Below are 144,179 nucleotides of genomic sequence, written 5' to 3' on the forward strand. Positions count from 1 at the left end.
CTTCCAATACTATGTTGAATAACAGTGGTGAGAGTGGACATCCCTGTCTTGTTCCTGACCTTAGGGAGAAAGCTCTCAGTTTTTCCCCATTGAGGATGATATTAGCATTGTGTCTTTCATAGATGGCTTTTATGATCTCGAGGTATGGTCCTTCTATCCCTACTTTCTTGAGGGTTTTAATCAAGAAAGGATGTTGTATTTTGTCAAATGCTTTCTCTGCATCTATGGAGAGGATCATATGGTTCCTGTCCTTTCTTTTATTGATGTGATGAATCACGTTAATTTTTTTACAGATATTGAGCCAGCCCTGCATCCCAGGTATAAATCCCAGTTGGTCGTGGTGAATAATTTTTTAATGTATTATTGTTTCTGGTTGGATAATATCTTGTTGAGGATTTTTGCATCCATGTTCATCAGGGAAATTGGTGTATAGTTCTCTTTTTAAGTGTTGTCTGTGTCTGTTTTTGGAATCGAGGTAATGCTGGCTTCATAGAAAGGGTTTGGAAGTTTTCCTTCCATTTCTATTTTTTGGAACAGTTTCAAGAGAATAGGTGTTAACTCTTCCTTAAATGTTTGGTAGAATTCCCCTGGAAAGCCATCTGGTCCTGGACTGTTGTCTTTTGGCAGATTTTTGATTACTAATTCAATTTTCTTACTGTTTATATGTCCAAATTTTCTATTTCTTCCTGTTTCAGTTTTGATAGTGTATATGTTTCTAGGAATTTGTCCATTTCTTCCAGATTGCCCATTTTATTGGCATATAATTGCTCATAACATTCTCTTCTTACTGTTTTTATTTCTGTTGTATTGGTTGTGATCTCTCCTCTGTCATTCTTGATTTTATTTATTTGGGTCCTTTCCTTTTTCTTTTTGATCAAACTGGATAGTGGTTTATCAATTTTCTTAATTCTTTCAAAGCACCAGCTTTTAGTTTCATTGATGTGTTCTACTGGGTTTTGGTTTCAATAGCACTAATATCTGCTCTAGTCTTTAGTATTTCCTTCCTTCTGCTGGTTTTGGGTTTTATTTGCTGTTCCTTTTCCAGTTCTTTAGTCATAAGGTTAGGATGTGTATCTGAGATCTTTCTTCCTTCTTTAGGAAGGCCTGGATTGCTATATTCTTTCCTCTTATGACCGCTTTTGCTGCATCCTAGAGGTTTGCGTTGTGGTGTTATCATTTTCATTGACTTCCATATACTTTTTAATTTCTTCTTTAACTGCTTGGTTAGCCCATTCATTCTTCAGTAGGTTCTTCAGTCTCTAATTATTTGTTACCTTTCCAAATTTTTTCTTGTGGTTGATTTTGAGTTCATGGCATTGTGGTCTGAAAATATGCATGGTATGATCTCGATCTTTTTGTACTTACTTAGGGCTGATTTGTGTCCCAGTATATGGTCTATTCTGGAGAAAGTTCCATGCGCACTGGAGAAGAGTGCATATTCTGTTGCTTTAGGATGAAATGTTCTGAATATATTTTTTAGTCCTTCTGGTCCAGTGTGTCATTCAAAGCCATTGTTTTCTAGTTGATATTTTGATCAGGTGATCTGTTCATTGTTGTGAATGGGGTGTTGAATTCTCCTACTATAATGGTATTCTTATCGATGAGTTTCTTTATGTTTGTGATTAATTGATTTCTATATTTGGGTGCTCTCGCAATTGGTGCATAAATGTTTACAATTGTTAGGTCTTCTTGGTGGATAGACCCTTTGATTATGAAGGATATAATGCCATTCTGCATCTCTTGATGCAGTCTTTATTTTAAAGTCTAGATTGTCTGATATCAATATGGCTACTCCGGCTTTCTTTTGTTGCACATTAGCATGATAGATGGTTCTCCATCCCCTTATTTTCAGTCTTAGGCGTCTTTAGGTCTAAAGTGGGTCTCTTGTAAAAAGCATATAGATGGATCTTGTTTTCTTCTCCATTCTGTTACCCTATGTCTTTTGACTGGGCTATTGAGTCCATTGACGTTTAGAGTGAGTACTGAAAGATAGGAGTTTATTGCTATTATGATGCTTGTAGAGTTGGAGTTTATGGTGGTGTTCTTTGGTCTTTCTAATCTTTGTTGATTTTGGTATTTATTTATTTATACAGATAGATTTTCATCCTTTCTCCCCTCAAGATTCCCGCTTAAAATTTCTTGCAGGGCTGGTTTAGTGGTCACAAACTCATTTAATTTTTGTTTGTATGGGAATCTTTTTATCTCGCCTTCTATTTTGAATGACATCCTTGCTGGATACAGAATTCGTGGATACATATTTTTCTGATTTAGCACACTGAATACATCCCGCCACTCCTTTGTGGCCTGCCAACTTTCTGTGGATAGGTCTGCTAAACCTGATCTGTCTTCCCTTGTAAGTCATGGACTTTGTTTCCCTGTTGGTTTTATGATTCTCTCCTTGCCCGAGTACTTTGTCAATTTGACTATGATGTGCCTTGTTGATGGTCGGTTTTGGTTGAATCTAATGGGAGTCCTCCATGCTTCCTGGATTTTGATGTCTGTGTCTTTGGCCAGGTTAGGAAAGATTTCCACTATGATTTGCTCACATAACCCTTCCACCCCTATTTCTCTCTTCCACTTCTTGTTCCCCTATGATTCTCATGTTGTTCCTTTTTAATGAGTCACTGATTTCTCTAATTCTTAAATCTTGCTCTTTTGCCTTAATCTCCCTCTTTTTTTCTGCTTCATTATTCTCTATAAGGTTGTCCTCTATAACGCTGATTCTCTGTTCTGCCTCATCCATCCATGCCACCGCTGCATCCATCTGTGATAGCAGCTCAGTTATACCATTTTAAATTTCATTCTGGCTATTTTTTACTTCTTTTATCTCTGCAGAAAGGGATTCTAATCTATTTTTGACTGCAGCTAGTATTCTTATTATTGTGATTCTAAATTTGGGTTCAGAAATCTTGCTTATATCTGTGTTGTTTAAATCCCTGGCTGTCATTTCTTCGTGGTCTTTCTTTTGGGGTGAATTCCTTTATTTTATCATTTTGAATGGAGAAAAGGAATTAATGAGGTCGCAAAATTGAAACTAAAGGTAAAATTACAGAAATATTAAAATTAAAAATTAAACACACACACACAAATTGAATGAAATATGCTAGATCCTAGGTGTGTTTTGTTCTGGGTGTTGAAATGGTTTGACACATTAGAGAAAAAAATGGGAGGGGGAGGAAAAAAGGAGACAATTTGAGAATTTGAAAAAATGAATACACTGAAGTAGACTAAAATGAGATGATGGGAGTAAAGTAGAGGTTGACAAAATATACAGGAAAGTAAAGAATATAGTGGAAAAAATAAAGAAAAATATTTTTAATAACAATTAAAAATAAATGTGATTTTTTCCTTTTTCTGTATTCTAGAAAAAAGAGAGGAAACAAAAAAGAGAAAAAAGATACAAAAAGGAAAAAAAAGGAAATCATTTGAAAATTCAAAAAGCAAATACACCGTAGTAGACTAAAATAAAATGATGGAAGTAAAATAGAATTTGAAAAAAAATTTACATAAAAGCAATCAATATAGTAAAAAAAATTAAGGAAAAATATTTTTAATAGAAATTGAAAGTAAAATGAAGTTTTTCTCATTCTGCATTCGAGAAAAAGTACAGAAACGAAGAAGAGAAAAAAAGAAAAAGAAATAAAAAGTAAAAAGGAAACTGGAAATTTGAAAACAGGGATACACTGAGGTAGAGTAAAATAAAATGATGGAAGTAAAATAGAAGTTGAAAAAAAGTTATAGAAATGTAAAAAATATAGTAATAAAAATTAATAAAAATATTTTTAATAATAATTGATAATAAAAATAATTTTTTTGTTTCTGCATTCAAGAAATAGAAAAGAAGTGTAAAAGAGAAAAAAGAAAAGAAAGAAAATTGACTAGATGAACTAACAGATTAAAGTAGGACTGAAATTACTTCCTCATCCCCTAGATGTCAGTCTATGTAGCTCTTTATAGTCCATAAAGTGAGCGGCAGTGAGACCTGTGTTCCTGAAGAGCCCTGTTGGCCCAGTTGGGAGGGGCTCAGTGTAATGGCTCAGCTCTCCATTCGATGGCCCATTTAGGCTCCTGGGGTGGATTGTTGCCGTGCTTGTAGGTGCCAATGCAAATGCGCAGGAGAGGTGAAAATGGCACCACCCAGGTACCCAGTCTGTTCTCCTGGATCAGCAATTGCGTACCCATCCTCTGTCTTCAGCCCTTGTCCATTCCCTGACGACCTGACATTCTGGAAGCATTTCTTGCATGTGCTGTGTGCACTCTACTGTCATGTATTGGCTGCTCTGTCCCTCAGGTCAGTCCTCTGCAGAGTTCTCCTTGCAGGTCTCCTTGCAGGACTCCAGGGGAGAGTTTTTAAACATTGTCCATAGTGTTGTGAGTTTTAACTAGGTGAGTTTGGTCTCCTTATTAAAAGAGGCTAATTCCTATTTCCCCTAGAGGTGAAGGTATGCCTCACTATATTGTCAGTAGACTTGGTGCCTGTGGGGGTATATGGTGGTCTTTGGAGGGAGGGGTGCAATGGTGGTCTGGGTTCTAGGCACTCTTTCTCTTAAGGAAGCACCTGAGGAAGGAAAGGTGGGTATGTCTTGGTGTCAGTGGCTCAGTATCTACTGGGGGGTGTTGTGCTGCTCACTGAATTCTGTCCATGATAATTGGTGGGAGGAAATATTGGCATCAGCTCCTTCTCTTGTCCCTGCAGTTGGAGTTTCCAGCCACCCCTGTTCAGGAAGCCCTCACAATGAGAAAGAACAATCTGTACTCATGGGTCCCAGGCTTCCTTCAGAACCCGGCCTTCACCCTGCCTTTGTGCAATCCATTGGCACACCTGGCAGCTCAGGGCTCTTATGTTTTATCTCAGGAGCTCTAGCTGGGTGTGAGTACACCAAATTGTATGAACTCAATGCGACAGGGACCCCACTGATCCTCTGGGACAGTGTCTTGCTGTGATGTGGTTGGAGCTGGTTATCCCAGAAGGGCAGTTGCATGAAAACTAGGAGCTAGGAGTTCATGGTGAGGAAGAACAAGAAGGGAGCGTTCAGTTAGCTGCTCTCAGCAGAGGCTCCTATGCTAATGACCAGGGCAGTGCAATGGTGCCTGTCAACTCTGCTGCCCCATGAGGGGCAATGCCCTGTCTCCCAAATGCACTCCAAGAAGGTAACTGTCTCACCCGATATGACCCAGGGAATCCTCAAACTGCAGCAGTCCCTATGGGCCTCGGTGCTCCTTCTCCACAGGAGCACTGCTGTGCCCACCAGGGTCCACCCCAGTGATGGCATGGTCTTCTAAATCTTCAGTTTTTGAACTCGACATTTACAGCAGGTTGACTTGTCATGATTACCTTTATGTGTCATCTTGACTGCATCATGGGTGTCCAGATTCACGACTGTTTCTGTGTATGTCTGTGATGAGTTTCCAGAAGAGATTGGCGTTTCCATCCATGGTTTCTTTCTGCCTGGGCATCACCCATTCCATCATAGTTCTGAGTAGAATCCGATGCAGAGGGAGGAAGAATTCCCTCATTTTTGCTTCCCATGTGCTTGTTTGAACTGGAACATTGGTCTCCTCCTGCCCTTGTTCTTAGAGTTACATCATCGGCTCTGCAGGTTCTGAGACTAGACACTAGTTCAGAATCAGGCGAGAATTATACCACTGGTTTTCCTGGCTCCCCAACTTGTGACAGTAGATCATGGGACTTCTCAACATATTTTGTCATGGAAACCAATGTGCTTTGGGTTCTGTTGCTCGAGGGAATCCTGACTAATACATGGAGATGATTTATCTCTTGTTTAGAGGAATTGAATAAAGCTGTAGCTCATTTAAAGTCCTGAGTAGCAAAGTGCCATCAAGGAAGTGTCACGTTGTTCGATTGGGATAAGTGCTGGGTGAAGATAATGGGGAGCTGTGGGAGCTTGTGGTCCTGGCTGCTCAAGGAGTGCATCTGGGACTCATGTAAATGTTCAGCTATTGTGCCTCAGGAAATCTGTAATTCACTCATGTTGAGGGACAGGAGAAAGCAATGCAAACAACTGTGTCTTTGTGCATGGTAGGATAGTTTTCCTATGAAAACAATGATCTAATTCACACAGCTAATAGGTAAACACAGAATCCTGTGTCCAGAGAGGCTCCCTGGAGAAACTGCTGTGTGGACAGGAAGCCCCAGACCCTGAGACGAAACCTGCCTGTAACCTCCATCTTCACCTGCTCCTGGCAACACAAAGCAAAATTGTGCATAGTGTGCGCCCCCTGGTGGTTCTTATCCCTTCCTACAGGGAGATTTGTGTCTGGGCTCCCAGCGAGGTCCCCTCACCCTGTCTCTTGCACAGTAATATGTGGCCATGTCCTCAGTCTTCAGGTTGTTCATCTGCAGATAGAGCGTGTTCTTGGAGTTATCTCTGGAGATGGGGAATTGGCCCTTCATGGAGTCTGCGTAGCTTGTGCTACTTCCATCATCATAAATATATGCGAGCCACTGCAGTCCCTTTCCTGGAGCCTGGTGAAGCCAGCTCATTCCATATCTACTGAAGGTGAATCCAGAGGCTACACCGGTGAGTCTCAGGGATGCCCCAGGCTGCACCAGGTCTCCTCCAGACTCCACCAGCTGCACGTCACACTGGACACCTGCAGACACAAGACATCTTGGTCAGGAAACTGTCACACATCCACTGGTCTCACTCATATGCACTCACATTCTCAGTGTCTCTCGCTTACCATGAATTACCTTTTAAAAGAGCAACCAGGAACACCCAGCCAAGCCCAATCTCCATGGTGAGGTGTCTGTTCTCTCCTGATCAGAGAATGGGAACACCTGAGACTCCTGGGGCTGGGTATCCTCTCCCAGCTGCAGAGTCTGGGATGGTCTGTTTTTATCACCATAGAGAGGACTCCATTTGCATGTGCTCTGAAGCTCCAGTCTTAGATTTGATTGTTTAAAAGTGAACATCTGGGTTAGGGGCGCACTTGTAGTTTAGTTTGTGTAGATGGTGCTGTGACAATTTGAGTAATTGTATTCAGTGAGTACAGGTATAGTTGCAGTCCTGTGTGCATTTTTACAGGTCTTTCATGAACATAGATCATTTTCACTCTACAAGTATTTTACATACTTTTTGAAGTTTAATCCAAAATACTTTATTCTGTGCCATTTTCACTTGTGTAATTTTGTTATTTATTTTGCATGTATTTTCATGCTGGTGTGTAGAATCACAAGTGGTTTATTTTTATTTATTTTCTTTGTTCATTTTGTGTCCTGCTCTTTTCCTCATTTAAAAAAACTGATTCGAATATTTTTTGTGGGATCTCTAGGGTTTTGTTATGTTTGAGATCAATGTCACCTGCAAACAAGTAATTTTCCTTCCTCCTTACTGATTTAAATGTCTTTTATTTTTTTTATTCCCTATTTTTTTCTGGTTACGTCTTCCAGTTGTAGGAGAAGAAAGCTTTTCCCTTCTTTTCTTCTGGGATTTAGCCAGTATAAGGATTCAATTGACATAAGACATATCTACAGGAGAGAATCAATTTCAATTTGTAAGTTCATGGCCTTCCTAATGATATGACACCCAGAGAAAGGACAAAGCAGGTGGCACTGGTGTCTTTCAGACAACAAAACATGGCTTTGGCAAGAGTTAAGTTTGGCTTATTATGTTAGTCACCAAGTAAGTAGGTTTGTTTGCATAGCCTTCTTGTCCCTGTGTTCCTTATTCTGGTGCTAACGATGGTTCTTCCCTCTTGGTACACGGGAGGGAGATTTATATCCTGCTGTCAAGGGATGATGGCGAGTCTGAGTGTACTTGGACTATTTCTCAAGTGACTTTCACCCAAATAAGCAGTGTGACAAGATGACATAGTTTGAGGTGGCATATGTATTCTTCACATTACCATGGGGAATGCTTATGTTAGGGGTGACCATCATTGCCTGGGTCCTGATTTGACAGGAAAGCCTTCAGCATATTACCGTTCAATATGCTGTCAGGTGTGGGCTTTTCATAGTGGCCATGATCATGTGGAGGCAATTTCCTTCAGTTCCTTTTTAATTGGGTTCTTTTTAAATGATGAACATGTGTTGAATTTTGTCTAATGTTTTTTTGAATCAATTAATGATGGCTTTGATTCAGTCATTCCCTCTGTTAATGGAGGACATCACCTTTATGCATCTGTGTATGTTGAAGAATCCTTGCATCCCTGGAGTGAATCACACTGGATTATGTTGTATGATCCTCTCAATGTTCTGTTGAATTCAGTATGCTCTGATTTTGTGAAGGAATTTTGCATGTATGTTCATTTGAGATAGTGACCTGTAGTTTCCCTTCTTGTGGTGTCTTTCTTTGGTTTGGTGTGAGTGCAATGCTGTCCTCACAAAACGCATTTGGGAGTGCTGTTTTTTATCAGTGTTTTGTAATAGTTTGAGAAATATTGGCATTAATTCCTCTTTAAATACTTAGTAGAAGTTTTAATAAAGCCATGGACTCCTATGCAGATTTTTTGGAGGTGAGGTTTCAGATAGAGAAATCTTATTAATTTTTCTTTTGTTCATTTTGTATTTTTCCCTGAAACAGTCTTGGTGGACTACATTATGGCATAAAATGTGTAATTTGTTCTTGGTGATCTAATTGTGGGCCTATAAATACCTAAGTTTTTCTTTAATGATCCTTTTCATGTCTTTAGTTCAGTTATGTCTCCTCTTTCAATTCTGATTGCATTTGTTTGAGTCTTCCCTATTTCCCCAGGCTACCTATTTGTTTCAAATTTAGTTACTTTTCCAAATACAAATTTTTATGTAATTGATTTGTTTTCTGTGTTTGTGATAGTCTCTATTTTCTGTCTGCTTTATCTTTTTATGTTATTTTTATGTTTATCTTTTTATGTCAATAAATGCCAATGAGTTTTTTAAGGAATCTGAAAAATATACAATTCATATGAAAGCACACAACACATGGAAGCAACAAAGCAATCATGACGTCGAGAGAACCTGGAGACATCACACTTCTCTCTTTCTAAAGGTATTGCAGAGGTACATTAACCACAACAGTGTGCTGCTGGCATCAAATGAGACATTTAGACCAGTGGAGCTCATTACGGAGCCCAGAAGTAGAAGTTTGCAGATGCGGTCAGCAAATCCTCCACGAGATTTCCAACAATGGACAGTGGGGGTAGGATAGTGTCTCTTAAACATGGTGTTGACTAGGGGCACCTGTGTGGCTTGGTCAGTTAAGCATCCCACTTCCACTCAGGTCATGATCTCACGGTTTGTGGGTTCAGGCCTCACATCAGGCTCCTGCTGACAGCTCAGGGCCTGGATTCTGTTTCTGCCTGTATCTCTGTGCCTCCCTACTCATGATCTGTGTCTCTCCCTCAAAAACAAAGTAAAAATTAAAAAATAGTACTGATATATACATGCAAAATAATAACATTTGGCCATAATCTTGCTTCATACATATACGTCAACGCAAAAAAATCTCAAAATGGATGAAGGATTAAGAAGAACACTTGAACCTAAATGCCTTCAAAGAAGACATGAAAGATAAACGTGATGACATTCACTTGAGAATGATTGATTTGATATAAAAGCAAAGTCACAGAGAACAAAGCAGGCAAGGGGGACTACACCATACTAGAAAAGGGGCAAGCAAATATTTGCAGAGCTGGAAGGCAGTCTATGGGAGGGTAGACATTACAATAAAAAATACTGAAAAGGAGTTAATATCCAAAATGCAGGAGGGACAATAAGGTGTTCTCATTTCCCTGCCATCAGACCACACCTCAAGCTTCCCCCTTTCCCTAATGGAGACCCACCTCCATTCAAAGTGCTCCTCAGAGGATGAGTCTTAAAGACGTGCCCACTAGTGTCTAGGCCTCACATGCACAAGAGGATGGATTGCCCCCAGTGCAGAGCCTGTGCTCAGGAGGCCTGAGAAAGGAGCTGCCCCCACCCATCAGTAGCCAGATGCCTTGTCTTGCTGCAGAGGGAGGACCTGACCCTGTGATAGACTCTGTTACCTCAGGATTATCTTGCTTTACCTCCTCACCGTGTAACACCCCGATCTTGTGAGTAAAGAAAGAACAGAATTTGATTCAGATGGCAATCAAAGCCACTGATTTGTACAATGTAGGAACCATAAAGTCTTTTGTCACCTATTACCCCCCCCCTATCTTTTGTCCCTAACCGGGCTGCCACTCATGCCTCAATTCCTGGTGATGAAGATGCATTACTGGAATGAATATCTCTACTTTCTTGTCAATGCCATTGCGCTCTGATTCACAAGTTCTCTTTTCCTGTATGCTTGGGGGAGGCAACCTATTTGGGCTCAATATTACTCCAAGTTTTTGAAGCCAACTTACATTGTGTGCCTTCACCCAAGGCTGCAGTCTTGTTTAGTATGTCCCTGACTTTTCACTCTATTACCAAAGGAATCAGGGAGCCCTTGCAGACTCGCCACCCTCCTAAAGCACTAGCCAGACAGGGCCATACACCCTCCTGTCTTCTTAATGTCCATGGTTGCAAACAGCTACTGCCAATGAGGACTATGTAACAGTGATTCAAAACTCCCCACAAAGTGTCTTGTCATTTTTTCACATCCCTCTCACTGGTACAAAAATGCAGTTGCATAAGTTTCTGAGGAAACCTGGCTACTGCTTCCCAAGGACCCCTAACTTCACTGCCTTTGCTCTGTCTCTGTGAGCCCCTCACCCCTACCTGATGCTGCCACAGATTTCTTTTCGTGGCTTTCAGAGTCATTAACCTACTTTAAAGTGTTAATATTAGCTCTGTGCACACCCAAACTCTCAACTGTCTGAATACCAATAACATGTTTCACCTCTCATTCCATTGGAATGGAGTGGCTACAGGTATCCTGCGATACCCTGTGCCTCTCAGATATGTCCTATAACTTTCTTCCCATGAAAATTAGACCTTGGGCCATCAGGCCCCACTGCATGCTTGCACCCCCACAACTGCTGTCTGGATACTTAGGATCCCCACTCACCTCTGTATTCCTCTCTGACAAGTTTGTAATTTCCAGGCCCACCACCTACCTACCAGCTGGCCACTGACCAACCCTTCCATCATCTTGTGTCATGTTAACAGTTTAAATCGGGCTATACCACTCCCCTCCCTAAAAAGGGAGATCCAGGGCACCTGGGTGGCTCAGTTGGTGGGAATCCTACATCAGCTCAGGTCATGAGTTCGTGGTATGTGAGTTTGAGCCCTGCATCGGGCTCTGTGCTGTCAGCTCAGAGCCTTGAGCCTGCTTCAGATTCTGTGTCCCCCTCTCTCTCTGCTCCTCCCAACTCACACTCTTTCTTTCAAAAATAAATAAACATTGGGGCGCCTGGGTGGTGCAGTCGGTTAAGCGTCCGACTTTAGCCAGGTCACGATCTCGCGGTCGGTGAGTTCGAGCCCCGCGTCGGGCTCTGGGCTGATGGCTCAGAGCCTGGAGCCTGTTTCCGATTCTGTGTCTCCCTCTCTCTCTGCCCCTACCCCGTTCATGCTCTGTCTCTCTCTGTCCCAAAAATAAATAAACGTTGAAAAAAAATTAAAAAAAATAAATAAACATTAAAAACATTTAAAAGGGGAGACCCTACTTCATTCCACACGATTGCCCTCAGCTACAGGAATGGTTTCTGGGACATCTGGTGGTCAACACTGAGTTCTATTTAAAAAAATTTTTTTTTAATATTTATTTCTTATTGAAAGACACAAGGCATGAGCAGGGGAGGGGTAGAGAGAGGGGGAGACATAGAATCTGAAGTAGGCTCCAGGCTCTGGGCTGTCAGTACAGAGCCCGATGTGGGGCTTGAACTCACAAACTATGAGATCATGACCTGAGCTGAGGTCCATAGCTTAACCAACTGAGCCACTCAGGTGCCCCGCCCTGACTTCTATTTTGTGACAGCTTCTGTATGTGGGGAAACATAGGAACCACTCAGGCCAGTGTCCCTACTAGAAGTACTCCAGGCGTCCTCTCTGCCTGCTGTAAAATCAGTCTAAGCCACTGCGCTCCCAGGTTTTCCCAAGCTTGCACATCTGCAGACGGAAAGACTGCCACTATTCACAGGCATTCCAGACATGCCCTGGAGTCTCAGGGCTGTGGGACCCTCTGGTAATCCCACAGGTCCTAACCTCATGAGTTCCAGAGGACAGAGGACATTTTGCCAGCAGGCCTATAATTGCTGCCCCATTATACGAAACTGATCTTTCTGCTAAAATTGCTAACAGTCACTCTCCCGCCCAAACCGTGGGGAGACTGTCACTGTCTCTCCAGCGACTGACAGAGCTCACAAGGCTGTCAAATACACAGCCAAGATCAGAGGCCCCTGTTCTTTCCTTCACTTTAGAAGCCTGCCTTTTTCCCTGACTTGGACTATTGTTTATCATGTAAGTTCCTCACAATGGGAAAAGACAGGTGGACAGATAATGATCAGATGGGGTGTACATCGGGGTTGAGTGGGCCTCCTGAGGCCCCTTTCTTCTCTCCTTTGGTCTTGCACCAACCCCATCAGATGGGATAATTAAGAAACTGAGAGACAGCGGGTTCTTCCCAGGCATCCACTAAACCTCTGACTAAATTGTTTCCCAGGGCACTACTTGTAAATCTCTCCAAGTTTTGTATAATATCAGCAGACCCCAGGGAGTCCCTCTAGCCCCTCCCTACCCACTGGGGCTCTCCAGATGGATTTGACAAATTGGCTTCTTCGTTGGTTAATGGCTGCATGTTTGGTGGATGGACTGATGCTGTCTGACTGGACATGCCAATGCCACGACTGTGGTAAAGAATGTGATGCCTGAAATGGTTCCTGGATTTGCCATTCCATTATGGATTTAGCCAGACCAAGGAACTCACTTCAGCACATAGACAAACTACGTACTTGCGAAGACTTGGGGGTGATAATTAGAATTTCATGCCCCACATCATCCTTAATCATCACAGAAGAGGACGATGAGGATATGTGGATTAGGGGAACAGATATGGAACATGAAAAACTAGACACAAAATTCCTTCAGGAAAAATCCACCTGGAAACTGGCCTGGAACATCCAGAATCATAGTCCTTGGCCCTTAAAGAGATTTGGAATGCTCCAAATAGCAGGCAGGGACTGACCCCCTTTGCAACAGTATTTTTGAAAGGAGTCCTTAACCCTTTCTTACTGATTGAACTTCATGATAATTTATATGACCAAGTTGATGCCATGCATAGCCATGTCCAAGAACTAACAGGTACACTTGGGTCATATCATCCACAGACAATAAGGACATGGCCTCTGCCACTGACTAGCCTTGCCACCCTTTCTACAGAATATGGGATGCTCATCAGGTCTTCAGAGAGCACCCAGTGCCACCTCGCTGAGAAGGACCTTATGACGAACTCCTAACCAACTACACTGCCATCAGAATTACGGAAAGATTCCTCTGGATTCACACAAGCTGCACAAAATAGTTCCAGATCGCCATTGTCAAGACCATGGATGACCATCCCCATGATGACCATTGGTAAGGATTTCCAGAGCCAATTCCCAGGCTCCGGAAGCACATGGCATCACATAGTAGGTCATGGATCAAAAAACTGCATTTCCACCTAGTTTCATTTTCTGGTTCTTTCCTGTCAGGAAAAAAAAAAAACTTTTTAAAATAGAGCCTACCCTTTCCCCCACTATTAAAAGACTGACTACGTTTCCTGCTCTCCCTCTGAACCTCTATGACTGTCTGTCTTCAGACTGCATCTGCCCCATTCACCTGTATAGTTATCTCAGTAGGTCAGACACAGACCCTTACACCAGTTTTCCAAGTCCCGTCTACAGGAAATAATCGGTCTGATTGTCAATTGTTTTGACATCAGGATAGCAAGTAAGCCCCCAAAGTAGTGTTATTTCCTGCCAATGCAAGCAGGGAATACACCATGTGGATGGACAAATGGAAGGGTGTGGTGTCCACAACCAGAACGACAATGTCACTCTGCCTTTCCTTCCACTGCATTGATTGGGACCACAACTTTGATGGAAGCTTCAGGATGGTCCTTTGCTCAGGTGAAGTACTGAGAGAGAATATTTCTCTTTGTATGAAGACAGTCATGGTTCTGGGTTCTCTCTCTTGGTGACATAGCAAGGCAATCTGGTGCCAGATGGTCACTAGGTGCTCCAGCATAACCCCCACGGCACAAACACTTTCCAGTTCCCAAAATGTTTCATTGGCACTCAGACTACCTGTGCATCAACTGGCATAGCTCAGCCACTTCCAGGTAAGGCTGCCTAAATGCACAAGTCATATGAAAGTAGACCGAAAATCTGGAGTAGCTCAGTCAGGTGACAAAACCCACCTTATCGCTGCTGAAGGACTGCAGGCCTCCCATGTCTCACAAACTTTCAGGAATGCATGATAATTGACCAGTGACAGTGACCCTCAATAATCCAGACGAGTGGGAACTCATGACAGGCTCTACATGAGCTGGTCAGCCTAACATCTTGGCACTGTTTGGACTGTTAGGAATTCCCAAAGCAGTAGGATAGAGATGTATAGGTTGAGAGCAGACTGTGGCTGGGACTCCTTTGTCATCGATGCTGAATGGGACATACTGGCTAGCTCAGTCATGCAGAGTCTCCCCTGTGGCCCTTTAGATACCCTCAACTGCCTAGACAGTCTTGGGAATCTAAGCCATTTATGGACAGCTGGGCATTTACATTTCAGTAGTCAACTGTAAAGTGCCACCTGTTAGGAGGGGGCTTTAATGCCCGTCAAGTGGGCAGACTGAAAGGAGAAATGGTGTATTTCATGCCCCCGCTCCTTCACTAAATCTTGAATTATGGGCTGCAATTACTCAGTCCTCTATTGCACACAATATTGATGTACATATACTGTCTTAATTGGATGTGGGGGGAGGGTGCAATTTGCAGTCCTTCAGACTCCTGATATGTAGCTCCCCTCAGGAAAGCCAGGCACTGGGTTTGTTCCCACTGGCCTTGATGGCATGTGAGGGCATCCACATCATTAACAAGACAATGCAGGGTCAAAGGGGCCACCATTGCTAAAAGAGATTCAGTAAAGATTCTTCCAATAGTGACATCAAAGGGATGTTGAGACCCTTCTACTATCCCTCCCTTTATACCTAGTAAACTAAAGGACACCACACTTACATTTGGAGGGGTTCCTGGGAAGCACTGTACCTTGGCTTCAGGGTCAGTGAGAGAAATAAAGTGTTGTCTGTGTCTGTGTCCTACAGGGTAATTACAGAAGTGTACAGGCAGTTGTCCCAGGAGGAAGGACATACTCCACCAACTTCCGGGTCCCTAGGCAGGGGCCTTGGTATATCCCCACCCACTGGGATCCCATCTCCCCACTACCAGGGCTGTCATGTCCAGAGAAGTGATGGCACCCACCCGAAGGGTAGGAACAGCATTCTCTCGAAGATCCCAAAGAGTCTGATCAAAGTTTCTGACTTGTGTTCAGACTGTCCTGAGATTAAGTCGCTAGGGACCCCTCTTCTCAGAGCTGTGCATAAAGAGAAGTGTGGGCCTCATCTCTAGAGCAAGAGATCTGGGTTGAAGTTCCACCCCTTGAATGGGGCACTGCTGGGACTCTCCTGTGGGCTCCTATCTATGGAGGTGGTGATCCCATCAGCATTTGCAGCAAAGAAGTCTTGGGCTTCTTGAAAATTCTCCTTTTCACATCTGACTATGGCATGCATGCTAATGCCTGCTACACTAAAGCTGGTACTTCCATGAATTGTATTGGCACAAGGATTAAGATCAGAGTGGTCCTTCAAGAAGAACTCCTTAGATTCTGTTGTCAAGTGCTTCTCCTCCAGGTGGAAATGGACAAGGGCTCATGGGTGCATGACAAAAGGCAAAAAAAACCAAAAACCCAAATCCCACACGCATTGAATTGTCCCCATTCTATCTTAGAGTTGGATTGCATCACCTGGGCTTGACCTCTCCCAGTGTGCCTGTGCTGTCGTGCCATAAAAATCCAAGTCTGGAGAATCAGAGCTTCTTTCTTCCTACCTCTGTGGGCTCTGGGGCTCTAGGCAGCCTCTTACTCAGAGCCTTCCCCTTTTTCCTTGGTGTGTGTCTCTTGCCATGTGCCTTGGGGTGATTGTCATAGCCTTTTTTTTTTTTTTTTAAATTTTTTTTTCAACGTTTATTTATTTGTGGGACAGAGAGAGACAGAGCATGAACGGGGGAGGGGCAGAGAGAGAGGGAGACACAGAATCGGAAACAGGCTCTGGGCTCCGAGCTGTCAGCACAGAGCCCGACGCGGGGCTCGAACTCACGGACCGCGAGATCGTGACCTGGCTGAAGTCGGACGCTTAACCGACTGCGCCACCCAGGCACCCCTGTCATAGCCTTTTGATACAGTGAAAAGACTGGAGGCTCCGTAGGTTGTCTCTAAGTAAACAGGCCGTTGATACCTTGAGCTTTTCAGTGATTTATGAATCTGGGGCCCTTGGACCAATCCAGACAGCTGTAGTATGTCAAGTGCTTAAAGCAACAGCTTGGATCCAATTGTGAAGACCCACTAGAGCCAATCAATGTCCTTGTCTCCCTCCCTTTGGACAAATGATTCCAGGAAACCTTGCATTTTCATGATGGTGTAGTGCCTGTCACCATTTCTCTCTTTCACACTGGTCCGTGGATATGTTGGTGTAGTGGTCTTGACAGGGAGGACCTGGGATAGAAGTTAGCTCTTCCCAGACACTTGTGCTGAGGCCTCCCACACTGAGGTATCCCCCACAACACCTGTCAAATAGGGAGCCATTGTCAGCAGCAGTGAGGAATACAGCCAGTAGGGGGAGGTTGCCTTGTTCCTGTCCTCTGCCCAGGGAGACATGATGCTCCTGGTCGAGTTGCTTCTGTCACTAGGTAGGCATGGCTAAGCAAACACAACACCAGGGTACTGGCTGAAAAGAGTGGACCCAGCAGCTGGTGTCTTCTTCTACACTAATCTAGGGAAACGGTCCTTGGTGTCCAGCAATATCTCACTTGGAGATGAGTAGGAAATATACACCTCTGGAACCCCAGGATGGTGCCTGATTTTTGGTCTCTGCAGGGAGTCTGACCTTTTACGGCACTGATAACTTAGGATGGGGTTTCTGGAAACACCTGGCATCAGCCCAAAGCAAAGCTACAGACCACCGGCAAGCTCCAGCTCCTTCCCAGAGCAGCTGAGATGTGGGGGTGAGGAACGAGTGAGCCATTCTCAGTGCTAACACATTGTTGGAGGGCACCACTTAGGCCCCCAATCCCATCCCTGGGGACAAATGTGTTGGGGACCCCAGCTGTTGTACAGAATTAAGAACATGTAGACTGTATCCTGCTGAAGGAATAGGCAAGAGCCATTGCTCAGGGGGTGGACAGGTGGCTCCCTGGACATCTGAGCTCTGGCTTTGGATACATGAGATGCATGGGGCCCTCCTGACTCAAGGTTCGGTTTCAGTGCACCCCCAGCAAAGGAAATGGAGGCACAGGATTTGTGACTCACAGGGCCCAGAAGCAAGGGTACACAAGGACCTTGGGAAGGGCAGGCCTCCTTCCCACATTTCCAGTGATCAGGACATAGAAAACAGGGTAGCAAGTACCTGATTACTTGAGAATGGTTGGGACTGAAGTCCCTTACTTTTCACAGGCTCACCTCTGTGTGGTTATTCAAGAAGGCTCTCAGAAACCCAAAGTGGGAATCCTAGGCAGATCCTTATCTACGGTTAAACTCACTGAAAGGTAGGCAAGAGAAAGAGAGCAGGGATTCACATTCATCGGGCTCCAACTGGATGCCAGAGTCATCCACAGGCACTTGTGCCTGCCTTTCTGATTCATTTCATTGGGTGCTCCATTCAGTCTCATGGTCTCAGTCTCCCACATTTGGAAATTTTGTCTCCAGAGAGGCACAGCTTGTGCTAGGTGGAACCTAATGCCAGTCCCCTTCCCTCACAGCCCACAGACACCCCAGTGTGGAACAGGCAGTGTGGGTGGGTGGTAGCCCTCCATTATCCTGAACCCACATTGGGACTGGGGGAAAACAGATTACCTGGAGAATGAGAAAATGTTCAGTGTGCAACCGCACAGTTTTGGAGACAACTCATGAATTTGTCCCTGAAAGAGCTTGTGTGAACGTCTCTTAATTCTGGAAGCATATACCTCAGTTCAAGGCCCAGATGCTGACTCAGGTCCTCTGCACATAATCTCGGGCTCAGTTTGGGCTCTTGGAAGCTTAGATATATATGTAGAGGCCACAAGCATGCAGTTTTTAAGTTTTATTTCAGCGTTCTGGTCAGTGAGCCATGAGAGATGTGTGTCAGAGCCTGATGTGCCTGTGGACACCTGTGTCTCCTGCAGACCCCCAAAACGTGGATGTCAGCTCTGCAGCCTCATTACTGTATTTTCACATGTGCCAGTTGGATTGTCTATAGTTGTTCAGCAGTCAGGAGGCTAATTATGGATTGTCGTCAGCAACAGTCAATCCCTTAAGTTTCTCGGGGTTGATAATTTGACATTTGTGGTGACACCATAAGGAATGCAGCTATTATGGCTTAAATGGGACCAAAAACTGCTCTCAGATATAACAGGGATTCTTGAGTTTGCCTGACTGGCCCCATTCTTCTTGGAGGGGTCCACTGTCTGTGCTCCCACCAGTGCCTCGTCCAGTGCACCATGGAGGGTCCCAGCTTATGTGGCAATGGAATTTCCTGTTATTGTCGCACGACCCTCTATGACTGCATTTCTCCGGGATACAGCCATAGTTCAGCTGAGCCACACTGCGACTGCAGTAGGTATCCTGACAGATGTTTCCAGGAGCACATGACATACCAGTTTTCACATGACCAATATCGGTTGTGCTATGACATGAATCCAGCCTCAAACACCAGAACCCTGAGATCTCAAACGGATGGAATCCAACATGCTCTTGCAGCTGAGGGAGATGTGTGACATTCCTACACTGCAGCCTTCCACACGGCACGTCTGTATGGGAACAGGTTCAGCGTTGAATCCCCCGGGGTCTTCTGCAGTGTCCATGTCGGCTGCTTTTTTGATTTATGGTCTAGCAGACATCTTCACCTTTCCAGAATTTTTGCAAAGATTTCTTGACAGTGCATAGTGCGGTCAGTGCAGTTCCCATGATAGCAGCAGCCCTCTTCAGTGCATGGGGTTCCATCTTGCATACGGAAGTCATCAGGGCCCGACAAGGACACCCCACGGCAGGACTCTGGAAGATCACATATATTTTGGATTGGCCTGCCAAGTGTCCCAGCATCGAAATCGGTGCAGTTTGTATAGCATCTGCCTGTATTACATTTGTCCCCAGGGGTTAAAATACAATCACTCATACAGCATAGATTGCTATAGCACTGATCTAAGGAGCTGCAGTCACACTGCTTGCCTGGGTCAGCTAAGTAGTTTCCAAAATGATTGTGGGTCAGGCTTTTATTTCAATGCACCATTTAGATGTTGAAGAGGCACTTGCCTAATCTGCCACTGATTATGTATTGTGTATGAATGAAGGAACACTTCCTGAAAGCTTCAGGTATACAAGAGAATTGGGTCCTAATGCAGTTGGACCTTTTCTGGCAAGCATATTCATCAGTGTCAACCCACAAACCAATATATTTTGCAATCTGATGTGTTTCTATGACAGACAAGAGTAAATAATATCAGCCTAAATAACCCATCATGATAGGGCTTTGTGGTTGGCATATACTACATACAACTGGGCTGAAATTAACTTCATGGGATCCATTTCGAATCGCAACTAAGGATGAATGTGGTTTAAGAATTCGAAAACCCTTGGACTCATAGTATCGAAAAAAAAGGACTCTGATGCAACACATACTTGCCGATGTTAGCTGGATCTCTCTCATTATAAATTATCATGAAACCAATATAGTAACTTACATGAATCCCATGAAACAATGAGTCAATTAAGCTAACTAGTCTTATTAGGATTTGGGCACATTTTGACCCGTGGTTGAATACACTATATATTGTTTTGGAACTGAGAGCGAAATTCCGTGATGGGATGACTACAACTTACTAGAGATACTGAGGACTGCACTGGCATTTGCTTGAGGAACAGGGGTCCCTATCCTCCTTATATCCCAGGTTATAAGTAGGTCCCATTGCATTGGTGTCTGCCACTCTCTGAGAAACAATGTGTTCAAATGTTGGGAATCGCTGATGTGTCTGATTTCATAGGCAAGGTCATCCAACTTCATGATACCTTCAAGGCCCTGATAGCAGGTGTCCATGGTGACCGTGGAAAGAGGAATCTCCTCCAGGTAGCCGAGGTAGTAACAGTCTGGAGGCATGGAGGGGTAGTCCATCTGCAAGTCTCCCTGATCATCCTGAGTGATCATCAGCAGATGTCTGGACCTAAAGGGTTTCTTTGGCCACATGTGGATAACGGGTCTCTTGTCCCAAAACACAGGCTACAGGACAGCCAACCAGTCATCTGAATGCCCTTGTCATTGTGCAGCTCCTTCTTTGTAATTACCACCTCAAGGAGATGTAGAGCCCTGAGCGATGACCTTGAGAACCCCGGACAGGAGCCAGCACTGCCCAGAGTGGAAACTGCAAGAGGGACGCCCTCAAGGTGACCTGGCCCTCTGCCACCCTCATGCCCCTGCTCCGGGACATCTGCCAGTGAGAGTGGATAAATGGAGGATCCTCAGCAAAGTGAGGTCTAGGCCATCTGACAGAACAGAGGGCTGTACCGGGTGGCCAGCCCCTGCACCTGGGATCCACTTGTGGAGTTAGGTAACAGTCCCAGGGTGTGGCATTGTGTGACCCTGCACAACAGTTCAGCTGGGGTGGATGTGGGAGAAGCAGGCGAGCCAGTTCAAGCGTGCTCACATGGACATAGTGGGGACTTGGACCCAGAGACATGGCTCTAATCAACACATTCCACCTTTAATCTAGCTAGTGAATATGGGATATGAAATTTTAACACCCTGAACGTCTCTACCAATTCCATGTCCTCTGGTACTGCTGGGTCACTTTCTATGGACGACTGCTTTTCCTCATTATGGAGACCAATGCTTCCTACTTCCTTGGGATGTGGAGGTGGACATTGTCAATTTTACCTTTATAGGTGTTTAAAAGAATAGCTTTGTCGTTTTTCATGTCTCATTCTGGTTAGACATTGGTTTTCAAGCCATTTGATCCTTTTGGTTTTTGGTTTGAAGCTTCCTCTGAGTTTATAGAGTAAACATTTCCCAGTATTCTGTCATGATTGCTGAAGTACAAGGTTGTATTTTAGTATTTTTTTTATGCCAGTTCGGGAGAACAGAAAGTACTGCTGACCATGTGTGGGCCCCAGGGGTTTTCCACTCTAATCCCTTTTTGGGGTTCTTTCCTGGCCTCTGGCAGTCTCCTCCCATGCATGTGCGGTTCCCTCCTCAGCTGGAGATGCCAGGGAGTTGAGGTAACGTTGGCAGCTTGCACCATGGAGTCTGCACATGATCAAAAGACGTTATCAACCATGGAACTCCCTTGTTTGATTAAATATGCTCTACTCCTTTAATACCCCCTGCATCAGGGAGAAACCTCAGAGTTGGCTTTTGGACAGGAGTCTGCATTCTCACCAGTGGCTGGCCTTGTGCATAAAGCTCAAATTCCTTTCCTACCAAAACGAAAACTTTGAACGTTGACCTTTCCAGCAACAGGCAGCTGAATTTGGGTTTTGATAACAATAAAACAGAGAATGGAGTAGCAGTTGCTAAGGGCTGGCAGCGAGGCACAATGAGGGTTAGATATCAAGGGGTGTGATTTTCTGGTATGCAAGACGACTAAGTCTAGAGGTCTTCTCCACAACATTACACGTGTAGTTACCAATACTGTATTGTATGGTTAAATTTAGTGAAGAGGGTGAATCTCAGTTTCAGTGAGATCTTACCACAATACACGAGTTTTGCTTCTCACACAAGTATGCATGGACACACACTCTGTACTGATAACTGAAAATAATTAAAAAAATGTACATACTTTGGATCCTAACCCTGGGGATATGCCATTTACAAATATCTTCTTCCATTCCATAGGTTGCCTCTTAGTTTTGTTTATTGTTTCCTTCACCGTGCAGAAGCTTGCTATTTTGAGGTACTCCCAAGAGTTCATATATGTATGTATTTAATTTTCTTGTAATATTTTTAATTTAAATACAAGTGTGTTAACCTACAGTGTAGTATTGATTTCAGGTGTAGAATTTAGTGATTCATCACGTACATATAACACCCAGTTCTCATCTCAACAAGTGCCCTCCTTAATGCCTATCTCCCTTTTAGCCCAACTTCCCCACTTCCCCTCAGTTTGTTCTCTGTATTTAAGAATCTCTTCCTGTTTTTTCTCTCTCTGTTTTTTCTTATTTTATTTTTCCTTCCCCTATGTTGTGTTTCTTATATTCCACATATGAATGAAATCATATGATATTTGACTTTTTCTTACTGACTTATTTCACTTAGGTTAATACGTTGTTATTCCACCCACATTGTTGTAAATGACAAGATTTCATTCTTTTTGATTGCTGAGTAATATTCCATTGTATATATTTACCACCTCTTCTTTATGTGTTCATCTTCTGATGGATATTTGGGCTTTCCCACAATTTGCTTATTGTTGATAGGGCTGCTATAAACATTGGTGTCCATGTGCCCCTCCGAATCAGCATTTTGGTATCCTTTGGATAAATACCTAGTAAAGCAATTGCTCGATCACAGGATAGTTCCATTTTTAATTTTTTTTCAGGAATCTCCACACTATTTTCCAGAATGGCTGCACCAGTTTGCATTCCGACCATGTTAATTTTAGCCATCCTGACAGGTGTGAGGTGTTATCTCATTGTGGTTTTGATTTATGTTCCCTGATGAGGAGTGACAATGAGCCTCATTACACGTGTCTTTTCGCCATCTGGAAGTCTTCTTTGAAAAATGTCTTTTCATGTCTTCCGACCATTTCTTCACCAGATTATTTGTTTTTTTCAGTGTCGAGTTTGAGAAGTTCTTTATAGATTTTGGATACTAAGCCTTTATCTGATATGCCATTTGCAAATATCTTCTCCTATTTTGTCAGTTGCCTTTTAGTTTTGTTGATTGTGTCTTTGCTGTACAGAAGCTGTTTATCTTGAGGTCCCAATAGTTCATTTTTGCTTTTGTTTCCCTTGCATCTGGGACATGTCCAGGAAGAAGTTGTTCTGACCGTGCTCAAAGATTTTGGTGCCTGTGTTTTCCTCTAGGATTTTGATGGTTTCCTGTCTCACATTTAGGTCTTTCATGCATTTTGAATTTGTTTTTGTGTATATTGTAAGAAAGTGGTCCGGTTCCATCAGAGTTTCCTGTTGCTGTCCAGTTTTCCCAACACCATTTGTTGACAGGACTGTCATTTTTCCATTTGATACTGTTTCCTGTTTTGTCGAAGATTAGTTGACCATATGGGTTTTCTACTCTGTTCCATTAATCTATGTGTCTCTTTTTGTGCCAGGAGCATACTGTCTTGATGACTACAGCATTGTAATATAGCTTGAAATCCAGAATTGTGATGCCTCCATTTCTTTTCTTTTTAGTATCGCTTTGGGTGTTCAAGGTCTTTTGTGGTTGCATGATAATTTTAGAATTATTTGTTTTAGCTCTGTGAGGAATGCTTGTATTATTTGACAGGGATATTTGCACTGAATTATTTGCATTGAATGTCTAGATTGCTTTGGGTAGTATCAGCATTTTAACAATGTTTTTTGTTTTAATCCATGTGCATGGAATATTTTTCCATTTCTTTGTGTCTTCTTCAATTTGTACCATAAATGTCCCAGGTTTTTCAGAGTAAAGCTCTTGTAACTCTTTAGTGAGGGTTACTTCTAGGTATCTTATGGTTTTTGGTATAATTGTAAATGGGATAAATTCCATGATTTCTCTTTCTCCTGCTTCATTATTGTTGTATCGAAATGCACAAATTTCTGTATGTTGATTTTGTATGCTGCAGCTTTACTGGCTTATTGTATCAGTTCTAGTGCAGTTTTTTTTGGTGGAGTTTTTCAGGTTTTCTGTATGTAGTATAAAATTCAGCTCCAAAACTGAATAATCCTATTAAAAAAATGAGTCGAAGGCGTGAATAGACTTTCCAAAATGCAACATACAGATGGCCAATAAACACATGAAAAGATCCTCAACATCACTCATCATCAGGGAAATATAAATCAAAACTACAACGAAATATCAACTCACTCCTGTCAGAATGACTAAACTCAACTACACAAGGAACAACAGGTGTTTGTGAGGATACAGAGAAAGAGGAACACTTTTGCACTGCTTGTGGGAATGGAAACTGGTGCAGCTTGTCTGGAAAACAGCATGGGCGTTCCTCAAAATGCTAAAAATATAACTACCTTATGATTGATCGATTGAACTACTAGGTATTTACCCAAAGGATACAAAAATACTACTTTAAACGGGATTGCAACTGTATGTTTATAGCAGCCCTATCAAAAACAGCCCAGCTATGGAAACAGTCCAAGTAAGCATTGACTCATAAATGGATAAAGTATATGTGGTATATCTACACACACACACACACACACACACACACACACACACACACTCATACTCATACACTGGAATGCTTCTCAGTCCTGAAAGGAATGACATCTGCTATTTGTAATGATATGGATGGAGCTAGAGAGTATTATGCTAATTGAAACAAGTGAGAGAAAGACAAATATATGATTTCATTCATATGTAGAATTTAAGAAACTTCAAATGGGAAATGGGAGAAATAAGAGAGAAGAGCTACACCAAGAAATAAACTTTTTCAATGTTTTTAAATTTATGTTGAGATAGAATGGGGGGAGGAGCAGAGGAAGCAGGAAGGAGAATCTCAAGCAGTCTCTTTGCTGTCAGTGCAGAAACCAAAATGGGGCTTGATCTCAGGATCCATGAAATCAAGACATGAACCCAAATCAAGAGTCTTAGGCTTAACCCATGGAACATATAAACCCAACAAAACAGATTCTTACCTATACAAAACAAACTTAGGGTTACCAGAGGGAAGGTGGGAGGAGGTTTGGGGAAGTAGGTGATGGGGTTGCAGGGCCGCAGTCATAATGAGCACTGGGTGTTGTATGGAAATGTTGAATCACTATATTTTACACCTGAAAGTAATACTACATTGAATGTTTACTATGTGGAATATGAATAAAATCTCAAATGATGTATTTACAGTGTCTGCAAATGGCCTTGTTGGCATACAGCCCATGAAGAAACATTTATTGCAGAAAATATACCGACAGACGGAAAAGCTAGAATTTTGAGCTAAGGTATGTGCCTTTCCTTCCCCATCCCAGCTCAGCAAATGGAAACTCCAGTGCAAGGAGCTGGGACTATAGGCATGTGCCACTGAGCCTGGCTGCAACCTCCCCTCCAGACTATTGTATCCAATACACAGGGTTCCTGGTGACCAGCTCCTGTTCAGAGGACTCTTTCCCAGAGGGACAGGATGTCAGTGACCCTAAGCTGTTTGCCGTTGAGGCCAAGCATCAGCAGGTGCCACTGAGATGAGCGACTCACTCATTGTTTGCAGCCCCACTCCCAGGATGGAAACTCTGCCTTGGGCACAGTCCACTAGGGATGCTGGGAGCCTGGTCGCCCCAGACATGACTTGTACAGCAGGGGTCTCATGCCACTAGGACAAGCAAGCGTCAAAGAAGTGCAGCTGCCACTCACCCCTCAACTGAGCCCTTATTTTGTCCCCACCTGCAGCTGCAGAGTTTTCCCCAGGGCAAGGGGGAGCTGGAGCAATCTACTAAACCAAGGTGCATATCTGTTCCAGTACAACTGACCTCATTTACACATGAAGGTGAGGAAGCTCTGGTCCTCATGTTGTGGGAGAGTCAGGTGCAGGAGACAGATGGTTTCAGTGGAGTATTCCTAACCTACTCCTCCTCACCTGCAGGAGAGAGCCAGAGCCAGGGACAGTGGAGGGAACAGCCCCTGTCAGATCACATGTGAGATTATGGCCTCAACAACTCTCCATTCAGAGGAGTCCGAGGTTGTAGGGTTTAGTCTGTGGAGAGTTGAAACATGAGAGCATTGTTGATCGCAGGACAGCATTCAACATGAGGCAGAGGAACTTTTCATGTGAGTGTTGGGCAGAAAGAGATAAAGAAACTGAGCCAAACACTGTCACTCTGGGCTGGCTGTGTGAATGTCCCAGGCCACACTACCTCTGTAGTCTTTGAGACGACTTCCCTTCCCTCATAGTATGTCTTTGAGGTTCTCTTAGTTTCAATTCTGCATCAATAGCGTCACATTTCTGTGGCAAAGCATCCCATTGATGGAAGTTTCATACTTGGTTTATTCCTTTTTATTTAGAAAGACTTTTGCCTCATTCCTATCTTCTAACACTAAGATGCTATAAATATTTACACACCATTTATTTTCTGAGCATGGGATTTCACTCTGGAGCAGACGCTCGGGAATGGTATTTCCAGTTTACATATTAAGTCAGCCATGTATAATTTCATAAGCAACAGCCAATGGTTTTCCAGAGCTGGTGTTCATTTTTCATTCCTACCTGCAGTGTTTGAGGCTGCACGTGTGCTGGATGCTCACCTGGATGGTGTTGCCAGTGTTCCCTTCATACCTGAGCCCTCAGGATGAGTGCATAGGGCATTTATTGCATTCTTGATTTGAATTTCCTTGACAGTCGATGGTGTGAAGAGTCTTTTTCTGTCCTTACCTAATGTGTCTACAACCTCTAGGATGGGATGTTTACTACGCAAGGCTGTGCTTGTTTTATAGAGGGTTGTTTCCTTTCTTCCTATTGACTGTTGAGGGTTCTTAGCATATTCAGGATGCGAGTCCCTTGGTGGTTATGCAATTTGTGAATATTGTCTCTTCCTCTGTAACTTGTCTTACTGCTATTGATTGTCACGTGTTCAGAAAAAATTATTTGATTTTCACAAAGCATTTATACTATTTCTTTTTATGGGCCTTTGGTTCTTAGGTATAATTTTGGTTTTCATAATGATTGATTGCTTGTGACTGATAATTTTTTAAAAATTTTTATTCTTGAGACAGAGAGAGAGAGAGAGAGTACAAGTGGGCGAGAGGCAGAGAGAGGGAGACACAATCAGAAGCAGGCTCTAGGCTCCAAGCTGTAAGCATAGAAACTGACACGGGGCTCAAACCCATGAACAGTGATATCGTGAACTGAGCTGAAGTCAGATGCTTAACTGACTGAGCCACGCAGGCACCCCACTAATTTCTTGATTTACAATATAACTAAAATCTTTTTTTTTTTCTGGTTTGTCTCAATGCTGACTTGTTCGCTAACTGGTCTCTGGTCTCTGTTGTTTGTTTTTAAGTTTATAGTGTGTAGTAACTCATTTTCATGGCATGGGTTTTTCATAATATATGGAAATTCTGGTCTCATGCTGAAATTGAATTCAAGTTTCACAAGAGATGCTGTGTGTGTCTTTTTGGCCAGATTGTTCATCATATTTGATCGATGTGCTCTGGGGTCCAAAAACACGTTAACCTTTCCAGGTTTGGGGGTTTCTATATGTGTCAGGAGCCATTGAGCTCTGTGCACACAAGCAAGTTCGTGACTCAAGATGTTTCCTTCACAATTCTATGCTAAACGCTGACAATTCATTCTGTGCATTGTCACTGTCAGACACTTCATGAATAGAACACACTGAAACTGTTTTATCATTTCCTGAAATTATTTTTTGTTTTGTATGTTTGGGAGTATAAGATTTCTTCTTCATTCCAAGGGGAGCTCATACTGCATTTTTGGAATTATTCCAGGCTTCTCATCTCCTAATGCTTTTGCAATGTGCTGTACAGTGTTTCACTAAGTGCATATTTAGGTTTATTTGTACTCTGCCACTTTGGGTGATAGGAGCCCATGAAACAGGCTGCACCATATGGGTTTTTATTTGCCCCATATAAGTGATCTGTCATGTTGAACATTTATAGAACACATAGCCCCTCACTTTCATGCACCAGAAAGAGGGGACATGCTTCTTTTCAAAGAAAAGGGGAAGGAATATAAGGGAGCGGAGCCAGCAAAGTGGCGGGAGGAATCCCGGAGCCTGGCAGGAATGGTCATCTCTCCACACTTTTCAGTTGTGCAGATGAGGGTCCCTGCTGTGGGCCAACCTGGGTTCTTGTGCAGGTGTCTGGACAAGCTGCCCATGGGGTGTCGGCACAGTGGAGTTGGGAAGGGCAGCCGTGGTTTGAATTCCGGCCCACCTGGAACCACCGTAAAAGTCATGAGTATGTTAATTAATGTCCACTAGCAGTTAGGGATAAAATGAGTAAATGCAAGAAGTTAGACTCACTACCTTAGATTCCATGTTCACGACAATTTGTGACAATGTTTCTCCCTTCCTTTTTTTCCACTTTTCTAACTTTTTAAGTTTGTGTTTAAATTTTTATTAGATTACATACTGTGTGATATTAATTTCAGTAGTAGAATTCACTGTTTCATCACCTACATTCACATCCAGTACGCATCAGAACACGTGGCCTACTTAATCCCCATCATCCATTAATGCATCCCCTACACCCCTGTCCTCCAGCAACCCTCAGTTTGTTCTCTAACCTTAGAGTCTTTTATATTTTTTCTTGCTCTTTTTTCCCTTTCCCCTATGTTCATCTGCTGTGTTTCTTAAATTCCCCATATAAGGAAATAATATCATGCTTGTCTTTCTTTGCCTTATGTCACTTAGCATGATATCCTCTAACTGCATCAACATCTTTGCAAATGGCAAGATTTCATTCTTTTTTATGACTGAATAATATTCTAATCTATACATATAGCACATTCATCACTCAGTGGACTTTTGGTCTCTCTCCTCACTTTGGCTCTCATTGTTAATGCTGCTATAAACATTGGGGTGCATGTGCCTCCTCAAATCAGAATTTTTGTATCCTTTGGGTGAATACCTAGAAGAGCAATTACTGGAGTACAAGGTAGTTTCAGTTTTAAGTATTTAAAGTGTTTTCTGGAATGGCCACACCCCTTTGCATTCCCACCAAGAGTATAAAAGGGTTCCCTTTTCTCCTCATCCTCATCAATATCTGTTGTTTCCTGAGTTGTTAATTTTAGCCATTCTGAGAGTTGTGAGGTCCTATCTCATAGTTTTGATTTGTATTTCCCTGATGTTGAGTGATGATGAGTATTTTCATTAGCCATCTGGATGCTTTGTTTGGAAAAGTGTCTAGTCATGTCTTCTGCCCAATTCTTCACTGGATTGTTTGTATTTTGGATGCTGAATTTGATATGTTCTCTATAGATTTTGGACAGTAAGGCTTTATGAGATATATCATTTGCAAATACCTTTTTCAATTCTGTAGGTTGACTTTTAGAGTAGTTGATTGTTTCTTTAGTTGTACAGAAGCTTATTATTTTGATGAGGCCCTGGTTGTTAATGTTTGCTATTGTTTCCTTTGCCTTCTGAGACACGTCTTGTAAGAAGTTGCGATGTCCAATGTCAAAGAAGTTGCTGCCTGAGTTCTCCTCTAGGATTTTGATGGTCTCCTGTCTCACATTTAGGTCTTTCACCCATTTTGAATTTATTTTTGTGTATGGTATAAGAAAGTGGCTCGGTTTCATTCTTCCTCATGTTCTGGTTCAGTTTTCCCAACACCCTTCATTGGGAAGACTGTCTTTTTTTTTTTTTTTCCATTACATAGTCTTTCCTACTTCCTTCAAGATGAGGTGACCATACATGTGTGAGTCCATATCTGGGCTTACTAGTCTGTTCTACTGATCTGTGTGTCTCTTTTGTGCTTGTAGCATACTGTCTTGATGACTACTGCTTTGTAATATAGCATGAAGTCTGCAATCATAAAGTCTCCTGTTTCTTTGTGTAGCATAGACATGTCAACAATACTTGCACCTTCAATCCTGAACATTGACTGTGTTTCCATTTCTTTGTGTCATCCTCAGTTCTTTCATCGTGTTTGTATTTTTCAGAGTATAGATCTTTTAACCCTTTAGTTATCCTATTATTTTTGATGCAATTGTAAAGGGGATGGAATTTTTTTGGATTTGTCTTTCTGTTTCTACATTATTACTATATACAAATGCAATAGATTTTTGCATGTTGATTTTGTTTCTTGTTACTTTGCTGAATTTGTGTATCAGTGCTTGCAATATTTTGGTGGATTCTTAGGTTTTCTATATAGAGTGTGTGTCATTGTGAAGAGTGAACGTTTGACTTCTTTCTTGCCAATTTGAATGCCTTTATTTCTTTTTGTTGTCTGTTTGTGAGGATAAGACTTCCAGTGCTATGTTAAGTAGAATGATGGGAGTGGGCATCCGTCTTGTGTTACTGACAGTAGAGGAAAAGGTTTTTTCCCTACTGTGGATAGTACCTGTGGGGTTTTCATATATGGTCTTTATGATGTTAAGGTGTGTTTCCTCTATGTTTTGTGGAGGGTTTTTATTAAGAAAGGTTGCTGTACTTTGTCAAATGCTTTTTTTTTTTACATCTATTGAGAGGATCATATAGTTTTTATCCTTTATCTCATCTATGTGTTGTATGACATTGAGTCATTTGTGAATATTGAACCGCCCTTACAACCAAGGAATGAATCCCACCTGATCGTGGTAAATGATAGTTTTAACGTATTTTTGGATTCAAGTTGCAATTATTTTCTTGATAATTGTTGCATCCATGCTCATCAGGGCTAGTGGCTTTTAAGTCTCCTTTTTAGTGGGGTTTTGTTTGATTTGGAACCATGGTCATACTGTTCTTATAGAATGAGTTTGGACGTTTTCTTTCCATTTCTATTATTTGGAACAGTTTGAGAAGACTAGAATATTTTATGCTACTTAAATAGATTATTTACACTCTTCTTTAAATATCAGGTAGAATTTACCTGTGAAGCCATCAGGCCCTGGTCTTTTGTGTTTCAGTAGAGTTTTGATTATGGATCAATTGTACTCGCTTCGGCAGCACATATACTAAAATTGATTATGGATCAATTGCTTCGTTCATTATCAGTCAGTTCAGGTTTTCTATTTTTTCCTATTTCAGTTACTGTAGTTTCCATTACTGTAGGAATTTATCCAGTTCTTCCAGATTTACCAGTTTGTTGGCATATAAATTTCCAAAATATTTTCTTCTAATTGTATTTCTGTGCTATTAGTTGTGATCTCTCGTCTTAAATTTGTGGTTATATTGACTTAGTCCTTTCTCTTTTGTTTTTCGTAACTCTGGCCTTGGGTTTATCATTTTTATTTATGATTCCAAAAACCAACTTATATTTTCACTGATCTGTCTAATATTTTGTTTGTTTCTTTATCGTTTGTGTGCTCTAATGTTTTTTATTTACCTTCTGCTGACTTTAGGGTTCATTTGCTGTTCATTTTCTAGCTTCTTTAGTTGTGATGTGGGTGTGTGTTTGAGATTTTTCTTCTTTCTTGAGTTTGGCCTGTATTGCTATATATTTCCCTCTGCCAACCACTTTTGCTGCATCCAGATGGGGCACTGGCATGTTTTCATTTTAATTTGCATCTATGTATTTTTTATTGCTTCTTTAATTTCCTGAAAATCTCATTCATTCTTTACCACAATGTTCTTTAACCTTAGGTATTAGTGGTGTTGCCAAAGTTTTTCTTGTGGTTGACTTCAAGTTCCTTAGTGTTCGGTATGAAAATGTGCATGTATGATCTCAGTCTTTTTGAACTTGTAATGAGCTGATTTATGACATAGTATGTGATCTGTTGTGGAGAATGTTGCATGTGCAGTCAAAAAGAATGTGTATTCTGTTGCTTTAGGGTGGAATGTTCTGAATAGATCTGTTAAGTCCATTTGGTCCAGTGTGCCTTTTTGAGCCATTGTTTCCTTATTAATTTTGGCTTAGGTGATGTGTCCATTGCTGTAAGTGGAGTGTTGAAGTTCTCTATTATTATTCTTGCATTATTATCAATAATTTTTTTAATGTTTCTTATTAATTGATTTATATATACCAGTGCTTCCACTTTGGGTGTATAAATATTTAAAGCTTTATATCTTCTTGTTGGATAGACCCCTTCATGATGATGTACTGACTTCCTCATCTCTTGTAACAGACTTTGGTTTAAAATCTAGTTAGTGTGATATGAGTATGGTACTACACCTTTCTTTTCACGTCCATTAGCCTGATAAATTGTTCTCCCTCCCCTCACTTTCCATCTACAGTTGCTTTAGGTTGAAAATGAGTCTATTGTATGTAGTTTATAGAAGGTCTTGCATTTTTTAAATCCATTCTGATATCCTTTGTCTTTTGATTGGACCATTTTTCCCTTTTACATTCACAGTTATTATTGATAGATATACACTTTTGCCATTGTGTTATCTCTAAAGTCCCTGTTTCTGGAGATTTTCTCTGCTTATTTCTAGTCTTTGTTTCTTTTAGTCTTCCTTTTCCACTCAAAGAGTCCCCTTTAATAATTCTTGCAGGGCACTTGTATAGAGGCCATGAACTCCTTTCGTTTTTGCTTTTCTGGGAAATTCTATCTCTTCTTGTATCCGAATAACCCTTTCTGGAGAAAGTATTCTTGCTGCATAATTTTCAACTGAGCATGTTGTGGATATCATGTTACTCCCTTCTTGCCTGAAGGTTTCTGTGGATACATCTGCCATAATCTTTTCTTTTATCTTCCCTGTTTAGTTAGTGACCTCTTTTGTCTTGGTGCTTATAGGGCTTTCCTTTTTCTGTGTGCCAATTTATCTGTGATATGTCTCAGTGTTGGCCTGCTTTTTAAAATAATGACGTTCTCTGTGCCTCGTATATGTGTATGTCTGTTTCCTTCCCCATTTTGGGAATTTCCCATGGTAATTCACTCAGATAACTCTTCTTCCCTTGTTTTCTCCCTCTCCATCTTCTGGGCCTCCTTTAGAAAGAATTTTATTACACATTATGGAGTTGCTGAGATCCCTAAGTATATGTTTGTGATGCAATATTTTAATTTTCCTCTTCCTTTCTGCTTCATTTGCCCCATAATTTTATCTTCTATGTCACTTGCTCATTCATCTGCTTTCTGCCTTGAGGTCATTATATACCATCAGTTTCACATCTTGGTTACAGCATTTAAAATTTCAGCATGACTAGGTTTTAGGTCATTTGTATCTGGAGTAAGGGTATCCTTCATGTCTCCTATGCTTTCCTCAAGCACAACAAGTATTCTTATGATAGTTTTGAAAAATTCTATTTCCTTGTGAGTATTTTTAGAAATTCTGTTTGAGGCATATTAGTTATATGTGCTTTAATAATATCCCTGGCAATGACCTTTTATCATTTTTTCTTTTGGGATGAATTCCTCCATCATGGTGTATGTCTGTATCTCTGCTTTCTTAAGTGTTTTAGACAATCCTGTTTTGTTTTCTGCTTCTGGAGTAGTGTCTTTATTGAGAAGTGTTCAATTGCTGTTGAGGGCTTGACACTTTAGGAAGCATTTGTTGCATATTCTGTGTGCACTGTGCTGTCGTGTATTGGCTGCTCTGTCCCTCAGCTAAGTCCTCTGCAGAGTTTCTCCCTGTCTTCATTGATGAGTGTTTAGACATTGTCCACAATGTTGTGAGTTTTAACTAGGTGAGTTTGTTTGCCTGTTAAAAGAGGCTAATTCCTATTTTCCCTAGAGGTGAAGCTATGCCTCACTATATGGTCAGTAGACTTGGTGCCTTTGTGGGTATATGTCGTCTTTTGAGGGAGGGGCGCGGTGCTGATCTGGTTTCCAGGCCCTCTTTCTCTAGTAAGGAAACACCTGAGGAAGGCAAGTGGGGAGTATAGCTTGGTGTCAGTGGCTCAGTTTCTATTGGAAGGTGCTGTGCTGCTCACTGAATTCTGTCCATGCTGATTGGTGGGAGGAAATATTGGCATCAGCTCCCTGTCTAGTCCCTTGAGTTGTAGTTCCCAGCCTCCCCTGTTCAGGAAGCCCTCCCACAGAGAGAACAATCTGTACCTGTGGGTCCCAGGCTTCCATCAGAACCCTGCCTTCACCCTGTCTGTGTCCAAACCATTGGCCCACCTGGTGGCACAGGGCTCTTAATTTTATCTCAGGAGCTCTAGCTGGGTTTGAAAACTCCAAATTATATGAACTCAGTGTGACTGGGACCCCACTGATCCTCTGTTAGAGGGTCTCGCTGTGCAGTGCCTGGAGCTAGTTATCCCCGGAGGGCAGTTGCATGAACACTAGGGGTTGGAGTTCATGGTGAAGAACAACAAGAAGGCAGCGTTCAGTTAGCTGCTCTCAACAGAGGCTCCTATGCTAATGACCATGAGAGTGCAATGGTGCCTGTCAGCTCTCCTGCCCCACGAGAGGCAATACACCCTTTATGAAATGCACCCTGAGAAGGTAACTGTCTCTCCCCAAGTCGCCCAGGGGATTCTCAGACCACAATGCCCCCTATGCAACTCTGCCTTCCTTCTCCACAGAAGCACAGCTATGCCCACCAGGCTCCCTGCCAGTCATGGCATGGACTTCTAAATCTTCAGACTTTGAACTGCACATTTACAGGAGGTTGACTTGTCATGATTACCTTTATGTGTCATCTTGACTGCATCATGGATGCCCAGACTCCCCACTGTTTCTGTGGATGTCTGTGAAGTATTCCAGAAGAGACTGGCATTTCTATCCGTGGTTTCTGTCTGCTTGGGCATCACCCATTCCATTAAGGTTCTGAATAGAAACTGATGCAGAAGGAGGAGGAATTCCCTCAGTTTTACTTCCCATGTGTGTGTTTGAATTGGAACATTGGTCTCCTCTGGCCCTTGTTCTGAGAGTTACATCATCAGCTCTTCACGTTCTGAGACTAGAAACTAGTTCAGAATCAGATGAGAATTACACCACTGGTTTTCCAGGGTCTCCAGCATGTGAGAGTGTAATGTGAAGCTTATCAATGTATTTAGTCATGGAAACCAATGTGCTTTGGGTTCTGTTCCTTGGGAGAATCCTGACTAATACATGGAGATGAATTATCTCTTCTTTAGAGGAATTGAATAAAGCTGTAGCTCATTTAAATTCCTGAGTAGCAAGTGCCGGGAGGGAAGTGTCACGTTGTTTGGGACAAGTGCTGGGTGAAGATAATGGGGGTCTGGGGCTCCTGTAGGCCTGGCTGCACAGTGAGTGCATCTGGGACTCCTGTAAAGTTCAGCTGTTGTGCGCCAGGAAATCTGCAATTCACTCATACTGAGGGACAGGAGTAAGGAATGCAAACAACTGTGTCTTTGTGCATGTTAGTCTAGTTTCCCTATGACAACACAGTTGCTAAGAGAGTTAATAGATAAACATAGAATCCTGTGACCAGAGAGGCTCCCTAGAGAAACTGCTGTGTGGAGAGGAAGCCCCAGACCCTGACAGGAAACCTGCCTGTGACCTCCATCTGCACCTGCTCCTGGGAACACAAACCAGAATTGTGCATAGTGTGCGCCCCCTGGTGGTGCTGATCCCCTCCTGCACGGAGGTTTGTGTGTGGGCTCCCAGTGAGTCCCCTCAGCGTGTCTCTTGCACAGTAATATGTGGCCGTGTCCTCGGTCTTCAGGCTGTTCATCTGCAGATACAGCGTGTTCTTGGCGTTGTCTCTGGAGATGGTGAATCGGCCCTTCATGGAGTCTGCGTAGCTTGTGCTACTTCCATCATGTCTAATATATGCGACCCACTGTAGCCCCTTCCCTGGAGCCTGGCGGACCCAGTGCATGCTATAGCTACTGAAGGTGAATCCAGAGGCCACACAGGTGAGTCTCAGGGACCCCCCAGGCTTCACCAGGTCTCCCCCAGACTCCACCAGCTGCACGTCACACTGGACACCTGCAGACACAAGACATCTTGGTTAGGAATCTGTCACACATCCACTCTTTCACAGTCATGTCCACTCACATACTCAGTGTCTCTCGTTCATCATGAATTACCTTTTAAAAGAGCAACAAGGAAAACCCAGCCAAGCACAAACTCCATGGTGAGGTGTCTATGTTCTGTGCTGATGACAGAATGGGAACACCTGGGACTTCCGGGGCTGGGGCTCCTCTCCCAGCTGCAGGGTTGGAGCTGGACTGGTTTAATCAGCACAGGGAGGGCCCTATTTGCATATCCTCTGACTATATATCAAGCTCCAGACTTAGATTTGTTTCAAATTTAAAACCAGTGTTTGAGAGGCACTTCTAGATCACTTCTTGCAGAAGGGACTGTGACAGTATAAATAACTCTAATCTGTGAACACAGTTATGTTTTCATCTGTGTTTGCCATTTTACATGTCTTTTTCCCAGCAGGTCATGTTTGGTATGCCATTTTACTTTTTGGTGAAATTTAATCCTAAATACTTTATTTTGTGCCATATAATTTTAATGTGTGTTTATTGTTGTGTGACAGATAGAGAGAAGGAGAGAGAGATCAGAGAGAGAGAAGGGGACAGAGAATCCCAAGCAGTCTGTAAACTATCATTGCAGACCCTGCCTCAGAATTAAACTCAGGAACCATGAGATCATGACCTGAGCCAAAATCGACAGTAGGCACTTAACGGATTGAGCCACACAGGTGCTCCATTTTGTGCCATTTTCAATTGTGTGGTTTTGTTATTTTTTCATATACTATGTTTTTGGTGTATGGAAATACAGCATATTTTTGTATGTTGGTTTGTACCCTGAACTTTTCCTGAGTTTATTAGTTCTAATACTTTTTTTGTGGAGTTTCTAAGGTTTCACTATATGTAAGTTCATGTGATTCTCAAACAAATAATTTTCTTCTTACTGATTTACATGTCTTTATTTCATTTTCTTACCTAATTTTTATGGGTACATTTGCAACTTGTAGGAGCAGAAAGCTTTTTCCTTCTTTGCTTCTGTGTTCTTTGTCTGGTCTAAGGATTCAATTGACATAAGACAGATCTACAGAGAAGAATAAATTTCATTTTGCATGTGCACAAGCTTCCTAATAATATGACACCCAGAGAATGAAGAAAGCAGGTGGCACTTGTGCCTTTTAGAATAAAAAACAATGGATTTGTGAAGAGTTAACAAGACAGAGATTTGGGTTTGGGCAAGTCAATTAGTGAGGAACTAACCAGGCTTGTTTGCACAGCCTTCTTGGTGCTACGTTCCCATATCTGGTGCTAAGGATGGTTCTTCCACTCTGGTAGAGGGGAAGAAGTTTCCCAGGAGAGATTGATTTCCTGCTCTCAGGGGGACAAAGAAGGGTCACAGTTTCCTTAGACTAGCTGTTACTCAAGTGACTTTCCTCCAAATAAGCAATGTGACAAGATGACATACATTGGGTGCCATATTTTACTGGTCTTCATGTTACCATGTGGAATACCTATGTAGGGAATGAGCATCCTTGCCCGGCTCCTAACGTGACAGGAAAAGCTTCAGTGTTTCACTGTTAAATATGCTGTCAGGTGTGGGCTTTTCATCTATGGCCACGATTTTGTGGAGGTTATTTCTTTCTTTCCCTCAGTTGCTGAGATTTTTTTACTAATGATAATTTGAATTTTGTCTAGTTTTATATATATCAATAGATGGTGATATAAATGATCAACAGATGTGACTGCATTGTCACATATGACCCTTTCATTGTGCTGTTGCATTCACTACGCTAGGAGTTTTGCATGTATGTCCATCTGAGATATTGGCCTTTAGTTTCTCTTCTTATGGTGTCTTTCAATTTTGCAGCATAGTAAGGTTGGTCTTGTAGATGAATTGGGGCATATTCCTTTCTTTTCAGTTTTTGGTAAGAGTCTGAGAGGTATTGTCATTAAGTCTCTTTTATATTTTGATATAATTCATAGATAAAGCCCTGTGTTACTAAGCAGACTTTTTTCTTTTGGGGCTGTGTATGATTAGAGTATAGATTGAATTTTATTTGTTTTCATTCTGTTAATTTTCTATTTCTTCAAGTACAGTCTTGCGGATTGTTTGTCTCTGGAAATTGCCTAGTTGCCCTTTGTTATCTAATAATGGGCCTATAATTAGCTAGGCATTTTCTGTTATTGTTTTCCACTTCTTTGGTATCAGTTATGTCGCCTCCTTAATTCTGATTGTATCTGTTTGAGTTTTACCTATTTTCCTAGTAGAGATGCTTTTTCAATTGCATTTAGCTTTCCAGATATCCATTTCAATTTCTAATTTTTTGTATTATTACACTTTTTATTCCTTTTATCTTTTCTAATAATTTCTAATATTAGTTGAGTTAATAAAAATGCCAATGAATGTATCTGGGAAATTCTTATTTATATGGTACCACAAAGCACACAGAAGTGAGAAAACAATCCTGAGAAAGAAGAACAAACCTGGAGACAGCACACATCCTTCTTTCTAAGTATATTGCAGAGGTACATTGTCTATAACACTGTGCTGCTGGCACAGAGTCAGACACACAGACCAGTGGAGCAGATTACAGAGACCAGAGTGAAATGTGTCTGGATGCAGTCAGCAAATCCTCCATGAGATTTCATAGAATTAAAATTAGGGAAAAAATGGCCTCTTTCACAAATGGTTTTGAATTCCAGTGAGTAAAATAAGGACATTTGGTCCTTATCTTATACCATACAGATATGTAGACCCCCATTCAGCCCCTTCCCTGGAGTCTGGCAGACCCACCCCATCAATTAGCTACTGAAGGTGAATCTAGAGACTGCACAGGAGAGTCTCAGGGACTCCCTCCCCTGCCAGGCTTCTCAGGTCTCCCCCAGACTCCACCAGCTGTACGTCACACAAGACATCTACAGATACAAGTCAGGAAACTGGCACACATCCACTGTTTCTCTCACTCATATCCACTAACATATTCAGTGTTTCTTGTTCATCATGAATTACTGTTTAAAATATAACCAAGGAAAACCAAAGTGAGCCCAAACTCCATGGTGAGATGTCTGTGTTCTGTTCTGATCACTGAATGTGAACACTTAGGGGCTGGGGCTCTTCTCCCAGCTACAGTTTCAGGGATGGGAGGGCTTAATCAGCATACAGATGTCCTTTGACTATATAGTAAAATTTGCAATAGAATCCTCAAGAAGCCAGTGACCCTTGGCAGGTGTAAGGGGTGAGGCAGTGTTTGGTGTCACAATATCTTTCAGGACATTGTGATTTATTAATTTGTGATTTTGCTGCAGTGATTATAAGTACCCATGATAATCCTTATTTTCACATATGAACCCAAACACTTGAGGTAAGAATCCGTATACCACCATTGTAATGGTTAACAGATACACTGCAGCAGAGACAGAGTGTGTGAGTGTCCAAGAGCATGTATGAGGTGAGAGTAGTCCCAGTATCTGAACCTGTGCTCCCCATCAGGGGGCCCACCTGCCTCCTGAACCGCATGCAGGACAAGGCTGGACATCCCAGTGAGGTTTGCAGGTTCCTGACCTTCTAGAAGTCCCAGGAGAGTGATGGATGGAAGCCAGGTCTATTGTGTCACAAATTGGAGAGAGTGAGAAGCCTCGACAGAGACTCACAGAGCTCATGGAGATGCCAGGGGTTTTCTACAAACACAAGGGGTCATTTACAGATGAATTCTATGTGGACATCAATGGAAACCCTCAATATGGAGCCCCTGGGTGGCTCAGTTGGTTAAGTGTCAGATTTTGACTCAGGTCATGGTTTCACAGTTTATGAGTCTGAGCCTTGTGTCGTGCTCTGTGCTGACAGCTCAGAGCCTGGAGACTGCTTCATATTCTGATACTGTGTCTCCTCTCTCTCTCTTCTCCTTGCCCACTTGTAGTCTGTGTCTCTCTCTCTCTCTCTTAAAAATAAATAAACATTAAAAAAAGAAAGCCTCAATAACGTTAAAATGGTTGAATTTTATTGAAATATGTTGAAGGCAAAAACACCTGAGATCAGGAAGGATGATGTTAATTACAAATATTTCTTCATCTATGAAATGGAGATCATTATTCTTCTAAACTCTTGTTAATGTGAGAATGATCAAAGATATATTTATCCCAGTGTCTGACCCTGGGAAAATTTGTGTATTCCCATTATCATGGTTTATTTAAACAGGGAGGACACTTGTGTGTTTCCACAGCTTTTACAAACTCTTTGCTGTGTTCGTGTCAGAATAAGTGTGCAGAGCCTGGATCTGAAAGCCTTGAAAGGAGACCAGTCCTCAACCAATCTCTCGTCCTGGATCATGAGCTCCCTGGTCTCTGAGTTCCCCCTGGTGGTTGTGATTGCCCCCGGTGGTCCCCGTGCTCCTGTTGTTTCACAGACCCCTGCAGAGATACAGTGACTCCTTTATTCCCCTCCCCATTTATGCAACATGCAAGGGTGAGACCCTTCCATCCTGAGCACTGCAGACCCTTCTGTTAACAGGATGTCTCCTCCTATATATTTTCCATCTTTGAACCCTTCACTCTGCTTCTTGCCTGTAAATATACAGTTATACTTCCTTTAATCATTGGCGAGCAACAATCTTGAATAGTTATCAGCTGGCAAGAGTCAGAAGAACTTTTCATTTGATAATCGAGAGAACAAAAGAAGATTTTTGGGCTCAGAAATTCTACTTTCATGAAACTGGGATAAATGTGCTCAGCTTCAGACATGTACCACCTTTAAGAAAAAAGGAAGTGTCAATCCCAGAGACAAGTTGGAGTCTGAGATTCAGAGCATTCTGTCTTTGAACCTAACAGGTTTCCCCAGATTGATCATCAAATTGTTTCTTGTTGGTGATGCACTTCTAAATTACACTGTATTTCTTCTGGCATAGGAATGTCAGTACCTGTTATGTTATGGTTACCATGCAGAAGCATTCAGAAGAACAACAATGGTTTTCTAGAAATGCAGGTCGGCTGATGGAGAGATTTTCACCCCCGGATGGAAGGTACCACAGTCTCACCCTACCCAAGCTACATGGTTACATTTGGGGTTTTAGAGGTAATGAAATTTAGGTACGTTTTGGACTTAATATTTAATGATTTGACATGTTGGAGGATTTGGGGGTGTGGTAATGTGAGTGTCATGTGGGATGGAGGTGAACTTTCCCTGACATCAGTGTGGACTGTGGTCATCTATGTCATTCTTGAACCTGTGTAGAATAACTTATGTGGCCAAAGGGACTTGTCACATGAGATTAATTTTGAGACATTGATATTACTGCCATGTGTATGAGTCTGGGGATGGAGTTCATGACACAGATGGGCAGTCACCAAATGTCCATCTTGGAACTGAAGATGAGTGGGTCCTGAAGACAGCACATCTTTGGGAGGGAATACCTTGAGAATTGTGGGATGAAACTCCTCATCACCAGACACAGACACTTTCTTGCATGAAGGCCATGTCTCCCTCTGGGTCTGAGTGTCTAACCGAACCCAGGTGGATATGCATGGATGTCCCCCAAATGCTCTGAGGTGAAGAGAAACGGTAAGGAAAGAAACATGAAGAAAGACAGATAACAACAAGGAAAGACACATAAAGGAGTCATTGCCATTGATAGAGGACTTCTGGGGCTGACATGCATCCTGTGTTCTGCAGCCTTGATTGGAGGATGTTGGACACTAGCCAGTGGAGGTCGGGGGCAGCCCTACAAACTGGGCTCTGGGATATAAGGCCAGAACCACAGCCACCCTCAAACCTGACTGTGTTGTAGACAAGTGACATAACTCAGGAGATCCCTCACCTGAGGGTAAAGAGAAGTTCCGGCCACCCCTGTGGCCCCTCCACCCTGTGAGGTCACTCCCTCCAGTTGTTATACATTCACAGCCTCTATTGTATGTGAAATGTACCCTCTCTCAGTAAGGCGATGGTCCACTGATGGTTCTGGGAGGATCCGTCCTTGTGACCTTGTCTCTGGTGTAAACCTCTTCTCTGTCTTCCTAGAATGAAAGCAAAGTTCCCCTTAACATGCAGCTAAAATCCAATATTGTGCCCTCACTTAGATCCAATTATTTTTTGGTGTAAATCACTAGTGAAATTGTCATCTGTTTGGAAATTCCCTTCAGAAGCAAGTACTGGAATACATGGGTGGTGTCAGGTGGTGTAGACCAGTGGAACAGCACATGGAAACCATGCATCCTCAAGGCTGAACTTGTTCCCTAGTGTGGAATGGGAAGTACAAGGAATGCCAGCTGACGCTAGTCTGTGCTTCTTAAGTACCCAACAGACCTGGGTGAACGGGCCTGCTCCAGGAGCAAGGACATCTACACACAGGCAATACATAGATGCCAGCTGTCTAGACAGACTGCCCATGAGATGTGGTCACAGCGGAGCTGGGAAGGGCAGCTGGGGTTTGAATTCCAACTCACCAACATTGGGCACCAATGTGGCACCAACATTGGGAATCATGAGTATGTTTGTTAATTAATGTCCACTACCAGTTAGGGATAAAATGGGTAAATGCAAGTAGTTAGACTCACTGCCCTAGATCCCATTGGTTATGACCATTTGTAACATAATTTGTCCCCTTCCTTTTTTTCCCCTGTTTTTTAATGTCTGAAGATTTTATTTATTTACATCTTTGTTAGTTAACATGTAGTGTAGTTTTAGTTTTGGGAATAAAATTTAGTGATTCATCACATACATTAACACCCAGCACACATCACAACAAGTGACCTACATAATCGCCATCACCCATTTAGCTATTTGAATCAGAATTTTTGTGTCCTTTGTGTAAATACCTTGTAGAGAAATTGGTGGGACATAAGGTAATTCTATTTTAACTTTTTAAACTCTTCTCCAGTGTGGTCACACCACTTTGCATTCCCACCAAGAGTATAGGAAGTTTCCTCTGTCTCCACATCTTTGCCAATATCTGTTGTTTCCTGAATTGTTCATTTTAGCCATTCTGACAGATGTGAGGTTGTATCTTATCATGATTTTGAATTGTTTTCCCCAATGATGAGTGATGTTGAGCAGCTTTTCATGTGTCTCTTAGCCATCCAGATGTTTTCTTTGGAAAAGTGTCTGCTCATGTCTTTTGACCATTCACTGGATATTTGTTCTTCTGTGTTTGTTAAGTTCTTATAGATTTTGGATACTAACTCTTACCACGTATGCCATTTTCAAATATCTTCACTCCTCTGTCAGTTGCCACTTAGTGTTGTTGATTGTTTCCTTCACTGTGCAGAAGCTTTTTATCCTGATGAGGTCCCAATAGTTCATTTTTTGCTTTTGTTTTCCTTGCCTCTACAGGCATGTCTATTAAGAAGTTGCCGAGGTCGGGGTCAAAGAGGTTTCTGCCTGTTTTCTCTTATAGATGTTGATGATTTTGGTCTTACGTTTAGGTTTTTCATCCATTTTGAATATATTTTTGTGTTTGCTGTAGGAAAGTGTTCCAGATTCAACCTTCCTCATGTTACTATCCAGTTTTCCCAGCACCATTTGCTGAACAGACTGTTCAGCAAATCTGGTTCTCTATTCTGTCCCATTCATGTATGTGTCTATTTTTGTGCCAGTACCATGCTTTCTTGATGATTACAGCTTCGTAATACAACTTGAACTCTAGAATTGTGATGCCTCCAGCTTTGGATTTCTTTTTCAACATTGCTCTGCCTATTCAGTGTTTTCTGGTTTTATACAAATGTTAAAATTCTTTGTTCTTTTTCTGTGAAGAATGTTGGTGTTATTTTGGTAAGGATCACATTGAATGTGTAGATTGCTTTGGGTAGTGTTGATATTTTAACAATATTTGTTTCCCAATCCATGACCATGGAATGCTCTTCCTTTGTGTCTTGTGTAATTTGCTTCATATGCTTTCTATAGTTTTTAGCATACAGATCTCTAACATCTTTGGTTAGGTTTATTCCTAGGTATGCTATGATTTTTGGTGCAATTGTAAATGGGACTGATTCCTTAATGCCTCTCTTTTCTGCTTCATTTTGGTGTATGTATATAGTGCCAATAACTTGATGTTGTCTTTGTATCCTACAACTTTTCTGAGTTTTGTCTCCATCCTAGAAGTCTTTTGGTGGAATCTTTTGGATTTTCCACATAGAGTATCATGTAATCTGCAAAGAGTGAAAGTTTGACTTATTCCTTTCAAATGTCTATGCCTTTTATTTCTTTTCATTGTTTGATTGCAGAGGCTAAGCCTTCTAGTACTACGTTGAACAAAAGTAGTGACAGTGGATATCCCTGTCATGTTCCTGACCATATGTGGAGAGCACTCAGTGTTTCCCCATTGAGGATGATGTTAACAGTGCGTGTTCTGTATATGGCCTTCATGTTGTTGAAGAATTTTCCATCTATCTTTACTTGCTTGATGGTTTTTATCAAGAAAAGATAGTGTAGTTTATCAAATGCTTCTCTGCATTTATTGAAAGGATCATTTGGGTCTTATCCTATTATTGATATGGTGTATAACTTTGATTGATTGTTAATATTGATCCATCCTTGCACCCCAGGAATAAATCCGACTTCATCCTGGTAAATGATTCTTTTAATGTACTTTTGGATTCAAGTTGTAAGTATGTTGTTGGTAATTTTTGCATCCGTGTTCACCTGGGCAATTGGTCTGTAATTCTCCTTTTCTAATTCTTCCTCTTGAAATTTTGGTAGTTTACATGTTTCTGGGAATTTATTCATTTCTTCCAGATTGCCTAATTGGTTGGTATATAGTTTTTCGTAATATTCTCTTATAATTGATTGTATTTCTGGTGTTGGTTGTGATCTGTCCCATGAAATTCATGATTTTGTCTCTTTCGGTCCTTTTTCTTTTCTGTTTGAATAATCTGGTCCAGGAAGTTCAATTTTATTCATCCTTTCAGAAAGCAACCTAAAAGTTTTGTTGATCTGTTCTACTGTTTTTGTTTCCTTCTGTGCCATTTATAGGTACTCTATGATTGTTTACCCTCCTCGTCTGACTTTAGGCTTCCTTTGCTCTTCCTTTTCTAGCTTCTTTAGGTGTAAAGTGGTTGTGTGTTTAAAATTTTATTTTTATTGTGTTAGGCCTGTACTGCTATATACTTCCATCTTAAATCTGCTTTTGCTGCATCTACAGGATTTGGACCGTCAACGCTAACATTTTCATTTGCTTCCATGTATTTTTACTTCTTTTTTAGTTTCCTGGTACACCGCTTTATTCTTCAGTACGATGGTCTTTCACTCCAACTATTAGTGGTGTTTCCAAATTTTTCCCTGTGGTTGAGTCCAAGTTTCATAGTGTTCTGATCTGAAAATATGCATGCCATAGTCTCAATCTTTGTACTTGTAGGGGCTGATTTATGACCCAGTGTGTGATCTATTCTGGAGAGTGTTCCATGTGCACTCGACAAGAATGTATTCTGCTGCTTTAAGGTGGAATGTTTTGAATATATCTGTTAAGTCCATCTGCACCTGTGTCATTCAAAGCCATTGTTTCCTTCTTGAATTTCTTCTTACACGATCTGTTCAGTGTTGTAAGTGGGGTGTCCCCTACTTACAAGTGAAAGTCCCCTACTACTAGTGTATTATTATCAATGAGGTTTTTTTTTTATGTCATTAATTGCTTTACATATTTCCGTGCCCCAATTTGTGGTCATAAATATTTACAGTTGTTAGTGCTTCTTGTTGGATAGACCACTTTATGATATAGTGCCCTTCTTCATCTCTTTTTGTAGTCTTTGTATTTTAAATCTAGGTTGCCTGGTATAAATATGGTACTACAGCTTTCTTTTTATGTCCAGTAGCATGATAAATTGTTCTGCAACCCCTCACTTTCAATCAACAGGTATCTCTAGGTCTCAAAGGAGTCTTTTACAGGCAGAATATACATGGATCTTGTTTTTTTTTAATCCATTCTGATACCCTGTGTCTTTTGACTGGACTTTTTAGTTCATTTACATTCACAGTGATTACTGAAAGATATGATATTAGTGTAATTGTGTTATCACAATGTTTCTGTAAAGTAATTTTTTTTCTGGAGATTTTCTCTGTTCCTTTCTAGTGTTTGTTGCTTTTGGTATTTCTTTCACACTCAACGAGTCCCCTTTAGTATTTCTTGCAGGGTTGGATTAGGGGTCACAGACTCCTTTAGATTTTGTTTGTCTGGGAAGCTCTTTATCTCTCCTTCTTCTCAATGACAAACTTCCTGGATAAAGTATTCTTGCCTGCCTATTATTTTCCCATTCTCTTGCTGCTTTTAGGATTTTTCCTTTATCTCTATATTATGTCAATTTTCTATGATTTATCTTGGTAATGGCCTGCTTTTGTTGATTTTGATAGGAATTCTCTGTGCCTTCTGGATTTGGATGTTCATTTCCTTCCTTGGGTTAGGGCAACTTTCAGCTACAATTTGCACAAATATACCTTCTGTCCCTTTTTCCCTCTCTTCTTTTTGGACTCCTCTGAAAGGAATTTTACTACACTGTACAGAGTGGCTGAGTGCTCTAAGTCTACATCCATTACCCAATAAGTTAGTTTACCCTCTCTTTTCTGAGTCTTTATTTTCCATAATTTTATCTTCTATATCGCTTAGTCATTCCTCTGCTGCTTCCACCCATTATTATGTGCAGTAAGCATCATGTCTCTTTCATAGCATTTTTAAATTTCACCGTTGACCAGTTTTTATGTCTTTTATCTCTGTGGTATGCATATCCTTGATGTCTCCTATGCTGTTCTCAAGCCCATCCATTATCCTTACTATGCTTGTTTTAAGTTCTGTTTTAGGCCTATTCCTTATATCTGTTTTGATTAGATCCCTGGATATGATCCTTTCTTGTTCTCTCTTTGGGGATGGATTCCTCCATATTCTCATATTGTCTAGGTCTCTGTCTTCTTCTGTGTTTTAGAAAACCTGTTATGTTTTCAGCTTCTGATAGTAATGGCTACATTAAGAAGAGTTCATATGCTGTACGGAGACCTGCACTTCAGGAAGGGTTTGTGTTGAGTGCTGTGTGCACTGTGTTCTTGCGTTTGGTGTCTTGGGAAGTGGGCATCACCCAATCCATTAAGGTTATGAATAGAACAAAAATAAAAGTGAAGCAATTTCTCTCATTTTTACTTCTTGTGTGCCTGCTTGAGCTGTAACATTGACTTCTCTTGCCCTTGGAGTGAAAGTTAAACCATCAGGTCCCCATGTTCTCAGACTTGACACTAGTTTGGAATCAGATGAGAATTACACCACTGACTTTACTGGGTATCCAGCATGTGATAGTATATCATGGGATTTCTCAGCTTATTTAGTCATGTAAGCCAATGTACTATGTGTTCTGTTCCTCAGGATTATCCTGACTGATACTCGTAGATGCTTTTTCTCTTGTAGTTTCAAGTATTTGAAGAAAACTGTAACACATATAAAGTTCTGAGAAGCAAAGTGACATGAATAAAGTGTCATGGTGTTTGACTGGGACAAGAGCAGGGTGACGATAACGAGGAGCTATGGGGTCCTGTGGTCCTAGATGCAAAGTGAGCACACCTGGGACTCCTGTAAATGTTCCATTGATGTGCATCAGGATACGTGTAAACCATTGATATTTAGTACAAGGGGTAAGCAATGGTAAGAGACTCTATCTCTTGTTCATGTAATTATAGTTTTCCTGGTAAAGCAAACTTTGTAAACCAGACCCAAGTAGGTAAACACAGAATCATGTGTCCAGAGAGGCTTCCTGGGGGAAACTGCTGTATGGAGAGGAAGCCCCAGGCCATGGCACAAAACCTTCCAGCAACGCCTACCTGCACCTGCTCCTGGGAACACAAACAGAATGGTGCATAGTGTGCACCCCCTGGTGGTCCTGATCTTCTTCTACAGGGCGGTTTGTGTCTGGGCTCACAAGGACAACCCCTCACTGTGTCCTTGCACAGTAATACACGGCTGTGTCTGCAGACCTCAGACTACTCAGCTCCATGTAGGCTGTGTTTGTGGATGTGTCTGCTGTCAGGGTGAGTCTGCCCTGGAACTTCTGTGCATAGCTTGTAGAACCATCTTCAGGGTCAATGCTTCCCATCCACTCAAACCCTTGTGCAGGAGCCTGTTGCAACCAGTGCATATAGTAATCAGTGAAGCTGTATCCAGATGCTTTGCAGAAGATCTTCACTGATGCCCCAGGCTTCCTCACTTCAGCCCCAGACTGCACCAGCAAAACCTGGGAATGAACACCTGTAGAGAGGGGACAAGAGTGGATGAAATCAATGTTGACTGGTCCTGGTCCTCTCCTGTGTCCAGGGACTTGGGTGACCCTTACCTGTAGCTACTGCCCCCAGGTAGAGGATTCTCCAGCTCCAGTCCATTGTGAGGGGGTGTGTCTCAGGGTCTCCGGAAGAGGATGGCGTTGTACAGTGATGCTCTCAGGGCACAGACACACCCATATTTAACCTAGTGCTTTTAGGACTATTTGCATAGTCATGAGACAGAGTATTTCATACACAGGACCAGAACCATCTGGAGACGGTCCTAGAGACCGTGTACATTGGGACTCAGAGAGCACCAGTCTAATCCTTGTTTGAGGACATGGGTCCTTGGCCAGGTTCCTGAACTGTGTGCAGACTGAGCTCCTGCCACTTAGTGATAAGACCTTACAGAAAATTCTCCCCATTGTGGACCAGTGTTGAATGAGGCAGAGACCACCTGAACCTGTTGTTGGCTCTGATATCTGAACGTCTTATTCCTGGATAAGCGTGTCTCCAAACTGCTGCACAAAATGGGGTAATAAATGCATCCTGGCTTCCATCTCTTAGATGAAGATATCTAAAAGCCCTGGGCTAGCAGCGTCTTCAAGTGTCTTCTCATTGCCTGAGTTCATTAAATGCTCTGATGGAACAGGATATTTAAACACCCTTTAGCATCCCTCATCCTACTCATATTTTAGATTGCTTTCAGGAAAGGTAAACACTGGTTTCTGACAGGAAAGTCTTCCCCACCCAGTGTGAACCTACTCACCTGGGGTAGGAGCCTGGTGCTGGGTAGTACTGAAAGGCCCCTGCCGTCTAGGCCCGGCCCTGCAGGGAGGTTCCTGCCAAGACTCACAGGACATTTATTCCAGTGTCTCTACTCCAGCATTACATGGTGGAGGGGAGCAGAATATGCCACCCCAAATATGCCACTGGAATGAAACATGCTTGAGAAACAGCCAGTGCAGAGACGCACTGACCATCCTTTGTTCCCTAAACAGAATATAAATCTCCTATGGGAAATACACCCTTTTTGTACCAGGAGGGGAGAAATGTCCTTAGCACCAGAAAAAGGAATTTAGGCCCCAGAATGCTGTGTAGAGAAACCTTAGTTCTTCACTATTGTAGTAACACTAAGCACATTGAAGCTCTCAGTTTTTCCCCATTGAGGATGATATTAGCATTGGGTCTTTCATATATGGCTTTTATGATCTCGAGGTGTGCTCCTTCTATCCCTACTTTCTTGAGGGTTTTAATCAAGAAAGGATGCCGTATTTTTGTCGAATGCTTTCTCTGCATCTATGGAGAGGATCATGTGGTACTTGTCCTTTCTTTTATTGATGTGATGAATCACGTTGTTTTGCAGATATTGAACCAGTCCTGCATCCCAGGTATAAATCCCACTTGGTCGTGGTGAATAATTTTTTTAATGTATTGTAGGATCTGGTAGGCTAATATCTTGTTGAGGATTTTTGCATCCATGTTCATCAGGGAAATTGGTCTATAGTTCTCCTTTGTAGTGTGGTGTCTGTTTGCTTTTGGAATCAAGGTAATTCTGGCTTCAGAAAGAGTCTGGAAGTTTTCCTTCCATTTCTATATTTTGGAACAGCTTCAAGAGCAGAGGTGTTAACTCTTCCTTAAATGTTTGGTAGAATCCTCTGGAAAGCCATCTGGCCCTGGACTCTTGTTTTTGACAGATTTTTGATTACTGATACTATTTCCTTACTGGTTATCGGTCTGTTCAAATTTTTATGTTTCTTCCTGTTTCAGTTTGGTCGTGTATACGTTTCTAGGAATTTGTCCATTTTTTCCAGATTGCCCATTTTATTGGCATATAATTGCTCATAATACTCTCTTATTATTGTTTTTATTTCTGTTGTGTTGCTTGTGATCTTTCCTCTGTCATTCTTGATTTTAGTTATTTGCATCCTTTCCTTTTTCTTTTTGATCAAACTGGCTAGTAGGTTATCAATTTTGTTCATTTTTTCAAAGAACCTCCTTCCGGTTTCATTGATTTGGTCGACTGTTTTTTTGGTTTCGATAGCATTAATTTCTTTTGTAATCTTTATTATTTCCTGTCTCCGCTGGTTTTGGGTTCTATTTGCCTTTTTTTTTTCTAGCTCCTTAAGGTGTAAGGTTACGTTGTGTATCTGAGATCTTTCTTCCTTCTTTAGGAAGGCCTGGAATGCTATATACTTTCATCTTATGACCACCTTTGCTGCGTCCCAGAGGTTTTGGGTTGTGGTGTTATCATTTTAATTGACTTCCATATACTTTTTAACTTCCTCTTAACTGCTTGGTTAGCCCATTCATTCTTTAGTAGGATGTTCTTTAGTCTCCAAGTATTTTTTACCTTTCGAAATTTTTTCTTTTGGTTGATTTTGAGTTTCACAGCATTGTGGTCTGAAAATATGCACAGTATGATCTCCATCTTTTTGTACTTACTTAGGGCTGATTTGTGTCCCAGTATATGGCCTATTCTGGAGAACGTTCCATGTGCGCTGAAGAAGAATGCATATTCTGATGCTTTAGGATGAAATATTCTGATTATATCTGTTAAGTCCATCTGGTCCAGTGTGTCATTCAAAGATATTCTTTCCTTGTCAATTTTTTGTTGAGATGATCTGTCCATTGCTGTGAGTGGGGTGTTGAAGTCTCCTAATATTATGGTATTACTATCGGTGAGTTTCTTTGTGTTTGTGATTAATTGATTTATATATTTGTGTGCTCTCCCATTAGGCGCATAAATGTTTACAATTTTTAGGTCTTCTTAGTCTATAGACCCCTTGATCATGATATAATGCCCTTCTGCATCTCTTGATACAGTATATTTAAGTCTAGATTGTCTGATATAAATATGGCCACTCGGGCTTTCTTTTGTTGACCATTAGCATGATAGATGGTTCTCCATCCCCTTATGTTCAATCTGAAGGTGTCTTTAGGTCTAAAGTGGGTCTCTTGTGAACAGCATATAGATGGATCTTGTTTTCTTATCCATTCCGTTACCCTATGTCTTTTGATTGGGGTATTGAGTCCACTGAGGTTTAGAGTGAGTATTGAAAGATATGAGTTTATTGCCATGATGATGCTTGTAGAGCTGGAGTTTCTGATGGTGTTCTCTGGTCCTTTCTAATCTTTCTTGCTTTTGATACACACACACACGCACACACATTATATATTTTCATCTTTTGTCCCCTCAGAGAGTCCCCCTTAAATTTGCAGGGCTGGTTTAGTGGTCAAATCTCTTTTAATTTTTGTTTGTCTGGGAAACTTTTATCTCTCCTTCTATTTTGAATGACAGCCTTCTTGGATGAAGAATTCTTGTCTGCATACTTTTCTGATTCAGCACACTGAATAGACTCTGCCACTCCTTTCTGGCCTGCCAAGATTCTGTGGATAGGTCTGCTGCAAACCTGATCTGTCTTCCCTTGTATGTTAGGGACTTTTTTTCCTTGCTGCATTCATGATTCTCTCCTTGCCTGAGTATTTTGTGAATTTGACTATGGTATGCCTTGTTGCTGGCCAGTTTTTGTTGAATCTAATGGGGGTCCTCTGTACTTCCTGGATTTTGATGTCTGTGTCTTTCCCCAGGTTAGGGAGTTTTCTGCTATGATCGGCTCACATAACCCTTCTACCCCTATTACTCTCTCTTCCTCTTCTGGGAACCCTATGATTCTGATGTTCCGTTTTAATGAGTCACTGATTTCTCTAATTCTTAAATCATGCTCTTTTGCCTTAATCTCCCTCTTTTTTCTGCTTCATTATTTTCTGTAAGTTTGTCCTCTATATCTCTGATTCTCTGGTCTGCCTCATCCATCCTTTCCACAGCTGCATCCATCTGTGATTGCAGTTCAGGTATAGCATTCTTAATTTCATTCTGGCTTTTTTTTTTTTTTACTTCTCTTATCTCTTCAGAAAGGGATTCTAATCTATTTTTGACTCCAGCTAGTATTCTTATTATCATGATTCTAAATTCTGGTTCAGACATCTTGCTTGTACCTGTGTTGGTTAAATCCCTGGCTGTCGTTTCTTCATGGTCTTTCTTTTGGGGTGAATTCCTTTGTTTTGTCATTTTGAAGAGAGAAAAGGAATTAATGAAGTAGAAATATTGAAATAAAACAAACAAAATTTCAAAAATTAAAAATTAAACACACAATCACACACAAACACAAATCTAATAATTAATGCTAGATCCTAGGTGTGTTTTGTTTAGGTGTTGAAAGTGGTTTGACAGATTAGGGAAAAAAAAGGGGGCAAAGTAAATTATTTGAGAATTTGAAAAAATGCATACACTGATGTAGAGTAAAATGGGTAGATGGGAGTAAAATAGAATTTGAAAATAATATAGACAAAAGTAAAGTATATAGTAGAAAAAATTAAATAAAAATATTTTTAATAAAAATTATGAATTTTTTTCTGTATTTAAGAAAAAAGTAATGAAAAAGAGAATAAAGATAAAGAAAAGAAAAAAGAAATCATTTGATAATTTGAAAAAGTGAATATACTGTAGTAGACTAAATTAAAATGATGGAAAATAAATGGATTTTTAAAAAAATTTACGTAAAAATAAAAAAACATAGTAATGACAATTCAATAAGATTATTTTGTAAATATGAAATTTATTGTCAAATAGGTTTCTATACAACACCCAATGCTCATCCCAACAGGTGCCCTCCTCAATACCCATCACCCACTCTCCCCTCCCTCCCACCCCCCATCAACCCTCAGTTTATTCAGTTTTTAAGAGTCTGTGATGGTTTGACTCCCTCCCTCTCTAACTTTTTTTTCCTTCCCCTTCCGCATGGTCTTCTGTCAAGTTTCTCAGGATCCAAATAAGAGTGAAAACATACGGTATCTGTCTTTCTCCATATGACTAATTTCACTCATCACAACACTCTCCAGATCCATCCACGTTGCTACAAAAGGCCACATTTCTTTCTTTCTGAATGTCAGGTAGTATTCCATTTTGAATAGATACCACAATTTCTTTATCCATTCATTAGTTGATGGACATTTAGACCCTTTCCATAATTTGACTATTGTTCAAAGTGCTGCTATAAACATTGGGGTACAAGTGCCCCTATGCATCAGCACTCCTGTATCCTTTGGGTAAATTCCTAGCAGTGCTATTGCTGGGTCATAGGGTAGACCTATTTTTAATTTTTTAGGAACATTCACACTATTTTCCAGAATGGCTGCACCAGTTTGCATTCCCACCAACAGTGCAAAAGGGTTCCCGTTTCTCCACATCCTCTCCAGCATCTATAGTCTCCTGATTTGTTCATTTTAGCCACTCTGACTGGCATGAGGTGGTATCTCAGTGTGGTTTTCATTTGTATTTCCCTGATGAGGCACGACATTGAGCATCTTCTCATGTGCCTGTTGGACATCTGGATGTCTTCTTTTTTTAAAAAAAATTTTTTTTCAACATTTATTATTTATTTTTGGGACAGAGAGAGACAGAGCATGAACGGGGGAGGGGCAGAGAGAGAGGGAGACACAGAATCGGAAACAGGCTCGAGGCTCTGAGCCATCAGCCCAGAGCCCGACGCGGGGCTCGAACTCGCGGACGGCAAGATCATGACCTGGCTGAAGTCGGACGCTTAACCAACTGCGCCACCCAGGCGCCCCTGGATGTCTTCTTTAGAGAAGTGTCTATTCATGTCTTCTGCCCCTTTCTTCACTGGATTATTTGTTTATCAAGTGTGGAGTTTGATGAGTTCTTTATAGATTTTGGATACTAGCCCTTTGTCTGATATGTCATTTGCAAATATCTTTTCCCATTCCGTTGGCTGCCTTTTAATTTGGCTGATTGTTTCCTTTGCAGTGCAGCGTTTTATCTTCATGAAGTCCCAATAGTTCATTTTTGTTCTTAATTACCTTGCCTCTGGAGATGTGTCAAGTAAGAATTTGCTGTGGCTGAGGTCAGAGAGGTTTTTTCCTGCTCTCTCCTCTAGGGTTTTGGTGGTTTCCTGTCTCACATTCAGGTCCTGTATCTGTTTTGAGTTTATATTTGTGAATGTTGTAAGAAAGTGGTCTAGATTAATTCTTCTGCATGTTGCTGTCCAGTTCCTCCAGCACCATTTGTTAAAGAGACTGTCTTTTTTCCATTGGATATTCTTTCCTGCTTTGTCAATGATTAGTTGGCCATACATTTGTGGCTCCAATTCTTGAGTCTCTATTCTATTCCATTGGTCTATGTGTCTGTTTTTGTGCCAATACCATGCTGTCTTGATGATGACAGCTTTGTAGTAGAGGCTAAAGTCTGGGATTGTGATGCCTCCCACTTTGGTCTTCTTCTTTAATATTTGGCTATTCTGGGTCTTTTGTGGTTCCATACAAGGTTTAGGATTGCTTGCTCTAGCTTCGAGAAGAATGCTGGTGCAATTTTGATTGGGATTGCCATTTCGATTGTGTAGATTGGTTTGGGTAGTATTGATATTTTAACAATATTTATTCTTCCAATCGATGAGCATGGAATGTTTCTCCATTTCTTTGCATCTTCTTCAGTTTCCTTCATAAGCTTTCTATAGTTTTCAGCATACAGATCTTTTACATCTTTGGTTAGGTTTATTCTTAGGTATTTTATGAATCTTGGTGCAATTGTGAATGGGATCAGTTTCTTTATTGGTCTTTCTGTTGCTTCACTGTTAGTGTATAAGAATGCAACTGATTTCTGTACATTGCTTTTGTATCTTGCGACTTTTCTGATTTCATGTATCAGTTCTAGCAGACTTTTGGTGGAGTTTATTGGGTTTTCCATGTGTCGTATCATGTCATCTGCAATAAGTGAAAGCTGACTTCATCTTTGCCAATTTTGATACCTTTGATTTCCTTTTGTTGTCTGATTGCTGATGCTAGCACTTGCAACACTATGTGAAACAACAGCAGTGAAATATCTCAATTTTTCCCCATTGAGGATGATATTAGCTGTGGGCTTTTCATAAATGGCTTTTATCATGTTCAAGTGTGTTCCTTCTATCCCGAGTGTCTTGATGGTTTTTACTGAAAAAGGATGCTGAATTTTGTCAAATGCTTTCTCTGCATCGATTGACAAGATCATATGGTTCTTATCTTTCCTTTTATTAATGTGATGTATCATGTTGATTGATTTGCGAATGTTGAACGAGGCCTGCAGCCCAGGAATGAATCCCGTTGATCATGATGAATACTTCTTTTTATATGCTGTTGAATTCGATTTGCTAGTATCTTATTGAGAATATTTGCATCCGTATTCATCAGGGATATTGGGCTGTAGTTGTGTTTGTTGCTGGGTCTGTGTCTGGTTTAGGAATTGAAGTAATGCTGGCTTCATAGAATGAGTCTGGATGTTTTCCTTCCCTTTATATTTTTTTGGAACAGCTTGAGAACTAGAGGTATTACCTCTGCTTTAAATGTCTGGTAGAATTCCCAGGGAATCCTGGTCCTGGACTCTTGTTTGTTGGGAGATTTTTAATGACTGATTCAATTTATTTACTGGTTATGGGTCTGTTCAAATTTTCTATTTCTTCCTGTTTGAGTTTTGGAAGTGCATGGGTGCTTAGGAATTTGTCCATTTCTTCCAAGTTGTCCAGTTTGTTGGCATATAATTTTTCATAGTATTCCCTGATAATTGCTTGTATTTATAAGGGTTTGGTTGTAATAATTCCATTTTCATTCATGATTTTATCTATTTGGGTCATCTCCCTTTTCTTTTTGAGAAGGCTGGCTAGAGGTTTATCAATTTTGTTTATTTTTTCAAAAAACCAACCCTTGGTTTCATTGATCTGCTCTTCAGTTTTTTTTTTTTACTTTTCTTTTTTTTTATATGAAATTTATTGACAAATTGGTTTCCATACAACACCCAGTGCTCATCCCAAAAGGTGCCCTCCTCAACACCCATCACCCACCCTCTCCTCCCTCCCACCCCCCATCAACCCTCAGTTTGTTCTCAGTTTTTAACAGTCTTTTATGCTTTGGCTCTCTCCCACTCTAACCTCTTTTTTTTTTTCCTTCCCCTCCCCCATGGGTCCTGTTAAGTTTCTCAGGATCCACATAAGAGTGAGACCATATGGTATCTGTCTTTCTCTGTATGGCTTATTTCACTTAGCATCACACTCTCCAGTTCCATCCACGTTGGTACAAAAGGCCATATTTCATTTTTTCTCATTGCCACGTAATATTCCATTGTGTATATAAACCACAATTTCTTTATCCATTCATCAGTTGATGGACATTTAGGCTCTTTCCATAATTTGGCTATTGTTGAGAGTGCTGCTATGAACATTGGGGTACAAGTGGCCCAACAGGCACATGAAAAGATGTTCAGCGTCACTCCTTATCAGGGAAATACAAATCAAAACCACACTCAGGTATCACCTCACGCCAGTCAGAGTGGCCAAAATGCTCTTCAGTTTTATAGATTCTATATTGTTTATTTCCACTCTGATCTTTATTATTTCTCTTCCTCTGCTGGGTTTTGGGTGTCTTTGCTGTTCTGCTTCTATTTCCTTTATGTGTGCTATTAGATTTTGTATTTGGGATTTTTCTTGTTTCTTGAGATAGGCTTGGATTACAATGTATTTACCTCTCAGGACTGCCTTTGCTGCATCCCAAAGCATTTGGGTTGTTGTATTTTCTTTTTTTTTTTTTTTAATGTTTATTTATTTTTGAGAGAGACAGAGCAGAATGCGAGTGGGTTAGGGGAGGAGAGAGAGGGAGGCACAGAATCTAAAGCAGGCTCCAGACTCTGAGCTGTCAGCACAGACCCGGACGTGGGGCTCGGACTCACAAGCTGGGAAATTGTGACCTGAGCCGAAGTTGGAATCTCAACTGACTAAGCCACCTAGGACCCCCTGGAGTGTTGTATTTTCATTTGTTTCCATATATTTTTTAATTTCTTCTCTAGTTGCCTGGGTGACCCATTCATTCTTTAGTAGGGTGTTCTTTAACCTCCATGCTTTTGGAAGTGTTCCAGACTTTTTCCTGTGGTTGATTTCAAGTTTCATAGCATTTTGGGCCGAAACTGTGCATGGTGTGATCTGAGTTCTTTTGTACTGATGAAGGGCTATTTTCTGACCCAGTATGTGATCTATCTTGGAGAATGTTCCATGTTCACTCGAGAAGAAAGTATATTCTGTTGCTTTGGGATGCAGAGTTCTAAATATATCTGTTAAGTCCATCTGATCCAATGTATCATTCTGGGCCCTTGTTTCTTTATTGATCCTGTGTCTAGATGATCTATCCATTGTTGTATGTGGGGTGTTAAAGTCCCCTGCAATGATCAGATTCTTATCAATAAGGTTGCTTATGTTTGTAATTATTTTATATATTTGGGTGCTACCATATTCGATGCATAGACATTTATAATTGTTAGCTCTTCCTGCTGGATAGACCCTGTAATTATTATATAATGCCCTTGTTCACCACTTGTTACAGCCTTTAATTGAAAGTCTAGTTTGTCTGATATACGTATGGCTACTCCAGCTTTCTTTTGACAGGGGGTTCCTATCCCCCTTATATCCCAGGTTATAAGTAGGTCCCGTTGCATTGGTGTCTGCCACTATCTGAGAAACAACGTGTTCAAACCGTTGGGAATCGCTGAGGGGTCTGATTTCATAGGCAAGGTCATCCAACTTCATGATACCTTCAAGGCCCCCATAGCACGTGTCCATGGTGACCGTGGAAAGAGGAATCTCCTCCAGGTAGCCGAGGTAGTAACAGTCTGGAGGGATGAAGGGGTAGTCCATCTGCAAGACTCCCTGATCATCCTGAGTCATCATCAGCAAATGTCTGGACCAAAAGAGTTTCTTGTGCCTCATGTGGATAACATGGCTCTTGCCCCCAAAATGCAGGCTATAGGACAGCCATCCAGGCATCTGAACGCCCTTGCCGTGGTGCCACTCCTTCTTGGGAATTACCACCTCAGAAGACATGTAGCGCCATGAGGGACGACCTTGAGAACCTTGGACAGGAGCCAGCAATGCCCAGAGCGCAAACAGCAAGAGGGGTGCCCTCAGGGTGACCTGGTCCTCTGCCAGCCTCATGCCCCTGCTCAGGGACATCTGCCAGTGAGAATGGATAAATGGAGGATCCTCAGCAAAGCCAGGTCTAGACCATCAGACAGAACAGAGGGCTGTACCGGGTGGCCAGCACCCTACACCTCGGGGCCACCTGTGGGGTTAGGTAACAGTCACAGGGTGTGGAATTGGGTGACCCTGCTCATCAGTTCAGCTGGGGTGGATGTGGAGAGTCAGATGGGCCATGGTCAACAGTGCTCACATGGACATGGGTAGGGAATTGGACTGAGAAACACGGCTCTATTCAACACATTCCATCTTTTCTCCTTCTACTTGGATACGGGATATGCAATTATAACACACTGAACTTCTCTACCAATTCCATGTCCTGTGGTACTGCTGGGTCACTTTCTCTGGATGACTGCTTTTCCTCATTATGGAGACCAATGCTTCCTACTTCCATGGGATATGGAGGTAGACTGTCAATTTTACGTTTGTACGTATTGAAAAACATCGCTTTGTAATTTTACATGTCTTATTCTGATTGGCTATTAGTTTGCAAGCCATTGATCCTTTTGGTTGTTACTTTGAAGCTTCCTCTGAGTTTACTGGGGAAACATTTCCCAGCATTCTGTGTCATGATTGGTGAAGTACAAGGTTGTTTTTTAGTTTTTCTTATGCCATCTGGTGAGAACAGAAAGTACTGCTGAACATATGTGAGCCCCAGGGGATTTCCCCTCTAATCCCTTATTGTGGTTCTTTCCTGGCCTCTGGCAGTCTTCTCCCATGCCTGTGAGGTTCTCTCCTCAGGTGGAGATAGATGCAGGGGAGTTGAGGTTACGTTGGCAGCTTGCACCATGGAGGCTGCACATGATCGAAAATGGTATCCACCATGGAACTCCCTTGTTTAAGTACCGTCTAGTCCTTTAAAATCCCCTGGGTTGGGCAGAAACCCTCAGAGTTGGCTCTTGGAGAAGAGTCTGCCTTTTCTCCGGGTGGCTGGCCTCCTAAATAAAGCTCAACTTCTTTTCCCACCAAAACTAATACTTTGAACATTGACCTTTCCAGAAATACTCAGCTGAATTTGGGATTTGATAACAATACAATGGAGAGTGGAATGGCAGTTGTCAGGGGCTGACAGGGTGGGGCAATGAGGAGTAGATCTCAAGGGCTATGATTTTCTGTTATGCAAGATGATTAAGTTCTAGAGGGGTCTCCACAACATTACCCCTGTAATTAACAGTACTGTACTGTATGGTTCAAGTTTTGTGAAGAGTGTTGGTGTCATGTTCAGTGAGATCCTAACACAAAACAAAAGTGGAAGACACGAATTTTGCTTCTCACATGACAGTATGCTGAACGGCATGGACACACTCTCTACTGATAATGTGAAATAATTTAAAAACACTTGCATAGTTTGAATAGTAACCCTGAGGATATGTCATTTACAAATATCTTCTTCCATTCCATAGGTTGCCTTTTAGTTTTGTTGATTGTTTCCCTCACTGTGCAGAAGTGTGCCATTTTGAGGTAGTCCCAAGAGTTCCTATATGTATGTATTAATTTTCTTGTTTTATTTTTAATTTAAATTCAAGTCTTCAGTCTTTGAGCTCCACGTTTACAGGAAGTTGACTTGTCATGATTAACTTTATGGGTTATCTTGACTGAATCATGGGTGCCCATATTCACCACTGTTTCTGTGGATGTCTGTGATGTGTTTCCAGAAGAGACTGGCATTTCCTTCCATGGTTCCTGTCTGGGCATCACCCATTCCATTAAGGTTCTGAATAGAATCTGATGCAGAGGGAGGAAGAATTCCCTCATTTTTACTTCCCATGTGCTTGTTTGAACTGGAACAGTGGTCCCCTCTGGCCCTTGTTATGAGAGTTATATCATCAGATCTCTACGTTCTGAGACTAGACCCTAGTTCAGAATCCGACATATTACACCACTGGTTTTCCTGGGTCTCCAGCTTGTGACAGTAGATCATGGGACTTCCCAACCTCTTTAGTCATGGAAACCAATGTGCTTTGGGTTCTGTTCCTCAGGAGAATCCAGACTAATACATGGAGATGATTTATCTCTTCTTTAGAGGAATTGAATAAACTGTAGCTCATTTAACGTCCTGAGTAGCAAGTGCCAGGAGGGAGTGTCACGTTGTTTGATTGGGACAAGCGCTGGGTGAAGTTAATGGGGAGCTGTGGAATCCTGTGGTCCTGGCTGCACAGGGAGTGCATCTGGGACTCCTCTAATGGCTCAGATGTTGTGCCTCAGAAAATCTGTAATTCACTCATGTTGAGGGACAGGAGTTGCAAACAACTGTGTCTTTTGTGCATGTTAGTGCAGTTTTCCTATGACAACAGGTATCTAATTCAGAGAGTTCATAGGTAAGCACAGAATCCTGTGTCCAGAGAGGCTCCCTGGGGAAACTGCTGTGTGGACAGGAAGCCCCAGACCCTGACAGGAAACCTGCCTGTAACCTCCATCTGCACCTGCTCCTGGCAACACAAAGCAGAATTGTGCATAGTGTGCGCCCCCTGGTGGTGCTGATCCCCTCCTGCAGGGAGGTTTGCCTGTGGGCTCCCAGCGAGGACCCCTCACCCTGTCTCACAGTAATATGTGGCTGTGTCCTCAGTCTTCAGGTTGTTCATCTGCAGATACAGCGTGTTCTTGGCCGTGTCCCTGGAGATGGTGAATTGGCCCTTCACGGAGTCTGCGTAGCTTGTGCTACCTCCACTACTACTAATATACGCGACCCACTGCAGCCCCTTCCCTGGAGCCTGGCGGACCCAGTTCATGCTGGAACTACTGAAGGTGAATCCAGAGGCTACACCGGTGAGTCTCAGGGACCCCCCAGGCTTCACCAGGTCTCTCCCAGACTCCACCAGCTGCACGTCACACTGGACACCTGCAGACGCAAGACATCTTGGTCAGGAAACTGTCACACATCCACTGTTTCACTCATATCCTTTCACAGACTCAGTGTCCCTCGTTCATCATGAATTACCTTTTAAAAAAGCAACAAGGAAAACCAAGCCAGGCACATACTCCATGGTGAGGTGTCTGTGTTCTGTCCTGATCACAGAATGGGAACACCTGGGACCCCTGGAGCTGGGGCTCATCTCCCAGCTGCAGGGTCGGGATGGCCTGATTTTATCAGCACAGAGAGGGCCCTATTTGCATGTCCTCTTGCATATATATCACACTGCAGACTTAGATTTGATTCTTTAAAAGTGAATGGCAGGTTTGGGATGCATTTCTACATTAGTTTGTGTGGATGGTGCTGTGACAATATGATTAATTCTTATCAGTGAGCACAGGTATATTTGCGGAACTTGTGCATTTTTACATGTCTTTCATCAACAAAGGTCATTTTTGCTCTACAATTATTTTACATAATTTATAAAGTTCAATCCCAAGTACTTTATTCTGTCCAATTTTCAGTTGTATAATCTTGTTATTTGTTTTGCATATATTTCCATGCTGGTGTGTAGAATCATAGGTGGTTTATTTTTATTTATTTTCTTTGTTCATTGTGCTCATTGTGCATCCTGCACTTTTCCTCATTTTAAAAAACTGGTTCTAATATTTTTTGTGGTATCTCTAGGGTGTTGTTATGTTTAAGATCATGTCGTCTGCACAAAAATAATTTTCCTTCCTCCTTACTGATTTAAATGCATTTTATTTCTTTTTATTGCCAAAGTTTGTGGGTACTTCTTCCAGTTGTAGGAGAAGAATGCTTTTTCCTTCTTTTCATCTGGGTTTCACCCGGTGTAAGGATTCAATTGACATAAGACTGATCTAAAGGGGAGAATAAATTTCATTTTGCAAGTGCCTGGGCTTCCTAATAACAGGGCACCCAGAGAATGAACAAAGCAGGTGGCACTTGTGACTTTCAGACAACAAAACATTGGATTTGGCAAGAGTCAAGGCAAAGGTGTGGTTTTCGGGTATTTAATTAGTCAAGTAACTAGGTTTGTTTGCACATCCTTCTTGTCCCTGTGTTCCTTATTCTGGTGCTAAGGATGGTTCTCCCCTCCTGGTACAGGGAAGGGGAGTTTCCCAAGGGAGATTTATATCTGCTTTCAAGGGACACAGGAGGGTCTGAGTGTCCTTGGACTGGCTGTTTCTCCCGTGACTTTCATCCAAATAAGGACTGTGACACGATGACATGGTTTGAGGCGGCATAGTTATTATTCACGTTATCATGTGGAATACTTCTATTGGGGATGACCATCATTGCCTGGTTCCTGATGTGGCAGGAATGGTTTTAGTAGTGGGCTCTCATAGTGGCCATGATCATGTGGAGGTAATTTCCTTCTCCTTTTTAATTGAGTTATTTTTAAATGATGAAGATATGTTTTTTGTTCATGAAAAAACTGTGTCTAATGATTTTATGAACAAATTAAGGATGGCTTTGATTCAATCATTCCCTCTGCTAATGGAGGACATCACAGTTTTGTATTTGTGTATGTTGAGGGAAACTTGCATCTCAGGGATGCATCACACTGGATTATCATGTATGATCCTTTCAGTGTGCTGTTGAATTCAGTAGGCTAGGATTTAATCAAGGAATTTTGCATGTATGTGTATCTGAGACACTGGCCTGTAGTTTCCCTTCTTGTGGTGTGTTTCTCTGGCATTGTTGTGAGAGTAAAGGTGTCCTCATAAAGTGCATGTGGGATTGGTCTTTTTCATCAGCAATTTGTAATAGTTTGAGAAGTGTTGGCATTAATCATTCTGTAAATATTGTAGAATTTTAGTAATGCCTTGTTTCTTTTTGGAGGGTGAAGGTTTTATATTAAGGATATCTTCTTGGGGCGCCTGGGTGGCCCAGTCGGTTGAGCGTCCGACTTCAGCCAGGTCACGATTTCACGGTCCGTGAGTTCGAGCCCCGCGTCGGGCTCTGGGCTGATGGCTCAGAGCCTGGAGCCTGTTTCCGATTCTGTGTCTCCCTCTCTCTCTGCCCCTCCCCCGTTCACGCTCTGTCTCTCTCTGTCCCAAAAATAAATAAACGTTGAAAAAAAAATTAAAAAAAAAAAAGGATATCTTCTTACTAAGTTTTGTTTTGTTCCTTTTGTATATTGCATGGAAGAGTCTTGGTGGATTACATAATGCTAGAAAATGTGTAATTTGTTCTTGGTGATCTAATTGTTGACTTATAAATATCTAAGTTTTTCCTTTATGATCCTTTTCATGTGTTTGGTTCAGTTATGTCTCCTTTTTCAGTTCCGATTGCATTTGTTTGAATCTTACCTATTTCCCTAGGCTACCTATGTTTTTAAATTTCACTTATCTTTCCAAATTCAAATTTTAATGAAGTTGATTTGTTTTCTGTATTTGTGATAGTCTTTTTTTCTCTGTTGTATCTTTTTATGTTAATTTTATATTTATCTTTTTATCTCAATGAAAATACCAATGCCTTTTTTTTAAAGGAATCTGAAAAATATACTAATTCATATGTAACCACAAAACACATGGAAGTAAAAAACAAAATCATGAAGAGGAGACAACCTGGAAGAAGGAGAACACTTCTTCCTTCTAAATACATTGCAGAGGTACATTAACTCCAACAGTGTACTGCTGGCATGAAATGAGTCATATAGACCAGTGGAGCTCATTACGGAGCCCAGAAGTAGAATTGTGCAGATGCAGTCAGCAAATCCTCCATGAGATTTCCAACAATGCACAGTGGGGAAAGGATTGTGTCTCTTAAACATGGTGTTGACTAGGGGCGCCTGGGTGGCTCAGTCAGCTAAGCATCCAACTTCCAGTCACGTATTGTTGTCATGATTTGTGGGTTTGAGCCCCACATCAGGCTCTGTGCTGACAGCTCAGAGCCTGGATTCTGTGTCTGCCTCTATCCCTGTGCCTCCCCTGATCATGATCTGTCTCTCTCCCTCAAAAATAAAAGAAACATTAAAAAATGGTGTTGATATACACATGCAAAATAATGACATTTGGCCGTAATCTTGCATCATACATATACGTCAACACAAACAAATCTCAAAATGGATTAAAGATTAAGCAGAACAGCTGACCCAAAATGACTTCGAAGAAAACACACAGGATAAACATCATGCCATTCTCTTGACAATGATTTATTTGATCCAAAAGCAAAATCACAGAGAACCATGGCAGACAAGGGGGACTGCATCAAACTAGAAAGGGGGCAAATCAAACAGTAGCAGGGTGAGAAGGCAGTCTATGAAATGGGAGTCATTACATTAAAAATATTGAAAAGGAGTTAATATCCAAAATACAGGAGGGACTCCTTAACATCAATAGCAAAAATCACAATTATAATCATAACAGTAAGCACATCACCTGATTAAAATTTGGGTCAAGCATGTAAATATCCATTTTGCTATTAAGGTTGAAAAAATGTCCATCCAGCATATGAATGGTGTTCATCATCACTAATCATCACAGTATTCCACCCCCGATCCACTGAGATATCAGCTCACAACTGATAGTAAGGCTATTATAAAATAAGGCAAACACACGGAGAACATCTAAAGTGTTGCTGAGGATGTGGAGAACAGGCAATCCTAGAATTCACTTGATGGGAGTGCAACATAGTGTAGCTACTATGGAAAACTGCGGTGAAATAACCCACTAAACTGAGTTCCTAATCTGCTCCCAGACAGTTGACTTCATGTCCAGCTGAGTGTGAGGAAGGTCTGGGCCTCATGTTCTGTGGAGAGGAGGTGCAGAGACAGGTGGATCCAGTGGATGATTCCTTAACTACTTCAGTAGGATGAACCCCTGGCTGACCGTTTTGTAAGACTTGACTCAGTGTGCCTCCCCACTGGTTGTCTCTGGCTTCCTGAACTGGATGGAGAACAAAAGGAGCGAAGGGTAGAAACTACTCTTTTCTCTCACAGGAACGTGTATATACTGAAAATCTTGAGAGAAAGTAGTGGAGTTGATGAAGATGCTGTGGGGTTTCGACAACCACAAGGGTCTTTCCTCATGGTCTCTCTTCATGGGCATCAAAGGAAAACCTTAAGGAAAATAAAAGGAGAGAGGAGCTGCTCAAATATATTAAATTTAGGTCACTTGAATGAGTCAGTCTCCTCTGTTTGAAAATCACTTACATGTATCTTAAATGGTGGCCCGTGTACTTGTGAGGCACAGGTCTGTATATGAGTTGATTTATCCCCGAGCTTGGTCTCTGTCAAGGTCGGCACTACTATATGACTGTTCACTCTAAATGTTAGAAGACATCTGTGTTTGTAAATGGTTCAGGAAACAGTGTGTGCTGTTTTCTGGTCAGCATGAAGTTTCCAGGGCTTGCTGAGAAAGATGCTTCACAGAAAACTTGACCCTGAAACACTGGTTCTGGATATGAATTCTGAGACCTTGGGTGCCCCCTGGAGACCTGTGAACCTCCAGGTTATCTATGTGGCTCCTGGTGTCCTGTGCGTTCCTGATGACCTGAGTGCCCCCAGGTGAACTGAGTGGCAACTAGTGACCTCAATGCCCCATGGAGACCTGAGCATCCCCCTGGAGGTCTGAGTGCTCCATGCAGAACTGAGTGACCCTGGTGTCCTCAGCTCCCCCTGGTATCCTGAGCACCCCAGGAGATCTCAGTTACCCCTGGTGTCCTGAATGCCCCCTCATGCCTTTAGGTAATCTAAGGGCAAATTGCAATTTTTGGGCCCATGCTCAGCTCTCAGAAGTCCTTTGTGGTGTTTGAGCCAGCTCTGTGGCTAGGCCTATCCTGTCCTGTTCACCCTTATAGGTGGTTCTGATTGTGTGGCTGTTAACCCTGGGGGAACCTCCAAGGGTGTGGCCAGCACCTGCTTTATCCCTCTTCCTCTTGCCTAAGAAACTGCCTAACTGATGGACATATGGCTCTTGTGGTCTGGACCCTACTATCTGATATAGAATATAGGATAGTGTGTGAACTATATGATAGTATATGAACCATCCACTGCATCCACTCTGGTTGGTGGATCCAATTCCACCAGAAATTACTGGTTGAGATGGAGAACCCCAAGATGCTGCCAGTGAGGTGCAGAGTGTGCAAGGCACTCACCAGTTGGGCACAACCCCTGCAGCTGCACCTGGGACAGGACCCCTGGGGACAAGGAGACTCAGCCAGGGCCAGTCACCAGCAGTCACAAACATTCCCATCATCCCACATCTGACATCTGAAACCCTCACCTTTGGGACCTCTCACCAGGCACAAGGAAGGCCATACAGTCTCTTCTGTTTCTCGATTACAGTTCTGCCTTCCTTAGGGACTTCAGCTCTCTCTGAGGAGAGAGCTGCGGGCTCCCACACCCTGAGATTGGAGTTATCTCTAGATCTTGAGAAGTTTGCCTGTGTGGGAGGGAGCATGTCCTTACAAGTGGACAAAAATTGAGTCAGGCTCCCCTTGTCCTTCCAGGTCCACCTGTGGGCATCTCTTTGTGGATCCACAGGCTTGTTGGTCCTCGGTCAAGGCAGCACTTGGCCTTTGAATTGTGTTGGAGGCAGGTCAAGTGATGGCCTCACCTTTCTGATCAGATAGTGAACAAATGAGTGGATCACAATTCACTATACTCTATCTGTCCAAAAGGTATTTGAAGGGAACCATATTTTCTCCAGAAACCTTTCCAAATCAAGTCTTTAAATACATTCAATTTTAACAGTCATTCCTCACATAACTGCATAGGAAAAATCTATATTGATGTCCAGTCTGGTGTAAATATAACAAGCAAAGGACACTTGTTCCCAGGATCACATTTCTTTTAGTTTCCACACTGATGTATTAACCTCACCTGAAAACTACCTGCACAGCATGGGCACACATGGAGACTTCTGATCTTGATGGTTCTCTGCTGATGGGGTTTGCTTCCTCAGTCATCTGCAAAGCTTGGAAGCAGTGCCGACATCTTTAAGTGCACAGACACCAAGACATGGACACCTTTCTGTCACCTGCAGATATGATTCCCATGCATGGCTGGTGTCTCCATCTCCTGAGAAATCCCCATCCAACACAAGGGGCTGTTAACTGAGGGAGGAGGCACAGATGTCACAGAAAAGTGGGGGACTGTTCACTGATATGGCACAGAGACCATCAGTATCTGAGGTAAAAAGTTAATGACACTAAAACAACCACATTAATGAAAGTGGATTGGCTGACCTGGACATCATTGGAATCTAAAAATCCGGAGCCTAAAGAAATTGTAGAAAATGTGTTCATAGTCCTGAAGGCATGTGCCAAGAGGATAAATGCTGAGTTAGCTGAATAGACTTCAAATAGAGATCAGAATGCTAGATAGTAGACAGATGATAAGTGGATAGGTGATGGATGATAGAGGGTAGATAGATGATAGATAGATAATAGATACTTTTATGTTATATTAAAGTCATTATAGAGGAGTCACATCATTATGAATGTATTATAATGAAATTACCCACTATTGGCAATATTTTTTAAAAGACCATAATTTCATACGGAAAAGAATATTTGACACCAACTTTAGATATACAAAATAAATAATTATGACTTCAATAGTTTCTGAATACAGCTTCCACATAGGGTAGCACATGCCTCCTTATAGATTCCTCCTCCCTCTGGGGCTTTGGCTTCCACTCCCATTTGTTCCCAGGGTCTCCCTTCCCAGGATGTCCTGAGCTCTGGGATGTGCAGGGACAAGAGCTCTGTCCTGGATCTGGACCATCATCCCTCTAGCCTAACATTTACAGCTCCTTCCACACCCTTGCTCAACCACCAGGCTTATGCCCACCAGGCTCCCTCCCTGCATCCACCACCTGCCAGCCTCCTTCATTTCCTGTGGATTTAACAACAGTTTGTTAGGTTTGCAGGTCACCTAATAATACTTCACATTGAGGAAAAAACTGTATAGATAAAACATGACAGACTCTCTCCACAATAGCCTTCAGTTCATTCCCATGATGTTATTATTTTGCACCCCATCTCAGCCCCTTGACCCAACAATATTGCATTAGAAATGGTCACTTTCATGAACGGAACTAAATTTGTCCCCCCTACAAAACTGGTCCATCCTATCTATCTACTATATATGGTCATCAGACAACCACCAAGCTAAGGAGGAACACAATACAGAGTGTGAAGACATAAGTATTTATAGAAATAATTTTATAAATTTTATCTAATAATCAAAGTAATGAGATATTTACAGAAGTAACTTAAATATGGCAAATGACCATGTTTATTATAAGATTCTATGAGTTTAGATGAACATAATCAAGTTACAGGACAACCAAATAACCACAGGTCAAAGAAATGTATCATTCTCAGGTCTATCCAAACCCTTTCCTTTCCACACCAACCAGTTTCCTATCTCTCCCTTTCTCTCTGGGCCTCGCATGTTCTCTGTCTCAAAAATAAATAAACATTACAAAAATAAAGATACGTACAGGTCAGTGATATTTAATGGAGAACCCAGAAATTAGCCCCTTCATCTTTGGTCAACTGAATTTTGACAAGAGCATACAACATGACATTGGGGAAACAATGGTCTTTTTTAATTTTTTTTTAAATTTTTTTTTCAACATTTTTATTTTATTTTTTGGGACAGAGAGAGACAGAGCATGAACGGGGGAGGGGCAGAGAGAGAGGGAGACACAGAATCGGAAACAGGCTCCAGGCTCCGAGCCATCAGCCCAGAGCCTGACGCGGGGCTCGAACTCACGGACCGCAAGATTGTGACCTGGCTGAAGTCGGACGCTTAACCGACTGCGCCACCCAGGCGCCCCAACAATGGTCTTTTTAATAAAGGGTGCTAGACAGCTGGCTATCCATGTGCAGAGGAATGAAACTGCGTCCATACCTCACACCATATACAAACTCAAATCAAAATGGATCAACAGTTTAAATGTAAAATTATGACCTCTGGAAGCAATATATCAAGATAAATCTTCAACCATTGGGTTTAGCAATGCTGTTAGTGATGACACCAAAGCACAAGCAAGGAAAGAAAAAGTAGATAAATTTAGTTTTCTCAACATTACAAACCTTTGTACACCAGAAGATGCTATCCCGAAACTGAAAAGACAAAGCCTAATGGAAGACAATATTTGCACAGTATTTGTCTGGTAAGAGACTGTTATGCAGAATGTATAAAGAGTTTTTACAACTCATCAACAAAAAGAAACCCCATTTTTAAAATGGAGAAAGGATTTGGATATATCTTTCCCCAGTGCAATCATACAAATGGTGAATACCACTTGAAAAGATATTAAACATCAATAGTCCTTATGGAAATGAAGATTTAAACCACAGTGAGATACCCTTTTACACGCACTAAAAATGCTCTAATCAATACAACTACAAAATAAGAAATGTTGGTAAAGATGTTGAGAAATTGGAACCCTTCAACCTTGCTTGTGGAAATGTAAAATGGTGGAGACTATGTGTAAAATAGTTTGGCAATTCCCCCCCAAAAAAGATAAAAACATAGAATTACCATATAGCCCAACAATACTACTCGTAGTTGTATATCTCGAAGAATTGAAAACAGTTGTTTAAACAAAGTGCATGTGCACATACATAGCAGCACTGTTCACAATAGCCAAATTGTAGAAACTGTGCAAATGCCCATCGGTGTGTGAATGGATAAACAACCTGGGGCAGACCCTTAAACAGGAATATTATTCTGTCATACAAAGAAATAAAGTAAAATGTTGTGGCTGTAGAGAATACTTGTTTCTCAGAAAGCTATCACAGAACTCCACATCTGCACTTACATCTGGAAAATTAAAGCAAAGCCTTGAGCAGGTATATATGTTCCTGTATTCATAGCAGCTTCTTCACAATGGCCCAAAGATAGAAGCAACCCAAGTAACTTTTCACAGATGAGTAAGTAAACAAAATGTAGTAAATACACAATGGAATATGATTCAGCCTTAAAAAGGAAGCGAGTTCTGACACACACTAGCACACCGACTGAACTTGGCAGTCATTATGCTGAGTGAAATGAGCCAGTGACAGAAGGAAAATACACTATGGTTCCACCTAAGTGAGGTGTCCAGAAAAGACATACTCAGAGACACCAAGTAGAATGTGGCTGTAGGGGCCGAGGGGAAAGGGGAATTGGGATTTAGGGTTTAACAGATAGAGAGTTTCCCTCAGGGAACATGACAACGTTCTGGAGATGGATGTACAACAGTGTGAATGCAGTTAATGCCAGACAACTGTATGCCTAAAGTGACTTACGTGGTAAATGTTATGTTACGTACATTTAATCAGAATTTAAAAATGAAGGACTGATACACGTCACAACATGGGTGAATGCAGAAAACATCCTCAGTGACAGAAGCCATCCAAAAAAGGCCACTCAGGAACCATCTTGCTCTTTTCTTTTTTTTAATGTTTATTATTTATTGTTGAAAAAGAGAGACAGAGACAGGTCATGATAGCGGGAGGGGCAGAGCAAGAGGGAGACACACAATCTGAAGCAATCTGCAGGCTCTGAGCTGTTAGCACAGAGCACAAAGCAGGCGCTGGAACCCATCAATTGGAGATCATGACCTGAAGTGAACTCGGCCTTTAGCAGACTGAGACCCCAGGCGTCCCAGGAACCACCTTGCTCTTTAAATCCCCCCAGGTTACACAGATAGGGGACCTTCTCCGGAGCACTTCCCCAAAAGAAACCAGATCAGAATGGGAAAAGACATTTCACTGTGGTCTGGGTTCTAATGTGGAAACGCAGGGATTTCCTCATTTGGGGTTCTGTGGTGGTTTCTCCGGAGGGCGTCCCCGTTTGGGTTAAAACGCACCAAAGTATCCCATGTGAAGTGGCAAACGCGGCAAAGAAAGGAGCGTCCATGTAAAGTGTATTTGCGCTGCTGTGACACTTTCACTGCACGTCTGAAATCACAGAGTAAGGTACTCCTCCAAACAACAGTGTCAGCCCCGCATGACAGCAGCAAAAGAGGGGTCAAACGCTGTGACGTAGGCCCACGCCCAGACCCAGCTCACCCAGGCTGAGAGGCCAAGGGCCCTGCAGGAGGCAGCACGTGAGCCAGAGGCACGTGGGAGGGTTCAATTGGTGGCCACGTGTCTTGGGTGCAGCGGAAGCAGTGGGATTTGGAATTCCGGTTGTCCACAAGACGCCACTAATAGGCTGTTAGAACTGCGAAAACCAATGAAGGGACATCTCACAGAAGTGGACCGGGGAGGCGGGGAGGGGAGGCTGGAAGGCGGAGCCCAGCACCCAGGTCAGGCTCCGGAACAACCCACCGCTACAGACCCAAGATTAGAACCCTCCGCGGAGAGAAGCCCCAGGCTCAGGCCCCGCCAGGGGGAGCTGTGCCCTGCGGCCCCTACAGGAAACCCACCGCGCCTGCAGCCGGGCCCGGGAGGCGCCTGCTCGCCCTGCAGCCCTGCTTTCCTCCTGCGGACCTCGCTTCAAAACCACCCTCCCAACTTCCTCTTCTCCGGAAACAGCGTTCCTCTCCGTGTGCTCCCCACCCGGCCGCGGTTCTGCCACAGCTTGCTGGGCCCGGATGGCAATTCTCCGCTACTCCTGAATAAACCCACTTTTGCTGGTAGCATAACTGGCGGCGTTGTTTCCAAGGGCAACGGAAGGATAAAAGAGGACACTCGCGGGATAGGAGATCAGCACACTCACACCACGTGCACGTCTGCACGCTCCTGACGACCCGTCGGAAAGAGAAAGGAAGAGACGGTGCCATTTACAACCGCCACAGAAGGAACGACGTGCCCCAGAGGAAATCTGAGCAAGGAGGTGGCAGGCCTGCTGTCCCAGGACAGGGCGCTGGGGACAGAAACGGAGGAAGACGCCCAGGGGCGGAGAGCGGCTCTGTGCTCCTGGCCGCGGAGGAACCGACCCCGTGAGCACGTCTGTCCTGCCCAGAGCGACCTGCAGCTCCGGGGTGTCGCACCGAACTCCCCACGGCGCCGTCGCAGACTCGGGAGGGACACCCCGCCGCGCGCGGAGGCTGAAGGGACCCGCGAGGCCAGAGCGGCGGGAGTGCAAGCTCCGCCAGGGGACCCCGCTCCTGGACCGCGAACCGCATGAGGAAGCGGCGGGAACCGAGTGGGCGCGGAGCACGAACACGGCCGCGCGGCCCCGCCGCCAGGCGCCGGTGAGGTAAGCCCCGCGGGGGACACGGTGTCACCGCGCACGACGCCGCGCAGGGTCCTTTCCCCCCAGGGTCTGGGGAACACCGCCGCCCTCAGCCTCCAGGTTCCGGAAGCTCCTCTTCCCGGGGCCTGGCTTTCTCCTCACCTGCTCCTCCTTTGGCGGGACCTGAGAGGACGGTGTTCTTGTCAGTGTGGACGCAGGGCCACGTCCCCCTGAATCCTCCACAGCACGTCCTGAGGAGACTGGGGTCTTGTCCGTGTGGACGCGGGGCCACGTGCCCCTGAATCCTCCACAGCGGGTCCTGAGGAGACCGGGTTTTTGTCCGTGTGGACGCGGGGCTATGTCCCCCTTAATTCTCTACAGTGGGTCCTGAGAGGACCGGGTTCTTGTCCGTGTGGACGCGGGGCCACGTCCCCCTGAATCCTCCACAGCGGGTCGTGAGGACACCGGGTTCTTGTCCGTGTGGACGGGGCCACGTCCCCCTGAATCCTCCACAGCGGGTCCTGAGGAGACCGGGTTCTTGTCCGTATGGACGCGGGGCTATGTCCCCCTGAATTCTCTACAGTGGGTCCTGAGAGGACCGGGTTCTTGTCCGTGTGGACGAGGGGCCACCTCCCCCTGAATCCTCCACATAGGGTCGTTAGGACACCGGGTTCTTGTCAGTGTGGACGCGGGGCCACGTCCCTGTGAATCCTCTACAGTGGGTCCTGAGGAGACCGGGTCCTTGTCTGTGTGGACGCAGGCCCAGGTCCTCCTCAATCCTCCACAACAGGTCCTGACGAAACCGGGTTCTTGTCGGTGTGGACGTGGGCTCTCGTCCTCTGGAATCCTCCACAGTGTGTCCTGACGAAACTGGTTCTTGTCCGTGTGGACACGGGTCCTTGTCCACCCGAAGTCTCCACACCAGGCCCTGAGGAGACCGGGTTCTTGTCCGTTTGGACGTGGGCCCTCGCCCTCCCAAATCCTCCACAGGGGGTCCTGATGAAACCGGTTCTTATCAGCATGGATGCATGCCCTCCTCCACCCAAAGTCTCCACAGTGAGTCCTGAGATCAGGTTCTTGTCATGAGGCCAGGAACCTATGTCATCCTGTTCCCCCACTGTGAATGTAATGGCACAGACTTAAGATCAGAGTGGTCCTTCATGAAGAGCTCCTTAGATTGTGTTGTCAAGGGCCTGTCCTCCAGGTTGGAAATGGTCAAGGATCTCGGGCTCATGACACAAGGCAAAAACAAAAAACAAAAACCCGACACTCTTTGAATTGTCCCCAGTCGATCTTAGAGTTGGATGGCTTCACCTGGGCTTGACCTCTCCCAGTGGGCCTGTGCTGCCATGCCATAAAAATCCAAGTCCCAGGAATCAGAGCTTCTTTCTTCCTACCTCTGTGGGCTCTGGGGGCTTGGGGAGCGTCTTCCTCAGAGCCTTCCCCCGTTTTTTTGTCTGTGTCTCCTGCCCTGTGCCTTGGCGTGCTTGTCATGGTCTTTTGATAGAGTGGAAGGTCTGGAGGCTCCTCAAGGGTGTCTCTGTAAACAGGCTGCGGATACTTTGAGTTTTTCAGTGAATGATGACTTTGGCGGTCTTGGACCAATCCAGTCCACTGCAGCATATCAAGTGCTGTAAGCAACAGTCGGAGCCAATGACGAAGACCCACAAAAGCCAATCAATGTCCTTGTCTCCCTCCCTTTGGACAAATGATTCCAGGAAGCCTTGCATTTCCATGAATGGTATAGTGCCTGTCACCATTTCTGTCTCTCACGCTGGTCCTTGGACATGTAGGTGTAGTGGATCGTCACAGGGAAAATCTGGGGTAGAAGTTAGCTCTTCCCAGACTTGTGTTCTCTGGCCTCCCACACTGAGGTGTCCCACTCAATACCTGACAGGTGGGGAGCCATTGGCGACAGCAGCGAGGATTTCAGCCACTAGGGGGAGCTTGCCTTGGCCAAGTCCTCCACCCTGGGTGCCATGATGCTCCTTGTAGATTTGCCTCCATCACTAGCTAGGGCTGGTTAATCAAGGACAACACCACGGTGCTGGCTGAAACACACTGGACCAAGCAGCTGGCGTCTTCTTTGACACTAATCTAGGGACACTGTCCTTGGTGTCCACCTCCTTTGGAGGTGAATAGGAAATACACACCCCTGTACCCCCAGACTGGTGCCTGCTTGTTGGTCTCTGCAGGGAGTGTGACCTTTTATGGCACGGATAATTTGGGGTGAGGGTTTCTGGCAACACCTGGCATAAGCCCAAATCAAAGCTACAGACCACCAGCAAGCACCAGCTCCTTCCCACAGCAGCTGAGACATGAGGGTGAGGAATGAGTGAGCCATTCTTAGGTTTAAGGCATTGTAGGGGGGGCATCAGATAGGCTCCCAATCCCATCCTTGGGGATAAATGTATTGTGGGACCTCAGCTTCTGGACTGAATTTAGAACATGTAAACTGTGACCTGCTGAAGGAAGTTGCAAAAGCCTGTCACAGCAGGTTGACAGGCAGCTCCCTAGGCATCTGAGCTCTCGCTTGGGGTACATGAGTTGTGCGGGCCCCTTGTGACTGAAGGTGGGGTTTCAGTACACCACAACAAGGAAATGGAAGCACAGGATTTATGACTTACAGAGCCCAGAATAAGAGGGCACAAGGACCCAGGGAAGGGCAGGCCTCCATCCCACATTCGCAATGATCAGGACATAGAAAACAGGGTAGCAAGTACAGGATTTCTTGGGAGCGGATGGGGCTGAATTCACTAACTTTCACAGGCTCACCTCTGTGTTATTCTAGAAGGTGCTTGGAAAACCAAAGCAGGTATCCTAGGCGGATTCTTATCTACAGTTAAACTCACTGAATAGTAGGCAAGAGAAAGAGAGCAGGGATTCACATTCACCAAGCTCCCTCTGGATGCCAGAGTCATCCATAGGCACTTGTGCCTACCTTTCTGATTGATTTCATTGGGTGCTCCTTTCAGCCTCATGGTCTCAGTCTCCCACATTTGGAAATTTTTTCTGCAGGGAGGCACAGCTTGCGCTAGGTGGAACCTAATGCCCGTCCCTTTCCCTACAGCCCACAGACACCCCAGTTTGGGACAGGCAGTATGGGTGGTGGTAGCCCTCTATTATCCAGAACACATGTTGGGACTGGGGGAAGACAGATTACCTGGAGAATGAGAAAATGTTCAGTGCACAAGAACACGGTTTTGGAGAAAACTCATGAATTTGTCCATAAAAGACCTTGTGTAAACTTCTCTTAATTCTGGAACCAGACACTTCTGCTCAAGACACAGCTGCACTCTCAGGTTCTCTTCCCAGAAACTAAGGCTCAGTTTGGGCTCTTACTGGCTTAAAAAGTACATAAAGGCTACAAGCATGCAGTTTTCAAGTTTTATTTCAGAGTGCTGGTCGGTGACCCATGAGAGACATGGTGTCAGAGCTGTGATGTGCCTGAGGACCCCTGTGTCTCCCACGGACCCTTGGAAACATGGATGTCAGCTGTGCCGTCTCATTACTGTATTTTTACAGATGCACCAGGTGCATTGTCTATAGTTGTTCAGGGGTCTGGAGGGTGAATTATGGATTGTCTTCTCCAAAAATCTCTTCCTTAACTTTCTCTGTGTTTATAGTTCTGATACTTATGGCAACACCAAAGAGGAATGCAGCGCCTATGACATAAATGAGACCAAAAACCACTCTGAGATATACCATGGATTCATGACTTTGCTCACTGAATTCTTCTTGGAGGGGTCCACAGTCTGTGCTCCCACCAGTGCCTTGTCCGTGCACCATGGAGGATTCCAGCCTATGTGGCAGTGGCAGTTCCTGTTATGGTTGCACATCCCTCTGTGACTGCATTTCTCTGGGATACAGTCATAATTCAGCTGAGCCACACTGCCAGTGCAGTAGGTATCCTGACAGAACTTTCCAGAAGCACAGGAAGTACCAGTTCTCACATGACCAATCTGGGTTGTTCCTGTGCTACCATGTGAATCCAGCCCCAAACATCAGAACCCTGGATCTCAGACAGATGGAATCCAACATGTTGTTGCAGCTGAGGGAGATGTGTGACATTCCTACACTGCAGCCTTCCACAAGGCACGTCTGTGTGGGAACAGGGTTCAGCTTTGAATTCCCCGGGGTCTTCTGCAGTGTCCATGTCAGCTGCCTTTTTGATTTATGGTATAGCAGACATCTTCACCTTTCCCAGAATTTCTGCCAAAGCTTTCTTGGCAGTGAATCGTGCGGTCAGTGCAGTTTCCATGATAGCAGCAGCCCTCTTCAGTGCACGTGGTTCCATCTTGCATATGGAAGTCATCAGGGTACGCCAAGGTCACCCCATGGCAGGACTCTGGAAGATCACATATATTTTGGAATGGTCTGCAGAGTGTCCAAGCAGCGGAGTTGGTGCAGTCTGTATAGCATCTGCCTGTATTACATTTGCCCCCAGGGGTTCAGATACAATCACGCATACAGCCTAGATTGCTGTAGCACTGGTTGAATGAGCCGCAGTCATACTGCTTGCCTGGATCCACTATGTAGTTTCCATAATGATAGTGGGTCAGGCTTTTATTTAAATGCACCATTTCAGTGTTGAACATGCACTTGCCTGTTCCACAATTCATAATGTTCTGGCATATGAATGAAGGAACAGTTACTGAAAGCTTCCATTATACCAGTTAGTTGGGTCCTAAGGCAGCTGGACCTTTTTTGGCAATAACCCAGAATGATGGCATATAACCCATTGGTGGATGGCATATAGAATATACAAGTGGAGTGCAATGGACCTCATGGGGCCAATCTCAAATCACATTAAGGGTGAATGTGTTTTAAGAAATTGAAAATACTTTGACTCATACTATTGAAGAGAAAAAAGGGGTTCTGATGCAACACATAATTGCCTGTGTGAGCTTGACGTCTCTCACTATAAATGACCATGAAACCAATAACTTACATCAATACCATGAAATATTGACTCAGTTAAGCTAACTAGCCTTATTAGGAATTGGGCACTTTTTTCCACGTGGTTAACACACTATACATTGTTTTGAAGCTGAGAGCAAGTCCTTTGAAAATTCTGTGATGGGATGAACAGAACTTACTAGAGATCCTTGGGGCTTCACTGGCATTTCCTTGAGGAACAGGGGGTCCCCTGTCCTCCTTATATCCCAGGTTATAAATAGGTCCCATTGCACAGATGTCTGCGACTCTCTGGGAAACAAAGTGTTCAAACCATTGGAAATCACTGAGGGGTCTCATTTCATAGGCAGGTTAATCCAACTTCATGATATCTTCAAGGCTGCCATAGCCTGTGTCAATTGTGACCATGGAAAAAGGAATCTCCTCCAGGTAGCCGAGGTAGTAACAGTCTGGAGGCATGAAGGGGTAGTCCACCTGCAAGGCTCCCTGAGCATCCTGAGTCATCATCAGCAGAGTCCAGACCAAAAGAGTTTCTTGTGCTGCATGTGCATAACATGTCTCTTGCCCCCAAAATGCAGGCTATAGGACAGACAGCCAGGCATCTAAATACCTTTGCTGTGGTACGGCTCTTTCTTGGGAATTACCACCTCAGAAGAGATGTATCGCCATGAGGGACGACCTTGAGAACCTTGGACAGGAGCCAGCAATGCCCAGAGCGCAAACAGCAAGAGGGGTGCCCTCAGGGTGACCTGGCCCTCTGCCAGCCTCATGCCCCTGCTCAGGGACATCTGCCAGTGAGAATGGATAAATGGAGGATCCTCAGCAAAGCCAGGTCTAGACCATCAGACAGAATAGAGGGCTGTGCCAGGTGGCCAGCTCCCTGCACCTGGGGGCCACCCGTGGGGTTCGGCAACAGTCCCAGGGTGTGGCATTGGGTGACCCTGCACATAAGTTAAGCTGGGGTGGATGTGGGAGGGGCAGGTGGGCCATGGTCAAGAGTGGTCATATGGACATGGGTAGGGATTTGGACCCAGAGGCATGGCTCTAGTTAACACCTTCAATCTTTCTTCCAGCTACTTTCATATGGGCTATGCAGTTATAACACCCTGAACTTCTCTACCAATTCCATGTCCTGTGGTACTGCTGGGTCACTTTCTTTGGATGACTCCTTTTCCTCATTACAGAGACCACTGATTTTGCTTCCTTGTGATGTGGAGGTAAACATTGTCAATTTTACCTTTATGGGTGATGCAAAAAATCGCTTTGTAGTTTTATGTGTCTTATTCTCCTTGGCTATCAGTTTGCAAGCCATTTGATCCTTTTGGTTTTTGCTTTGAAGGTGCCTCTGAGTTCACTGAGCAAAACATTTCTCAGTATTCTGAGTAATGATTGGTGAACTACAAGGTTGTATTTTAGTATTTTCTTATGCCAGCTGGGGAGAACAGAAAGTACTGCTGACCATGTGTAAGCCCCAGGGGTTTTCTCCTCTAATCCCTTATGGTGGTTGTTTCCTGGCCTCTGGCAGTCTCCTCCCATGTAGTTTGGTTCCCTCTTCAGCTGGAGATGCAGGGAAGTTGAGGTTACTTTGGCAGCTTGTACCATGGAGTCTGCCCATAATCAAAAGATGGTATTGACTTAGGCACTCCCTTGCTTGAATAAGTACCCTCTACTACTTTAAAATGCCCTGGGTCAGAAACCTCAGAGTTGGCGTTTGGACAAGAGTTTGCCTTCTCCCCAGTGTCTGGCCTTCTGAATATAGCTCAAATTCCTTTCCCACCAAAACTAAAACTTTGAACATTGACCTTTCCAGCAACAGGCAGCTGAATTTGGGTTTTGATAACAATGAAATGGAGAGTGAAATGGCAGTTTCCAGGGCCTGGCAGGGAGGGTCAATGAGGAGTAGATCTCAAGGGCTATGATTTTGTGTTATGCAAGATGATTAAGTTCCAGAGGGGACTGCACATCATTACCCCTGTAGTTAACAATACTGTAAGATATGGTTAAAATTTTGTGAAGAGTGTGGGTCTCATGTTCAGTGAGATCTTACCACAATATAAAAGTGGAAGACATGAGTTTTGCCTCTCACACAACAGTGTGCTGAACTGCATGGACACACTCTCTACTGATAATTTGAAAACAATTTAAAAAAACTTATACGTTTTGGAAACTAACCCTGAGGATATGTCATTTACAGATATCTTCTTCCATTCCATAGGTTGCTTTTTTGTTTTGTTGATTATTTCCTTCACTGTGCAGAAGCTTGCTATTTTGAGGTAGTCTACCTCTATATATAATTTTCTTGTATTATATTAATGTAAATTCAATCTGTTAACATACAGTGTAGTACTGATTTTAGGGGTAGAATTTAGAGAACCATCGCATACATATAACACCCAGTTCTCATTTCAACCAGTGCCCTCCTTAATGGCCACATGCCATTTAGCCCACCTCCCCCACTTCCCCTCAGTTTGTTCTCTGTATTTAAGAGTGTCTTCTGGTCCTCCCTCTCTGTTTTGATTTATTTTATTTTTCCTTTCCGTATGTTGTGTTTCTTCTATTCCACTAATGTGTGAAATCATAGGATTTTGACTTTTTCTGACTGACTTGTTCCACTTAGCATAATACACTGTAGTTTCATCCACATTATTGTAATTGGCAAGATGTCATTCTTTTTGATGGCTAAGTAATATTGCATTGTATATGTTTACCACCTCTTCTTTATGCATTCATGTGTTGATGAATATTTGGGCTGTTCCACAATTTGTTTTTTGTTGATAAGGCTGCCATAAAGATTGGGATGCATGTGCCCCTTCGAATCAGCATTTTGGTATCCTTTGGATACCTTTGGTATCCTTTGATAAATGCAATTGCCTGATCACAGGATAGTTCCGTTTTTCATTTTTTGAGGAATGTCCACACTGTTTTCCAGAGTGGCTGCGCCAGTTTGCATTACCATCAACAGTGTGAAAGGGTTTCGCTTTCTCTGCCTCCTTGCTGACATTTTGTGTTTTCTGAATTGTTAATTTTAGTCATTGTGACAGGTGTGAGTTGGTATCTCATTGTGGTTTTGATTTATATTTCACTGATGAAGAGTGTTGTTGAGCATCTTTATTCGTGTCTTTTTGCCATCTGGATGTCTTCTGTGAAAAAATATGTATTCATGTCTTCTGCCCATTTCTTCACTGGATTATTTGTCTTTTGAGTGTTGAGTTTGGTAAGTTATTTATAGATTTTGGATACTAACCCTTTATCTGAGATGTCATACAAATATCTCCCCTCCATTTTGTCTGTTGCCTTTTAGTTTTGTTGATTTGTTCTTTACTATGCAGCTTTTTATCTTGATGAGATCCCAATAGTTTATTTTTGCTATTGTTTCCCAAGCCTCTGAGGACATGTCTAGTAAGAACTTGTTCTGGCCAAGGTGAAAGAGGTTGGTGCCTGTGTTCTCCTCTAGGATTTTGATGGTTTCCTGTCTCACATTTAGGTCTTTCATTCAATTTGTATTTATTTTTGTGTGTACTGTAAGAAAGTGGTCCAGGTTCATTACAAGTTCACCATGCTGTCCAGTTATCCCAACACCAGTTGTTGAAGGGACTTTTTCCATTTGATAGTCTTTCCGGCTCTGTCAATGATTAGTTGATCATATAGTGATGATCACTATTTCAGGGTTTTGTAATCTTTTCCATTAATCTATGTTTTTTTTTTTGCCAGTATCATCCTGTCTTGATGACTACAGCATTGTAATATAGCTTGATATCCAGAATTGTGATGCCTCCAGGTTTTTTTCTTTTTCAAGATCTTTGGTTATTTGGGGTCTTTTGTGGTTCCATGATAATTTTAGAGTTATTTGTTCTAGCTCTGTGAAAAATGCTGGTATTATTTGACAGGAAATTGAATTATTTGCGTTGAATGTCTAGATTGCTTTGGATAGTATTGTCATTTAACAATGATTTTTCTTTTAATCCATGTGCATGGAATATTTTTCCATTTCTTTGTGTTTTCTTCAATTTCTTCCATAAATTTCCCAGACTTTTCAGAGTACAGATCTTTTACCTCTTTACTTAGGTTTATTTCTAGTATATTATGGTTTTTGGTGTAATTTTAAATGGGATTGATTCCTTGATTTCTCTTTCTCCTGCTTCATTATTGGTGTATAGAAATGTAACAGATTTCTATATGTTGATGTTGTATGCTGCAAATTTATGGGTTTATTGTACCAGTTCTAGTGGGGGTTTTTTTTTTGGTGGAGTCTTTCAGGTTTTCTATATATGGTATAAAATTCAACTCCAGAACTGAATAATCCTATTAAAAAATGGCCAGAAGACATGAATAAGCATTTTTCCAAATGTGACCTAAAGATTGTCAATAAACACATGAAAAGATGGTCAACATCACTCCTCATCAGGGAAATATAAATCCAAACTACAATGAAATATCAACTCACACTGGTCAGAAAGGCTGAACTCAACAGCACAAGAAACAACAGGTGTTGGTGAGGATGCAGAGAAATAGGATCGTTTTCGAGGTGCTGGTGGGTATGCACACTGGCACAGCCACTATGGAAAACAGCATGGAGGTTCCTTACAAAGCTAAAAATACAAATACGTTACGATAGAACAAATGCACTAGTAGGTATTTACCCAAAGGATACAAAAATACTAATTTAAGGGAATTGTACCTCTATGTTTCTAGCAGCTATGTCACAAACAGCCCAGGTATGGAAACAACCCAGCCCAAGTATGCATTGATCGATGAATGGGTATAGAATACGTGGTATATCTACATAACCCCGTCCACGCACACTGGAGTATTTCTCAGCCGTAAAAGGAATGACATTAGCTATTTGTAAGGACAGGGATGGGCCTAGAGAGTATTATATTTACTGAAATAAGTCAGAGAAAGACAAATATATGATTTCATCCATATGTAGAATTTAATAAACAACAAATGGGCAAAGGGACAAATAAGAGAGAAGAGGCAAACCAAGAAATAGGCGATTTTTTCAATGTTCACTTATTTATTTAGAGAGAGAATGGGAGGTGGAGCAGAGGCAGATGGGAAGAGAATCCCAAGGAAACGTCATGCTGTCAGTGCAGAAACCAAAGTGGGGCTCGATCTCAGGAATGATGAGATCAAGACAAGAGCCCAGATCAAGAGTCGTGGGCCTAACCGATGGAAGCACGTAAGCACCACGAAACAGATACTTAACTATAGGGAAAAAAACTGATGGTTACACTGGGGAGGGTGGGTGGAGGGATGGGGAGGTAGTTGATGCGGATTAAGGGGAGCGCTCACAACGAACACTGGGTGCTGTAGTGCAATGTTGAATCACTGTATTTTACACCTGAAAGTAATATTACATTGCATGTTAAAACTAACTGGAATTTGAAGAAAAACTCAAATAATGTATTTATAGTGCCTGCAAATGGCCAAGTTGGCATACATCCCATGAAGAAGCATTTATTGCAGAAAATATACTACCAGAAAGAATACCTAGAATATTTGAACATATGTGTTCTTTTCCTTTCCCACCCCAGATCAGCAAGTAGAAACTCCAGTGCAAGTAACTGGGACTATAGGCATGTGCCACAGAGTCTGGCTGCAACCTCCCCTCCAGACTGTTGTAGCCAATACACAGGGTTCCCGGTGACCAGCTCCTGTTCAGAGGACTCTTTCCCAGAGGGACAGGATGTCAGTGACCCTAAGCTGTTTGCTGTTGAGGCCAAGTCCCAGCAGGTGCCACTGAGATGTGCGACTCACTCATTGTTGGCAGCCCCACTCCCAGGAAGGAAGCTCTGCCCTGGGCACAGTCCACTAGGGATGCTGGGAACCTGATCACCCCAGACCTGACTTGTATGGCAGGAGTCTTATTCCACCAGGACAAGCAAGCCACAAGGCAGTGAAGCTGCCAGCCACCCCTAAACAGAGCCCTCAGTTTCCAAACTGTTTCAAATCCTGTTTGTCCCCGACACCCCCTGCAGAGCTTTGCCCAGAGTATTGCCCAGGGTAAGGGGGAGATGGAGCAATCCTCTAAATCAAGGAGCAAATCTGTTCCTATAGAACTGACTTCATTTCCAGCTAAGTGTGAGGAAAAAGGTCTGGGCCTCATGTTGTGGGAGAGTCAGGTGCAGGAGACAGATGGTTTCAGTGGAGGATTCCTAACCTACTCCCCCTCACCTGCAGGAGAGAGCCAGAGCCAGGGACAGTGGAGGGAACAGCTCCTGTCAGAACACATATCAGACTATGGTCTCAACAACTCTCCATTCAGAGGAGTCCGAGGTTGTAGGGTTCAGTCTGTGGAGACTCCATACATCAGAGGGTGGTTGAACATAGGAGTGCTCTCAAATGAAGCAGAGTATCTCATCATGTGGTTTGGGAAAGAAAGAGATAAGGAATGCCCAACCAAACCACTGTCACCATGGTCTGGCTGTGTGAATGTCCCAGGTCACACCTCCTCCGTAATTATGGGACTACCGCCCTTCCCTCCACATCATGTCTTTGAGTTTCACCTGGTTTGAGGTGTGCATCATTAGTGTCACATTTCTGTGGCAAAGCATCCCATTGATGGAAGTTTCGTAGTTGGTTTATTCCTTTATATTTAGAAAGACTTTTGCCTTATTCTGAGCTTCTAACACTAAGAAAGATGCTCTAAATATTTATACACCATTTATTTTCTGAGCATGGGATTTCATTTTTCAGGGACAAATACTCGGGAGTGGTATTTCCAGGTTCCTTTTTATGTCATCCATGTATAATTTCATAAGCAACAGCCAACGGTTTTCCAGAGCTGGTGTTTGTTTGTCAATCCTTCCTGCATTGTTTGAGGCCCCACGTATGCTGGATGCTCACCTGGATGTTGTTGTCAGTGTTGTTTTCATTCCGGAGCCATTGGGATGTGTGTATAGGGCATCTATTGCGTTCTTGATTTGAATTTCCCTGACAGTCGATGGTGTGAAGAGTCTTCTCCAGTCCGTACCTAATGTGTCTATAACCTCAAGGATAGGATGTCTACTACACAAGGCTGTGCTTGTTTTATGGAGGTTTGTTTCCTTTCTTCGTATTGACTGTTGAGGGTTCTTAGCATATTCAAGATGCAGGTCCCTTGGTGGTTATGCAATTTGTGAATGTTGTCTCTTACTCTGTAACTTATCTTACTATTGGTATTCATGTGGGCAGATAAGCGTATTTGATTTTCACAAAGTCTATTGATACCATTTCTTTTTATGGGTCTTGTGTTCTTAGCTATAGTTTTCATTTTCTTGATGATTGATTGCTTATGACTAATATTTTTTTAAAGTGTTTATTCTTGATAGAGAGAGAGAGAGAGAGACAGAAAGTGAGCGGGGAAAAGCTTAGAGAGAGGGAGACACAGAATCTGAAGCAGGCTCCAGGTTCTGAGCTGTCAGCATAGGGCCTGACAACGGGGCTCAAACCCTCAAATTGTGACATTGAGACCTGAGCTGAAGTGAGACACTTTACCAACTCAACCACCCAGGCACCCCACTGATATCTTGACTTACAATGTAACTACAAGTCTTGTTTTTTTTCTGGTTTCTCTCAATGTTGACGTGTTCCCTATTTGGTGTCTAGTGACTTAGAGTTTTGTCATTTGTTTTTAAATTTATAGACTCTGGCAAATCATTTTCGTAGCATGGTTTTTCCTAATATATGGAAATTATGTGGAAATATATGAAATTGAAGTTCAAATTTCACAAGAGTTGCCATTCTGTGTCTCTTTGGCCAGACTGCTCATCAGGTTTGATAGATATGCTCCTGGGGTCCAAAAACACGTTTAACTTTTCAGGTGGCGGGCTTTCTATATGTCTCAGGCGCCGTTGAGGTCTGTGCACACAACCGAGTTCTTGACACAATTTTTCCTTCGCAATTCTATGTGAAACCCTCAAAATCCATTTTTGCATTGCCAATTTTAGACACGTCATGAATAGAACGCATTGAAGCTCTTGTATCATTTCCTAAAATTATTTTACTCTTGCGTGTTTGGTACTGTAATTTTTCTTCTTCCTTCCAAGGGGAGCTCATATCTGCATTTGTGGAATTCTTCCAGGCTTCTCATCTCTTAATACTTTTCCAACGTGCTGTGCGGTTTTTGACCAAATGAATACTTAGGTTTATTTGTACTCTACCACATTGGGTGACAGGAGCCGCGAGACAGGCTGCATCATATGGTTTTTTTTTTTTTTTTTTGTCCCCTTGTATGTTATCTGTCATATTGAATGTTTATAGAACATCTAGCCCCTCACTTTCATGAACCACTAACAGGGGACATGGTTCTCTTCAAGAGACAGGAAAGGAAGACAAGGGAGCTGAGACACCAAATCAGGGAAGGAAACCCAGAGCTTCTTAGGAAGCGTCAACTGTCCACACTTTCCAGTTCTGCAGATGTGGGTCCCTGCTGAGGCCCAACGTGGATTCTTGTGCAGGTGTCTGGACAAGCTGCCCATGATGTGTGGGCACAGTGGAGTTGGGAAGGGCAGCTGTGGTTTGAATTCCAGCCCACCTGGCACTGCTGTGAAAATTCATGAGTATGTTAATTTATGTCCACCATCAGGGATATAATGAGTAAATGCAAGACGTTAGACTCACTACCTTCGATTCCATGTTCATGACAATTTGTGACAACAATTCTCCCTTCCTTTTTTCCACTTTTTAAATTTTTTAAGTTTGTGTTTAAATATTTGTTAGTTAACATATTGTGTAATATTAATTTCAGTAGTAGAATTTATTGGTTCATCACTTACATTAACAACCAGTACTCATCACAACACGTGGCCTCCTTAATCCCCAACACCCATTATCCCATCCCCCACACACCTGCCCTCCAGCAACCCTCAGTTTGGTCTCTAACCTTAGAGTTTTTTTTATGATTTCTTGCTCTTTTTCCTCTTCCCCTAGATCTAAATTCCCCATATGAGGAAATCATATGGTGTTTGTCATCTTTGACTGACTTACTTTGCTTAGCATGATACCCTCTAGCTGCATCAACACCTTTGCGAATGCCAAGATTTCATTCTTTTTTGTGACTGAGTAATATGCCATTCTATACATATAGCAGATTAATCACATGGTGGACTTTCGGTCTCTTTCCTCAGTTTGGCTGTCATAGTTAATGCTGCTGTAAATGTTGGGGTGCATGTGCTTCCTCAAATCAGAAGTTTTGTATGCTTTGGATGAATTCCTAGTAGAGCAATTGCTGGTGTGTAAGGTTGTTTGATTTTTAGTTTTAAAACTGTTTTCTAGAATGGTCCGGGCACTTTGCATTCCCACCAAGAGTATAAAAGGGTTCCCTTCTTTCCTCATCCTCATCAGTATCTGTTGTTTCCTGTGTTGTTAAATGTAGCCATTCTGACAGGTGTGTGGTCATCTCTCATTGATTTGTAATTCCCTGATGATGAGTGATGTTGAACATACATTCGTGTGTCGGTTAGCCATCTGAATGCTTTGTTTGGAAAAGTATCTCCCCATGTCTTCTGACCATTTCTCCACTGGATTCTTTGTATTTTGGGTGTTGAGTTTGAGAAGTTTTTTTTATAGATTTTGGATAGTAAGCCTTTATCAGATATGTGGTTTGCAAATACCTTTTTAATTTCTGTAGAATGCCTTTTGGATTAGTTGATTGTTTCTTTAGCTGTGCAGGTTTTTATTTTGATGAGGTACCAGTATTTCAAGTTTGCTGTTGTTTCCCTTGCCTCTGGAGACACGTCTAGTAAGAAGTTCCTATGTCCAATGTCCAGGAGGTTGCTGCCTGTGTTCTCCTCTAGGATTTGATGGTCTCCTGTCTCACATTTAGGTCTTTCACCCATTTGGATTTATTTTTGTGTATGGAGTAAGAATGTGGTTCAGTTTCATTCTTCTGCATGTTCTGGTCCAGTTTTACCAACAGCCTTTGTTGACAAGGCTGTCTTTTTTCCCATTACATAGTCTTTCCTACTTCATCCAAGATGAGGTGGCCATACATTTGTGAGTCCGTATCTGGGTTTACTCTTCTGTTCTCTTGATCTAAGTGTCTCTTTTGTGCTTGTAGCTTACTGTCTTGATGAGTACAGCTTTGTAATATAGCATGAAATCCATAATCATGAAGTCTCCCGTTTCTTTGTGTAGCATAGACATTTCAACACTCTTTGCTCCTTAAATCCATGAACATTGAAGGTGTTTCCATTTCTTTGTGTCATCCTCAGTTTCTTTCACTGTTTTTAGCGTCTTCAGAGTATAGATATTTTAACTCTTTAGGTATCCTATTATATTTGGTGCAATTGTAAACTGGATGGATAGTTTTTTTTTAATTTTTCTTTATGTTTCTTCATTATTGCTGTGTAGAAATGCAGCCGATTTCAGTATGTTGATACTGTATCTTGTTACTTTGCTGAATTTGTGTATCAGTTATTGCAATATTTTGGTGGAGTCTTGAGTTTTTTATATAGAGTCATGTCATTTGTGAAGAGGGAATATTTGACTTCTTTTTTCCAACTTGAATGCCTTTATTTATTTTTGTTGTCTGTTTTTGAGGATAAGACTTCCACTGCTGTGTTAAGTAGAATGATGGGAGTGGACATCCCTCTTGTGTTCCTGACAGTATAGGAAAAGGTTTCTTTTCCCCACTGAGGATATTAGCTGTAGGGTTTTCATGTACGGACTTTATGATGTTGAGGTGTGTTTCCTCTACCCCTTGTGGAGGGTTTTATCAAGAGAGGATGCTGTACTATGTCAATTTTTTTGCATCTATTGAGAGGGTCATATCATTCATATCCTTTCCCTGATTGATGGTATGTATTACATTGATTTATTTGTGACTATTGAACCACCCTTACAGCCAAGAAATAAATCCCACCTGGTCACGTTAAAGGATCCTTTTAATGTATTGGTGGATTCAGTTTGCAAGTATTCTCTTTCTTTTTTTTTAATGTTTATTTATTTTTGAGACAGAGAAATACAGAGCATGAGTGGGGGAGGCTCAAAGAGAGGGAGACACAGAATCTGAAACAGGCTCCAGGTCTTAGCTGTCAGCAGAGAGCCCGACACGGGGCTTGAACTCACAGACCACAAGATTACGACCTGAGCCAAAGTCAGATGCTTAACTGACTGAGCCACCCAGGCGCCCCTGCAAGTATTTTCTTGACAGTTTTTGCATTCTTGCTCATTAAGGCTAGTGGCCTGTAAGTCTCATTTTTAGTGGGGTTTAATCTGGTTTGGAACCATGATATACTGATCTTATAGAATGAATTTGGAAGTTTTCTTTCCATTTCTATTATTTGGAACAGTCTGTGAAGAGAGGAATATTCTATTCTACTTAAATAGAATATTTTACACTCTTCTTAAATATCTGGTAGAATTCATCTGTGAACCTATCTGGCCCTGGATTTTTGTGTGTCAGTAGATTTTTGATTAATGATTCAATTTCTTTGCTCATTATCAGTCTGTTCCCGTTTTCTATTTCTTCCTTTTTCAGTTTAGGTAGTTTACATTATTCTGGGAATTTAACCATTTCTTCCAGATTGCCCAATTTGTTGGCATATAAATCTCCAAACTATTTCTTATAGTTGTATTTCTGTGGTGTCAGTCGCGATGTCTCCTCTCAAATTCTGATTATATTTACTTTCGTCCTTTCTCTTTTGTTTTTGCCAAGTCTGCCCATGGGTTTATCATTTTTATTTATTCTTACAAAAACCAACTTATAGTTTCATTCATCTGTTCTGTTGTTCTTTCTTTCTGTATCATTTATTTCTGCTCTAATCTTTTTTGTTTACCTGTTCCTGCTGGCCTTAGGGTTCATTTGTTGTTCTTTTTCTAGCTCCTTTAGTTGTAAAGTGGTTGTGTGTTTGAGACCTTTCTTCTTTCTTGAGTTTGGCCTGTACTGCTATATATTTCACTCTTCCATCAACTTTGCTGCATCCAGATGGTTTGGAACTGGCATGTTTTCATTTTCATTTGCTTCCATGTATTTTTTATTGCTTCTGTAATTTCCTGAAAATCTCATTCCGCTTTTACTACAATGTTCTTTAACCTAATGTATTGGTGGTGTTGCCCAAATTTTTCTTGTCGTCGACTTCAAGTTTCATAGTGTTGTGGTTTGAAAATACACATGGAATGATCTCAGTCTTTTTGTACTTGTAGAGGGCTGATTTGTGACATAGTATGTGATCTGTTCTGGACAATGTTCCATGCACACTCAGAAAGAATGTGTATTCTGGTACTTTAGGATGGAATGTTGTGAATATATCTGTTAAGTCCATTCAGTCCATGTGTCTTTCAAAGCCTTGGTTTCCTTATTGATTTTCAGCTTAGATTGTCTTTCCATTGTTGTAAGTGGAGTGTTAACATTCTCTATTACTACTATTGTCTATTATCAATGAGTTTCTTTATCTTTCTTAGTAATTGAGTTATACATTTCAGTGCTTACATTTTTGGGGTATAAATATTTAAAGCTTCAGATCTTCTTGTTGGATAGACCCCTTTATGATGATATACTGCCTTCCTGATCTCTTGTAACAAACTTTGGTTTGAAAACTAGTTAGTGTGATATGAGTGTGGTACTACAACTTTCTTTTGACGTCCATTAGCATGATAAATTGTTCACCCTCCCCTCACTTTCAATCTACAGGTGTTTTAGGTTGAAAATGAGTCAATCGTGTGCAGTGTATAGAAGGATCTTGTATTTGTTTTTATCCATTCTGGTATCCTATGTCTTTGATTGGAGCATTTTGCCCATTTACATTCACAGTAATTATGGATAGATATAAACTTAGTGCCATAGTATTACCTCCAAAGTCATTGTTTCTGGAGATTTTCTCTGTTTATTTCTAGTCTTTGTTACTTTTAGTCTTCCTTTCCTACTCAAAGGGTCCCCTTTAATTTCTCGCAGGGCTGATTTAGAGGCCTGAACTCCTTTGGTTTTATTTGTCTGGGAAATTCTATCACTCCTTGTATCTGAATGACTGCCTTACTGGACAAAGTATTCTTAGCTGCATAATTTTCAGATGCGCATGTTGAGGATATGATGCCACTCCCTACTTGCATGAAGGTTTTTGTAGAGACATCTGCCATAGTTTTTTTTTTTTTTAATCTTCCCTTGTTAGTTAGCAACTTCTTTTGTGTTGATGCTTTTATGGTTTTTCTTTATCTGGATATTTTGCCATTTTCCTATGATATGTCTCAGTGTTGACCTGCCTTTTTTTAAATTTTATTTTAATGGGTGTTCTCTCTGCCTCCTAGATGTGGATGTCTATTTCCTTCCCCAGCTTGTGGAAATTTTCACTATAATTCACTCAGCTAAAATGTATCCCCCTTTTTCTCCCTCTTATTCCTTTGGGACTCCTTTCAAAAGAATGTTATTACAGTTTATGGAGTTGCTCATTTCCCTAAGTGTATGTTTGTGATGCAATATTTTAATTTTCCTCTTCTTTCCAGCTTCATTTCCCCCATAATTTTATCTTCTATGTCCCATCCTCATTCATCTGCTTCTTTCAGCCTTGAGGTCATTATATCCAATCAGTTTCACATCTCGGTTACAACATTTAAAATTTCATCCTCACTAGTTTTTAGGTCTTTTCTGTTTGCAATAAGGGAATCCCTCATGTCTCCTATATTTTCCTCAAGCACAGCTGGTATCCTTATGATACTTTTTGAAAATCCTGTTTCAATATGAGAGTTTTAGAAATTCTGTTTGAGGCACATTAGTTTATGTGTTTTAATTACATCCCTCACAATGACCTTTTATCATTTTTTCTTTTAGGATGAATTCCTCCATCATGTTGTTGTCTATGTCTCTGCCTTCTTAAATGTTTTAGAAAATCCTGTTGTCTTTTCTGCTTCTAGAGTAGTATCTTTATTGAGAAGTGTTCAGATACTGTCCAGGGCCTGACGCTTCATGAAGCATTTGTTTTATGTTCCATGGCACTGTGCTGTCGTGTTTTGGCTGCTCTGTCCCTCAGGACAGTCCTCTGCAGAGTTTCTCCTTGCCTCCAGTGGGGAGTGTTGGACCTTGTGCCTAGTGTTGTGAGTTTTCACTAGGTGAGTTTGGTCTGCTTGTTAAAAGAGGCTAATTCCTATCTCCCCTAGAGGTGAGGATATGCCTCACTGTATGATCAGCTGACTTGGTGCATGTGGGGGTTTACGGTGGTCTTTGGAGGAAGGGGTGCAGTGGTGGTCTGGTTGCCAGGCACTCTTTCCTAGTAAGCAAGCACTTGATGGGGGCTGGAGTAGGTGGAGCTTGGTGTTAGTGGTTCAGCTTCCACTGGGGATGCTGTGCTGCTGAGTGAAAGATGTCCATCCTGATTGGTGGGAGGAAATACTGGCATCAGCTCCCTCTCTAGTCCCTGGAGTTGGAGTTCCCAGCCTCCCCTGTTCAGGAAGCCCTCACACAGAGAGAACAGTTGTGGGTCCCAGGCTTCTGTCAGAATTGCTTTCACCCTGTCTGCGTCCAAGCCATTGGCCCATCTGGTGGCACAGGGCTCTTATGTTTTATCTCAGGAGCTCTAGCTGGGTTTGAAAACTCCAAATTGTATGAACTCAATATACAGGGACCCCACTGATCCTCTGGGAGAGGGCCTTGATGTGCTGTGCCTGGAGCTGGTTTACCCTGGATGGGCAGTTTATGAACACTAGGGGCTTGGAGTACATGGTGAAGAACAACCAGAAGGCAGCATCCAGCTAGCTGCTCTCAGAAGAGGTCCTATGCTAATGATCAGGGAATTTTAATGGTGCCTGTCAGCTCTCCTGTCCTATGAGAGGCAACGCCCCGTCTCCCATATGCACTCCACAAAGGGAATTGTCTCTCCCCATGTGACCCAGGGGATACTCAGACTACAGTTCCCCTTATGGGCCTCTGCCCTCCTCCACAGGAGCACTTCTATGCCCACCAGGCTCCACCCCAATGATGGGATCGACTCTGAAATCTTCAGTCTTTGAGCTCCACGTTTACAGGAGGTTGACTTGTCATGATTAACTTCATGGGTTATCTTGACTGCATCATGGGTGCCCAGATTCACCACAGTTTCTGTGGATGTCTGTGATGTGTTCCAGAAGAGATTGGCATTTCCATCCATGGTTTCTTTCTGCCTGAGCACCACCCATTCCATTAAGGTTGTGACTAGAATCTGATGCAGATGGGGGACGAATTCCCTCATTTTTACTTCCCATGTGCTTGTTTAAACTGGAATATTGGTCTCCTCTGGCCCTTTTTCTGAGAGTTACATCATCAGCTCTCCACGTTCTGAGACTAGACACTAGTTCAGAATCAGACAAGAATTACATCACTGGTTTTCCTGGGTCTTCAGCTTGTGACAGTATATCATGGACTTCTCAACATACTTAGTTATGGAAACCAATGACCTATGGGTTCTGTTCCTCAGGGGAATCTTGACTAATACATGGAGATTGTTTGTCTCTCATTTAGAGTAATTGAATAAAGCTGTAGCTCATTTAAAGTCCTGAGTAGCAAAGGGCTATGAAGAAAGTGTCACATTGTTTGACTGGGACAAGGGCTGGGTTAGGATAAGGAGGAGCTGTGGGATCCTGTGGTCCTGGCTGCACAGGGAGCGCATCTGGGAATCCTGTAAAGGTGCAGCTGTTGTGCGCCAGGAAATCTGTAATTCACTCATGTTGAGGGACTGGAGTAAGCAAGTGCAAACAACTGTGTCTTTGTGCACATTAGTCTAGTTTCCCTATGACAACCTAGTTGTTAATCCAGAGAGTTAATAGGTAAACACAGAAGCATATAACCAGGGAGGTTCCCTGGGGAAACTGCTGTGTGGAGAGGAAGCCCCAGACCCTGACAGGAAAACTGACTGTAACCTCCATCTGCACCTGCGTCTGGAAATACAAAGGAGAATTGTGCATAGGGTGCGCCCCCTGGTGGTGCTGATCCCCTCCAGCAGGGAGGTTTGTGTCTGGACTCCCAGTGATGTCCCCTCACTGTGTCTCTCGCACAGTAATATGTGGCCGTGTCCTCGGTCTTGAGGCTGTTCATCTGCAGATACAGCGTGTTCTTGGCGTTGTCTCTGGAGATGGTGAATCGGCCCTTCACGGAGTCTGCGTAGTATGTGCTACCTCCACTACTAATTGCTGAGACCCACTGCAGCCCCTTCCCTGGAGCCTGGCGAACCCAGTTCATTTCATAGCTACTGAAGGTGAATCCAGAGGCCACACAGGTGAGTCTCAGGGACCCTCCAGGCTTCACCAGGTCTCCCCCAGACTCCACCAGCTGCACATCACACTGGACACCTGCAGACACAAGACATGTTGGTCAGGAAACTGTCACACATCCACTCTTTCACTCATATCCATTCACAGACTCAGTGTCCCTCGTTCATCATGAATTACCTTTTAAAAGAGCAACCAGGAAAACCCAGCCCAGCACAAACTCCATGGTGAGGTGTGTGTGTTCTGTGCTGTTCACAGAATGGGAACACCTGGGACTCCTGGGGCTGGGGCTCGTCTCCCAGTAGCACGGTCGGGCTGGGTTGGTTTTATCAGCACAGAGAGGGCTTCATTTGCATGTCCTCTGACATATATATCAAGCTCCAGACTTAGATTTGATTGTGTAAAAGTGAATAACAGGGTAGGGACGCACTCCAATATTAGTTTGTGTGGGTGGCGGTGTGACAATATGAAGAATTCTTTTTTTTTCAGTTTTGGATTTTTACCTTTATTAATGGAGGCTTCGGCATAATCTTTAAGAAATATTTACCTCAACAGCACGATCGCACATTATTTTCTCTTACAATATTTTAATTTTTTAATTTTTAATTAGTATTTATTTTTAGTTTTAAAAATTAACATCCAAATTCGTTAGCATATAGTGCAACAATGATTTCAGGAGTAGATTCCCCAGTGTCCCTTACCAGTTTAGCCCATCCCCCCTCCCACAACTCCTCCAGTAGCCCTCTGTTTGTTCTCCATATTTATGAGTCTCTTATGCTCTGTCCCCTCCATGTTTTCATATTATTTTTGTTTCCCTTCCCTTATGTTCATCTGTTTTGTCTCTTAAATTCCTCATATGAGTGAACTCATATGATTTTTGTCTTTCTCTGACTGACTCTTTTCACTTAGCATAATACCCTGTAGTTCCATCCACATAGTTGCAAATGGCAAGATTTCACTCTTTTTGATTGCCGAGTAATACTCCATTGTATATATTTACCACTTCTTCTTTATCCATTCATCCATCGATGGACATTTGGCTCTTTCCATACTTTGGCTAATGTTGATAGTGCTGCTATAAACACGGGGGTGCATGTGTCCCTTTGAAACAGAACACCTGTGTCCCGTGGATAAATGCCTAATAGTGCAATTGCTGGGTCGTAGGGGAGTTCTATGTTCAGTTTTTTGAGGAATTTCCATACAGTTTTCCAGAGTGGCTGCACCAGCTTGCATTGCCCCCCAAAATTCAAAAGAGATCCTCTCTCTGCATCCTCGCCAACATCTGTTGTTGCCTGAGTTGTTAATGTTAGCCATTCTGACAGGTGTCAGGTGGTATCTCATTGTGGTTTTGATATGTATTTCCCTGATGATGAGTGATGTGGAGCATTTTTTCATGTGTCGGTTGGCCATCTGGATGTCTTCTTTGGAGAAGTGTCTATTCATGTCTTTTGCCCATTTCATCACTGGATTGTGTCTTGGGTGTTGAGTTCGATAAATTCTTTATAGATTTTGGATACTAACTCTTTATGTGAGATGTCATTTGCAAATATCTTCTCCCATTCTTTCAGTTGAATTTTAGCTTTGCTGGTTTTTGCCTTCACTATGCAGAAGATTTTATTTTGATGAGGTCCCAGTAGTCCATTTTTGCTTTTGTTTTCCTTGCCTCTGGGGACATGTTGAGTAGGAAGTTGGTGCAGCCAAGACCAAAGATGTTTTTGCCTGCTTTCTCCTCGAGGATTTTGATGGCTTCCTGATTTACATTGAGGTCTTTCATCCATTTTGAGTTTATTTTTGTGTATGGTGTAAGAAAGTGGTCCTGGTTCATTCTTCTGCATGTCGCTGTCCAGTTTTCCCAGCACCACTTGCTGAAGACACTGTCTTTATTCCATTGGATAGTCTTTCCTGCTTTGTCAAAGATTAGTTGGCAATACATTTCTGGCTATTTTTTACTTCTTTTATTTCTGCAGAAAGGGATTGTAATCTATTTTTGACTGCACCTAGTATTCTTATTATTGTGATTCTAAATTCGGGTTCAGAAATCTTGCTTGTATCTGTGTTGGTTAAATCCCTGGCTGTCATTTCTTCGTGGTCTTTCTTTTGGGGTGAATTCCTTCATGTTATCATTTTGAAGGGAGAAAAGGAATTAATGAGGTCGCAAAATTGAAATGAAAAGATAAAATTACAGAAATATTAAAATTAAAAATTAAACACACACACACACAAATTGAATGGAATATGCTAGATCCTAGGTGTGTTTTGTTCTGGGGGTTGAAAGTGGTTTGACAGATTAGAGAAAAAAATGGGAGGGGGAGAAAAAAAAGGAAATAATTTGAGAATTTGAAAAAATGAATACACTGAAGTAGACTAAAATGAGATGATGGGAATAAAATAGAGTTTGAAAAAATATACAGGAAAGTAAAGAATATAGTGGAAAAAATAAAGAAAAATATTTTTCATAACAATTAAAAATAAATGTGATTTTTTTCTTTTTCTGTATTCTAGAAAAAAGAGAGGAAACAAAAAAGAGAAAAAAGATACAAAGAGGAAAAAAAAGAAATCATTTGAAAATTCAAAAAGTGAATACACCATAGTAGACTAAAATAAAATGATGGAAGTAAAATAGAATTTGAAAAAATTTGCATAAAAGCAATCAATATAGTAAAAAAATTAAGGAAAAATATTTTTAATAGAAATTGAAAGTAAAATGAAGTTTTTCTCATTCTGCATTCCAGAAAAACTACAGAAACAAAGAAGAGAAAAAAAGAAAAAGAATGAAAAAGTAAAAAGGAAACTGGAAATTTGAAAACTGGAATACACTGAGGTAGAGTAAAATAAAATGATGGAAGTAAAATAGAATTTGAAAAAAAGTTACAGGAATGTAAAAAATATAGTAATAAAAATTAAGAGAATTATTTTTAATAATAATTGATAATAAAAATAATTTTTTTGTTTCTGCATTCAAGAAAAAAGAAGTGTAAAAGAGAAAAAGAAAAAAAGAAAGAAAATTTGAGTGGATGAACTGGCTAACAGATTGAAATAGGACTGAAATTACATCCTTATCCCCTAGATGTCAGTCTATGTAGCTCTTTATAGTCCATAAAGTAAGCAGCAGTGAGACTTGTGTTACTGAAGAGCCCTGTTGGCCCAGTTGGGAGGGGCTCAGTGTAATGGCTCTGCTTTCCATTAGATGGCGCTTTTAGGCTCCTGGGGTGGATTGTTGCCGTGCTTTTAGGTGCCAATGCAAATGGGCGGGAGAGGTGAAAATGGCACCACCTAGGTACCCAGTCTGTTCTCCTGGATCAGCAATTGCACACCCATCCTCTGTCTTCAGCCCTTGTCCACTCCCCGCTCCTTCACTCTCCGTGACCAGGCCCCAGGCCGCACCTCTCTCCCAAGTTTTGTCACAGACGCGGCTGTTTTCCCTGGTCCCTTACGTCCAAAGGACCGCGGCTTTGACCCCTTCTGCTCTCTGTGGGAGGGTCTCACCAAGCAATGTCCGAATGAGCAATGTCTGAATGAGCCGAAAATGGCTGCACCTAGGAACGCTTGCTGGACCCTGTTGTTGTCGGTGCCCAAAGACTGTGGCCAGGTGCCAGCCCGCCCCAGAAAAAGTTCGCGAGAGAGTGTAGCAGCAGTGTTTCATGGATTATGGAAAATCACAACACACGTCTGGCACCAGGCTTCACCCTAAACAACCTTGTTGCAGCACCAGTGAATGTGGCCGTTTTCCGGGGTCTGCTGGGACCAGATGGCTTTGTCAGTCTCCTCCAAATGTCCTTCCAGCAGTGCAACTGCCTCTCCCCGTGTGTCCTGAGAACATCCCGGACCCCACTCTGTTCCTGGGATTCTCCCTTCCCACCAGAGCACCTCCAGTTATCGAGCTGTGGAGTTGCAGCCTTTGCACTCCCCTTGTTTACAGTCTTAGTGGTATTTACCTACTCTCCTTTCTCCTTTCTCCCATTTTAGTTTAGTCCCTATGACTGTTTCCAATTTTCCACGTTCTCTCCAGCTGCTTTTGGGGAGGGGTGCTTTTCCTGTTTTCTCCCCCACTGCCCAGTCTCCGTCCTCTCTCTGCCTGCAAAAGAACCTCCAGTCCTGCAGCTTCTTGCTCCCCATGGTCCCCTCTCCATGCCACGTACTTGTTGAATTCTGTGGTTCAGGTTGTGCAGATTGTTGTGTTAATCCCCAATCAGTTTTCTAGGTGTGTAGGATGGTTTAGTGTTGGTCTGGCTGTATTTCATGGACACGAAACACACAAAAATCTTCCACGTTGTTCTGCCATCTTGTCTCCTCCCCCAGAGACTGCCTAATTTTCAATTGAACATTTGAGGATATTATGCCACTCCCCTTCTTTCCTGCAGGTTTCTGTGGACACTTCTGCCATAATCTTTTTTTATCTTCCTGTATTCGTTAGCAAACTCTTCTGTCTTCATGCTTATAGGGTTTTTTAAACTGTGTATTTTGTGAATTTTACTATGTTATGTCTCAGAGTTGGCCTGCTTTTTTTTTTTAATTTTAGTGGGAGTTCTCTGTGACTCATACATGTGGACATCTGTTTCCTTCACCATTTAGTGGAAATTTTCCACTCTAATGCACTCAGACAAACTTCTCCCATTTTTTCTCCCTGTCTTCTTCCTCTGGGACTCCTTTGGAAAGAATTTTATTACACTTTATGGAGTTGCTGATTCCCTATGTATACGTTTGTGCTGCAATATTTTAATTTTCCTCTTCTTTCCTGCTTCATTTCTCACAAAATTTTAGCTTCCATGTCACTTATTCATTCATATGCTTCTTTCTGCCTTGAGTTCATTATATCCAATCAGGTTCACATCTTGGTCACTGCATTTTAAAAATTTCAGCCTGACTGTGTTTTAGGTCTTTTCCATCTGTAGTTAGCATATTTTCATGTCTTCTAGGCTTTCTCAAGCATAGCTAGTATCCTTCTGATAGTTTTTAAAAGTTCAGTTTCCTTATGGTAGGTATTAAATTCTGTTTGAGGCTTATTATTTATATGTGTTTTAATTATATCCCTGGCAATGTCCTTTTATGGTTTTTTCTTTTGGAATGAATTCCTCCATCACTCTGTATGTCCATGTCTCCGCTCTCTTAAGTGTTTTAGGAAAATCCTGTTATGTTGTCTGCTTCTAGAGGAGTGTCTTTTTTGAGAAATGTTTACATACTGTTAACAACCTGACATTCTGGAAGCATTTCTTGCATGTGCTGTGTGCACTGTGCTGTCATGTATTGGCTGCTCTGTCCCTCAGGTCAGTCCTCTGCAGAGTTCTCCTTGCAGGTCTCCTTGCAGGACTCCAGGGGAGAGTTTTTCAACTTTGTCCATAGTGTTGTGAGTTTTAACTAGGTGAGTTTGGTCTCCTTTTTAAAAGAGGCTAATTCGTATTTCCCCTAGAGGTGAAGGTATGCCTCACTATATGGTCAGTAGACTTGGTGCCTGTGGGGGTATATGGTGGTCTTTGGAGGGAGGGGTGCAATGGTTGTCTGGGTTATAGGCACTCTTTCTGTTAAGGAAGCACCTGAGGAAGGAAAGGTGGGTATGTCTTGGTGTCAGTGGCTCAGTATCTACTGGGGGGTGTTGTGCTGCTCACTGAATTCTGTCCATGATAATTGATGGGAGGAAATATTGACATCAGTTCCTTCTCTTGTCCCTGCAGTTGGAGTTTCCAGCCACCCCTGTTCAGGAGGCCTTCACATAGAACAATCTGTACTCATGGGTCCCAGGCTTCCTTCAGAACCCGGCCTTCACCCTGCCTTTGTGCAATCCATTGGCACACCTGGCAGCTCAAAGCTCTTATGTTTTATCTCAGGAGCTCTAGCTGGGTGCGAGTACACCAAATTGTATGAACTCAATGCGACAGGGACCCCACTGATGCTCTGGGACAGTGTCTTGCTGTGATGTGGTTGGAGCTGGTTATCCCAGAAGGGCAGTTGCATGAACACTAGGAGCTTGGAGTTAATGGTGAGGAAGAACAAGAAGGCAGCATTCAGTTAGCTGCTCTCAGCAGAGGCTCCTATGCTAATGACCAGGGCAGTGCAATGGTGCCTGTCAGCTCTCCTGCCCCATGAGAGGCAATGCCCTGTCTCCCAAATGCACTCCAAGAAGGTAACTGTCTCACCCGATATGACCCAGGGGATCCTCAAACCGCAGCAGTCCCTATGGGCCTCGGGGCTGCTTCTCCACAGGAGCACTGCTGTGCCCACCAGGCTCCACCCCAGTGATGGCATGGACTTCTAAATCTTCAGTTTTTGAACTCAACATTTACAGCAGGTTGACTTGTCATGATTACGTTTATGTGTCATCTTGACTGTGTCATGGGTGTCCAGTTCACGACTGTTTCTGTGTATGTCTGTGATGAGTTTCCAGAAGAGATTGGCATTTCCATCCATGGTTTCTTTCTGCCTGGGCATCACCCATTCCATCACAGTTCTGAGTAGAATCCGATGCAGAGGGAGGAAGAATTCCCTCATTTTTACTTCCCATGTGCTTGTTTGAACTGGAACATTGGTCTCCTCCTGCCCTTGTTCTTAGAGTTACATCATCGGCTCTGCAGGTTCTGAGACTAGACACTAGTTCAGAATCAGGCGAGAATTATACCACTGGTTTTCCTGGCTCCCCAACTTGTGACAGTAGATCATGGGACTTCTCAACATATTTTGTCATGGAAACCAATGTGCTTTGGGTTCTGTTGCTCGAGGGAATCCTGACTAATACATGGAGATGATTTATCTCTTGTTTAGAGGAATTGAATAAAGCTGTAGCTCATTTAAAGTCCTGAGTAGCAAAGTGCCATGAAGGAAGTGTCACGTTGTTTGATTGGGACAAGGGCTGGGTGAAGATAATGGGGAGCTGTGGGAGCTCTGGGACTCATGTAAATGTTCAGCTATTGTGCCTCAGGAAATCTGTAATTCACTCATGTTGAGGGACAGGAGAAAGCAATGCAAACAACTGTGTCTTTGTGCATGGTAGGATAGTTTTCCTATGAAAACAATGATCTAATTCACACAGCTAATAGGTAAACACAGAATCCTGTGTCCAGAGAGGCTCCCTGGAGAAACTGCTGTGTGGACAGGAAGCCCCAGACCCTGAGATGAAACCTGCCTGTAACCTCCATCTTCACCTGCTCCTGGCAACACAAAGCAGAATTGTGCATAGTGTGCGCCCCCTGGTGGTGCTGATCCCCTCCTGCAGGGAGGTTTGTTTCTGGGCTCCCAGCGAGGTCCCCTCACCCTGTTTCTTGCACAGTAATATGTGACCTTGTCCTCGCCCGCAGGTTGTTCATCTGCAGATACAGCATGTTCCTGGAGTTGTCTCTGGAGATGGTGAATCGGCCCTTCACGGAGTCTGCGTAGTATGTGCTACTTCCATCATCATAAACATATGCGAGCCACTGCAGCCCCTTTCGTGGAGCCTGGCGAACCCAGCTCATTCCATAGCTACTGAAGGTGAATCCAGAGGCTACACAGGTGAGTCTCAGGGACCCCCCAGGCTGCACCAGTTTTCTCCAGACTCCACCAGCTGCACATCCCACTGGACACCTGCAGACACAAACATCTTGGTCAGGAATCTGTCACACATCCACTCTTTCTCAGTCATGTCCACTCACATACTCAGTGTCTCTCATTCACCATGAATTACCTTTTAAAAGAGCAACCAGGAACACCAGCCAAGCACAAACTCCATGGTGAGGTGTCTGTTCTGTCCTGATCAGAGAATGGGAACACCTGGGACTCCCGGGGCTGGGGCTCCTCTCCCAGCTGCAGAGTCTGGGATGGGCTGGTTTTATCAGCACAGAGAGGACCCCATTTGCATGTGCTCTGACATATATATCAAGCTCCATTGTTAGATTTGATAGTTTAAAAATGAACGACAGGGATAGGGACGCACTTGTAGTTTAGTTTGTGTAGATGGTGCTGTGACAATATGAATAATTGTATTCAGTGGGTACAGGTATATTTGCAGTCCTGTGTGTATTTTTACAGGTCTTTCATCAACATAGATTTTTTTCACTCTACAAGTATTTTACATACTTTTTGAAGTTTAACCCAAAATGCTTTATTCTGCAATTTTCACTTGTATAATTTTGTTATTTATTTTGCATGTATTTTCATGCTGGTGTGTAGAATCACAGGTGGCTTATTTTTATTTATTTTCTTTGTTCATTTTGCATCTTGCTCTTTTCATCATTAAAAAAAACTGGTTCTAATATTTTTTGTGGTATCTCTAGGGTTTTGTTATGTTTAAGATCAATGTCACCTGCAAACAAGTAATTTTCCTTCCTCCTTACTGATTTAAATGTCTTTTATTTTTTTTATTCCCTATTTTTTTCTCGTTACATCTTCCAGTTGTGGGAGAAGATAGCTTTTCCCTTCTTTTCTTCTGGGATTTAGCCAGTGTAAGGATTCAATTGACATAAGACATATCTACAGGAGAGAATCAATTTCATTTTGTAAGTGCATGGCCTTCCTAATGACATGACACCCAGAGAAAGGACAAAGCAGGTGGCACTTGTGTCTTTCAGACAACAAAACATTGGATTTGGCAAGAGTTAAGTTTGGGGTATTATTTTAGTCACCAAGTAAGTAGGTTTGTTTGCACAGCCTTCTTGTCCCTGTATTGTTTACTCTGGTGCTAATGATGGTTCTTCCCTCTTGGTACATGGGAGGGAGATTTATATCCTGCTGTCAAGGGACGATGGATAGGCTGAGTGTACTTGGACTATTTCTCAAGTGACTTTCACCCAAATAAGCAGTGTGACAAGATGACATAGTTTGAGGTGGCATATGTATTCTTCACGTCATCATGGGGAATACTTATGTTAGGGGTGATCATCATTGCCTGGCTCCTGATTTGACAGGAAAGCCTTCAGCATTTTACCATTCAATATGCTGTCAGGTGTGGGCTTTTCATAGAGGCCATGATCATGTGCAGGTAATTTCCTTCAGTTCCTTTTTAATTGGGTTCTTTTTAAATGATGGACGTGTGTTGAATTTTCTCTAACTTTTTTTGAATCAATTAATGATGGCTTTGATTCAATCATTCCTTCTGTTAATGGAGGACATCACATTTATGCATCTATGTATGTTGAAGGATCCTTGCATCCTTGGAGTGAATTACACTGGATTATGTCGTATGATCCTTTCAAAGTTCTGTTGAATTCAGTATGCTCAGATTTTGTGAAGGAATTTTGCATGTATGTTCATTTGAGATAGTGACCTGTAGATTCCATTCTTGTGGTGTCTTTCTTTGGTTTTGGTGTGACAACAATGCTGTCCTCACAAATTTCATTTGGGAGTGCTGTTTTTTATCTGTGGTTTGTAATAGTTTGAGAAATATTGGCATTAATTCCTCCTTAAATACTTAGTAGAAGTTTTAATAAATCCATGGACTCCTATTCAGATTTTTTGGAGGGTGAGGTTTTAGATAGAGAAATCTTATTAATTTTTCATTTGTTCATTTTGTATTTTTCATGAAACAGTCTTGGTGGACTACATTATGGCATAAAATGTGTAATTTGTTCCTGGTGATCTAATTGTTGTCCTATAAATACCTAAGTTTTTCTTTAATGATCCTTTTCATGTCTTTAGTTCAGTTATGTCTCCTCTTTCAATTCTGATTGCATTTGTTTGAGTCTTCCCTATTTCCCCAGGCTACCTATTTGTTTCAAATTTAGTTACTTTTCCAAATACAAATTTTTATGTAATTGATTTGTTTTCTGTATTTGTGATAGTCTCTATGTTCTGTCTGCTTTATCTTTTTTTGTTATTTTTATGTTTATCTTGTTATGTCAATAAAAATGCCAATGAGTTTTTTAAGGAATCTGAAAATATACAATTCATATGAAAGCACACAACACATGGAAGCAACAAAACAATCATGACATCGAGAGAACCTGGAGACATCACACTTCTCTCTCTCTAAAGATATTGCAGAGGTACATTAACCACAACAGTGTGCTGCTGGCATCAAATGAGACATTTAGACCAGTGGAGCTCATCACAGAGCCCAGAAGTAGAAGTTTGCAGATGCAGTCAGCAAATCCTCCACAAGATTTCCAACAATGCACAGTGGGGGGAGGATAGTGTCTCTTAAAGATGGTGTTGACTAGGGGCACCTGTGTTGCTCGGTAAGTTAAGCATCCCACTTCCACTCAGGTCATGATCTCATGGTTGGTGGGTTCGAGCCTCACATCAGGCTCCTGCTGACAGTTCAGGGCCTGGATTCTGTTTCTGCCTCTATGTCTGTGTCTCCCTACTCATGATCTGTGTCTCTCCCTCAAAAACAAAGTAAAAATTAAAAAATAGTACTGATATATACATGCAAAATAATAACATTTGGCCATAATCTTGCTTCATACATATACGTCGACACAAAAAAATCTCAAAATGGATGAAGGATTAAGAAGAACACTTGAACCTAAATGCCTTCAAAGAAAACATGAAAGATAAACGTGATGACATTCACTTGAGAATGATTGATTTAATATAAAAGCAAAGTCACAGAGAACAAAGCAGGCAAGGGGGACTACACCATACTAGAAAAGGGGCAAGCAAATATTTGCAGAGCTAGAAGGCAGTCTATGGGAGGGTAGACATTACAATAAAATATATTGAGGGGCGCCTGGGTGGCGCAGTCGTTTAAGCGTCCGACTTCAGCCAGGTCACAATCTCGCGGTCCGTGAGTTCAAGCCCCGCGTCAGGTTCTGGGCTGATGGCTCAGAGCCTGGAGCCTGTTTCCGATTCTGTGTCTCCCTCTCTCTCTGCCCCCCCCCCCCCCGTTCATGCTCTGTCTCTCTCTGTCCCAAAAATAAATAAACATTGAAAAAAATTTAAAAAAAATATTGAAAAGGAGTTAATATCCAAAATGCAGGAGGGAGAATAAGGTGTTCTCATTTCCCTGCCATCAGACCACACCTCAAGCTTCCCCCTTTCCCTAATGGAGACCCACCTCCATTCAAAGTGCTCCTCAGAGGATGAGTCTTAAAGATGTGCCCACTAGTGTCTGGGCCTCACATGCACAAGAGGATGGATTGCCCCCAGTGCAGAGCCTGTGCTCAGGGGGCCTGAGAAAGGAACTGCCCCCACCCATCAGTATCCAGATGCCCTGTCTTGCTGCAGAGGGAGGACCTGACCCTGTGATAGACTCTGTTACCGCAGGATGTTCTTGCTTTACCTCCTCACCGTGTAACACCCCGATCTTGTGAGTAAAGAAAGAACAGAATTGATTCAGAAGTCAAAGGTACTGATTTGTACAATGTAGGAACGATAAAGTCTTTTGTCATCTATTACCCTTCCTCCCCATCTTTTGTCCCTAACCAGGCTGCTGCTCATGCCTCAATTCCTGGTGATGAAGATGCATTACTGGAATGAACATCTGCTCAACTTTCTTGTCAATGCCATTGCACTCTGATTCACAAGTTCTCTTTTCATGTATGCTTGGGGAAGGCAACTAAGTTGGGCTCAATATTACTCCAAGTTCTTGAAGCCAACTTACATTCTGTGCCTTCACCCAAGGCTGCACTCTTGTTTAGTATGCCCGTGACTTGTCAGTCTATTACCAAAGGAGTCAGAGAGCCCTTGCAGACTCCCCCACCCTCCTAAAGCACCAGCCGGACAGGGCCATTCACCCTCCTGTCTTCCTCTTCTTTTTTTTTTTAATTTTTTTTCAACGTTTATTTACTTTTGGGGCAGAGAGAGACAGAGCATGAATGGGGGAGGGGCAGAGAGAGAGGGAGATACAGAATCGGAAACAGGCTCCAGGCTCCGAGCCATCAGCCCAGAGCCTGACGCAGGGCTCGAACTCACAGACCGCGAAATCGTGACCTGGCTGAAGTCGGACGCTTAATCGACTGTGCCACCCAGGCCCCCCAACCCTCCTGTCTTCTTAATGTCCACAGTTGCAAACAGCTACTGCCAATGAGGACTATGTCACATTGCTTCAAAACTCCCCACAAAGTGTCTTGTCAGTTTTTCACATCCCTCTCACCAGTACAAAAATGCAGTTGCATAACCTTTTAAGGAAACCTGGCTACTGCTTCCCAAGGACCCCTAACTTCACTGCCTTTGCTCTGTCTCTGTGAGCCCCTCACCCCTACCTGATGCTGCCACAGATTTCTTTTCATGGCTTTCAGAGTCATTAACCTACTTTAAAGTGTTAATATGAGCTCTGTGCACACCCAAACTCTCAACTGTCTGAATATCAATAACACGTTTCACCTCTCATTCCGTGGAAAGGGAGTGGCTACAGGTATCCTGCGACAACCTGTGCCTCTCGGATATGTCCTATAACTTTCTTCCCATGAAAATTAGACCTTGGGCCATCAGGCCCCACTGCATGCTTGCACCCCCACAGCTGCTGTCTGGATACATTAGGATCCTCACTCACCTCTGTATTCCTCTCTGACAAGTTTGTAATTTTCAGGCCCACCACCTACCTACCAGCTGGCCACTGACCAACCCTTCCATCATCTTGTGTCATGTTAACAGTTTAAATCGGGCTATACCACTCCCCTCCCTAAAAAGGGAGATCCAGGGCACCTGGGTGGCTCAGTTGGTGGGAATCCTACATCAGCTCAGGTCATGAGTTCGTGGTTTGTGAGTTTGAGCCCTGCATCTGGCTCTGTGCTGTCAGCTCAGAACCCCTGGAGCCTGCTTCAGATTGTGTCCCACTCTCTCTCTGCTCCTCCCAACTCACACTCTTTCTTTCAAAAATAAATAAACATTAAAAAATTTTAAAAGGGGAGACCCTACTTCATTCCACACGATTGCCCTCAGCTATAGGAATGGTTTCTGGGACATCTGGTGGTCAACACTGAGTTCTATTTTTTTTTTAATATTTCTTTAACATTTATTTCTTATTGAGAGACAGAGAGACACAGAGCGTGAGCAGGGGAGGGGTAGAGAGAGAGGGGGAGACATAGAATCTGAAGTAGGCTCCAGGCTCTGAGCTGTCAGTACAGAGCCCGATGTGGGGCTTGAACTCACAAACTGCGAGATCATGACCTGAGCTGAGGTCCATAGCTTAATCAACTGAGCCACTCAGGTGCCCCACCCTGACTTCAATTTTGTGACAGCTTGTGTATGTGGGGAAACATAGGAACCACTCAGGCCAGTGTCCCTACTAGAGGTACTCCAGGCGTCCTCTCTGCCTATTGTAAAATCAGTCTAAGCCACTGCGCTCCCAGGTTTTCCCAAGCTTGCACATCTGCAGAGGGAATGACTGCCACTATTCACAGCCATTCCAGACCTGCCCTGGAGTCTTCAGGGCTTTTGGCACCCTCTGGAAATCCCACAGGTCCTAACCGCCATGAGTACCAGAGGACAGAGGACATTTTTCCAGCAGGCCTATAATTGCTGCCCCATTATACATAACTGATCTTTCTGCTAAAATTGCTAACAGTCACTCTCCAGCCCAAACTTGGGGGGACTGTCACTGTCTCTCCAGCGACTGACAGAGCTCACAAGGCTGTCAAATACACAGCCAAGATCAGAGGCCCCTGTCCTTTCCTTCACTTTAGCAGCCTGCCTTTTTCCCTGACTTGGACTATTGTTTATCATGTAAGTTCCTCACAATGGGAAAAGACAGGTGGACAGATAATGATCAGATGGGGTGTACATCGGGGTTGAGTGGGCCTCCTGAGGCCCCTTTCTTCTCTCCTTTGGTCTTGCACCAACCCCATCAGATGGGATAATTAAGAAACTGAGAGACAGTGGGTTCTTCCCAGGCATCCACTAAACCTCTGACTAAATTATTTCCCAGGCACTACTTGTAAATCTCTCCAAGTTTTGTATAATATCAGCAGGCCCCAGGGAGTCCCTGTAGCACCTCCCTGCCCACTGGGGCTCTCCAGATGGATTTGACAAATTGGCTTCCTCTTTGGTTAATGGCTGCATGTTTGGTGGATGGACTGATGCTGTCTGACTGGATATGCCAGTGCCACAACTGTGGTAAAGAATGTAATGCCTGAAATGGTTCCTGGATTTGCCATTCCATTATGGATTTAGCCAGACCAAGGAACTCACTTCAGCACATAGACAAACTACGTACTTGCAAAGACTTGGGGTGATAATTAGAATTTCATACCCCACATCATCCTTAATCATCACAGAAGAGGGCGATGAGGATATGTGGAATAGGGGAACAGATATGGAACATGAAAAACTAGACACAAAAGTCCTCAGGAAAAATCCACCTGGAAACTGGCCTGGAACATCCAGAATCATTGTCCTTGGCCCTTAATGAGATTTGGAATGCTCCAAATAGCAGGCAGGGACTTACCCCCTTTGCAACAGTATTTTCGAAAGGAATCCTTAACCCTTTCTTTACTGATTGAGTGAACTTCATGATAACTTATATGACCAAGTTGATGCTATGCATAGCCATGTCCAAGAACTAACAGGTACACTTGGGTCATATCATCCACAGACAATAAGAACATGGCCTCTGCCACTGACTAGCCTTGCCACCCTTTCTACAGAATATGGGACGCTCATCAGGTCTTCAGAGAGCACCCTGTGCCACCTCACTGAGAAGGACCTTATGATGAACTGCTAACCGACTACACTGCCATCAGAATTAGGGAAAGATTCTTCTGGATTCACGCAAGCTGCACAAAATACTTCCAGATCGCCATTGTCAAGACCGTGGATGACCATCCCCATGATGACCGTTGGTAAGGATTCCCAGAGCCAATTCCCAGGCTCTGGAAGCACATGGCATCACATAGTAGGTCACGGATCAAAAAACTGCATTTCCACCTAGTTTCATTTTCCGGCCCTTTCCTGTCAGGAAAAAAAAAAAAAAACTTTTTAAAATGGAGCCTACCCTTTCCCCCACTATTAAAAGACTGACTACATTTCCTGCTCTCCCTCTGAACCTCTACAACTGTCTGTCTTCAGACTGCATCTGCCCCATTCACCTGTGTAGTTATCTCAGCAGGTCAGACACAGACCCTTACACAAGTTTTCCATGTCCCGTCTACAGTAAATAATCAGTCTGATTGTCAATTGTTTTGACATCAGGATAGCAAGTAAGCCCCCAAAGTAGTGTTATTTCCTGCCAATGCAAGCAGGTGAATGCACCATGTGGATGGACAAATGGAAGGGTGTGGTATCTACAACCAGCATGACAATGTCACTCTGTTTTTCCTTCCACTGCATTGATTGGGACCACAACTTTGATGGAAGCTTCAGGATGGTCCTTTGCTCAGGTGAAGTATTGGGAGAGAATATTTCCCTTTGTATGAAGACAGTCGTGGTTCTGGGCTCTCTCTCTTGGTGAGATAGCAAGGCAATCTGGTGCCAGATGGTCACTAGGTGCTCCAGCATAACCCCCATGGCACAAACACTTTCCAGTTCCCAAAATATTTCATTGGCACTGAGACTACCTGTGCATCAACTGGCATAGCTCAGCCACTTCCAGGTAAGGCTGCCTAACAGCACAAGTCATATGAAAGTAGGCCGAAAATCTGGAGTAGCTCAGTCAGGTGACAAAACCCACCTTATAGCTGCTGAAGAACTGCAGCTCTTCCCCAATTTGCAGCAATGCATGATAATTGGCCAGTGAGAGTAGACGTCAATTGCCCAACCAGGGGGAACTCATGACAGGCTCCACATGAGCTGGTTAGGCTAACATCTTGGCACTTTTTGGGCTGTTAGGAAGTCTCAAGGCAGCAAGGTAGAGATGTACAGGTTGAGAGCAGACCGTGGCTGGGCTCCTTAGTCATTGGTGCTGAATGGGACATACTAGCTAGCTCAGTAATGACAGAGTCTCCTCTGTGGCCCTTGAGATACCCTCAACTGCCTAGACAGTCTTGGGAATGTGAGCCATATTATGGACAGCTGGGCATTTACATTTCAGTATTCAACTGTAAAGCACCACCTGTTAGGAGGGGGCTTTAATGCCCATCAAGTGGGTGGACTGAAAGGAGAAATGGTGTGTTTAATGTCCCCCCTTCTTCAGTAAATCTTGAATTACGGGCTGCAATTACTCAGTCCTCTATTGCACACAATATTGGTGTATATATACTGTCTTAATTGGGTGTGGTGGGGTGCAATTTGTAGTCCTACAGACTCCTGATATGTAGCTCCCTCAGGAAAGCCAGGGACTGTGTTTGTTCCCACTGGCCTTGATGGCATGTGAGGGCATCCACACCATTAGGACGACAATGCAGGGTCAAAGGGGCCACCGTTGCTAAAAGAGATTCAGTAAAGATTCTTCCAATAGTGACATCGAAGGGATGTTGAGACCCTTCTACTATCCCTCCCTTTATACCTCATAAGCTAAAGGGCACAACACTTATATTTGGATGGGTTCCTGGGAAGCACTGTACCTTGGCTTCAGGGTCAATGAGAGAAATAAAGTGTTGTCTGTGTCTGTGTCCTACACGGTAATTACAGAAGTGTACAGGCAGTTGTCCCAGGAGGAAGGACATACTCCACAAACCTCCGGGTCCCTAGGCAGGGGCCTTGGCATCTCCCCACCCACTGGTATCCCAGCTCCCCCCTACCAGGGCTGTCATGTCCAGAGAAGTGATGGCACCCACCCGAAGGGTAGGAGCAGCATTCTCTCGAAGATCCCAAAGAGTCTGATCAAAGTTTCTGACTTGTGTTCAGGCTGTCCTGAGATTAAGTCACTGGGACCCTCTCCTCAGAGCTGTGCATAAAGAGAAGTGTGGGCGTCATCTCTAGAGCAAGAGAGATGGGTTGAAGTGCCACCCCTTGATCGGGGCAGATAAGAGGCCCCCAAGCTCCATATGCTGCTGGTACACTCCTGTGGGCTCCTATCTATGGAGCTGGTGATCCCATCAACATTTGCAGCAAAGAAGTCTTGGGCTTCTTGAAAATTCTCCTTTTCACATTTGACTATGGCATGCATGTTAATGCCTGATACCATAAAGCTGGTACTTCCATGAATTTTGTTGGCACACGGCTTAAAATCAGAGTGGTCCTTCAAGAAGAACTCCTTAGATTCTGTTGTCAAGTGCCTCTCCTCCAGGTTGGAAATGGACAAGGGCTCATGGGCGCATGACATAAGGCAAACAAAACAAAACAAAACAAAACAAAACTCCAAAACCCACACCCATTGAATTGTCCCTATTCTATCTTAGAGTTGGATTGCATCACCTGGGCTTGACCTCTCCTAGTGGGCCTATGCTGTCATGCCATAAAAATCCATGTCCGGAGAATCAGAGCTTCTTTCTTCCCACCTCTGTGGGCTCTGGGGCCCTGGAGAACATCTTCCTCAGAGCCTTCCCCTTTTTATTTGCTGTGTGTCTCCTGATCTGTGCCTTGGTGTGATTGTCATAGCCTTTTGATACAGTGAAAAGACTGGAGGCTCCGTAAGTTGTCTCTAAGTAAACAGTCTGTTGATACCTTGAGCCTTTCAGTGATTTATGCATCTGGGGGACTTGGACAAATCCAGCCAGCTGTAGTATGTCAAGTGCTTAAAGGAACAGTTTGGAGCCAATTATGAAGACCCACTGGAGTCAATCAATGTCCTTGTCTCCCTCCCTTTGGATAAATTATTCCGGGAAATCTTGCATTTCCGTTATAGTGTAATGCCTGCCACAATTTCTCTCTTTCACACTGGTCCGGGGTTATGTTGGTGTAGTGGTCTTGACAGGGAGGACCTGGCATAGAAGTTAGCTCTTCCCAGACACGTGTGATTAGGCCTCCAACGCTGCAGTGTCTGCCTCAACACCTGTTAAATAGGGAGTCATTGTCAACAGTGAGGAATACATCCAGTAAGGGGAGGTTGCCTTGGCCATGTCCTCCGCCCAGGGAGACATGATGCTCCTGGTCGAGTTGCCTCTGTCACTAGGTAGGCTTGGCTAAGCAAACACAACACCAGGGTACTTGCTGCAACACAGTGGACCCCGCAGCTGGTGTCTTCTTCGACGCTAATCTAGGGATATGGTCTCTGGTGTCCAGCAATATACCACTTGGAGATGAGTAGGAAATACACACCTCTGGAACCCCAGGGTGGTGCCTGATGGTTGGTCTCTGCATGGACTCTGACCTTTTATGGCACTGATAATTGAGGGTGGGGGTTTCTGGCAACACCTGGTGTCAGCCCAAGGAAAGCTACAGACCACCAGCAAGCTCCAGCTCCTTCCTAGAGCAGCTGAGATGTGGGGGTGAGGAATGAGTGAGCCATTCTCAGTGCTAACACATTGTTGGAGGGCACCATGTAGGCCCCCAATCCCATCCTTGGGAAAATATGTGTTGGGGACGCCAGCTGTTGTACAGAATTAAGAACATGTGGACTGTGTCCTGATGAAGAAACAGGTAAGATGCACTTTCTCAGGGGGTGGACAGGCGGCTCCCTAGGCATCTGAGCTCTCGCTTGGGGTACATGAGATGTTTGGGGCCCTCCTGACTCAAGGTGGGGTTTCAGTGCACCCCCAGCAAAGGAAATGGAGGCGCAGGGTTTATGACTTACAGGGCCCAGAAGCAAGGGGACAAAGGACCCAGGAAAGGGCAGGTCTCCTTCCCACATTCCCAGTGATCAGGACATGGAAAACAGGGTAGTGAGTACCTGATTACTTGAGAGTGGGTGGGGCTGAAGTTCCTAACTTTTCACAGGCTCACCTCTGTGTGGTTATTTGAGAAGGCTCTCAGAAAACCAAAGTTGGAAGCCCAGGAAGATCCTTATCTAAGGTTAAACTCGCTGCAAAGTAGGCAAGAGAAAGAGAACAGGGATTCACATTCACCAGGCTCCCTCTGGACGCCAGAGTCATCCATAGGCACTTGTGCCTACCTTTCTGATTGATTTCATTGGGTGCTCCATTCAGCCTCATGGTCTCAGTCTCCCATATTTGGAAATTTGCTCCCCAGGGACGCACAGCTTGTGCTAGGTAGAACCTAATGCCAGTCCCCTTTCTTCACAGCCCACAGACACCCCAGTGTGGGACAGGCAGTGTGGGTGGGTAGTAGCCCTCCATTATCCTGAACCCACGTTGGGACTGGAGGAAGACCGATTACCTGGAGAATGAGAAAATGTTCAGTGTGCAAGAGCACAATTTTGGAGAAAACTCATGAGTTTGTCCCTAAAAGAGCTTGTGTCAACTTCTCTTAATTCTGGAAGCATATACCTCAGTTCAAGACCCAGATGCTGACTCAGGTCCTCTGCACATAATCTCGGGCTCAGTTTGGGCTCTTGGAACCTTAGATATATACGTAGAGGCCACAAGCATGCAGGTTTTAAGTTTCATTTCAGCGTTCTGGTCAGTGAGCCATGAGAGACCTGTGTCAGAGCCATGATGTGCCTGTGGACCCCTCTGTCTCCTGAAGACCCCCGGAAACGTGGATGTCAGCTCTGCAGTGTCATTAATGCATTTTCACACATGTGCCAGTTGGATTGTCTATAGTTGTTCAGCAGTCAGGAGGCTAATTATGGATTGTCTTCAGCAACAATCACTTCGTTAACTTTCTCGGTGTTGATAATTTGACATTTGTGGTGAACCACAAGGAATGCAGCTATTATGGCTTAAATGGGACCAAAAACCACTCTGAGATATACCAGGGATCCCTGACTTTGCTGACTCTGAGATATACCAGGCATCCCTGACTTTGCTGACTGACTGAGCTCTTCTTGGAGGGGTCCATTGCTTGTGTTCCCACCAGTGCCTCGTCCAGTGCATCGTGGAGGATCCCAGCCTATGTGGCAATGGCAGTTCCTCGTATTGTTGCAAATCACTCTCAGACTGCATTTCTCTGGGATACAGCCATAATTCAGCTGAGCCACACTGCCAGTGCAGTAGGTGTTCTGACAGAACTTTCCAGGAGCACATGACATACCAGTTCTCACATGACCAATCTCGGTTTTTCCTGTGCTGCGATGCAAATCCAACTCCAAACATCAGCACCCTGATCTCAGACAGATGGAATCCAACATGCTCTGGCAGTCTCCTCCCATGCATGTGTGGTTCCCTCCTCAGCTGGAGATGCAGAGGAGTTGAGGTAACTTTGGCAGCTAGCACCATGGAATCTGCACATGATCAAAAGACGTTATCAACCATGGCACTCCCTTGTTTGATTAAATACCCTCTACTACTTTAAAAACCCCTGTGTCAGGCAGAAACCCTCAGAGGTGGCTTTAGGACAAGAGTCTGCATTCTCCCCAGTGGCTGGCCTTCTGAATAAAGCTCAAATTCCTTTCCCAATAAAACTAAAACTTTGAACGTTGAACTTTCCACCAACAGGCAGCTGAATTTGGGTTTTGATAACAATAAAACAGAGTGGAGTAGCAGTTGCCAGGGGCTGGCAGCGAGGTGCAATGAGGGTTAGATATCAAGGGGTGTGATTTTCTGGTATGCAAGACGACTAAGTCTAGAGGTCTTCTCCACAACATTACACGTGTAGTTAACAATACTGTATTGTATGGTTAAATTTAGTGAAGAGGGTGGATCTCAGTTTCAATGAGATCTTACCACAATACACGAGTTTTGCTTCTCACACAAAGTATGCGTGGACACACACTCTGTACTGATAAGTGAAAAAAATTTTTTAAAATGTACATACTTTGGATCCTAACCCTGGGGATATGCCATTTACAAATGTCTTCTTCCATTCCGTAGGTTGCCTTTTAGTTTTGGTTATTGTTTCTTTCACTGTGCAGAAGCTTGCTGTTTTGAGGTACTCCCAAGAGTTCATATATGTATGTATTTAATTTTCTTGTAATATTTTTAATTTAAATTTAAGTGTGTTAACCTACAATGTAGTATTGATTTCAGGTGTAGAATTTAGTGATTCATCACGTACATATTAACACACAGTTCTCATCTCAACAAGTGCCCTCCTTAATGCCTATCTCCCTTTTAGCCCAACTTCCGCACTTCCCCTCAGTTTGTTCTCTGTATTTAAGAGTCTCTTCCTGTTTCTTCCCTCTCTGTTTTTCTCTTATTTTATTTTTCCTTCCCCTATGTTGTGTTTCTTATATTCCACATATGAATGAAATCATATGATATTTGGCTTTTTCTTACTGACTTATTTCACTTAGGTTAATATGTTGTTGTTCCACCCACATTGTTATAAATGACAAGATTTTACTCTTTTTTTTCAACATTTATTTATTTTTTGGGACAGAGAGAGACAGAGCATGAACGGGGGAGGGGCAGAGAGAGAGGGAGACACAGAATCGGAAACAGGCTCCAGGCTCTGAGCCATCAGCCCAGAGCCCGACATGGGCTCGAACTCACGGACCACGAGATCGTGACCTGGCTGAAATCAGACGCTTAACCGACTGCCCCACCCGGGCGCCCCGAGATTTTATTCTTTTTGATGGCTGAGTAATATTCCATTGTATATATTTACCACCTCTTCTTTATGCGTTCATCTCCTGATGCATATTTGGGCTCTCCCACAATTTGCTTATTGTTGATAGGGCTGCTATAAACATTGGGGTCCATGTGCCCCATCGAATCAGCATTTTGGTATCCTTTGGATAAATAACTAATAAAACAATTGCTTGATCACAGGATAGTCTATTTTTAATTTTTTTGAGGAATCTCCACACTATTTTCCAGAATGGCTGCAGCAGCTTGTATTGCCACCATGTTAATTTTAGCCATCCTGACAGGTGTGAGGTGTTATCTCATTGTGGTTTTGATTTATGTTCCCTGACAAGGAGTGACAATGAGCCTCATTACATGTGTCTTTTCGCCATCTGGAAGTCTTCTTTGAAAAATGTCTATTCATGTCTTCCGACCATTTCTTCACCAGATTATTTGTTTTTCTCAGTGTCGAATTTGAGAAGTTCTTTATAGATTTTGGATACTAAGCCTTTATCTGATATGCCATTTGAAAATATGTTCTCCTATTTTGTCAGTTGCCTTTTAGTTTTGTTGATTGTTTCTTTGCTGTACAGAAGCTTTTTTTAAAAATTTTTTTTCAACGTTTATTTATTTTTGGGACAGAGAGAGACAGAGCATGAACGGGGGAGGGGCAGAGAGAGAGGGAGACACAGAATCGGAAACAGGCTCCAGGCTCTGAGCCATCAGCCCAGAGCCCGATGCGGGGCTCGAACTCACGGACCGCGAGATCGTGACCTGGCTGAAGTCGGACGCTTAACCGACTGCGCCACCCAGGCGCCCCTGTACAGAAGCTTTTTATCTTGAGGTCCCAATAGTTCATTTTTGCTTTTGTTTCCCTTGCATCTGGCACATGTCTAGTAAGAAGTTGTTCTGACCACGGTCAAAGAGTTTGGTGCCTGTGTTTTCCTCTAGGATTTTGATGGTTTCCTGCCTCACATTTAGGTCTTTAATCCATTTTGAATTCGTTTTTGTGTATATTGTAAGAAAGTGGTCAAGTTACATTAGAGTTTCCTGTTGCTGTCCAGGTTCCCAACACCATTTGTTGAAGGGACTGTCATTTTTCCATTTGATACTGTTTCCTGTTTTGTCAAAGATTAGTTGACCATATTGTTATGTGTCCATTTATGGGTTTTCTACTCTGTCCCATTAATCTATGTGTCTCTTTTTGTGCCAGGACCATACTGACTTGATGACTACAGCATTGTAATATAGCTTGAAATCCAGAATTGTGATGCATCCATTTTTTTTCTTTTTTCAGGATCGCTTTGGGTGTTCAGGGTCTTTTGTGGTTCCATGATAATTTTAGAATTATTTGTTTTAGCTCTGTAAGGAATGCTTGTATTATTTGACAGGGATATTTGCATTGAATTATTTGCATTGAATGTCTAGATTGCTTTGGGTAGTATCAACATTTTAACAATGTTTTTTCTTTTAATCCATGTGCATGGAATATTGTTCCATTTCTTTGTGTCTTTTTCAATTTGTACCATAAATGTCCCAGGTTTTTCAGAGCAAGCTCTTGTAACTCTTTAGTGAGGGTTATTTCTAGGTATCTTATGGTTTTTGGTGTAATTGTAAATGGGATAAATTCCTTGACTTCTCTTTCTCCTGCTTCATTATTGTTGTATCGAAATGCACAAATTTCTGTATGTTGATTTTGTATGCTGCAGCTTTACTGGTTTATTGTATCAGTTCTAGTGGGCTTTTTTTTGGAAAGTTTTTCAGTTTTTCTGTATATAGTATGAAATTCAACTCCAAAACTGAAAGATCCTATTTAAAAAATGAGCAGAAGGCATGAGTAGACTTCCCAAAATGCAACATACAGATGGCCAATAAACACATGAAAAGATGCTCAACATCACTCATCATCGGGGAATATAAATCAAAACTACAATGAAATATCAACTCACTCCTGTCAGAATGACTAAACTCAACTACACAAGGAACAACAGGTGTTTGTGAGGATACAGAGAAAGAAGAACACTTTTGCACTGCTTGTGGGAATGGAAACTGGTGCAGCTTGTCTGAAAAACAGCATGGGAATTCCTCAAAATGCTAAAAATATAACTACCTTATGATTGATCAATTGAACTACTAGGTATTTACCCAAAGGATACAAAAATACTAATTTAAAGGGGATTGTAACTGTATGTTTATAGCAGCCCTATCAAAAACAGCCCAGCTATGGAAACAGTCCAAGTAAACATTGACTCATAAATGGATAAAGTATATGTGGTATATCTTCACACACACACACACACACACACACACACACACACACTCATACACTGGAATGTTTCTCAGCCCTGAAAGGAATGACATTTGCTATTTGTAATGATATGGATGGAGCTAGAGAGTATTATGCTAACTGAAACAAGTGAGAGAAAGACAAATATATGATTTCATTCATATGTAGAATTTAAGAAACTTCAAAAGGGAAACGGGACAAATAAGAGAGAAGAGCTCCACCAAGAAATAAACTTTTTTCAATTTTTTAAAATTTATGTTGAGATATAATGGGGGGAGGAGCAGAGGAAGCGGGAAGGAGAATCTCAAGCAGTCTCTTTGCTGTCAGTGCAGAAACCAAAATGGGGCTTGATCTCAGGATCCATGAAATCAAGACATGAACCCAAATCAAGAGTCTTAGGCTTAACCCATGGAACATATAAACACAACAAAACAGATTCTTACTTATACAAAACAAACTTATGGTTACCAGAGGGAAGGTGGGAGGAGGTTTGGGGAAGTAGGTGATGGGGTGGCAGTGCTGCACTCATAATGAGCACTGGGTGTTGTATGGAAATGTTGAATCACTATATTTTACACCTGAAAGTAATACTACACTGAATGTTTACTATGTGGAATATGAATAAAATCTCAAATGATGTATTTTCAGTGTCTGCAAATGGCCTTGTTGGCATACAGCCCATGAAGAAACATTTATTCCAGAAAATATACTGACAGACGGAAAAGCTAGAATTTGAGCTAAGGCATGCGCCTTTCCTTCCCCACCCCAGCTCAGCAAATGGAAACTCCAGTGAAAGGAGCTGGGACTATAGGCTTGTGCCACTGAGCCTGGCTGCAACCTCCCCTCCAGACTGTTGCAACCAATACCAGGGTTCCTGGTGACCAGCTCCTGTTCAGAGGACTCTTTCCCAGAGGGACAGGATGTCAGTGACCCTAAGATGTTTGCTGTTGAGTCCAAGCATCAGCAGGTGCCACTGAGATGTGGGACTCACTCATTGTTTGCAGCCCCACTCCCAGGATGGAAACTCTGCCCTGGGCACAGTCCACTAGGGATGCTGGGAGCCTGGTCACCCCAGACCTGACTTGTAAGGCAGGGGTATCATGCCACGAGGACAAGCAAGCCTCAAAAAAGTGCAGCTGCCACGCACCCCTAAACTGGGCCCTTATTTTGTCCCCACCTGCAGCTGCAGAGTTTTGCCCAGGACAGGGGGGAGCTGGAGCAATCCACTAAACCAAGGTGCAGATCTGTTCCGGTACAACTGACTTCATTTACAGATGAGGGTGAGGAAGTTCTGGGCCTCATGTTTTGGGAGTGTCAGGTGCAGGGGACAGATGGTTTCAGTGGAGTATTCCTAACCTACTCCTCCTCACCTGCAGTAGAGAGCCAGAGCCAGGGACAGTGGAGGGAACAGCTGCTGTCAGAACACATGTCAGATTATGGCCTCAACAACTCTCCATTCAGAGGAGTCCGAGATTGTAGGTTTTAGTCTGTGGAGAGTTGAAACATGAGAGCATTGTTGAGCACAGGACAGCATTCAACATGAGGCAGAGGAACTTATCATGTGAGTGTTGGGCAGAAAGAGATAAAGAAACCCAGCCAAACACTGTCACTCTGGGCTGGCTGTGTTAATGTCCCAGGCCATACCACCTCTGTAGTCTTTGAGACGACTTCCCTTCCCTCATAGTATGTCTTTGAGGTTCTCCTAGTTTCAATTCTGCATCAATAGCGTCACATTTCTGTGGCAAACCATCCCACTGATGGAAGTTTCATACGTGGTTTATTACTTTTTTTTGTTTTGTTTTGTTTTTAATTTATTTAAAAAATTTTTTAATGTTTTATTTACTTTTTTTTGATGTATTTTTTTAATGAAATTTATTGACAAATTGGTTTCCATACAACACCCAGTGCTCATCCCAAAAGGTGCCCTCCTCAATACCCATCACCCACCCTCTCCTCCCTCCCACCCCCCATCAACCCTGAGTTTGTTCTCAGTTTTTAACAGTCTCTTATGCTTTGGCTCTCTACCATTCTAACCTCTTTTTTTTTTCCTTCCCCTCCCCCATGGGTTCCTGTTCATTTTCTCAGTATCCACATAAGAGTGAAACCATATGGTATCTGTCTTTCTCTGTATGTCTTATTTCACTTAGCATCACACTCTCCAGTTCCATCCACGTTGCTACAAAAGGCCATATTTCATTTTTTCTCATTGCCACGTAATATTCCATTGTGTATATAAACCACAATTTCTTTATCCATTCATCAGTTGATGGACATTTAGGCTCTTTCCATAATTTGGCTATTGTTGAGAGTGCTGCTATGAACATTGGGGTACAAGTGGCCCTATGCATCAGTGCTCCTGTATCCCTTGGATAAATTCCTAGCAGTGCTATTGCTGGGTCATAGGGTAGGTCTATTTTTAATTTTTTGAGGAACCTCCACACTGCTTTCCAGAGCGGCTGCACCAATTTGCATTCCCACCAACAGTGCAAGAGGGTTCCCGTTTCTCCACATCCTCTCCAGCATCTATAGTCTCCTGATTTGTTCATTTTGGCCACTCTGACTGGCGTGAGGTGATACCTGAGTGTGGTTTTGATTTGTATTTCCCTGATAAGGAGCGACGCTGAACATCTTTTCATGTGCCTGTTGGCCATCTGGATGTCTTCTTTAGAGTAGTGTCTATTCATTTTTTCTGCCCATTTCTTCACTGGGTTATTTGTTTTTCGGGTGTGGAGTTTGGTGAGCTCTTTATAGATTTTGGATACTAGCCCTTTGTCCGATATGTCATTTGCGAATATCTTTTCCCATTCCGTTGGTTGCCTTTTAGTTTTGTTGGTTGTTTCCTTTGCTGTGCAGAAGCTTTTTATCTTCATAAGGTCCCAGTAATTCACTTTTGCTTTTAATTCCCTTGCCTTTGGGGATGTGTCGAGGAAGAGATTGCTATGGCTGAGGTCAGAGAGGTCTTTTCCTGCTTTCTCCTCTAAGGTTTTGATGGTTTCCTGTCTCACATTTAGGTCCTTTATCCATTTTGAGTTTATTTTTGTGAATGGTGTGAGAAAGTGGTCTAGTTTCAACCTTCTGCATGTTGCTGTCCAGTTCTCCCAGCACCATTTGTTAAAGAGGCTGTCTTTTTTCCATTGGATGTTCTTTCCTGCTTTGTCAAAGATGAGTTGGCCATACGTTTGTGGGTCTAGTTCTGGGGTTTCTATTCTATTCCATTGGTCTGTGAGTCTGTTTTTGTGCCAATACCATGCTGTCTTGATGATGACAGCTTTGTAGTAGAGGCTAAAGTCTGGGATTGTGATGCCTCCTGCTTTGGTCTTCTTCTTCAAAATTCCTTTGGCTATTCGGGGCCTTTTGTGGTTCCATATGAATTTTAGGATGGCTTGTTCTAGTTTCGAGAAGAATGCTGGTGCAATTTTGATTGGGATTGCATTGAATGTGTAGATAGCTTTGGGTAGTATTGACATTTTGACAATATTTACTCTTCCAATCCATGAGCAGGGAATGTCTTTCCATTTCTTTAAATCTTCTTCAATTTCCTTCATAAGCTTTCTATAGTTTTCAGCATACAGATCCTTTACATCTTTGGTTAGATTTATTCCTAGATATTTTATGCTTCTTGGTGCAATTGTGAATGGGATCAGTTTCTTTATTTGTCGTTCTGTTGCTTCATTGTTAGTGTATAAGAATGCAACTGATTTCTGTACATTGATTTTGTATCCTGCAACTTTGCTGAATTCCTGTATCAGTTCTAGCAGACTTTTGGTGGAGTCTATCGGATTTTCCATGTATAATATCATGTCATCTGCAAAAAGCGAAAGCTTGACTTCATCTTTGCCAATTTTGATGCCTTTGATTTCCTTTTGTTGTCTGATTGCTGATGCTAGAACTTCCAGCACTATGTTAAACAGCAGCGGTGAGAGTGGGCATCCTTGTCGTGTTCCTGATCTCAGGGAAAAAGCTCTCAGTTTTTCCCCGTTGAGGATGATGTTAGCTGTGGGCTTTTCATAAATGGCTTTTATGATCTTTAAGTATGTTCCTTCTATCCCAACTTTCTCAAGGGTTTTTATTAAGAAAGGGTGCTGGATTTTGTCGAAGGCCTTTTGTGCATCGATTGACAGGATCATATGGTTCTTCTCTTTTTTTTTTGTTAATGTGATGTATCACGTTGATTGATTTGCGAATGTTGAACCAGCCCTGCATCCCAGGAATGAATCCCACTTGATCATGGTGAATAATTCTTTTTATATGCTGTTGAATTCGATTTGCTAGTATCTTATTGAGAATTTTTGCATCCATATTCATCAGGGATATTGGCCTGTAGTTCTCTTTTTTTATTGGGTCTCTGTCTGGTTTAGGAATCAAAGTAATACTGGCTTCATAGAATGAGTCTGGAAGTTTTCCTTCCCTTTCTATTTCTTGGAGTAGCTTGAGAAGGTTAGGTATTATCACTGCTTTAAACGTCTGGTAGAACTCCCCTGGGAAGCCATCTGGTCCTGGACTCTTATTTGTTGGGAGATTTTTGATAACCGATTCAATTTCTTCGCTGGTTATGGGTCTGTTCAAGCTTTCTATTTCCTCCTGATTGAGTTTTGGAAGAGTGTGGGTGTTCAGGAATTTGTCCATTTCTTCCAGGTTGTCCAATTTGTTGGCATATAATTTTTCATAGTATTCCCTGATAATTGTTTGTATCTCTGAGGTATTGGTTGTAATAATTCCAGTTTCATTCATGATTTTATCTATTTGGGTCATCTCCCTTTTCTTTTTGAGAAGCCTGGCTAGAGGTTTGTCAATTTTGTTTATTTTTTCAAAAAAACAACTCTTGGTTTCGTTGATCTGCTCTACAGTTTTTTTAGTTTCTATATTGTTTATTTCTGCTCTGATCTTTATTATTTCTCTTCTTCTGCTGGGCTTAGGCTGCCTTTGCTGTTCTGCTTCTAGTTCCTTTAGGTGTGCTGTTAGATTTTGTATTTGGGATTTTTCTTGTTTCTTGAGATAGGCCTGGATTGCAATGTATTTTCCTCTCAGGACTGCCTTTGCTGCGTCCCAAAGCGTTTGGATTGTTGTATTTTCATTTTCGTTTGTTTCCATATATGTTTTAATTTCTTCTCTAATTGTCTGGTTGACCCACTCAATCGTTAGTAGGGTGTTCTTTAACCTCAATGCTTTTGGAGGTTTTCCAGACTTTTTTCTGTGGTTGATTTCAAGCTTCATAGCATTGTGGTCTGAAAGTAAGCATGGTATAATTTCAATTCTTGTAAACTTATGAAGGGCTGTTTTGTGACCCAGTATATGATCTATCTTGGAGAATGTTCCATGTGCACTCGAGAAGAAAGTATATTCTGTTGCTTTGGGATGCAGAGTTCTAAATATATCTGTCAAGTCCATCTTATCCAATGTCTCATTCAGGGCCCTTGTTTCTTTATTGACCGTGTGTCTAGATGATCTATCCATTTCTGTGAGTGGTGTATTAAAGTCCCCTGCAATTACCACATTCTTATCAATAAGGTTGCTTGTGTTTATGAGTAATTGTTTTATATATTTGGGGGCGGGCTCCGGTATTCGGTGCATAGACATTTATAATTGTTAGCTCTTCCTGATGGATAGACCCTGTAACTATTATATAATGTCCTTCTTCATCTCTTGTTACAGCCTTTAATTTAAAGTCTAGTTTGTCTGATATAAGTATGGCTACTCCAGCTTTCTTTTGGCTTCCAGTCGCATGATAAATAGTTCTCCATCCCCTCACTCTCAATCTAAAGGTGTCCTCAGGTCTAAAATGAGTCTCTTGTAGACAGCAAATAGATGGGTCTTGTTTTTTTATCCATTCTGATACCCTATGTCTTTTGGTTGGCGCATTTAATCCATTTACATTCAGTGTTATTATAGAATGATACGGGTTTAGAGTCATTGTGATGTCTGTATGTTTTATGCTTGTAGTGATATCTCTGGGACTTTGTCTCACAGGGTCCCCCTTAGGATCTCTTGTAGGGCTGGTTTAGTGGTGACAAATTCCTTCAGTTTTTGTTTGTTTGGGAAGACCTTTATCTCTCCTTCTATTCTAAATGACAGACTTGCTGGATAAAGGATTCTTGGCTGCATATTTTTTCTGTCTAGCACCCTGAAAATCTCGTGCCAATTCTTTCTGGCCTTTCAAGTTTCAAAAGAGAGATCAGTCACGAGTCTTATAGGTCTCCCTTTATATGTGAGGGCACGTTTACCCCTCGCTGCTTTCAGAATTTTCTCTTTATCCTTGTATTTTGCCAGTTTCACTATGATATGTCGTGCAGAAGATCGATTCAAGTTACGTCTGAAGGGAGTTCTCTGTGCCTCTTGGATTTCAATGCCTTTTTCCTTCCCCAGTTCAGGGAAGTTCTCAGCTATTATTTCTTCAAGTACCCCTTCAGCCCCTTTCCCTCTCTCTTCCTCCTCTGGGATACCAATTATGCGTATATTATTTCTTTTTAGTGTATCACTTAATTCTCTAATTTTCCCCTCATACTCCTGGATTTTTTTATCTCTCTTTTTCTCAGCATCCTCTTTTTCCATAACTTTATCTTCTAGTTCACCTATTCTCTCCTCTGCCTCTTCAAGCCGAGCTGTGGTGGTTTCCATTTTATTATGCATTTCGTTTTCAAGCGTTTTTCAGCTCCTCGTGACTGTTCCTTAGTCCCTTGACCTCTGTAGCAAGAGATTCTCTGCTGTCCTGTATACTGTTTTCAAGCCCAGCGAGTAATTTTATGACTATTATTCTAAATTCACTTTCTGTTATGTTATTTAAGTCCTTTTTGATCAGCTCATTAGCTGTTGTTATTTCCTGGAGATTCTTCTGAGGGGAATTCTTCCGCTTGGTCATTTTGGATAGTCCCTGGCGTGGTGAGGACCTGCAGGGCACTTCCCCTGTGCTGTGGTGTATAACTGGAGTTGGTGGGCAGGGCCACAATCGGACCTGATGTCTGCCCCCAGCCCACCGCTGGGGCCACAGTCAGACTGGTGTGTGCCTTCTCTTCCCCTCTCCTAGGGGTGGGATTCACTGTGGGGTGGTGTGGCTCGTCTGGGCTACTTGCACCCTGCCAGGCTTGTGATGCTGGGGATCTGGCGTATTAGCTGGGGTGGGTAGGCAAGGTGCTCGGGGGCAGGAGGGGCAGGCTTAGATAGCTTCTCCTTAGGTGATCCACTTCAGGAGGGGCCCTGTGGCAGCGGGAGGGAGTCAGATCCGCTTCAGGAGGTTTGGCTCCGCAGAAGCGCAGAGTTGGGTGTTTATGCGGAGCGAGCAAGTTCCCTGGCAGGAACCGGTTCCCTTTGGGATTTCGGCTGGGGGATGGGCGGGGGAGATGGCGCTGGTGAGCGCCTTTGTTCCCCACCAAACTGAGCTCTGTTGTCAGGGGGCTCAGCAGCTCTCCCTCTGGTTGTCCTCCAGCCTTCCCGCTTTCCGAGCAGAGCTGTTAACTTATGACCTCCCAGACGCTAAGTCGCGCTTGTTGTGGGAACACAGTCAGGCCCCTCCGCTTTTGCAAGCCAGACTCGGGGGGCTCTGCTTGGCCTGCGAGCCGCCCCTCCGCCCCGGCTCCCTCCCGCCAGTCCGTGGAGCGCGCACCGCCTGCCGCCCTTCCTACCCTCTTCCGTGGGCCTCTCGTCTGTGTTTGGCTCCAGCGACTCCGTTCTGCTAATCCTCTGGCGGTTTTCTGGGTTATTTAGGCAGGTGTAGATGGAATCTAAGTGATCAGCAGGACGTGCGGTGAGCCCAGCGTCCTCCTAAGCCGCCATCTTGCCGCAACTTCTATTACTTTTTATTTAGAAATACTTTTGCCTTATTCTTACCTTCTAACACTAAGATGCTATAAATATTTACACACCATTTATTTTGTGAGCATGGGATTTCACTCTGGAGCAGACACACGTGAGTGGTATTTCCAGGTTACATGTTAAGTCAGCCATGTATAATTTCATAAGCAACAGCCAATGGTTTTCCAGAGTTGGTGTTCGTTTTTCATTCCTACCTGCAGTGTTTGAGGCTGCACGTGTGCTGGATGCTCACCTGGATGGTGTTGCCAGTGTTCCCTTCATACCTGAGCCCTCAGGATGAGTGCATAGGGCATCTATTGCATTCCTGATTTGAATTTCCTTGACAGTCGATGGTGTGAAGAGTCTTTTCCTGTCCTTACCTAATGTATCTACAACCTCTAAGATGGGATGTTTAGTACGCAAGGCTGTGCTTGTTTTATAGAGGGTTGTTTCCTTTCTTCCTATTGACTGTTGGGGATTCTTAGCATATTCAGGATGCAGGTCCTTGGTGGTTATGCAATTTGTGAATATTATCTCTTCCTCTGTAACTTGTCTTACTGCTATTGATTGTCATGTGTTCAGAAAAAATTATTTGATTTTCACAAAGCCCATTTATACTATTTCTTTTTATGGGCCTTTGGCTCTTAGGTATAATTTTGGTTTTAATAATGGTTGATTGCTTGTGACTGATAATTTTTTTTTTAATTTTTATTCTTGAGACAGAGAGAGAGAGAGAGAGTGCAAGTGGGCGAGAGGCAGAGAGAGGGAGACACAATCTGAAGCAGGCTCTAGGCTCCAAGCTGTAAGCATAGGAACTGACACGGGGCTCAAACCCATGAACCGTGAGACTGTGAACTGAGCTTAAGTCAGATGCTTAACTGACTGAGCCACGCAGGCACCCGACTAATTTCTTGATTTACAATATAACTAAAATTTTTTTTTCTGGTTTCTCTCAATGCTGATTTGTTCCCTAACTGGTCTCTGGTCTCTGTTGTTTGTTTTTAAGTCTATAGAGTGTAGTAACTCATTTTCATGGCATTTTTTTTTCATAATATATGGAAATTCTGGTCTCATGCTGAAATTTAACTCAAGTTTCACAAGAGATGCTGTGTGTGTCTTTTTGGCCAGATTGTTCATCAGATTTGATTGATGTGCTCCGGGGCCAAATAACACGTTAACCTTTCCAAGTTTTGGGGTTTCTTTATGTGTCAGGAGCCATTGAGCTCTGTGCCCACAAGCAAGTTCGTGACTCAAGATGTTTCCTTCACAATTCTATGCGAAACACTGACAATTCATTCTGTGCATTGTCACTGTCAGACACTTCATGAATAGAACACACTGAAACAGTTTTATCATTTCCTGAAATTACTTTTTGTTTTGCATGTTTGGGAGTATAATATTTCTTCTTCCTTCCAAGGGGAGCTCATACAGCATTTTTGGAATTATTCCAGGCTTCTCATCTCCTAATGCTTTTGCAACGTGCTGTATAGTGTTTTACTAAATGCATATTTAGGTTTATTTGTACTCTGCCAGTTTGGGTGATAGGAGCCCATGAGACAGGCTGCACCATATGGTTTTTATTTGTCCCCATGTAAGTGATCTGTCATATTGAACATTTATAGAACACATAGCCCCTCACTTTCATGCACCAGAAACAGGGGACATGCTTCTTTTCTTTTCTTTTTTTAATTTTTTTTAACGTTTACTTATTTTTTGGGGACAGAGAGAGACAGAGCATGAACGGGGGAGGGGCAGAGAGAGAGAGGGAGACACAGAATTGGAAACAGACTCCAGGCTCTGAGCCATCCGCCCACAGCCTGACGCGGGGTTCGAACTCACGGACTGAGAGATCGTGACCTGGCTGAAGTCCGCCGCTTAACCGACTGCGCCACCCAGGCGCCCCGACATGCTTCTTTTCAAAGAGAAGGGAGAGGAATATAAGGGAGCGGAGCCAGCAAAGTCGCAGGAGGAAACCTGTAGCCTGGCAGGAATGGTCATCTCTCCACACTTTCCAGTTCTGCATATGAGGGTCACTGCTGTGGTCCAACCTGGGTTCTTGTGCAGGTGTCTGGACAAGCTGCCCATGGGGTGTCGGCACAGTGGAGTTGGGAAGGGCAGCTGTGGTTTGAATTCCAGCCCACCTGGAACCACTGTAAAAGTCATGAGTGTGTTAATTAATGTCCACTAGCAGTTAGGGATAAAATGAGTAAATGCAAGAAGTTAGACTCACTACCTTAGATTCCATGTTCACGACAATTTGTGACAATGTTTCTCCCTTCCTTTTTTTCCACTTTTCTAACTTTTTAAGTTTGTGTTTAAATTTTTATTAGATTACATACTGTGTGATATTAATTTCAGTAGTAGAATTCACTGTTTCATCACCTACATTCACATCCAGTATGCATCAGAACACGTGGCCTACTTAATCCCCATCATCCATTAATGCATCCCCTACACCCCTGTCCTCCAGCAACCCTCAGTTTGTTCTCTAACCTTAGAGTCTTTTATATTTTTTCTTGCTCTTTTTTCCCTTTCCCCTATGTTCATCTGCTGTGTTTCTTGAATTCCCCATATAAGGAAATAATATCATGCTTGTCTTTCTTTGACTGCCTTATGTCACTGAGCATGATATCCTCTAACTGCATCAACATCTTTGCAAATGGCAAGGTTTCATTCTTTTTTATGACTGAATAATATTCTAATCTATACATATAGCACATTCATCACTCAGTGGACTTTTGGTCTCTCTCCTCACTTTGGCTGTCATTGTTAATGCTGCTATAAACATTGGGGTGCATGGGCCTCCTCAAGTCAGAATTTTTGTATCCTTTGGGTGAATACCTAGTAGAGCAATTACTGGAGTACAAGGTAGTTTCAGTTTTAAGTATTTAAAGTGTTTTCTGGAATGGCCACACCCCTTTGCATTCCCACCAAGAGTATAAAAGGGTTCCCTTTTCTCCTCATCCTCATCAATATCTGTTGTTTCCTGAGTTGTTAATTTTAGCCATTCTGAGAGTTGTGAGGTCCTATCTCATAGTTTTGATTTGTGTTTCCCTGACGTTGAGTGATGATGAGTGTTTTTCATTAGCCATCAGGGTGCTTTGTTTGGAAAAATGTCTAGTCATGTCTTCTGCCCATTTCTTCACTGGATTGTTTGTATTTTGGGTGCTGAGTTTGATATGTTCTCTATAGATTTTGGATAGTAAGGCTTTATGAGATATATCATTTGCAAATACCTTTTTCAATTCTGTAGGTTGCCTTTTAGTGTAGTTGATTCTTTCTTTCGTTGTGCAGAAGCTTTTTATTTTGATGTGCCCCAGTTGTTAATGTTTGCTATTGTTTCCTTTGCCTTCTGAGACACGTCTAATAAGAAGTTGCGATGTCCGATGTCAAAGAAGTTGCTGCCTGAGTTCTCCTCTAGGATTTTGATGGTCTCCTGTCTCACATTTAGGTATTTCACCCATTTTGAATTTATTTTTGTGTATGGTATAAGAAAGTGGCTCGGTTTCATTCTTCTGCATGTTCTGGTCCAGTTTTCCCAACACCCTTCATTGAGAAGACTGTCATTTTTTTTTTCCATTACATAGTCTTTCCTACTTCATTCAAGATGAGGTGACCATACATGTGTGAGTCCATATCTGGACTTACTAGTCTGTTCTATTGATCTGTGTGTCTCTTTTGTGCTTGTAGCATACTGTCTTGATGACTACTGCTTTGTAATATAGATGAAGCCTGCAATCATAAAGTCTCCTGTATCTTTGTGTAGCATAGACATGTCAACAATACTTGCTCCTTCAATCCTGAACATTGACTGTGTTTTCATTTCTTTGTGTCATCCTCAGTTCTTTCATCGTGTTTGTTTCTTTCAGAGTATAGATCTTTTAACCCTTTAGTTATCATATTATTTTTGGTACAATTGTAAAGGGATGGAATTTTTTTGGATTTGTCTTTCTGTTTCTACATTATTACTATATACAAATGCAATAGATTTTTGCATGTTGATTTTGTATCTTGTTACTTTGCTGAATTTGTGTATCAGTGCTTGCAATATTTTGGTGGATTCTTGGGTTTTCTATATAGAGTGTCATGTCATTGTGAAGAGTGAACGTTTGACTTCTTTCTTGCCAATTTGAATGCCTTTATTTCTTTTAGTTGTCTGTTTTTGAGGATAGACTTCCAGTGCTATGTTAAGTAGAATGATGGGAGTGGGCATCCCTCTTGTGTTCCTGACAGTAGAGGAAAAGGTTTTTTCCCTACTCTGGATAGTACCTGTGGGGTTTTCATATATGGTCTTTATGATGTTATGTTTCCTCTATGCCTTGTTGAGGGTTTTTATTAAGAAAGGTTGCTGTACTTTGTCAAATGCTCTTTTTTACATCTATTGAGAGGATCATATAGTTTTTATCCTTTATTTTATCGATATGTTGTATGACATTGAGTCATTTGTGAATCTTGAACCACCCTTACAACCAAGGAATGAATCCCACCTGATCGTGTAAATGATAATTTTAACGTATTTTTGGATTCAAGTTGCAATTATTTTCTTGATAATTGTTGCATCCATGCCAATTAGGGCTAGTGGCTTTTAAGTCTCCTTTTTAGTGGGGTTTTATTTGATTTGGAACCATGGTCATACTGTTCTTATAGAATGAGTTCGGAAGTTTTCTTTCCATTTCTATTATTTGGAATAGTTTGAGAAGACTAGAATATTCTATGCTACTTAAATAGATTATTTACACTCTTCTTTAAATATCAGGTAGAATTCACCTGTGAAGCCTTCAGGCCCTGGTCTTTTGTGTTTCAGTAGAGTTTTGATTACGGATCAATTGCTTTGTTCATTCAGTCAGTTCAGGTTTCCTATTTCTTCCTATTTCAGTTACTGTAGTTTCCATTACTGTAGGAATTTATCCAGTTCTTCCAGATTGACCAGTTTGTTGGGATATAAATTTCCAAAATATTTTCTTCTAATTGTATTTCTGTGCTATTAGTTGTGATCTCTCGTCTTAAATTTGTGGTTATATTGACTTAGTCCTTTCTCTTTTGTTTTTCGTAATTCTGGCCTTAGGTTTATCATTTTTATTTATGATTCCAAAAACCAACTTATATTTTCAATGACATGTCTAATGTTTTGTTTGTTTATTTATCATTTGTGTGCTCTAATGTTTTTCATTTACCTTCTGCTGGCTTTAGGGTTCATTTGCAGTTCTTTTCTAGCTTCTTTAGTTGTGAAGTGGTTGTTTGTTTGAGATTTTTCTTCTTTCTTGAGTTTGTCCTGTATTGCTATATATTTCCCTCTGCCAACCACTTTTGCTGCATCCAGATGGGGCACTGGCATGTTTTCATTTTAATTTGCATCTATGTATTTTTTATTGCTTCTTTAATTTCCTGAAAATCTCGTTCATTCTTTACCACAATTTTCTTTAACCTTAGGTATTAGTGGTGTTGCCAAAATTTTTCTTGTGGTTGACTTCACGTTTCATAGCGTTTGGTATGAAAATGTGCATGTATGATCTCAGTCTTTTTGAACTTGTAGTGAGCTGATTTATGACATAGTATGTGATCTGTTGTGGAGAATGTTGTATATGCAGTCAAAAAGAATGAGTATTCTGTTGCTTTAGGGTGGAATGTTCTGAATATATCTGTTAAGTCCATTTGGTCCAGTGTGTCTTTCTAAGCCATTGTTTCCTTATTAATGTTGGATTAGGTAATGTGTCCATTTCGGTAGGTGGAGTGTTAAAGTTCTCTATTATTATTCTTGTATTATTATCAATAAGTTTTTAATGTTTCTTATCAATTGACTTATATATTGGTGTATAAATATTTAAAGCTTTATATATTTTTGCTGTATAGACCCCTTCATGATGATACACTGACTTCCTCATTTCTTGTAACAGACTTGGTTTAAAATCTAGTCAGTGTGATATGAGTATGATACTACACCTTTCTTTTCACGTCCATTAGCCTGATAAATTGTTCTCCCTCCCCTCACTTTCCATCTGCAGTTGCTTTAGGTTGAAAATGAGCCTATTGTATGCAGTGTACAGAAGGTCTTGTATTTTTTAATCCATTCTGATATCCTATGTCTTTTGATTAGAGCATTTTTCCCTTTTACATTCACAGTGATTATTGATAGATATAAACTTAGTGCCATTGTGTTACCTCTGAAGTCACAGTTTCTGGAGACTTTCTCTGCTTATTTCTAATCTTTGTTTCTTTTAGTCTTCCTTTACCACTCAAAGAGTCCCCTTCAATATTTCTTACAGGGCTTGTTTAGAGGCCATGAACTCCTTTGGTTTTTACCTTTCTGGGAACTTCTATCTCTTCTTCTTTTATCCGAATGACAGTCTTACTGGATAAAGTATTCTTAGATGCATAATTTTCAATTGAGCATGTTGTGGATATCATGTCATTCCTTTCTTGCCTGAAGGTTTCTGTGGATACACCTACCATAATCATTTCATTTATCTTCCCTCTTTAGTTAGGGACGTCTTTCGTCTTGGTGCTCATAGGGTTTGTCTTTTTCTGTCTATTTCGCCAATTTTACTATGATATGTCTCAGTGTTGGCCTGCCATTTTTTATTTTAATGGGAGTTCTCCATGCCTCCTAGATGTGTATGTCTGTTTCCTTCCCCAGTTTTGGGAATTTCCCATGGAAATGCACTCATATAACACCTCTTCTTTTCTCCCTCTCTTCTCCCGGACTCCTTTGAAAAGCATTTTATTACACATTATGTAGTTTCTGAGTTCCCTCAGTATATGTTTGTGATGAAATATTTTAATTTTCCTCTTATTTTCTGCATCATTTCCCCCATAATTTTATCTTCTATGTCACTTACTCATTCATCTGCTTCTTTCTGCCTTGAGGTCATTATATACAATCAGTTTCACATCTTAGTTACAGTATTTTTAAAATTTCAGCATGACTAGGTTTTAGGTCTTTTCTATCTGCAGTAAGGGTTTCCCTCATGTCTCCTAAGCTTTTCTCAAGCACACCTATTATCCTTATGATAGTTTTTAAAAATTCTATTTCCTTGTGAGAGTTTTTAGAAATTCTGTTTGAGGCATATCAGTTATATGTGTTTTAATAATATCCCTGGCAATGACCTTTTATTGTTTTTTCTTTTGGGACGAATTCCTCCATCATGGTGTATATCTATGTCTCCGCTTGCTTAAGTGTTTTAGAAAATCCTGTTATGTTTTCTGTTTCTAGAGTAGCGTCTTTATTGAGAAGTGTTCAATTGCTGTTGAGGGCTTGACACTTTAGGAAGCATCTGTTGCACATTCTGTGTGCACTGTGCTGTCGTGTATTGGATGCTCTGTCCCTCAGCTAAGTCCTCTGCAGTTTCTCCTTGTCTCCAGTGATGAGTGTTTAGACATTGTCCACAATGTTGTGAGTTTTAACTAGGTGAGTTTGTTCTGACTGTTAAAAGAGGCTAATTCCTATTTCCCCTAGAGGTGAAGCTATGCCTCACTATATGGTCAGTAGACTTGGTGCCTGTGGGGGTATATGTGGTCTTTGGAGGAAGGGACACAATGCAGGTCTGGTTTCTAGGCACTCTTTCCCTAGAAAGGATGCACCTGAGGAAGGCAAGGGGGGTGGATCTTGGTGTCAGTGGCTCATCTTCTACTGGGGGCTGCTGTGCTGCTCACTGAACTCTGTCCATGATGACTGGTGGGAGGAAATATTGACATCATTTCCCCCTCTACTCCCTGCGTTGGAGTTTCCAGCCACCGCTGTTCAGGAAGCCCTCACACAGAGAGAACAGTCTATACTCATGGGTCCCAGGCTTCTGTCAGAACCCTGCATTCACCCTGTCTGTGTCCAAACCATTGGCCTACCTGGCGGCACATGGCTCTTAGGTTTATATCAGGAGCTCTAGCTGGGTTTGAAAACTCCAAATTGTATGAACTGAATATGACAGGGACCCCACTGATCCTCTGCAAGAGGGTTTCGCTGTGCTGTGGCTGGAGCTGGTTATCCCAGAAGGGCAGTTGCATGAACACTAGGGGCTTGGAGTTCATGGTGGGGAACAACAACAAGGCAGCGTTCAGTTAGCTGCTCTCAGCAGAGGCTCCTATATTAATGACCAGGGCAGTGCAATGGTGCCTCTCAGCTCTCCTGCCCCACGAGAGGCAATGCACCCTTTACAAAATGCACCCTGAGAAGGGAACTTTCTCTCCCCAAGTCTCCCAAGGGATACTCAGACCACAATTCTCCCTATGCAACTCTGCCCTCCTTCACCACAGAAGCACAGCTATGCCCACCAGGCTCCATGCCAGTGATGGCATGGACTTCTAAATCTTCAGTCTTTGAAAGGCACATTTACAGGAGGTTGACTGGTCATGATTACCTTTATGTGTCATCTTGACTGCATCATGGGTGCCCAGACTCCCCACTGTTTCTGTGGATGTCTGTGATGTGTTCCAGAAGAGACTGGCATTTCTATCCATGGTTTCTGTCTGCCTGGGCATCACCCATTCCATTAAGGTTCTGAATAAAATCTGATGCACAGGGAGGAGAGATTCCCTCAGTTTTACTTCCCATGTGCCTGTTTGAATTGGAACTTTGGTTTCCTCTGGCCCTTGTTCTGAGAGTTACATCATCAGCTCTCCACGTTCTGAGACTAGACACTAGTTAAGAATCAGATGAGAATTATACCACTGGTTTTCCTGGGTCTCCAGCATGTGAGAGTGGAATGTGGGGCTTATCAATGTATTTAGTCATGTAAACCAGTTTCTTTGGTTTCTGTTGCTCGGGAGAATCCTGACTAATACATGGAGATGAATTATCTCTTCTTTAGAGGAATTGAATAAAGCTGTAGCTCATTTAAAGTCCTGAGTAGCAAGTTCCAGGAGGGAAGTTTCAGGTTGTTTGATTGGGACAACTGCTGGGTGAAGATAAAGTGGAACTGTGGGATCTTGTGGTCCTGGCTGCACAGGGAGTGCATCTGAGACTCCTATAAAGGTTCAGATGTTGTGCCTCAAGAAATCTGTAATTCACTCATGTTCAGGGACTGGAGGAAAAAGTGGAAACAACTGTGTCTATGTGCATGTTAGGGTAGTTTTCCTATGACAACACAGTTGCTAATTCAGTGAGTTAATAGGTAAACACAGAATCCTGTGTCCAGAGAGGCTCCCTGGGGAAACTGCTGTGTGGACAGGAAGCCCCAGACCCTGAGAGGAAACATGCATGTAATCCCCATCTGCACCTGCTCCTGGGAACACAAACCAGAATTGTGAATAGTGTGTGCCCCCTGGTGGTGCTTGATCCCCTCCTGCAGGGAGGTTTGTGTCTAGGCTCCCAGTGAGGTCCCCTCACCGTGTCTCTTGCACAGTAATATGTGGCCGTGTCCTCAGTCTTCAGATTGTTCATCTGCAGATAAAGCGTGTTCTTGGCGTTGTCTCTGGAGATGGTGAATCGGCCCTTCACGGAGTCTGTGTAGCTTGTGCTACTTCCATCAGTATTAATATATGCGACCCACTGCAGCCCCTTTCCTGGAGCCTGGCGGACCCAGCTCATCCAAGAGCTACTGAAGGTGAATCCAGAGGCCACACAGGTGAGTCTCAGGGACCCCCCAGGCTTCACCAGGTCTCCTCCAGACTCCACCAGCTGCACGTCACACTGGACACCTGCAGACACAAGACATCTTCATCAGGAAACTGTCACACATCCACTGTTTCTCACTCTTATCCACTCACATACTCAGTGTGTCCCATTCACCATGAATTACCTTTTAAAAGAGCAACCAGGAAAACCCAGCCAAGCACAAACTCCATGGTGAGGTGTCTGTTCTTTCCTGATCAGAGAATGGGAACACCTGAGATTCCCGGGCCTGGGGCTCTTCTCCCAGCTGCAGAGTCTGCGATGGGCTGGTTTTATCAGCACAGTGAGGGCGCTATTTGCATGTCCTATGACATATATATCACACTCCAGACTTAGATTTGATTCTTTAAAAGTGAACGACAGAGTTAGGGACGCACTTGTAGTTTAGTTTGTGTAGATGGTGCTGTGAAAATATGAATAATTCTAATCAGTGAGCACAGGTATATTTGCAGTCCTGTGTGCATTTTTACAGGTCTGTCATCAACATAGGTCATTTTCACTCTACATGTATTTTACATACTTTTTGAAGTTTAACCCAAAATACTTTATTCTGTGCCATTTTCACTTGTATAATTTTGTTTTTTATTTTTCATGTATTTCCATGCTGGTGTGTGGAAAGTATTTTCTTGAGAATTGTTGCATCCATGCTCATTAGGGCTAGTGGCCTGTAAGTCTCGTTTTTAGTGGGGTTTAATCTGGTTTGGAACCATGATAATACTGGCCTTATAGAATGAGTTTGGAAGTTCTCTTTCCATTCTATTATTTGGAACAGTTTGAGAAGACTAGAATATTCTATTCTACTTAAATAGAATATTTACACTCTTCTTTAAATATCTGGTAGAATTCACTTGTGAAGCCATCTGGCTCTTGACTTTTGTGTGTCAGTAGGTTTTTGATTACTGATTCAATTTCTTTGCTCCTTTCAGTCTGTTCAGGTTTTCTATTTCTCCCTTTTTCAGTTTAGTTTATATCATTCTAGGAATTTATCCATGTCTTTCAGATTGACCAATTTGTTGGCATATAAATTCCAAAATATTTTTTATAATTGTATTTATCTGGTGTTAGTTGTGATCTCTCCTCTCAAATTTGTGAATATATTTACTTAGTCTTGGAGGAAGATGGCAGCATAGGAGGACGCTGGGATCACCACGTCCTGCTGATCGCTTAGGTTCCACCCACATCTCCCTAATTTACCCAGAAAACCGCCAGAAGATTAGCAGAATTGACTCTCCAGAGCCAAGAGTAGATGAGAGGCCCACGGAAGAGGGTAGGAAGGGCAGAGAGGTGGCGCACACTATACAGACTGGCTGGAGGGAGCCAGAGCACTGGAGGGGCAGCCAGCCCACCCAGCATGGCAGAGCCCCTGAATCTGACTTGCAAAAGCGGAGGGGCTGGGCGGAGTGTGTTCTGACAGTCAGTGGGGCTTAACATCTGGAAAGGTATAAGTCAACAGCTCTGTTCAGAGAACTGGAGGGCTAAAGGACAATGTGAGGGAGAGTTATTGAGCCCCGAAGGACAGAGCTCAGCTTGTTAGAGAACAAAGGTGCAGGGAAGCACCATCTCCCTTGCCCATCCCCCAGACAAAATCCCAAAGGGAACCAGTTCCCAGCACGAGGTGCTTGCACCTCGCAAACACCCAATGCTGTGCTTCTGCGGATCCATCCCTCCAATGGGTCTTCCTCCCTCCCGGTGCCACAGGGCCCCTCCTGAAGTGGACCACCAAAGGCAAAGCGAGCTAAGCCTGCCCCTCCCGCCCCTTTGCACCTTGCAGATCCACCCCAGTTAATATTCCTGATCCCATCGAAGCAGCACCACAAGCCTGGCAGTGTGCTAGTTGCCCAGACAGAGACCACACCACTCCACAGTGAGTACTGCCCCTGGGAGAGGGGAAGATAAAGGACATTCCAATCTGACTGTGGCCGCAGCTGAGGGCTGGGGACAGATATCAGGTCTGACTGAAGCCTCACCCACCAATGCAAGTTACTCCAGACAGCACAGGGGAAGAGCCCTGCAGTTCCCTGCCACTCCAGAGACTGTCCAAAATGACCAAACGGAAGAATTCTTCTGAATAGAAACTCCAAGAAGTAGCGACAGCTTATGAACTGATCAAAAATGATTTAAGCAATATAGCAGAAAATGAATTTAATATAATAGTCATAAAATTAATCGCTGGGTTTTAAAAAAATAGAGGACAGCAGAGAATCTATTAACTACAGAGATCAAGTGACTAAAAAAGAGTCAGGAGGAGTTAGAAAATGCTATAAATGAGATGCAAAGTGAAATGGAGGCGATCACAGCTCGGGTTGAAGAGGCAGAGGAGAGAATAGGTGAATTAGAAGGTAAAATTATGGAAAATAAGAAGCTAGGAAAAAGAGAGATAAAAAAAATCCAGGAGTATGAGGGGAGACTTAGAGAACTAAGTGACATAATTAAATGAAATAATATATGCATAATTGGGATTCCAGAGGAGGAAGAGAGAGGGAAAGGTGTTGAAGGTGTACTTAAAGATCATAGCTAATGGGGCGTCTGGGTGGCGCAGTCGGTTAAGCGTCCGACCAGCCAGGTCACGATCTTGTGGTCCATGAGTTCGAGCCCCGTGTCAGGCTCTGGGCTGATGGCTCAGAGCCTGGAGCGTGTTTCCGATTCTGTGTCTCCCTCTCTCTCTGCCCTTCCCCCGTTCATGCTCTGTCTCTCTCTGTCCCCAAAATAAATAAACGTTGAAAAAAAATTAAAAAAAAAAAAGATCATAGCTAAGAGCTTCCCTGAACTGGGGAAGGAAACAGGCATTGAAATCCAAGAGGCACAGAGAACTCCCTTCAGACGTAACTTGAATCGATCTTCTGCATGATATATCATAGTGAAACTGGCAAAATACAAGGATAAAGAGAGAATTCTGAAAGCAGCTAGGGATAAACGTGCTCCAACACATAAAGGGAGACTGATAAGACTCATGATGGATCTGTCTACTGAAACGTGGCAGGCCAGAAAGGAATGGCAGGAAATCTTCCATGTGATGAACAGAAAAAAAAATGCAGCTGAGAATCCTTAATCCAGCAAGTCTGTCATTTAGATAGAAGGAGACAAAGAGGTCTTCCCAAACAAACAAAAACTGAAGGAATTCATCACCACTAAACCGGCTCTACAAGAGATCCTGGGGGGGGGGGGGAATCCTGTGAGACAAAGTACCAGAGACATCACTACAAGCATGAAACCTACAGATATCACAATGACTCTAAACCCATATCTTTCTATAATAACACTGAATGTAAATGGACTAAATGCTCCAACCAAAAGACATAGGGTATCAGAATGGATTAAAAAAAAAACAAGACCTATCTATTTGCTGCCTACAAGAGACTCATTTTAGACCTGAGGGTACCTTCAGATTGAGAGTGAGGGGATGGAGAACTATCTATCATGCCTCTGAAGGTCAAAAGAAAGCTGGTGTAGCCATACTTATATCAAACTAGACTTTAAATTAAAGGCTGTAACAAGAGATGAAAAAGGGAATTATATAATAATTACAGGCTCTATCCATCAGGGAGCTAACAATTATAAATGTCTATGGACTGAATACGGAAGCCCACAAATATATAAAACAATTAATCATGAACACAAGCAACCTTATTGATAAGAATGTGGTAATTGCAGGGAACTTTAATACTCCACTTACAACAGTGGATCGATCATCTAGACACAGGATCAAGAAAGAAACAAGGGCCCTGAATGATACACTGGGTCAGATGGACTTGACAGATATATTTAGAACTCTGCATCCCAAAGCAACAGAATATACTTTCTTCTCGAGTGCACATGGAACCTTCTCCAAGATAGATCACATACTGGGTCACAAAACAACCCTTCATAAGTATACAAGAATTGAGATCATACCATGAATAATTTCAGACCACGATGAAGCTTGAAATCAACCACAGGAAAAAGTCTGGAAAACCTCCAAAAGCATGGAGGTTAAAGAACACCCTACTAAAGAATGAATGGGTCAACCAGGCAATTAGAGAAGAAATTAAAAAATATATGGAAACAAATGAAAATGAAAATACAACAATCCAAACGCTTTGGGATACAGCGAAGGCAGTCCTGAGAGGAAAATACATTGCAATCCAGGCCTATCCCAAGAAACAAGAAAAATCCCAAATACAAAATCTAACAGCACACATAAAGGAAATAGAAGCAGAACAGCAAATACAGCCTAGACCGGGCAGAAGAGAAATAATAAAGATCAGAGCAGAAATAAACAGTATAGAATCTAAAAAAACTGTAGAGCAGATCAACGAAACCAAGAGTTGGTTTTTTGAAAAAATAAACAAAATCGATAAACCTCTAGCCAGGCTTCTCAAAAAGAAAAGGGAGATGACCCAAATAGATAAAATCATGAATGAAAATGGAATTATTACAACCAATCCTTCACAGATACAAGCAATTATCAGGGAATACTATGAAAAATTATATGCCAACAAACTGGACAACCTGGAAGAAATGGACAAATTCCTAAACAGCCACACACACTTCCAAAACTCAAAGAGGAGGAAATAGAAAGCTTGAGCAGGCCCACAACCAGCAAAGAAATTGAATCAGTCATCAAAAATCTCCCAACAAATAAGAGTCCAGGACCAGATGGCTTCCCTGGGGAATTCTACCAGACATTTAAAGCACAGATAATACCTATCCTTCTCAAGTTTTCCAAAAAATAGAAACGGAAGGGAAACTTCCAGACTCATTCGATGAAGCCAGCATTACTTTGATTCCTAAACCAGAAAGAGATCCAGCAACAAAGACAACTATAGCCCAATATCCCTGATGAATATGGATGCAAAAATTCTCAATAAGATACTAGCGAATCGAATTCAACAGCATAAAAAGAATTATTCACCATGATCAAGTGGGATTCATTCCTGGGCTGGGCAGGGCTTGTTCAACATTCTCAAATCAATCAGTGTGATACATCACATTAATAAAAGAAAAGATAAGAACCATATGATCCTGTCAATCGATGCAGAAAAAGCATTTGACAAAATCCAGCACCATTTCTTAATAAAAACCCTCTAGAAAGTCGGGATAGAAGGAACATACTTAAAGATCATAAAATCCATTTATGAAAAACCCACAGCTGATATCATCCTCAATGGGGAAAAACTGAGAGCTTTTTCCCTGAGATCAGCAACACGACAGGGATGTCCACTCTCATCGCTGTTGTTTAACGTAGTGTTGGAAGTCCTAGCATCAACAATCAGAAAATAAAAGGAAATCAAAGGCATCAAAATTGGCAAAGATGAAGTTAAGCTTTCACTTTTTGCAGAAGACTTGATATTATATGTGGAAAACCCGATCGACTCCATGAAAAGTCTGCTACAACTGATACATGAATTCAGTAAAGTCTCAGGATACAAAATCAATGTACAGATAACAGTTGCATTCTTAATACACTAATAATGAAGCAACAGAAGACAAATAAAGAAACTGATCCCATTCACAAGTGCACCAAGAAGCATAAAATACCTAGGAATAAACCTAACCAAAGATGTACAAGATCTGTATGCTGAAAACAATAGATAGCTTATGAAGGGAATTGAAGAAGATATCATTCAATGCAATCCCAATCAAAATTGCACCAGCATTCTTCTCGAAACTAGAACAAGCAATCCTAAAATTTGTATGGAATCACAAAATGCCCCGAATAGCCAAAGTAATTTTGAAGAAGACCAAAGCAGGAGGCATCACAATCCCAGACTTTAGCCTCTACGACAAAGCTGTAATCATCAAGACAGCATGGTATTGGCACAAAAACACATAGAACAATGGAATAGAATATAAACCCCAGAACTAGACCCACAAAAGTATGGCCAACTAATCTTTGGCATAGCAGGAAAGAATATCCAATGGAAAAAAGACAGTCTCTTTAACAAATGGTGCTGGGAGAACTGGACAGCAACATGCAGAAGGATGAAACTAGACCACTTTCTCACACCATTCACAAAAGCAAACTCAAAATGGATAAAGGACCTGAGTGTGAGACAGGAAATCATCAAAATCCTAGGGAATAAAGCAGGGAAAAACCTCTCTGACCTCAGCCGCAGCAATTTCTTGACACATCCCCAAAGGCAAGGGAATTAAAGGCAAAAATGGACTATTAGGACTTCATGAAGATAAAAAGCTTCTGAACAGAGAAGGAAACAATCAACAAAACTAAAAGGCAACCAACGGAATGGGAAAAGATATTTGCAAGAGACATATCGGACAAAGGACTAGTATCCAAAATGTATAAAGAGCTCACCAAACTGCACACCTGAAAAACGAATAATCCAGTGAAGAAATGGGCAGAAAACATGAATAGACACTTCTCTAAAGACATCCAGATGGCCATGAGGAACATGAAAAGATGCTCAACGTCGCTCCTCATCAGGGAAATACAAATCAAAACCACACTCAGATATCATCTCACGCCAGTCAAAGTGGCCAAAATGAACAAAACAGGAGACTATAGATGCTGGCGAGGATGTGGAGAAACGGGAACACTCTTGAACTGTTGGTGGGAATGCAAACTGGTGCAGCCACTCTGGAAAACAGTGTGGAGGTTCCTCAAAAAACTATAAACAGACCTACCCTACGACCCAGCAATATCACTGCTAGGAATTTACCCAAGGGATACAGGAGTACTGATACATAGGGACACTTGTACCCCAATGTTTATAGCAGCACTCTCAACAATAGTTAAATTATGGAAAGAGCCTAAATGTCCATCAACTGACAAATGGATAAATTGTGGTTTATATACACAATGGGATACCACATGGCAATGAGAACGAATGAAATATGGCCTTTTGTAGCAACGTGGATGGAATCGGAGAGTGTTATGCTAAGTGAAATAAGTCATACAGAGAAGGACAGATTCCATATGTCTTCATTCTTATGTGGATCCTGAGAAAGTTAACAGAAGACCATGGGAGAGGGGAAGGAAAAAAATGGTTAGAGAGGGAGGGAGCCAAAACATAAGAGACTCCTAAAAACTGAGAACAAACTGAGGGTTGATGGGGGGTGGGAGAGAGGGGTGGGTTGGTGATGGGTATTGAGGAGGGCACCTGTTGGGATGAGCACTGGGTGTTTTATGGAAACCAATTTGTCAATAGATTTCATATTAAAAAATATTTACTTAATCCTTTCTCTTTTGCTTTTGCTAAGTATGACCTTGGTTTATCATTTTTATTCTTCCAAAAACCAGCTTATAGTTTTATTGATCTGTTGTACTGTTTTTGTTTGTTTCCTTCTTTATCACTTATTTCTGGTCTAGTCTTCTTTATTTGCCTTCTGCTGGCTTCAGGGTTCATTTTCTGCTCATTTCCTAGCTCGTTTAGTTGTAACATGGTTGTGTGTTTGAGATTTTTCTTCTTTCTTGAGTTTGGCCTGTATTGCTATATATTTCCCTCTTCCAACCACTTTTGCTGCATCCAGATCGTTTGGCACTGGCATGTTTCCGTTTTCATTTGCTTCCATGTATTCTTTACTGTTTCCTTAATTTCCTGAAAATCTCATACATTCTTTACTACAACGTCTTTAACTTCCATGTATTAGTGGTGTTGGTGAAGGTTTTCTTGTGGTTGACTTCAAGTCTCATAGTGTCCTGGTATGAAATTATGCTTGGTATTATGTCAATCTTTTTGTGCTTGTAGACGGCTGATTTTTGACATAGTATGTGATCTGTTCTGGGGAATGTTCTATGTGCACTCAAAAAGAATGTGTATTATGCTGTTTAGAATGGAATATTCTGAATATATCTGATCAGCCCATTTGGTCCAGTGTGTCTTTCTAAGCCATCGTTTCCTTATTGATTTTCAGCTTAGGTGATGTGTCCATTGTTGTAAGTGGAGCGTTAAAGTTCTCTATTCCTATTATTGTATAATTATCAATTAGAGTCTTTATGTTTCTTATTAACTGATTTATGTATATCAGTGGTTACAATTTTAGCATATAAATATTTAAAGCTTTATATCTTCTCGTTGGATAGACCAGTGTATGATGATATACTGCCTTGCTCATCTCTTGTAACAGATTTTGGTTAAAATCTAGTTAGTGTCATACGTGTATGGTACTACAAGTTTCTTTTGACGTCCATTAGCATGATAAATTGCTGTCTCTCCCCTCAATTTCAATCTACAGGTATTTGGGTTGAAGATGAGTCTATTGGATGCAGCGTATAGAAAGTCTTGTATTTTTTTTTTATCCATTCTGTTTTCCTATGTCTTTTGATTGGAACATGTTGCCCTTTTACATTCACAGTGATTATTGATAGATATAAACTTAATGCCATTGTGTTAGCTCTAAAGTCACTGTTTCTGGAGATTTTCTCTGCTTATTTCTAGTCTTTGTTTCTTTTAGTCTTCCTATCCCACTCAAAGAGTCCCATTTAATATTTCTCAAAGGGCTGGTTTAGAGGCCACGAACTCTTTTGGTTTTTGTTTGGGAAATTCTGTCTCTCCTTGTATCTGAATGAGAGCCTTGATGGGTAAGTATTCTTGGCTGCATATTTTTTACTTGGGCATGTTGAGGATATCATACCACTCCTTTCTTGCCTGCGGGGGTTTCTGTGGAGACATCTGCCATAATCTTTTATGTCTTCCCGTTTTAGTTAGAGACTTCTTTTGACTTGCTGCTTTTAGTGTTTTTCTTTATATGTATATTTTGCTAAATTTATTGTGATATGTCTCCGTGTTAGCTGCTTTGTTTTTATTTTAATGGGAGTTCTCTGTGACTCATAAATGTGGATGACTATTTCCTTCCCCAGTTTGTGGATGTTTTCCACTATAATGCACTCAGATAAAACTTTTCCCCTTTTTTCTCCCTCTTGTCTTCCTCTGGGACTCCTTTGAAAATAATTTTATTACACTTTATGAAGTTGCTCAGTTCCCTCAGTATAAGTTTGTGATGCAATATTTAATTTTCCTCTTCTTTCCTGCTTCACTTCCCCCATAATTTTATCTTCTATGTCACTTACTCATTCATCTGCTTCTTTCCACCTGAGGTCATTATATACAATCAGTTTCACATCTCGGTTATAGCATTTGTAAAGTTTCAGCCTGACAAGTTTTTAAGTCTTTTCTACATGCAGACAGGGTATCCTCCTGTCTTGTATGCTTTCTTCAAACACAGCTAGTATCCTTATGATGATTTTTAAAAAATTCTGTTTACTTATGATAGTTTAAAAAAATTGTGTTTGAGGCATATTGGTTATATGTGTTTTAATTATATACCTGGCAATGACGTTTTATCATTTTTCTTTTGGAATGAATTCTTCCATCACTCTGTATTTCTATGTCTCTGCTTTCTTAAGTTTTTGGAAAATCCTGTTATGTTTTCTGCTTCTAGAGTAGTGTCTTTATTGAGAAATGTTTACATACTGTTGAGGACCTGACTTTTCTGGAAGCATTTCTTGCATGTGCTGTGGGCACTGTGCTGTTATGTATTGGCTGCTCTGTCCCTCAGGTCAGACCTCTCCAGAGTTTCTCCTTGCCTCTAGTAGGGAGTTTTTCAACTTTGTCCATAGTGTTGTGAGTTTTAACTAGGTGAGTTTGTTCTGCCTGTTAAAAGAGGCTAATTCCTATCTCCTCTAGAGGTGAAGGTTTGCCTCACTATATGGTCAGTAGACTTGGTGCTTGTGGGGGTATATAGTGGTCTTTGAAGGGAGGGGCGTGGTGCTGGTCTGGGTTCCGGGCACTCTTTCCCTAGTAAGGAAGCACTTGAGGAAGGCAAGGGGGGTGGATCTTGGTGTCAGTGGCTCAGCTTCTGCTGGGGGTGCTGTGCTGTTCACTGAACTCTGTCCATGCTGATTGGTGGGAGGAAATATTGGCATCAGCTTCCACTCTAGTCCCTGTGTTGGAGTTCCCAGCCGCCCCTGTTCAGGAAGCCCTCACACAGAGAGAACGATCTGTACTCGTGGGTCCCAGGCTTCCATCAGAACACAGCCTTCACCCTGTCCATGTCCAAACCATTGGCTCACCTGGTGGCACAGAGCTCTTATGTTTTATCTCAGGAGCTCTAGCTGGGTTTGAAAACTCCAAATTGTATGAACTCAATATTACAGGGACCCCACTGATCCTCTAG

The 144,179-nt window shown here is 42.4% G+C and overlaps 1 protein-coding gene and 4 gene segments (V, D, J or C); all 5 read right to left on the minus strand.

Annotated features, from left to right (window-relative positions):
* Positions 1–6,158: 6,158 nt before the first annotated feature.
* Positions 6,159–6,822, minus strand: LOC125168494 (immunoglobulin heavy variable 3-74-like). The segment is given in 2 exon segments: positions 6,159–6,615; positions 6,716–6,822. Coding segments are annotated over 2 exon segments (411 nt in total).
* An 11,704-nt stretch (positions 6,823–18,526) lies between these two features.
* LOC125168164 (disintegrin and metalloproteinase domain-containing protein 29-like) lies at positions 18,527–20,363 on the minus strand. Its single transcript, XM_047863071.1, is given in 3 exon segments — positions 18,527–19,033; positions 19,035–19,360; positions 20,189–20,363. Coding segments are annotated over 3 exon segments (1,008 nt in total).
* On the minus strand, positions 20,288–93,335 carry LOC125168491 (immunoglobulin heavy variable 3-23-like). The segment is given in 9 exon segments: positions 20,288–20,299; positions 29,651–29,660; positions 35,461–35,570; positions 37,534–37,537; positions 47,527–47,532; positions 60,691–60,830; positions 64,726–64,731; positions 92,857–93,184; positions 93,284–93,335. Coding segments are annotated over 8 exon segments (642 nt in total).
* Positions 47,637–48,118, minus strand: LOC125168513 (immunoglobulin heavy variable 1-69-2-like). The segment is given in 2 exon segments: positions 47,637–47,950; positions 48,036–48,118. Coding segments are annotated over 2 exon segments (360 nt in total).
* Positions 93,336–124,422: 31,087 nt separating the features above from the next.
* LOC125168500 (immunoglobulin heavy variable 3-74-like) lies at positions 124,423–134,347 on the minus strand. The segment is given in 3 exon segments: positions 124,423–124,463; positions 133,782–134,092; positions 134,194–134,347. Coding segments are annotated over 3 exon segments (360 nt in total).
* Between the last annotated feature and the right edge of the window lie 9,832 nt (positions 134,348–144,179).

Source organism: Prionailurus viverrinus, chromosome B3 (genome assembly GCF_022837055.1).
Source record: "Prionailurus viverrinus isolate Anna chromosome B3, UM_Priviv_1.0, whole genome shotgun sequence".
Classification (NCBI taxonomy): Eukaryota; Metazoa; Chordata; class Mammalia; order Carnivora; family Felidae; genus Prionailurus; species Prionailurus viverrinus.